The sequence below is a fragment of the Pleurodeles waltl genome, chromosome 7 (assembly GCF_031143425.1).
Source record: "Pleurodeles waltl isolate 20211129_DDA chromosome 7, aPleWal1.hap1.20221129, whole genome shotgun sequence".
Classification (NCBI taxonomy): Eukaryota; Metazoa; Chordata; class Amphibia; order Caudata; family Salamandridae; genus Pleurodeles; species Pleurodeles waltl.
Window position 1 is genome coordinate 1,501,769,680 of NC_090446.1, and position 144,179 is coordinate 1,501,913,858.

A 144,179-nucleotide genomic window follows, 5' to 3' on the forward strand; every position below is an offset into this window, starting at 1 on the left:
TAGCGGATGCGGGGGGCGCAAGGGCCAGGGGGTGTGGCGCTGGGCGCGGTCCAGGCGCAGACGGGCGCAGACGGGCGCAGACGGGCTTGCCTCTGGCGCGCCTCTGGCGCGCAAGCGGCGCGTCCGCTGCGCGGACGCGCAGCACCAGCCATTAAGAAGGGAGGGGGGAGGGAGGAGCAGCTGGGAGGCGGGAGGGAGCGGCAAATGGGGGCGCGAGGGGGGCGGGGCCGCAGGGAGGCAGCGGCAGGGAACGGGGAGCGCACAAGGGGCAAAAACACTGAAAACGAGCAAAAAACAGCAGTTATAATAAGAAAAGCACACAATCAGAAAAAACAAAATGGCACAATATACGATCGGGGAGACAGCAATCAGGGGGGCACAAAGGGGGCAGAAGCGCCGGCGGCGAGGCGCTGAAAAAAGCGGAAAAAAAACGAAAAACACTTACGGGACAGCGGAAAGCGGCACACGGGTCAAGTGAAGCTAGTCAGAGCCCACTAGACCCCAGGGATGAGGCGCAGGAGGATGCCTGCGGGTGGAGGAGGGCCTCGAACACGCAAACAGCAGCGTGGTCAGGGGACAGAGGCAGGAGGCAGCAGGTTGGTGCTGCGGTCGTGGGGGGCGAGCTCAGGACCTGAAACAGGTCAGAGGTCGCTCACTCGCGACGCGCAGCGCCAGCCATTAAGAAGGGAGGGGGGAGGGAGGAGCAGCTGGGAGGCGGGAGGCGGGAGGGAGCGGCAAATGGGGGCGCGAGGGGGGCGGGGCCGCAGGGAGGCAGCGGCAGGGAACGGGGAGCGCACAAGGGGCAAAAACACTGAAAACGAGCAAAAAACAGCAGTTACAATAAGAAAAGCACACAATCAGAAAAAACAAAATGGCACAATATACGATCGGGGAGACAGCAATCAGGGGGGCACAAAGGGGGCAGAAGCGCCGGCGGCGAGGCGCTGAAAAAAGCGGAAAAAAAACGAAAAACACTTACGGGACGGCGGAAAGCGGCACACGGGTCAAGTGAAGCTAGTCAGAGCCCACTAGACCCCAGGGATGAGGCGCAGGAGGATGCCTGCGGGTGGAGGAGGGCCTCGAACACGCAAACAGCAGCGTGGTCAGGGGACAGAGGCAGGAGGCAGCAGGTTGGTGCTGCGGTCGTGGGGGGCGAGCTCAGGACCTGAAACAGGTCAGAGGTCGCTCCATGGTGATGGGTCCACAAGTCCCTTAACAACTGGTGTGACCCAGGCATTAAATAATAGTGCAAAGCAAGCTTTGCACCATTATTTAGACCCTCCTCCCACCCGTGCATCATTTTAGCACAGGGGCATAAATATGGGGATTGCACCATTTTTTAGATGGGAATGCCTACCTTGCATCTCATTGACGCGAGGTAGGTGCACATGTCCAAAATGGTGCTAACTCCAATATTTTGACGCTGGATGTGTCAAGTGTCAGCATATAAATAAGAAGTTAAGTTTGCGCCAAATTTGCGTAAAACAAATTACGGAGATTCAGAGCAAACATAGTATAAATATGCCCCTGAGTGTGTTATGAGGTTTATGGAAAAGGGGTTCATGGAGGGAGGAAATCCTAAAGTGTTAACCACAAACAATGGAATGCAATTTATCTCATCTGTTAGGATGAATAAGTTATGTATTAAACATAAGAAAGTAGCAATGGTTTAGTTGAAAGTTTGAATCAAATAATAATGGAGAACATTCAACTTTCAATAGCAACTGGATTAATATGCAAGAGAGAACTGAAAAAAAAAGATTTGGGCTTATAGATTCACACCTCATTCTATAAGACGAGTATCACATTGTATTGCTTCCCAAATAATTCCCAATGTGATTACAAAATAAGAAACAAGTGTGGATGGATAGGGAAGCTGTGAGAAAGAGAGTGTGTTAAATGAAGAGAACGAGTGAACAAGCTCATTATAGCAGGAAAGGTGTGAGACAAATAGTTGTGCATTCAGGAAATTGGGTGGTGACAAGAAAAATAGGATTTGTGAGAAAAGGTGAGAGCAATTATTCTGAACATAGGAAGGGAATCAGAGTGAAAAAAATGTTGTTGTGTTGGATCATGGGAAGGAATGGAATTTTGGGAATTTGAGAAAAATAAGTGGACCCTATGTGTAAGTAAACTGTGCAATTTATGGAAAAACGCTTCAATTGTTTTGAAATGTCTTTAAAAGAAGGAGTATATAGTAGTTTTTGAAGGAAAAATGTTTTATCGTTATTTTAAAATCTCTGTATAAGAAGACGATATGTAGGAATGTTCTTGTTCATAGGAATGTTAGAGTAGAAAGTGGGAGTGGAGAATGTTCTGGGAACTGGCAGTTGGATGTTGTAAGCTGGAGACTGCAGTCTAGCTGGAGGTCACTGTTATGAAGACGCCGTAATAAAGAAGATAAAATCTCACTGGCATGTGGAGATCATTACAATGTGTTTATGTGCATCATTTACAGGGCTTCTTATCCCAGCTGCACAGCAGATGACCTCATTTTAAAAGTGGTACACCAACCGCCGCATGGTGCCATTGTTTTCTGATACGGCTCGTGAACAGTATGTTGCTGAATGCGAGCAAGAATTAGGCCCTCATTATGAACTTGGCGGCAAACACCGCCAACCATCGTGCTGTCGGTGAACAAAAGACCGCCAGTGGCGGTGATCTGCACACCACCGTATAATTATGCCAAAAAAACAAACCTCCAAAAATCCTGCAACCTCCACCCACCGCCAGGGCTGACGACTGCGGAAACACAGTACATCTCACCCCCCCCACCGCTGTGCAGGCAAATCCCCTGCCCACCAAATAATGAAGCAGAAATCAGCTTGGCAAACAGTGAATGTTGAACGAAAATTGGCGGTATGGACCGCCACGGCCAGCAATGGGACCCGCCAACAACAAATGCACACATTGGCAAGTTTGAAAACCACACACCTGACACACATACACTACACTATAAAACACACACATACACACCCCACAATCCTTTGCAACACCAATAGCACAACAGATATTGACAACACAACACATATACACTGAACACACAATCACACAAGTCACACACACAAATATACCACCAAAACACAAACATTGCTCAACCACCATCACAAGCCACACGCCCAACCACACAACAGCACCCTCACCAATACACCTACAACACACCACCCACAACACACACCATGGCAACCCCTAATTATCCCTGCTTTACAGACAGGGAGCTAAGGACTCAGGGTTGAGCCACACCTATTCGGGGCACAGTTGCAGCAGACACCCGTGGACAGGAAGATAGAGCGATGGCAGACGATCCCAGTGGCACTACAGCACACACAATGCACCTCCACCCCCCTCAAAAAAGGCACCTAAATGTACACAAAGAAACCTTGCATGCCACTACATTGGAATTGTACCATCAATTAGTGCTGGCCAGTGCTGCAATTGACAAAAAAGTACAAGACACCCACATCTCTATTCTCTCACACACAGGCACCACCACCCATGCCACCTGGACGGAGATGTCAGGGGAGTGCCAGTCCTCCACCTGAAGACGGAGGCCACACTCAGGAAAGTGCAGAGGGATGTCTGTACACAGAGGAAATCCCTGGCCTATCCCACACCCCTGGAAAGTCACCCTCCAGAAGCCCCATCCAGGACACCACTAACACCCCTACCACTCAGCCACCAACATTACCTCTGGTCAAACAACCCCACACCAGTGTCACTAGGCCATGGACTGGCTGACCACATGTACAGATCCCAGAGTCTCCACCCACCAACAAACAGAATGATGATGGGCCAACTGCAAGTGGGACTGCGAGACCTGTGCAGGGGACACAGGTACAGGAGGCTAAGGCCAGTGGGCTAAGGCCAGTGGGAGGGCATCAGTGGCCCAGGGGGGTGGCCAAAGGATAGATGTGTCAGCCCAGGAGGTGATATCTGAGGTCCTGGGAGCATACCACCATTCTCAGGACAGGATGGGCCAGATCCTGGCCACCTTGGAGCAGAATAAGAGGCTGCATATAGCACACCACCAGGAGGCCATAGAGCAATAGAAACAGTTCAATGCCACCATGGCCTCCATTACAGGGGTGCTGCAGCGCCAGTACCACAGCCTGCCTGAGTCCTCTACCCACCTGCAGGCCCCCACCACTAGCCAGGACACTGCCCTGCCATCTACATCTGCAGCATCCACTGGACCGGTGGCACTGTCAGAGGACTCACAGGACATCAGCACCCCTACCCATGCATCCCAGCTGCACCTTCGCAAACATGCCCTCAGACCCAGATATCCCACTGAAACACCAGCCGAGACCAAGCCCAGCGCCAGGAAGTGACTCTGCCCTGAACTATCTCCCTTGTGTGCCACTGGATTCATTGACATGCCACTGCCATCTCACCATCTTCCAATGGCCCCATGGATGATACCCCTGTGCAACCAACAGCTGATCATATGTACCTGAGTATGTTGTTCACCATGTGCCCACTCCCTTTCACTGTTCCAACACTCATGTATATTTTGACATTGAATAAATACACCTGTGCACTCAAAATATATGTCCTTAATCAATATGAGAGATCAATTGTGAATGTGAATGCATTAGTCAGTTACTATCATAATGCCACTTTTATTGCAGGAGGGGATCCAACACACTGTAGTGTATGAAGTATGTCACACTGTACATACCATTGTGTGTACTGGCATCTGCCACTTCAGTCATGATTTTGCATTGTCACTGACAAATTACACCACAGTGCTTATTACATGAGTCAGACTGAAACAATGCAGTGAAGACATCAGCATCATAGAACAGTACCTGAGAGTCACTGGAAGTATAGCCGGAATAGTTGGGTCCTGGAGTTGATATCTTCCCCTTCTTCTTCCTCACCATCACTCTCTTCCCTTCTCTGAGGTTGCAGGGCTGGTTGGACAGCACCCACCTCTTCCAGAAGTGGGATAGCTTTCCTCTCAGCCAAGTTGTGTGGCATGCAGCAGGCCACCACTATCTTACACACCTTGTCAGGGACATAGCACAGGGATCCTCCAGACAGATAGAGGCAAAAAGATGTTGCTTTCAGGAGTCCTATAGTGCGCTCTATCACCCTCCAAGTATGACCATGGGCCTCATTATAATTTCTCTCTGCACCTGTCCTGGGATTCCTCACAGGTGTCAGGAGCCATTGCATGTTAGGGTAGCCAGAATCACCTGAAAAAGTGGGTGAAAGAAGCATTGAACACACACATCTTACTTGCATATAGCCTTCCTGTCAGCTATGTAACTGATTTAGTGTCATACATACTGTACTCACCTATGAGCCAAGATCTGTCCCCCTGTAGTTGTCCCATCACGTGTGGCACACTGCTGGGAACCTTGCATTGACATGTGAAATGTATTGATCAGCACTACACACCAATTGGACATGTATTGAGTGATAGTTCTTACGATTCCTATACACCTGTTCATTCACTCTTGGGGGTATGAGGGCTGTGTGGGTTCCATCAATAGCACCTATCACATAGGGGATATAAGAAGAAGCATAGAATCCAGATTTGATGGCGGTGAGATCAGCCCTTTGGGGAAACTGGACATTAGTTTGCAAGTGTAGAACAAATGCATCCAGGAAATTGGACAGGATATGGCTGAACATTGGCTGAGATACCCTGCAGCCATGCCCACTGTTACCTGAAATGACCATGTGGCCAAAATATTGAGTACAGATAGCACCTGCACAGTTGTAGGTATGGCATGCAGATTCTGATTTGCCGGCTTCAGAACAGGATACTGAACAGAGGTTAAGTATTGCAGCTCGATTAAGTTGGTAGGAAATGATGATGTGACGTTCCTCCATGGTGGCCAGATCTACCAGCGATCTGTAAACAGATGGGGCCCTCCCTCGCCACATGGGTCTGTACCTATGGGTGATGAAGGAACACATTTTGAGTTTCGACATTCACTTGCATCACATGGTATTACTATACTTTTCTACAATGCGACACAAATGTAACGCACACAAACAGAAAGAATGAGGTACACCGTCAGGCTAATGTGTGCCGAGGTTTCTCAGTCATAATGGCATAACAGTGTAGACACACTCCCAACCATGAGTACATGTGCGGATCAAAGAATCATGTCAGTAATCGATGAAGGGGAGAGAGAATGGGGCCATGGATGAGGCCCCCGGTCAGGCTATGGAGACGTGGTGAAAGCAAAATGGCAGCCTCCTGCCATCCAGGTATTGTAGTGTGGAAGTGACTTCATTCCGCTGGCGTTAGTCGTCATGGCGGTAGGCGGTGTTCACCGCCGTGCACCTGATCATTGGATTAAATAGTTGTGATTGGGGAACCTAGGCCAATCATGATCGTTGTCGGCGGTGACGGTGCACACTGCCGCGGTATCTACCGCCATTCTGACAGACCCTTGACTCCTGCATTACGTGAAGGGTAGAACTCCACTGCATGTGCTGCTGTGTCCTACTCTGGTCCCTGAGATGGCGCGTGTGACAGGGGAAAGGGCCCCGGCCTTCACCGCAAAGGAGCTTGAGAAGCTGGTGGACGGGGTCCTACCCCTGTATGCGAAGTTGTATGGGCGACCAGAGGAGCAGGTGAGTTGCTATCTGTCCTCCTTAGATGTGTGTGATTGTGGCAGATGCCTGTATGCGTTTTTGTTTGCTGTGTGAAGGCTCAGCCATAGTGTGTCTGGCACTTTCTGCTTGTTATTTGTTCATTTGCAAGTCTCCATGGGCCATGTCAGTATGAACTGGTATGGCATTTGTGTATGGGGCACCCACACTGACGTCTGTTTCTTTACTTTGTATGTCCCATGCAGGTCAGCGCCCACCAGAAGAGGGGCCTGTGTCGAGCCAACCGGTGGATCACCCACTGCAGAAAGCGGTGGGAGGACCTGACGCCCTGGGCCAGGAAGACCAGAGAGGCCCAGCTGGGGAAGGCCTTCCAACGAGGATGGGGTGCCCATCGCACCCTGACTCCCCTAATGGCCTGAATTCTGGCGGTGGCCTATCCGGATTTGGATGGGCGCTTGAAGGCAGCACAGTAGCCACAAGGAGGTGAGTATAAAACACTGTTGTGATGCCACTATGATGGCTATAGTTGGGTGGTAAGGGATGCATGCATTGAAGTGCCAGGCACTTAGACAGGTGTGTCCCTGCAGTCCTGCCCCCCTGCACGTCCTTGGGACAGTGTCATAGCAAGTTTTGGTAAGGTCGGTAGGCCTGTGAGGGATCCCATTTTTGTAATATGGTATTCATTGTGGCCTCATGAACTTGTAGATGTATTGGCTTGGCATAGTCTCTCATGGGCTCACTTCATAAAGTGTATAGGAGTTGTGTTTCAGGATGGTAATGTAGTGTATTCTGGGGTCATGCCTACTAGTCAGGGGCACATTCATAACGTGTGTTGTGTCTGCTGAGGGTTAGTGCCTGAGCTGGGTGGGAGTGTCTGTGTTCCAAAATGTACCAATTTCCAGGATTTGACATACTTTTTTCTTGTTTTGATTCCCCACCCCTGTGCTCTTGTGTCTCTGTGTACATTAGCATCATCTGGCTAGGGAGCTGAGGCACCAGTGAGTGGGGATGTAGCAGCCCACGGTTCCAAGGAGGCAGAGTCCACCGACGCCAAGGGGACCAGTGGGTTAGAGAGGACGGGGAGTACCACAGGGGAAGCAACTCCCAATGGAGGTAGTGAATCTGATACCGCCTCCGATGGCAGATCCCTGGTGGTGGCGGACCATACTAGGCCCACCCATTCTGTGTCATCTTCAGCCACCCCCCCATACCATCACCGCCCTCCAAGTTGCTCCCCACTGAGTTGCCCGTGCCCGCTCACAGAGGAGGGCCCGCCTGGAGGGAACCGCCGAATGACCGCACCGCGGTCAAAAGACCGCGGCGGCCATTCTGGCTTTCCCGCTGGGCCGGTGGGCGACCGCCAGAAGGCCGCCCGCCGGCCCAGCGGGAAACCCCCCTCAACAATGAAGCCGGCTCCGAATGGAGCTGGCGGAGTTGTAGGGGTGCGACGGGTGCAGTGGCACCCGTCGCGATTTTCAGTGTCTGCAAAGCAGACACTGAAAATCATTATGGGGCCCTGTTAGGGGGCCCCTGCACTGCCCATGCCAGTGGCATGGGCAGTGCAGGGGCCCCTAGGGGCCCCATGACACCCGTTCCCGCCATCCTGTTCCTGGCGGTAAAAACCGCCAGGAACAGGATGGCGGGAAGGGGGTCGGAATCCCCATGGCGGCGCTGCAAGCAGCGCCGCCATGGAGGATTCCCTGGGCCAGGGGTAAACCGGCGGGAAACCGCCGGTTGCCCTTTTCTGACCGCGGCTTTACCGCCGCGGTCAGAATGGCCCAGGAAGCACCGCCAGCCTGTTGGCAGTGCTTCCGCGGTCCCCGGCCCTGGCGGTCATGGACCGCCAGGGTCGGAATGACCCCCAACAATCTTAAAATCAACTTTACTAAAAGATGAACTTTCAAATTGTGAGTTCAGAGACCACAAACTCCACATGTCCATCCGCTCCCAAAGGGAATCTACACTTTAATCAGATTTAAAGGTAGCCCCCATGTTAACCTATGAGAGGGACAGGCCTTGCAACAGTGAAAAACGAATTTAGCAATATTTTACTGTCAGGACATATAAAACACATTACTATGGCGGTCATTCTGACCCTGGCGGTCAAAGACCGCCAGGGCGGAGGACCGCGGGAGCACCGCCGACAGGCCGGCGGTGCTCCAATGGGGATTCCGACCGCGGCGGTAAAGCCGCGGTCGGACCGGCACCACTGGCGGGCTCCCGCCAGTGTACCGCCGCCCCATTGAATCCTCCACGGCGGCGCAGCTTGCTGCGCCGCCGAGGGGATTCCGACCCCCCCTACCGCCATCCAGATCCCGGCGGTCCGACCGCCGGGATCCGGATGGCGGTAGGGGGGGTCGCGGGGCCCCTGGGGGCCCCTGCAGTGCCCATGCCACTGGCATGGGCATTGCAGGGGCCACCGTAAGAGGGCCCCTAAATGTATTTCACTGTCTGCTGCGCAGACAGTGAAATACGCGACGGGTGCAACTGCACCCGTCGCACAGCTTCCACTCCGCCGGCTCGATTCCGAGCCGGCTTCATCGTGGAAGCCTCTTTCCCGCTGGGCTGGCGGGCGGCCTGAAGGCGACCGCCCGCCAGCCCAGCGGGAAAGTCAGAATTACCGCCGCGGTCTTTCGACCGCGGAACGGTAACCTGACGGCGGGACTTTGGCGGGCGGCCTCCGCCGCCCGCCAAGGTCAGAATGAGGGCCTATATGTCCTACCTTAACCATACACTGCACCCTGCCCTTGAGGCTACCTAGGGCCTACCGTAGGGGTGTCTGACATGTAAGAAAAGGGAAGGTTTAGGCCTGGCAAGTGGGTACACTTGCAAAGTCGAATTTACAGTTAAAACTGCACACACAGACACCGCAATGGCAGGTCTGAGACATGATTACAGAGCTACTTATGTGGGTGGCACAACCAGTGCTGCAGGCCCACTAGTAGCATTTGATTTACAGGCCCTGGCACTTCTAATGCACTTTACTAGGGACTTACTATTAAATCAAATATGGCAATCATGGATAAATCAATCAACAATACAATTTACACAGAGAGCTTATGCAATTTAGCACTGGTTAGCAGTGGTAAAGTGCTCAGAGTTCAAAGTCCAACAGCAACAGGTCAGAAAAAATAGGAGGCAGGAGGCAAAAAGACTAGGGATGACCCTGCATAAGCAAAAAAGTCCAACAGACCGCTACTTGTTTCTCATTGGATTCATTACTTGGCGGTCTGGATGGCCAGCCTGTTGGCGGTAGTCACCATCACCCCGGCAGTGTGGTATTTCCCGCAAATGACCACCTGGCATCTGTCTGTTTTGATGACAAGGAGCATGAGCACTACCAATGGTGCATGAGAAGAAGAATGAGGCATTTGAGATGGTGTGAAAGGCTAAAGCTGAGAGCTGAGATGATCAGGACAAATGCCAGCTTATGCCCTAAAGAGCATCCATTTATTCACAAGTAAGGTATGGAGAAGGTCGGACGAGGACTTAAAAGAAAAGCACTGATATAAATTAACTAACAGATGCGGACCTGCATTTTCCTCAATCTGAAGGCAACAGATAAGATATGTATGTGGAAAGTAAAACTGCATCCACATCAGGGTAAGATAACATCCTCGATCACAGACCTCCCATCAACTCAGAACCTTAGCATCTTACTGAAAAGCATGATCAGAGTTAATAGAAATGCCAACATTTTTGGTTGTAGCAATTGGGGCAGGTGGTGGGCTAAGAGACAGTGACAACTAAACTGAGGTCCAGGTCTAAAATAAATTTTATAGGACCAAGCTTTGTTTTATCTGCATTCAATTTCAAAAAGTTATTATTCATCAAACATGCAACAGAAGCAAGAAATCCCTGATGTCTAAATGGAAAATCAGAATTACTACGTCTTTGTTTCATCATGAATTTAATATTAAGCTGCTGTTCAAAAAAGTAAAAGAACAATTAAAGCCACAAAAATGGGTTAAATAAACATCAAAGAACTCCTCAAAATGCACAATACTTTGCACAATAATACTTAAGAAATCAATGTTTTTTTATATTTAAAAGGGAAAAGTACTTTAAATTTCACACACATAAATACTAAACATACATTTACAAACATAAACAATAACAAGAAGACAACTCTTACCTCTCTTGAACTAGTAAACTTTGTCAGAGTGTGTTTTAGTGTTATGTAGTATAGATCCCTTCCTACGAGGTTTATCAAGTAGTTCACAACTGGAAGTTCTTTCTATTGTAGTTGTGTTAGAAATTGGGTTACTGGTTGACTGGGGTGTGAGCCCTGCTCAAGCAACAAGCACAGTACTACTCAGAGTAAGGCACAAACAAACCCCAAATTAACCTGCGCTCAACTCCCTGGTAGCTTGGCACAGAGCAGTCAAGCTTAAGTTAGAGGCAATGTGTAAAGTATTCGTAAACATTTTAAACAGTAAAACAGTGGAAATACCACACATCAAGGTCCCACATGAGGTTAGAAGGTCAGAATTTAAGAAATAAAACAAGATAAAAACAACAAAAATTTTATCAGTGGAACCAGAGTTATGTATTTGTAAAGAATAAACTGTAAAATAGAGTCAAAAAGCATACAGAGCGAAACAGGGAAGTCTGGGTGTGCTGGACCTGGTCAAAAGGACAGGCTGATTGCAATGAAGCACAGGTCGGATATAGTCCCAGATTAGTCGCGCTGAAGGGTACCTTCTCAAGTTTTGTGCCAAATCCCGGTCACATTGGAAAGTACCACAGGGAGTACGGAGAGCATCATAGGGAGTGGTCAGCATGGCGCAAAGAGCAGGCTGGGCATCGCTGATGGGTGGGCTGGAGCTTTGGGTTGGTGGTCCTCTGTGGCACCTAGGAGATGGGCTGACAGCGGCTCATGCTGAATCTCCAAGCGAGCGTCTTGGTTCCATGAGAGTGGGCTCATTTGTGGTCGCAAACAGCCCAAAAACCTGATTTAGGACCCCGCTGACCCACATCGAGGGTGTAGGACCTGAGGGGCCACACTAGAGGGGAGGGGCAGGAACTCGCTGAAGTTGGGTCCAGGAGCTGTTGGGGAGACTTTTATGTCCACAAGGCGCAGAACAGGGCAGCAGCAAGTAGCCCTTTGAGTCACTCTGGGGTCCTGGGTTCTACATGTTTTGCAGGTCCAGTTCTCTTTCCTCAGGAAGAGGACAGCAGGCAGCAGGTTAGCACAGCTGAGAAGCAGTTTCATTAGAGCAGCAGTCCAGTAGAGTGACAGTGCTTGTAGCAGCACAGCAGTCCTTCTTCCTGCCATAGTATCCACACGTCCAGAAGTATACTGAAGAGTGAGTGTCTGAGGTCCCACTTTCATACCCTGTTGCCCTGGTTCTGGAGGGTGGAAGAAGCTTCTAGACAGTGAAACTGAAGTGCATGGAATGTCCTGCCTCACCAAATCTCTAAGGCAAGAACATTTCAACTTTCTTTAAAGTCCGACTTTACCACAAATTAGGAATTTAAATTAGGATTCCGGAGCCACCATACATCCCTTCCTATTTGGAAATTGCACTTATAAAATGTAATAAGGCGAGTCAAATGTTATCTTATGGAAGGGATAGGCCGTGCAGTAGTGAAAAATGAAATTAAGAGCTTTTCATTACTGGGACATGTAAAACATAAAAGTATATGTCCTACTTTTTAAGTACATTGGACCCTTCCCTCTGTCGAGGGACAGCCCTAGGTGTGACTTATATGTACTATAAAGGAAGGTTTGGGCCTGGCAAAAGGCTTATTTTGCCAGGGTGAAATTGTAGTTTAAACTGCACACACAGGCTCTGCAATGGCAGGTCTGCAACATGTTTAAAGAGCTACTTACGTGGGTCGCACAATCAGTGCTGCAAACCCACTAGTAGCATTTACTTTGTAGGCCATGGGTATGTGTAGTAGCACTTTATTAGTGACTTATAAGTAAATTAAATATGCCATTTGGGGATAAGCCAATGATACCACGTTTTAATGAGTGCGCACATGCACTGTAGCACTGGTTAGCAATGGTGAAGTGTGCAGAGTTCTAAAGTCAGCAAAAAGGAGAAAAGAAAAAAATGGATGAGGAAGGCAACGAGTCTGGGGAAAGATCACGCTAAGGCTGACAGGTCTAACTAGCTGTCACAGACCTCTCAATTAAAAATCTTCCTTAGGGCATTTATCAAAGTGTTGACAATAAAAAACCTGTCCCTCAAGTTATTAAGTCTAAGCAGTCCATGGCTGACTCAGGGGATTGTTCTGGACTAGAAACCTAAAATACAGCATTCCACTACATTAACATTCTAAAAAGAGCCATTGTTTTTTCTTTAGTTAGGAAAAGTAGTTTAACACATAAACAACTAAATACTATGATCTAAAGGAGAAATATTTACAAGATTTCAGGTGAGTTTACACATTGAAACCCCTGTTTTAGGGTTTTTGCAGATTAACCTGCTTTCAAATCACACACCTTAAAGAAACGTCACGGTGCAGCTAAACATGTAAATGTAGTATGTTCTTTTTGAGGTATTTTGCAATATTTTTCACAGTAACAGGCTCTCATAGTAAACACCAGCGGTGGTCCTATATGGACAAACTGGAAACCATGATGTGTTTCAAAATCAAAACAAACAAATTAATAGTTTTTGTAAAGTACTTCACTGAGAGGCCTACTTTCACTACCTTTAAAAATAGTTAAAGCAAGCCTGTTCACTTTAACATGAACTTAAACACCATCATCTTGCCTAGAGAGACACATCAAATAAGTTACACAAACCCAAAGTGTACATTGACAGAAACATGATCTCTCCTTCTCGTAACACCAAACACTTACCATGGCTGGACTTTAAAAGGGATATACAAATGAAGCTTCTTCATATTGCATTTGTCTGAGAGTCGACAATGTAAAAAAACATTCCTTTTGTATTTGCCAAGAACTGCTAAATGTAAATCCCAAAATGTTTGTCCCCTTCCTCTTGCATTTGTCAGAGAGTTAACTATTTAAAAGCCTGTCCTATTGCATTTGTCCGAGCATTCACAATGTAAAGCCCCAGCCTATGATGGTTGGCAAGTGTAAAACCCCTTACTACAGCATTTTGTCACAGATCTCACAATGTAAAGACACTTTGTATAATCTTTGGCAAGTAATTCAATGTAAAACCCATTCTCATAATATTTGTCAAAGAGTTCACTATGTGAAGCCCCTTCCTACATTATTAGCCATGGGGTTATTTCTTGCGAAGCCCCTTCCAGCTGTTTTTGGCCCAAGTCTGCATTAATGATAATGCCCATCTCAGTTATGCGCATTGGAACTACTTCTTGGGCGGGCCAACACAACTATTCTTCAATCAATTGCTCGCTCTGTCTGGAAGGCTCAACCTAAAAAATGTTGATGACAGAGATAGATAATGTAGGAAGCTGGTCTGGTGTGTGGTGGGTACCTATGGTACTTACACCTTATACCAGGTCCAGGTCTCCCCTCTTAGATAAGTGTAGGCAGTGTCTAGCAGCCAGGCTCTCTAGAGGTAGCAGTGGAGGAGCAGCCAAGGATCATCTAGGAGACATGCAAAGCTCATGCAATACAACTGTAGTCACACAGCACTCACACACATGAAAGAAAACACTCAGTTGTACAAAAATAAAGGTACTTTATTTTTGGAACAGATCACCACAAAATACTAGACAGGTAACCCACCCTTAGGAGGTAAGTAATACACTAAATATAGACACTAGTAATCGGAAACAGGCATTGAAAAGGTTAGAAAACAGTGCAAACAGCAATAACCACTAGTTACCCTAGGGGGAGCAAACATCATATACTAAAAAAAACAAATGCGAACAAGGTACCCCCATCTAGGTAAGTAAAATGTGTAGAGGGGAGCTGGGAGTACTAGAAAACCACAGAGGTAGGTAACTCAGTACCCCCAGCAACCAGGAATGCAGGGGTAAATCACTGGATTTTTCCCAAACCACCCCAAAGAAGGAAAGTTAGAAAAAGAAGACACCCAGACAAGAATACAAGAAAACCAGTGGTGGATTCCTGAGGAAAGAAGATCCGTAGAGAGAGGGGAGCAAGTCCAAGAGTCACAGTGGAGTCTAGGAGGAGTAGAGGCTTCTACCGACCCAGCTCTGGATGCAGGAGTTGGTCGATGGTAATGGAGAACAGGTCAGCACTGCAGTTCTGGAGCCGGAGAGTTCCTGATGGATGCAGATGAAGCTGCACACTGGAAGGAAGATTGCAGATGGGTGTCGGTGCAGGAATACCACCATCAAGTCTTGGCACAGGCAAACTCGAGGTTAGTAGAAAAGAGGTGCTGCTGGGGACCAGCAAGGCCCAGGAGGACTCAATCCAGGAGGGGGAGCCACAGGGGACCCTCAGCATCACAGAGAGTCCACAGGAGCAGAGGCAGGACCCACAGAAGTCCCACAGGACAGGGACATAGGAGTTACAGAAGAAGCCCATGCAGCACTACAAAAAGGGATCCCACGCCACAGGAGAACCATGCAGGATGCTGTGCTTTGCAGAAAGGAGTGCTGGGGTTTGGAGCTACACATCACCTGAAGATCCCTTGGAGGAGATGCAAACAAGCCTTGGCAGCTGCAAGGGACGTGGTGCACAGGGGCAGTAACCTGCGCAATGGAGCACTGCACAGGGGCCCCAGCACTGCCCATGCTAACTGCATGGGCAGTGCAGGGGCCCCCAGGGGGGCCCCGGAGCACGCCTTCCACCAGCCTTTCCCTGGCGGGGAAACCCACCAGGGAAAGGCCGGAGGAAATGGGACCATTATCCAAGGGGCAGCAGCGCCGCCCTGTTGGATAATGATGCCGTCCACCGTCAGGCTGCCTGTCGGAAGCAGCCTGGTGGTGGAGGAGGGCCACCTATGATGGCCCTCCATGTGTACATTATATGGCGGTTCAGCCCGCCATGCCGGTGGTGGGCTTTTCACCTGCCGCCGGCATGGCGGGCTGAGCCGCCGGGAATCATAGTGACCCCCATACTACTAAATTGCAGCTTTGTGAATACCAAAAAATGGTAAACTTACATAAATGTGTAAGTTTACCTTTTTGAATTAGGCTAGACGGATGTATAAATGAAAGAATGAATGGGTGGATGGATTAACCCGTTCTGTGCCGGGGACATAACGGTTACGTCCACCTGCACACTGCTCATGTGCTGAGGATGTAACCATTACGTCCTCGGCACTGAGCTCAGAAGAAGTGCTAGTGCTCCCTCTGTGGGCTTCCCCCCCTCTCCATGGCAGGGATGGAAGGGGAAGCCCTTCCCCTTACGCCCCCAGCCCTCCCACCCCCCTAATGACGTCAGCGCGCGATCGTGTGCTGACATCATTACAGGGTGCCGGTCGCACTGGAAGCCATTTGCTTCCATTGCGGCTCAGGAGAAACAGGAGAGCTTCTCCTCTGGCGGGTGGGGGTTTGAAACAAAGAGGCACCGGGGGAAAGGAAAGGGTTTTCCTTTCCCCTGGTGTCTCTTTGAGCATTCCTGCTGCCCGATCGCATTGCGATCGGGCAGCAGAAATGCCCACTAGACGCCAGGGATTTTTTTGTTGTGTTTATCATACATGTGTTTTGTGTCGGGGAGCGGCCCCTTGGGCAAGGTTTGCTCCCATTTTGGGGGCATGTTACCTGTGGCCATTTCTGCCCCCTTTGGGGGCAGATCAGCCTATTATTTTTAGGCTGATCTGTCCCCAAGGGGGGCAGAAACCACTAGAACACCATGGATATTCATCAAAATGTTTATTTATGTGGGGGGGTGCCCTCTTGGGGGCACGTGTACCAAGGCCACTTCTGCCCCCCTTGGGGGTAGATTGACCTATTAGTTTTAGGATGATCTGCCCCCAAGGGGGGCAGAAGCCACTTAGACACCAGGGATAGTGTGCATGTTAGTGGATGGGGGGGCGCCCCCTTGGGCAAGGGTCGCCCCCATTTGGGGGCACATGTACCAAGGCCATTTCTGCCCCCCTTGGGGGCAGATCAGCCTATAAATTTTAGGCTGATCTGCCCCCAAGGGGGGGGCAGGAACCACTAGAACACCTGTTTTTTTTTATTTATATGTTTATTTACGTGGGGGGGTCTCCTTGGCCAAGGGGCGCCCCCCCAAGGGTGGCAGTGAACTGTTGGCCATTTCTGCCCCCCTTGGGGGCAGATGTGCCTATTTTTTTTAGGCCCGTTGCCCCCAAGGGGGGCAGAAGCCACTTAGACACCAGTGTGTGTATTTTTTTTGTTTGTTTGGGCGGTGGCCGCTGGGGCAAGGGTCGCTTCCCAGGGGGACACACTACTAAAGGTATTTTCTGCCCTCCTTGGGGCAGATAGGCCTATTTTTTTAGTAGGCCCATCTGCCCCTATCGCAGAATCCACTTAGGCACCAATTTCTAAATGCTTGATGGTGGGGTGTTTGTCAACTGGGGAAATATTTGCATTTGTGATACATTTTTTTCTCCTTTTTGTTCTAGTTCAAAGCTTTTGCTTTCTTTGTTGTGGCTCCTTGCGGTTTTGGCGGTGGTTGACCTGTGGTTTGCATAGTTGCATGTTTTAGGTAAGTAAAAGCAATTTACTCCAAAGGAGTATTGTTGCCATGCATGAATGACATGTTTGTAGGTGGTGTACTTATTGCAGGATTGTGTGTGAAATTGTCCTTAGATTTGTGCACAATGATATTTGTGTTGACTCATTTCTAAGTTGCTGGTCTCCTGGGGTGTAGAGTCAATACAGAGAACTTTTTGCCTGTCAATTTCTTTGAGTTATTTGTGGATGATGTGTTTTTGGAAGACATTGTTGAGCAGACTAAATTGTATGCAGAGCAGCATTTGATGGACAGCGCTGCTAGACTTAGGCCACACTCTAGAACTACCCAGTGGATTCCCACAAATTGGGAGGAGATGAAAAGGTTTTTGGGTTTGACTCTTTTGATGGGGTTGATAAGGAAGCCATCACTGGCTTCTTATTGGTCTACTAGTCCCTTGATGGCAACAGCTATATTTCCTGCAACCATGAGTCGTAATCGGTACCACCCTGATTCTGACTGTCTTTTTAAGATCAGGCCTGTACTTGATCATTTTGTAGATCGGTTTTCAGAGGTCTATGTCCCAGGCAAAGAAATAGCTGTGGACGAGTCTTTGGTCATCTTCAAGGGTCGTTTGGTTTTTAGGCAGTACATTCCTAGCAAGAGGGCACGATACGGAATTAAATTGTATATGCTGTCTGAAAGTAGTACAGGATATGTGTATAGTTTCCGTGTCTACACTGGTGGGGATTACAGTATTGACCCCCCCTGGTTGTCCTCCCACTCTTGGAGTTTTGGAATTTTGTGGGAACTTGGTAGACGACTGTTCAACAAAGGTCACCATTTGTATGTAGAAAACTTCTACACTGGAGTGCAGTTGTTCAAGGAATTGTTTAGAGTGGACACTGTTGCTTGTGGCACAATTTGTTGTAACTGGAAAGGCTATCCAAGGGAGCTTCTTTTTAAAACATTTGAGAGGGGACAGTGCAGTTCCTTGTGGAATGTTGAGCTGCTAGCTTTGAAATTTTCAGACAAGAGGGATGCTAAGTACCATCCATGATGAGAGTACTTCTCCCGTGACTGTTTGGTCGGTTGCTGAAGTGCACAAACCTGTGTGCATTTTAGATTATAATAAGCACATGGGTGGTGTAGATAGAGTTGATCAGAGGTTGGAACCTTATACTGCTATTCGTAAGTCTTATGTTTGGTATAAGAAGTTATCAATTCACCTCTTCCACCTAGCAACTTTTAATGCTTTTATTGTGTTTAAGGATAGGTCTCCAGAGTCAAAGATGACATTTGTAAAATTTCAGGAGTCAGTGATTGAGAGCCTTATAGTGGTGGAACAGGCAAGAGTTCCTAGAGAAGCAGTGGTGGAGGATGTGGCTAGATTGAAAGATTGCCACTTTGCTGAGCACATTCCTCCCACGCCCAAAAAAGACTTTCCAGCTAAGAAATGTAGAGTGTGTGCTCGAAGAGGTATCCGGAGGGAGACTCAAATGTTCCGCCCAGATTGTCCTTCAAAGCCTGGGCTGTGTGTGGGTGGTTGTTTCAAGAATTACCACACCCAGAAGAATTACTGGGAACTACCATGAGTGTAAACTGCCTGTTTTATATTTTCATGTGTTCAGTTTCATGGTTGGCATGACTGTCACGTACTTAGTTAGAGCTTTTGTGTTTGTAGTTTTGTAATTATTTCTAATTAGTTAGTGGTTTCTTTGTTTTTAAAACAAAAAGAAAGTGATGCCATTGTATGTGGAGTGGCGCTTGGCTGACAGTGTACATATTGACTTGCTGTTGGCTACTGCAACACACTACCAGCCATACGCCAGTCCACACACTTCCATCAGCTGGTGTGATTGCTGTATCAGGCATGTGGGCATATGTAAGTGATGAGCCCTTGAGTGGAACTGTCTGTCAATGCGAGTGTTGTAATGTGCTGGGCCCGTGGCTGGCGGTGTGAATGGTCTTGTGCATGTCATGTATGAAAAGTGTGTGAATGGACTGTAAAGCGGTTGGTGCCTTGCCGTGGCTTTACTGCTCACGAGCTGTGAGTCATTGGTTCAGTTTTTTGGCCTTTCAGTTATTAACAGTGCATTTCATTTTTGTGAAATCTCTTGTTAATAAAATTTGATCCACTGAACCATCACTCACCCTCGTGCCAAATCCAACCAGTATGTGTGGTAAAAATGACAAAACCTGCTCCACTGTAATCAGTCGTCACAGCACACCTGTGACACGCTAGGTGTCTCGGGTGGGACCCCGATGTTGAAGCATGCCACCAACTTGGGTGGTTGGTGAGGGGTCTTTTTAACATAACCTAAGTGTGTTTCTTTTCACAATTTTAGTGTTTGGAACATCACATAAGTATGTGGACACACCTTAATTATCTATTGCAAAACTACCTGTCTTTGGGGGGGGCACCAATGATTTTGGTCCCGGGTGCAGCCTTTATCTAGGGAAACCTACCAAACCCAGACATGTTTTGAAAAATAGACACCCAAAGGAGTCCAGGGAGGAGTGGCTTGCCTGGATCCCCCAACATTTTCTTACCCAGACTCCTCAGCAAACCTTAAAATTTGCTTACAAAATCATATTTTCATCACTTTTCTTTGTAGGATCACCGCTGCGGCACACATTTCCTACCACCCAGCGTTCCCCTCAGTCTCCCAATTAAAATGATACCTCACTTGCAGGGGTCCCCAAAGCAGAGTCAGCCTAAATGATGTATAAAAGAAAAATATGTGCTCATCAACTCGCTGTGCAATCTCTACAGGTTCTTGGCATTTTTCTGTTGCAGGCACCTTGGCCACCCACACAAGTGAGGTATCATTTTTATCAGGAGACTTGGGGGAATGCTGGGTGGAAGGAAATTAGTGGCTCCTCTCAGATTCCAGAACTTTGTGTCACCTAAATGAGAGGAAAAAGTGTTTTTTTGGTCAAATTCTGATGTTTGCAAAGGATTCTGGGTAACAGAACCTGGTCGGAGCCCCACAAGTCACCCCATCTTGTATTCCCCTGGGGGTCTAGTTTTAAAAAATGCACAGGTTTGCTAGGTTTCCCCAGGTGCTGGCTGAGCTAGAGGCAAAAATCCACAGCTAGGCACTTTGTCAAAAACAGCTCTGTTTTCTTTGTAAAAAATGTGGTGTGTCCACGTTGTGTTTTGGGGCATTTCCTGTTGCGGCCACCGGGCCTACCCACACAAGTGAGGTACCATTTGTATCGGGAGACTTGGGGGAACACTGGGTGGAGGGAAATTTGTGGCTCCTCTCAGATTCCAGAACGTTCTGTCACCGAAATGAGAGGAAAAGTGTTTTTTTTTGCCAAATTTTGAGGTTTGCAAAGGGTTCTGGGTAACGGAAACTGGTCAGAGATCCACAAGTTACCCCATCTTGGATTCCCCTAGGTGTCTAGTTTTCAAAAATGTGCAGGTTTGGTAGGTTTCCCCAGGTGCCGGCTGAGTTAGAGGCCACAATCCACAGCTAGGCACTTTCTTGTGAAAATGTGATGTGTCCATTTTGTGTTTCCTGTCGCGGGCGCTAGGCCTACCCACGCAAGTGAGTTACCATTTTTATCAGGAGACTTAGGGGAACACAGAATAGCAAAACAAGTGTTATTGTCCCTTGTCTTTCTCTACATTTTTTCCTTCCAAATGTAAGACAGTGTGTAAAAAAGACGTCTATTTGAGAAATGCCCTCTAATTCACATTCTAGTATGGGTACCCCGGAATTCAGAGATGTGTAAATAACCACTGCTACCCAACACCTTATCTTGTGGCCATTTTGTAAATACAAAGGTTTTCTCAATACCTATTTTTCACTTTTTATATTTCAGCAAATGAATTGCTGTATGCCCGGTATAGAATGAAAACCCATTGCAAGGTGCAGCTTATTTATTGGCTTAGGTACCTAGGGTCTTGATGACCCTACAAGCCCTATATATCCCTGCAACCAGAAGAGTCCAGCTGAGGTAAACGGTATATTGCTTTAAAAAACCTGACATTGCAGGAAAAAGTTACAGAGTAAAAACGTGGAGAAAAATTGCAGTTTTTTTCACCTCAATTTTAATATTCTTTTATTTCAACTGTTATTTTCTGTAGAAAACACTTGTAGGATCTACACAAATGACCCCTTGCTGAATTCAGAATGTTGTCTACGTTTCAGAAATGTTTAGCTTTCTGGGATCCAGTATTGGTTTCTTACCAATTTCTGTCACTAGCTGGAAGGAGGCTGAAAGCTAAAAAAATAGTAAAAATGGGGTATGTCCCAGTAAAATGTCAAAATTGTGTTGCAAATGGGGTTTCTAATTCAACGCTGCCTGTTCCTGAAAGCTGGGAAGATGGTAATTTTACCACCGCAAACCCTTTGTTGATGCCATTTTCAGGGAAAAACACTTCTGCAGCCCTTTTTCCCCATTTAAAAAAAAAAAATGAACGAACTCTGGGTACCTCTAGAATCCCTAGGATGTTTGAAAAAAAGGACTTAAATTTGGCGTGGGTAACTTATGTGAATAAAAAGTTATGAGGGCCTAAGCAAAACTGCCCCAAATAGCCAAAAAAAGGCTCGGAACAGGAGGGGAAAAGGCCTGGCAGCGAAGGGGTTAATCGATGATGAATGAAAAGTATGGCTTAATGGGGATGGGTGGATGCAATGGTGAAGGAATAGCTAGATGGATGAATGAATGAGTAGTTGATAGAAGGATGGAAGGAGGATGAAAGGGTTAAAGGAACTCTTATAAAGTTTACTTGCTTGGCATTATGTTTGTGATTAGAGGTTCCAAATGGGGTGTTATTTCGTTTTCTAACTACATCCTTCTGAGTAGGGACAGTTGTGTATAGACTCTGCTCACACAAACTGATTCGCCCCAGCTCATTCAAAGCCAGGGAGCATTTCCCACCAATGTGAGGCCAAGCGCAGTGAAAAGTGCAACAGGTCAGGGGAATCACCATCTGAAAGAGTTTGGCTACTCAACTATTGGTGCAACCATGATTTTTTAAACCTGCGTGATGTGGTAAGGTACATTGCAACAATGTGACATCAATGCAATGTAGAGTAATCAAAGTGAAATGGACAACAAGACTTTGGACTGCCAGCCACAAAACACTGAAAGAGTGCTGGCACCCAGAAATCAGTGCCGGTGGTGGCCACCAGCAAACACCATCATAAATGTTCCTCTGGGAAGCACGTGTTTTCTGCTCAATCAAATCTAGTAGGGAGGAAGATCAACATGTGGGGGGAAGAAAAACCCTTCTCTCAGTAGTGCTTCTTAAAGCTCTTTTTCTATTGATCACTTGCAATCTGACAATAGCTGAGTAAAGATGTGTATCATTATTCAAAGTATCTAGGGTCTCATTGTGACGCACCGGCTGCGCAGGCTGCTGACCCTTATCAGTAAGTCTACGCAAAGCCACTTTGCATGACTTTGCATGGCCTTGTAGATATGGAGTGAGGCATGCATCACTTCACTGTCTTGCCCTACTTTGTGTCATGGAAATGTTCCTTGGGTTTTGTGGTGGGTGTTCCCATGGATTTTGATGCATTCCCAGATTTACAAGGTTTTGTAAACCTGGGAATGTGTCAAAAGCCTACACCTCCCTGGGGTGGTGTAAGGGTGGCACAACGGGGAGAATTAACATTATTTCTCCCTATTTTTTTCCTCTTTCTGTGTGTGCTACATTCTGCTTATCAAGATAGTTTTTGTGCAGAAAGGTGTCCCGTCCTGTACAAAATCAATGATCCCCACAATACACACAATACAGGCATCCTTGCACCATGGTGGCGCATGGCAGCAATTTGTGAGCCAGCGCAGGGGACAAGTACAGGAATGCACCATATCTTGTAGATGCGGTGCATTTCTGCCCTTTTGTTTAGACACAGGACAGTGCAGCAAAAATGACTACGGCGCTGCCCTGAGCCAAAACTTTTTAAATTAGGCCTTTAGTGTAAAAGTGCATACATTTTCTCATCGCAGTAATAGACTCTACCCTAGTGTTGTTTCACAATAAATATAATAAAGCCATAACCCTAGTATGTGTAAGCAATATATAATGTATTCGCCACTGCCCTAAGGATTTATAGAAAGTGATAAACCCCTATTACTTTGTGAAACGAATTTGTGTTTTCACTTAAAATGAAATTTGTACTCCACACTGAAACCCACTTAGCAAGATTGAACAAGCATTTGCAATACAATGGGTCTCACGTGAGCTCGAATTAGATCTATTAGCGTTGTAAACTCCTAACCAGACTTTTCTTGTCACACAAACTGAACATGAAATGTAATACAATTTTACATAATGGAGCAGATTTAAAGTGTCACGCCATGAGCATGAAGATAACTAATCAGAATAAAAGGACTAGTCTGGTTTCGCCTATGCATAGTAATAAAAAAAAGAAAAAAGAGGGCGATCGCGCTGTGTAAAACCTTTAATTCGCAAAAAAGTGCATGGATAAACAACAGAATTAAACTGGTAGTTATGAAAAGCGCTTCTACCCAGCAAAATGGCACTGCCTACAAAATAAAAATAAAAAGTAGTCCTGAAACCATGCTGAAAACACGGAGCCTCGTATGTTTTCAGTAGTTGGCCGGTGCTCTCGAGGAGAGCTAAACACAGGAAAAGGCATGACCTATGCATGGCTTTCACTAGTGAAATCAAACAAACTTTAAAAGTCAAGCCCACGAACCAACAGAACTGATGGGCAGGACATGGGGTGGTTAAAAGCCCACAGAGAAACTACAACAGAGACAGAGTGCTTGAGTGCTCAACCCTAAAAAACAGCAAATTACAAACCTATGGGCTTGATTTAGAGATCAGTGATAAGGGATATTCTTCACCAGAGAAATACTACATTTGGAGCTGATTTTCCTCCACCAGTGTCATTAATATTGGACTCAAAACATTTAGGTTTGAGCTGAGGGCATTTTCTCTGCCCAGCACTAACATGACTGCACTATGGCACATGGCACCAGTTTAAGAACAAGGTGATTGCACACAAAATTGTACACTCTATCTTCATATGGTATGGTACATGGGCATAAGGGACATGGAAGTATCACACTGGTATATCACCATGGAGACATCTGTAATAGACGATAATTATCACATCGTTTAAATTTAGGTGCACATGGTATCGGATTATAAGAGGTGCAATAACAATGGCCTTCCCAACCGGGCACTTGCAATGAGGGCCTAAGATGGTCATCCCATGGTAACTACTACTGCTAAAATACATTTTTGTGAACATTCAGAGAAGGGGTCCAGTGTGGACCAATTATGTGTGTGAATGGGGTACCACTTCCTTAGAGTCAATGGTAAAATATTAATGTTCAGTCGCAAAACATTAATTCATACTATAGGAAATGGTTATTTGTAAGGGATGCCATAAACACACCCCTTCTAAATACCAATTCCTGATTCAGAAAGCCTTTTAGCTGCCAAACCCCCTGAGATTTACCAAATTAGAGAGTTTGCGATTGTTACCTCACTTTCCACATGAAGCCCATAATTCTTTCTCTGCACATTTCCCACTTTGTGTGAGTATTATCATGTACAGCACACATTCAATGTGTGAAATGTTAAAAAAAGAGTCTAACCATAGCATTTTGTATTGGAATGGTAATCTTCCAATACAAACCCCATGCTTGATAGCACACACACCTCTTTGCTCTATGGAGCAAAGGTGCTACATGGCACTAAACAGCCTGTTTGTATGCCAGAAAGGGAGAAGAGAGCTGCAGCTCCATATCTTAGTAGATTGCAAAATACAGCCAGTCATTTTTTGTTTTACTGCATTGCACTATTTTTAAGTAAATCTGATAGATATTTGCTTTTTTACAGTTCTGATCTGCTAAAATATTACTGTATGCATCTGTTACTGTTTTTTTCTTTTTTGTCCTCATAAAAAAGTCCTGCCTCACCACTCGAGGGTCATCAACCTGCATGGTGAACCAATTTGACCAAAACCTCAGGCAGATACAGCACTCCACCTCTCCCTAGCATACCCGATACTCATGTCAAACCACAAGCCCGGGAGGGGGAGAGTGGAGGGGAAAGGGAGGGGGTACTCATTGGACTATATACCCAGAATAAATAAATTTTAGCAAGCATTTTCCCAAATGGCCCAGCATTCATCGTTATTACCCATCGGGCCACTGCATTCTAAACAAGAAAAATAATCTACAGAAGACAGCCAGTCGAAAACATTTGGAGGTATTGGCCTGATCTATTTTAAACATATTTGTCTCCTAGCCAATAACATCAACAAAAACAATACACACTCGTGTGGCCTGGACAGCCTCTCCCACACAGAACCGGAGGAAACACCAAAAAATACTAAAAGGAGGTCACCTCCACTTCAGTACTTATAAACTGCTTAAGAAAAGCATTAATCCCGACCAAAAGATACCTAAATTTGGACAACTCCAAAACATATGTATATCATTTGCATTAAGCTGCCCACATCGTGGACGCTTTTTTTCAGACTTCCCCACGGTGGATAACTTCTGGGGGGACCAATAAACCCTATGCATCGTGAACATATGTTTTTTTTTCAAAGCGGCAGATCTAGTAACCGACCAGAGCATGGAGCTTGATAATTCCCAAATGTGCGCTATATCCAAATCGGGCAAGACCTCTCTCCATTTCTTCTCGGGAAGCAAAACCGCTGAATCTAAAGCATCAAGCAGTGCCTGATACCAAACCGAGACTTCTTTATGTACTAAGATCAAAGATAGTTTCTCCTCCCAATAATTATACACTCCCCCTTTCTCTTGAAGGGGTACCGCCCAGCTTGCTATTTGCAAATATTTAAACCTTGAAAGCTTACATTCAGTTAATTCCTCCAGAGTTGACCAAAGCACCAACTTGTCTTCCATCAAAATTGGTCCCCACCTCATCACTTTAACACAAGGGACAATCTATGTAAAAGAAACTCAGGAGTACCAGGAGAGTCCCAGACCGGAGCTCTGCGACTACAATAATGAATATGGAGAGCTTGGCGTACTAACCACCATACTCTGGCGGCATCCTTGAGAAGCTTTAAACAAATTTTTTTAAAGAATTTCGGGTGACCAAACTTATACAAAAAAAAACTACCAGCCGCTAAGAAGTCTTGAGTCACTGCGCCCCAATAAGAGGTATATTCGGACCTATCCCTTAGCAAAATCCTAACATTTTTCAAATTAAAAGCTAAGTACTATTTACCCCCCTTCCCCTTGGGCCTACATGATTTTTGCCACGCAATCCTAACCCCTTTGGAAGACCATACAAACGAGGTTAAATCAGCTTGCATCTTCTGAAACCAGTTCTTCTTAAATTCCAAGGGGTTCGCATTAAAAAAAAAAGTGAATTTAGGAAGAATGACCATTTTAAGCACATTTACTCTACCTATAAAAGACAGAGGAAGCCCGGCCCAAGTCTTAAGTAAGTTACGTGTCTCCTTACAAAGCTTATCAAAATTAACCCTCGCCAATTCATTAAGATTGGGAATAACTTGAATTCCTAGGTATCTAATCTGTTGCTTAACCAACGTGCTATCAGAGGTAGTATTCCAACACATAACTTCTGTTTTCTTAGGATTAACAGAGTAACCCGAGACTTCTCCAAACTCCTTTTAACTTGATAGAATTCTAGAAAAACATGTGTCAGGTCCCCAGTGTATATCATAAGATCATCAACATACAAAGCAATCTTCTTCTCCCAGCCCATACATAACAAAGGAGGAATCTCTCTATCCACCCTAATTGTGGCTTCTAAAGGTTCAATATATAAATCAAAGAGAAGAGGGGATAACGGACTACCCTGCCGCGTCCCTCTCTGAATGCTAAATCTAGAAGATACCTTATCATTGATCAAAATACAACCAGACAGGTCTTTATAGAGGACCTGAATAGCCTCAAAGAATTTCGAGCCCAACTTAAAAGCCTCCATTTCACCTTGTAATAAACGCCAAATTACCCGATTGAAAGCTTTGGCTGCATCAAATGTGAGAACCGATAGGGGAACTTTTTCGGAGATCGCCAGATCTACAGCACCCAACAAATCATGAGTCAGCTTGTGCAAATACCTACCTCTAATAAACCCTTTCTGGTCCTTATGAATCAAGTTGCAAATCACAATCTGGAGCCTGTTGGACAAGATATGGTGATAAAGCTTATAATCTGAATTCAACAAAGATATTGGCCGTTATGAACTACAAAGGGCCGGATCTTTCCCCGGTTTCAAAACGAGGCTAATAATTGCCTCACCCCAAGATTTAGGAATATCAACCCCTTCCTGTAGAAGAAGATTAAACAGTTCTGTCAGAATAGTTACCAACTCCTCGCAAAGGTTAGCATATAACTCATTAGGCAAACCATCTGGACACCGAGCATTCCCCTTCTTTAGATTCTAAATTGCTGCTCTCACCTCCCCAGTATCTATTTCCCTAGCAAGTTGCTTCTGGTTCAATGCTGTTAACTGAAGCGCATCCAAATATGCATTTAACGACGTTTCAGAAAGGTGCTGATCTTCTGTACAAAGACTCTGAAAAAAGCCCACAAAGGCCTCCTCTATCTCGGAATTGGTTGTGGATAAAGCTCCCGTAACCTCTGATCTAACAAGTGAAATAACATTCTTGGAACGGTCTGATTTGGTTTTCCAGGCTAAAAGTTTCCCACAGCCTTCCCCATATTCATAGTGGGCAAACCTGCTGCATTTCCATGCCCTTCTTGCTTTCCTCTCTAAGAATAAGGCCAACTCGGATCTTGCCGATTCCAACTGAGCATTAAAGTACCCCATCTGACTCTCCTCCACCCTTAAAGTAGCCTCCTGCAATGAAGCCACCTTAAGCTCAAGTTGTTTTAATTGATCTTTCTCCACCCTGTATCTATAAGTGGCCAACCCCACAAGCCTACCCCTGATAAAAGCTTTATATGCATCCCACACTGTCTGCAATGTGGTAGACCCATAATTTAATTAAAAAAATTGATTAGTCTCCTTCCTCAAACCATCCACAATCAACTGGTCCAAAAAAAGAGTACGATTAGCCGTCCACCTGGGGGTAGGCACTAGGCTATTAAAAGAAACTTGCATTATTACTGCTCAATGATCTGAAAGATGTGCTGGGGCATGGCAAACCGATGTTACCATGTCCCTTACATGATGTTGGACCAAAAAAAAGTCTATCCTCGAATGGCGACCATATTTCTTGTCATTAAATGTGTACCTAAGACCCACCCCTCCCTTCTGGTGCCAAATATCTATTAAACCAAGATCCAACATTCCCTGTTTTATCCTTGACCGGGTTTGAGGTAACTTCACCGTTGGTCTTGGTGTAGACTTATCTAACATTGGGTTCAATAAAACGTCAAAATCCCCACCAACTATAAACGGGTATTTAGCAACCAATAACTGGTTAAAAAGGTCTTGAAAGGGTGAGGGGTCATCAACATTGGGACCATAATACCCAGCGATCGGAAACCAGGTACCGTACATGGCGGCCTCCACAATCAACCACCTACTCCTAGGGTCCTCCTTAACATTAGCAACCTTCACATACACTGATTTCTTTATCAAAATTGCCACCCCCTTAACCGCACATGATTGATTAGTATATGCACAATAGGCCACCCAATTCAGATGTTTAAGATAAACATTCCATTCGGTCTCTAACAAATTAGTTTCTTGTAAAATAATTACTTCCTCCTCTGCCCTCTTAAGGAAATCAAACATTCTCCTCCTCCTCCCCAGAACCCGTAAGCCATTAACATTCCATGATAGAAACTTCAACAGGGCCCTCTTCTGGCTAACCATTGTTGAAAAAAAAAATTATGCATCTGTTACTTTGCTGACATCAGTGCACACTTGACTTTTTTGGTGTCTCATTCTTGGAGGGGATAAGTTTACCCTCTTCACATCCTGCTTCTTCAAGACATGTTCCAGCAGAAAGTAGACCCAGCATTGGGCAAATGAGCAGCATTTTAAGCACAAACAAACTGGCTCCTGCTGCGAAGGAGATCTTTGTGGAGGTTTGCAGCTTAGCCAGCCAGGCTGAGGCCTGGGAGCCTCTGTCCGCCTTGCACCCCTCATCTTGACTGCCTGATTGGCTGTCATTGGCTGTAGAAGACCGGCAATGAACAACACAGCTCGAGGAAACACTGTATCTGGTGAACACTATGGGCCTGATTACAACTTTGGAGGAGGGTGTTAATCTGTCCCAAATGTGACGGATATACCACCCGCCAAATTACGAGTCCATTATATCCTATGGAAGTCGTAATACGGTGGGCAGGATATCCGTCACATTTGGGACGGATTAACACCCTCCTCCAAAGTTGTAATCTGGCCCAATGTCGGTGGTTGTGGGCGTAGGTCCCATTTTGTGCACTGGTGCTTGGAGGAGGAATCAGAGAAGAGATGTAGAGGATGTGTAACCGGTCCTCCTGTTTGCAATTTTTCTGGAACCTGGGGTTCTGGAGGTGCTGAAGCACCCCCAGACTTGGGGACACTTCCGAAATGTATTGGAAAATAACAGGCCCACCCTCTGACCAAGTTAGTTTGTGTGCAGCTCTTTTTGGGGTATTTTCTTATTGTAAAGCACAACTAAGCATAATCCGGATCACGTACCATGCTACGCTCCACTGTGTACACTTTTATTGTGTAAATCCATCTTTAGTTTGTCTGTCTGCAAAGTGATGCCATTTTGAAACTTAAACTTTAGCGGCACACTTGGTGGTCAAGAGGGAGGGTGAAAGAATGAGGCATGAAAAGGGTGACTATTCACATATACACAAGTAAACAACAATTACAGATATTTAAAATTAGGCCTTGACATCCAAGTGATGGAATAGGATGGGAACTCATTTTTGTAAGTAGATAAACTGATAAACCAAGAACATTCTTTTAAATTTGAGTGACTTGCAATGATACAATCTCAACAAGTTATTATTGCTCTGTTAAACTGCACCTTTTAAAGTAAAATTCACTCAATGCAAACCCATGATACACTTTTTTAGGCCAGTGTTATCTACCCTTAACTGTTGTGCTTATTTATCTTTTTCTCCTAGGGACATCAATACACTGTTCTGGTTGTGTTATACTATGTTATATTATGGTGCACTGCATTGCACTACGCTATGCTAAGGTATACTTTGACTGTGCAGCTGATGTAGTTGACGTTAATCTAGTGAAATCCAAGTAGTAAGTACATTAATCCACTGAATTACTTCTAGTTACTATTAAACAGTAAACGTATGACTCCTTAAAGGCTAACTCCTGGTTCTCCCATCCAGGCGGAGTGACCATCTATACTTTTACAGCACACACTTCCTAAAAACTCTCTTTACATTATTTAGGTGATCTGTGTTAGTACAAATTCGGGAATGTAATACATACAAACTCTTATAGCAGCAACAAAGAATAAAACAAATGAATCCTTTGCTAATAAGTAGTTAAGGAAAGTTGGAGAAATTTTTGAAAAACTCTCTAGTCAGTAAGTTAGTTACTAACTCTATTAAGAATAAGTACTAGACAGCAAAATCTTTTTTTTTGACTCTCTGCTGGAGCAAAATTCACAACCATATCTATGAGCCACACAAAGCTACTTGGGTGTACTTTCATTGCCTCATAGACAAGGTGTAAGACAAAGTAGCTCAAGTTGCTGCATTCCCATACTCTGCACCAGGGGGGCGTTCCATGGGCATTGCAGTGGGCTTTCCCATGCAACACAAATGAATTTTGATGCTGATTCACATTTGCAAGAGCCTGTAAACTTGGTGCAGCTCCAAAACCTTATGATGCCCCAGAGCATGCATAGCGAGGAGAAATTTTTCATTTCTCCTTTTCTTTTCCACTTTCCACATGTGCTGCATTCTGCAGCACACATAGAACGAGGAAAACACCTCCATTGATTGTTTTTGTGTAGGAAGGTGTCCGTTCCTGCACGAAAACAATTGTGCCAATAATGCAGACACATATGCACCATGGTGCAAAGGTGTCTGTGTTGGCGCTATGCAGCAAATTGTGTGCTTGCACGGGGGAAAGGACAGAAATGCACCGTATTTTGTAAACTGGGCTCATTCCTGCACTTTCACATTGGCATAGGGCAGCACAGCAAGAAGACTTGTGGCACTGCCTTATGCAAATTCCTTGTAAATATGCCCCTTTCTTTGGCATTGGCACTCGAACAGGCACATTTTTGCAAAAGGTTTTGTTCAGTGGGATCTCAGCAGTGGAAGGGCAGGAGAAAGAATAATTTGTTTGAGAGATTGTCATTTGATAGGTCACACAATTCAGGGCCTCATTTATAAAGCTGTAGTGGCACACTTCGCCACCAGAATGTTATTTTTTTGATGCTCCAGTTGCACAGTGTGCCAGCCCTTATTTACAAGGTCACGCAAAGTCACCTTGCGTGGCTTTTCATGGCCTTGTAAATATGGACCCCTTTCATGCATTTCACTGCTTGAAAGGGGTATGACTTGGATGTTGCTTTGGTGCAACACCCATGGAACCCAAATGAATTTGATGCATTCCTAGATTTACAAGTCTGGGAATGAGTCAGATTCCAATACCACCTCAGGGGCACTGTGAGAGTGTTGCAACAGGGAGAAATATACCTATTTCTCAACGTTATTTCCTATTTCTATATGTGCTGCTTCTGCAGCACACATAGAAAGAGGAAAACAATCATCACTGAAATGCAGGCTCCCTTGTACCATTTTGCAAGGGTGCCTATGTTGGCGTTAGGCAGAAATTTGTGCACCAGCACAGGGTGAGAGGGCAGAAATGTACCATATCTTTTAGATATGGCGTATTTCCTGCCCTTTCCCAGTGGTGCATGCGCCTCATGAGTGAGGTTCTCAGTTTTGCTGGTACCAGGCTCTCTCTTCAAATAGTGTGTGTGGGAAGGTTGTTGAAAGATGGTACACATGACTTATCCTGAGGAACATTATCATACTTCACACATCATACTGTACAAAGCTAAAACAGAATTATTTCTGCTGGTAGCAGAGCAGGGTATTATGATGTCTGTATTATTCTTGCCATCACATTTCTTATGGTATTTTGATCATTTGTTAGAAAATGATACTGTGTTGTGATGGCTGCTAGTTCTCCTAAAATTCTTGACTTCTGCTGCGGTTCAATTTTGTTAAATAGAAAAGACCTGACTTAAACAGTTTCCTGTAGCATAGTCGAGCTTTCTCCTGGGACAAAATGTAAAAAAGGTTTTTGAGTAGTAGAGAAATATTGTTAAGATCAATCTTGAAAACTGTGAGCAGGAGATCAGCTCCTGAACTCCTCACTAGCTCATCCTTTAAAACTGACCATCATAAGTGCCCTTCTTGTGGTTGCTTCTGGGCAATTGTTATCGTCTCTCACGCTTCATTTTGATGGAGAGTTTTCTCACTATCAAAGATCATATACAATATATGAAAATTGACAAATACATTTATAGACTGAGAAAAATGTAGTTAAGATGCAACATTAAACTCCATTTTTGCAAAGATGTCTGGGGGGACCGCTTCGTATGCTTCATTCTCTCATTCTCTCTTTGCCTCTCTCACACATTTGCTCATTTGCAATACTCTGATTTTTTAAACCCTGCCTGATTTCAGTGAGCTATTGCTATCGCTACTGGCCAGCACCCCACCTAGAAAATGTATCCAGCTCTACTGCCTTTTTATGAAATTGAGGGAGTCCATTACTTACCCAGGTACAGCCAGTAGGCGGCTGTGGGGTAATACTAGCAAATATTTAAGTCATCCCACACACCCTAATGTCTAACAACAAGCATGCACATCACTTGACTGTTACCACCAAAAGTGAATGGGACATTTAAGAAAAGATCAGATTTTCAACTTGAAGGCTTCTTGGTTGTCAGTGTTGGTTACAGCTGATCCCTGACTGACTCTGAGCCTCTACTGCCGGAGAACAACAGTTACTGGGGTTTCTTTATGGCTGACTTCTCCACACCCTCCGTCCCACTGGATAACCCGATTGACATCTCATCTCAGCGTCTCTGCCAGATCCGCCCAATATTTGCCTCTTATTTCTTATGCCGTTTTCCTGAAACTGCTGTCCTTAAAACATTTAAAATTCTATAAAAACACAGTCATAGTTGCAGCAGCATAACCCAACTTTATTATCTCCTCTTAACATATAATGTCGTACAACGTGTCATGTTAGCCGAAGCTTTGTCTTTGTGAGCAAGCGATAGATCAAAAGACGATGGTTCTGGGATCATGTGGAATGTTCTCACCAATGGCAGCTCTAGCACTGGAGAAGCCTGAAAATCCGAGTACAGAGATGGCTGATTGTAGGTCTGGGTAAGACTCGAGCTGGGATCAATGGTGAATTGCCACAGATGGCAGCACTTTAATCTTGAAGATGTCAAGTTATAAGAGAGCAGTGATGGTTTCTTCGGGTCAGAGTTTCTCTGTTAGTTATACACCATATTAAGGTCGGGTGAGAGAGTGTGAGAACCATCCAGGATGGCTCTGAGACAGCGCCTATCTCCTAGGTGACTCCTAGGTGACTCCCTGCAAGATCACATGTAGCAGAAAATCAGAGGGGGCCAAAGTGAATAATTCTTTAAATCAGAGATGTCTGTATAGCTCCAGGAAATCAGTTACAGAGCAATAACCTGAATTTGTAAGCATGTGAAATGCAAGGCAATTCTAAATATATGAAATGTAATGTAAATATTTCACACAAAATATATATATGATCCTTTATTATCTACCACCATCCCATTAATTTACCCAGTGGCAATGCTCCTCAGCCAACATGGAATGGATTTGACCCACTGGACCTACGTTGGAGACCCCTTTCTTAAAGGAATGAGCCCGTCCCTGTGGACATAGGGGAGACAGGTGGCAAGATTTTCACTGATTGTGTGGCGTGGAAGAGAAAAGCTGAGGCCCGATAAAGAACAGGATGGCGTCCTGAAAAAGTATGCAGCATTGAACAGCAAGACTTCCAGGACAGCCAAGAAGGACACATTAGCCTTTATTTGTTGTCTCTCTCAGGTGGTAAAGACTTGAGGTTCAGTACAATTTATAATGATCCCCTAACAGGAGCAGGCACTGTGCATGTGCAATGCAAGTCTAAGATGCTTGTTGCGCTACAGCAAAAGCGCTACTGCCGACTACAAGGCTGGTAAACGGTTGTGTTACACACGAACGGAACGACTTGCGACCCTGTTGGCAGGAGTGCAGGTTAATTGATAAGTGTGCGCTTTAGTGCCACCAATGTTGGGAAGTCCAGTGCTGCAGGCATCCTTACTGATGCATCCTTTATAACTGTACGACTTCAAAGGTTCACCTGCAAAACAAAAGCAACATACACACCATGGTCAGCAAAGAGGAGACTGAATGTCATTTAATTTATGATATTCCTACGTAGGGTGGAATTTGACAACATTTCCTGCCAACCCACTTGCTCAAGACAGAGCAGGACCTCAAGGCACATGTTAATTTCAATCTGAAAGCTGTAGAACTAGAGTATCCCCTTAGCACTTCCAACCTCAGACATCAGTGTTTTTTGGGGCTTGTAGGTGTGAATTAGGTTCCTTTGCATTTCTTTTAGGATAATTCTTATTTCTTTTAGAGCAGACTAGGAGCAGCATTATTCTAGGAGCCATTGGACAATTAAGATACAGCACATTTTCTCTATTCCTACTGCTTCCCTACCCCACAAGCATTGTTGTGTATCCCCATTTAAGAAGGAATACTCAGAATAGGGGGGATTCATTCTTGGAATGTTAGGATGAATGTTAGTATAGGTTCCTTTCTTGTTATTTATTATAGTTAACTTTATCAAAGTTGCTTCCCTCCCACAGGAAATGCTGCAATGCTGGATCGACTGCACACGCTTCTCTTTGGGATACGGGGGCTTGGACCCAGTTCTGCATGCTTGGTTTAGGGAAAGTTGATTCCCAGCCCCAGTCCAAAGCAGAGACTCCAAGGGTCAGTTGACTTACCCTCTTTAACAACACTGGAGACATTAGAGCTGGAAGAGCTCCAAGCGCAACTCTGGTAGCCACTGCAGAGGTTTTGCTGCTACTGGATGCCGGGCAAACCAAAGGACATTTCAGAGCTAGCCAAAAGTTGCACCTGTGTCTGTTGGACTCATGAGTGATGGTTGTGACTGGATTTGTCACTCGAGGTGCACACCAACCTCCACCAAATATTTTCACTATGACCACTGAGTTGCAAAAGCGGAGATCTGCATTGGTAGCCCTTTGAACCCTACAAAGAGGACTTTGTGGGACCCCAAGATCCATGGACAGAGTCGCCCCCACTCACCAGTGTACTGAGGGCTCAACTGGACTTCACCCCCACGGACCACACAGCATCAGGGGCATGCTTGAGCATCTTTAAGACTGCCTCCCTCAGCATCAAGACCACTCCATTGTTGTGAATTGTGGTCATCCTATAAAGTTTGGGTCTTGCTTTAAAAATTAGGTAACTGCCTAAAATTTCCATTCTGGCCCCATAGACGACTGTCCTGCTGGACGTGGTCGCCCAACTCATGCAGGATTTGTCAAACTAACTATTTCAAAATTTCAAAAGTTTACAAACATTTTGTTGGCCAGTGCTTGTTTGCGCTTGATTTAAAAGGTATTTATTTCTTCTAAAATCTGTCGCACCGGCACACTTCAGTAGATTTTAATGATTAAGGTCTCTAAAAATTCTTACAAATAAGCTCAGTTTTTTCAGATTGGTGTCTTGTTTCTTTCCTGTCGTGTGACTTTCTTAGTTTGTTGTTTGATGCTGTTAACTGCTTTACATATTGTTCCTTAAGCCTTACTGCTCACAGACACAACTACCTAGGGATGCACTAATGGTTAAGTAAACATACCTGACTGGACCCAAGATGGTATTTAAGAGTATACTACGCAATAAGGCTACTCAGCCCTATCATATAGCACATCCAAATCCTTACAAACTGTGATCCAAATATGTAAATCTCCATTGATGTGTGTGACCTTGTATTATCTCCCAAACACAGTAGAGTTCCACAGTACCTTCGCCAGGTTCATGTTTTTCTGAGAAGTGGAATGGATCTGGATTCCCTGGGCCTTTGCTGGACATGATGAATCAATGGAGGAGATGGAAAATGAATGGAGGATAGATGATGGGAAAGGACATAGTTGTAGGATGTGCAGATGAGTACAGAGGTCGTGGATTAATTATAGGGATTTTGATAGATGGAGGAGATGGGAATTAATTAAAATGACAGAGGATGAAAGGAGGAAACAGTAAATAAAAGTTGGCAACGGAAATAAGTGGAGGATATGGAGTATGAAGGAAGTACATTGAGGGTGTAGTGGGACTGGGGATGAATAGATGGAGGGTGAATGGTGAGATGAGGGTGTAGTGGGACTGGGGATGAATAGATGGATGGTGAATGGTGAGATGAGCAATTAATGGATCACTAGGGTAAATGATTGCGACGGAGATTGCCTGTTGAAGATGAAAGATGAAAAAGTATGGTGAAACAGATTGTAGATAGATGGATGAGAAAAAAGGAGGAGAGCAGGATATAGGGGATAAATTATAATGATGCTCGAGTGATGTTCAACTGATGCCTGATAAATAAGGGGATGGAGAATGGACAGAGCAACTGCTAAATAATGGAAGATATTTAGGATATGGAACACAAACTCATCAGATGATGATGGATAGGAAGGATGGTGTAAATGGAGGACATACTGAGATAAAGGGTGGAGGGGAGAATTCATTGAGATTCTAAGGGGTAAATACAGGAGACAGATTTTAATGGTCAATGCTTGTGACTGCAAGAAGCATACAGCTAAAAATGGAGCAAATAAGGGATAAGAGGATGATTGGAGAATAAGGCTAAAAATGTAGGCCTTACATGAAATAGCTGAAATGTTATCCTAGAAGCACTAAAGTTAAGGCAGCTGTCAAAGCCAGTCCATCATGCCCATCTGAGCAGGTTACCTGGTCGGGTTCCCGTTCCATTGAAGCTGCCACAATAGTAATGCGTCCCTGTGCACAAAACATCTTGAGTAGCAGTGCAGCCACTCGCTGACTGTTCACTGGTGCATTCACCACACTTGTACCCATTAGGGATGATGTCTATAGGGGCTGTAACTGCAAAGGACAGAAAGAGAACCAGGTTGTTTTCATTACACCACATATATCAGTAACACAAAAAGGGTGGTCATTCTGTGTGCTTTTTCCTTTAGAATTGTGTTGTGTGAAACAGTATTTATGGAAAGATCATTGTGTGCAATTATACTGGGAAGAGTTCCTGAACAAGTCAAAGATGTAATCGTACCTGTACAGCCAGAAAAACAACACATTCTAGATACATAAGTTTGTCTCTGGAGCAGTACTTGAGAAGATTTAAAGACTCTACAAAAAGGATAACCTGGTCATAAGAGACTTTGGGGGTCATTACGACCTCGGCGGTCTTTTCAAAAGACCGCCGAGGCCGCGGGAGACAGAATACCACCATTGCCGGCGGTATTTCTGTCTCCCTATTATGACATTTCCGCTGGGCCAGCGGACGGTAACAGTGTTACCGTCCGCTGGCCCAGCAGAAATGTCACATCAACATTGCAGCCGGCTTGTAATAGAGCCGGCGGCAATGCTGATGTGCAGCGGGTGCAGTAGCACCCGTCACGCATTTCACTGCCCGAAATTCGGGGCTATGCCAAGTGCATGGGCAGTGCAGGGGCCCCCAGGGGCACCCCAAGTGTGTACCGCCATGGACAGGCCGGCGGTCGGGGACTCATAAGTCCCAGGGCAGCGGTGCATGAACCGCTGCCCTGGGGATTATGACCGCCAGGCGGAATCCTGGCGGCAAAGTGGAGGGGCCGCCAACATACCGCCGGCTGCCAGGGTCGTAATGACCCCCTTGATACCCTTTCCATAGAATTCACTAAATGCACGAATAAACAACATCTAACAAAGGTGTTTGAAGGTTTTAAAGTATGGCTTCATAAAAGCCCATCCTTATTGATTATTTTAAAGAGCTGCATGAGTGTTTCACTGATTTGTAGTAGACACACTAAAGTGCTTGGCTAAGGCTGCTGTAAAATACCTCAACGAAAAGGTGAATAAAATTAGCACAGGGTTAGGAGAAGTCAACAACCCTTTCGCATTAGTAACCAACAAAAAATCCAAAAGCCTCCAACCCTTGCATTGTGATGGTCCAGGGGAAAGAAAATGTAATAGAACTGAAATTCTGTCTCACTGCTGACCCAGGTGGAGTAGGGAGACAGAGGCGTTGCTTCTTTGCCTACATGAGTTGTAGGCTGACCATGATGTCCTGGCTAGGGCCCCCACTAAAACTGCAATATATCTTGAGAAGACATCAATCAGTGTGCCTACTTAGACTGCTCTGAACGCTTCTGAGGCTAGTCAAAATGTGATGGAAAAAAATCAGTTAAAGCCTCAGTAAACTCTCAAGACTGAGAAGATTAGGGGTTGGAGCATAGGAACACCCCTTATCAAATACTACCTTGGAAAATGAGGAAGTTACCACCCAGAACCTTTTTTGCAGTGACTAATGAGACTCCTGTTAAAAGCCACTTTGGCAACAACGTATGTAACTCTGAATTGCCTGCCATGGATGCCTCATCCTACCCTACAACACAGTCCGAGAGCCATGACCGAAGTCTGAGAACCATGACCGTAAGAAATAGGACAAGAGATGTCACAGAATGAAACCCATGTGAAGACAGGGAGACCCCACATTAAAGAGTCGTAGGGCAGTTGGGCTAAAATTATCTACTCTGTATGATGAAAATCTGGAGGATGTATCAAAGTCCACTCAGTTGCAGTCAACCAGATGCCCTACTCATGCAGGCATCTGTAAAGGAAAGAAGGGTTGCATCCAGCGAAGCTTGAGCCAAAACTGAGGTTGATAACTGCAGAGTGTACCCTAGATTGAACGTATGGACTCTGCTTTTGGGGATTCTTGAATGTTATAGGTACTCTCATTTGAGAGAAAGTTAGAAATGACTCATTAGAAACCTTTACTGGGGAGGCTTGATGTAATTAAAAACCCAACTTTCTGGCGATGCCTTTGCACTAATTTTACATGGGTAAAAAAATAAATCTGTCATTCTTCCTCACAGACTTTCGTGATAACACTACCAGAGATGGGGACACCTTTTAAATTGGTGCAGTTATTGTCAGTCCATTGGCACTCAGGATTACCTCAGAGAACAATTTATACTGGTGGTGGTTGACCATACTACAAGATACCTCGATGGTATAAAAGGATGTAACTACTTCTGTAGTGGTCAGAGGTCCTGAGGCATTGTTACAAGCAAGTCGGTACCCAAGCAATTTTTTTCAAGAATTAATGCAGGTTATGATCATCTGAGATAAGGGCTGATTTATCTATAGGTTGCCCATATCTTTTCAGCCACAGATCATTTGACTTGTGATAGACTTGATATGTGACCCAAAAGATCACTTGAAGAGGCATTTCTTCCATTGCCTTTGGTTTGCTTAAGGTTGACGTACACCTTCTTTTGAACTTTTGCACACCCTGAGTCTCCTATTAGACTTGTGAAAATAAACTGGAAAAGCTTCCCCAGCATTCTTTGCATGTCACTGTAGACTACCTGGGTTGCCTCAGCTCTGAGATTTTGCCAAGAATATTTACAAGTTGCCAGGATTTGGATGGCAGTCAGGTAAGATCAAAAAGCCATCTAAAGAGAGTACAAACTTAGATATGTTGTTTGGGTTGACAAACCTGTGACACGCCTCAGATTAAGTGGACCAGTGCTTATTCATTTATGTAGAAATCCAATGAGCTGAACTACCTTGTTCCCATGGAGTCTTTCTTGTGAACAGATTGATGCAGCACTTTAACTGGGCTGCTGTGGTGCTGCCATGTCTGGCGCTTGAAGTGGAAAGGGAGTTTAAGGAAGGTGGATCCCTGCCCCAACCTCCTGCATGAAACGTTAATGATACTTGTGGGAGACAGCTAGTTTGTCTCCTCAGGGTGATTATCAGTAGCTATTCCATTAATTCCCTGAATTCTAGGATTAACAAGTCAATGTGTATTGATATGTATTTGCATGTCATAAATGAGATAGGTGGAGAGCCAGGCAAGTTTGAGGAAAGCAACAAAACTGATAGATATTGAAACTTCTGTGATGAACTGATGAACTTAATAGCAGCTAAGGAAGATAGGAGAAGTACCAGGCAAGGCTGACAGACAAATATGCATTACTGATGCTGCTAAGAATAGAGCATCATTCCATTCTATGCCTATACCTTTGGCGTCATTTGACAAACCTTCAAAACATTTTACAAAAAAACTGTGCTGTGATTCTTGTTGTGCATAGAACGTTTTGGGGAAATCTGTGAGTAAAAATGGGTGATTAAAAAAAGTGAGTTTCCATTGTTAATTCCCATATGAGTTTTGAACACGACTACAGCCCACACTGCTTGACAGAACTACACCAAATTTAGCAGAAAGCTAGATTTTGTTCCACAGGATGTGCTTCTTGTTATTTGGTGAAAATCCGCTCAGTAGTTTATGAGATATTAAAGGCAATCCACATTTGTATATCTGTGGTGGCGAAGCCTTTGCAAATAATAATGAGCTCGTGCAGGGATCTGCAGAGCTCTGATTGGCTGCCAACACTTCAACCAGGAAGTGTTGGCAGCCATCTTGGGACTCAGCTGAAAAAAACATGAATAAAAAGAAAAGCAGGCAGGTAAGGGATACACTAACACTTTGGCCTTGGTCCTGGGATGCCAAAGGGACCCCTCCATGGCAAAAACGTATTTTAAAAAATATATTTGCAGCTAAATTGCCAATATTCGCAAATTCACAGCAAAAAGTTTTAAAATGCATGCGCTTCTTATAACTCACCCCCAAGTGGGCCAGGTCCTGGGGGCATACTTAATTATGAACAATGCAGCTTAAAAAGAAATGTGTGGATGGTGCGTAAGGAACATTTGAAATTTAAAGTGCCTGGACCCTTATCTCAATGTTTCTATTAAAGGATATTTTGATGGACAGTTTTTTAAGACCTTGGCAGCTGAGCTGCAGTGTAAGTTGTAAGTTGGATTGTTATTTATCATTTGTTATTTGTGGGAGCTGATTTCATGTACTCAAATCCATTGCTCGATTCTTGTCATCCCCTCTCCCCCATTGCAACTGACAGGTTGAACCGAGCGTTATAGGAGGTTGGCCCTCTATGTAGTGTGCAAAATGTTGTACACTGTGCAGAGGGTCCGGGCAACCACATGTTGGTTTACAGAGGTAAAAACTAGACTACCTAATGCTCTAATTTTTATGGTAGCTTGGTCGACCAGTTAGGCTAATATTGGAGAAGTGCAAACCATTTGTTGTACTCACAGTATCAATAAATGATAACACAAACTCAAAAGAATAACTCGAGACCAATATACAGAAATACCTCAGATTTTTATATCATTTTTAAGATCAAGATCATCAGAATTTGATAGATACTTTTTAAATTATGAATTTTCAACGTTTAAAAAATGTCTCAGTGCTGTGTGTATTTATGCACCACAGAAATCAATGGAGAAATACTTCAAAAATGCATATAAAATCAGGCAATACGTTTAACAATGTCTCCTCCCGGTTGGAAGTCGAGGTCGTTAGTGGGCCACCTGCAGAAGTTCAGGCGGCTCCTGGTTTTGGCAGGAGCAGCTGCAGTAAGTCATTGGAGCTGGGGCAAGGCTACTACATGGGACCTCTTGGAAAAGCAATGCACAGGTAGACTTCAAGGTGAGCCCGGTGGGTCCTCTTGGAGTGTCAAGTTTGCAAGGGGTACGGGACCCTTAGAACAAAGCTGGATCTTTGGTGCAGGGCACAGGGTAGCTTGGTGCAGAGCGAATCTGTCAGCCTAGAGCTGCGTGTGCAAAGGTGTCCTTGGAAGCAGGAGGTAGGTCACTTTGAGAGTCGCTTGCAGGTCAGCAGGGTCAATCTTTTGGGACATCCTGTTTTTCTCTGAAGTCCCTCGACTAGGGCTTCCTCCTGGTCCTGTTGCAGTCTGGAATGGACTGTCCTTCTGGATGTTTGATTTTTTGGGGGGTCCAGTTCCCCTGGCTATTGCACTTGCTATTGGACTTCACTGGCTTTTGTGTCTTTGATGCAAAAGAGTGATGCCTGCAATTGTAGGGAGATCTTCAGTGATTTTTGAAAGAGTGGGCGTCCTCTGAGGATTTTTAGAGTCCGTCTGATTTCCAAGCAACACCTTAGCGGCGATTGTTGAGTCCTGGGTGCAGCAGGCAAAGTTTGACACCTTTTTCTTGATGCAACAGGACTTCACTTCTCTAGGCTAGGGTCTTCTTTGCTGCTGGTCTGCTTATGTCCTTGGAAACTGAATCTCTGGTCTAGGGGTGCCTACTAAATATTGTATTTAGTGGGCATTTAAGTGAGTACCTAGTAGTGACCAATGGGTTAGGTTAGGTTGGCTTAGGTTAGCTACACCCACTATGTGACTACTTCATGTGGCCAGAGGTCACTTCCCTATCCCTGATAGGCTATTTTCCTACCATGAAAGATGGGGGAAAATGAAATGGAGAGGTCACCTCGCATGCAACACCTTAGAGGTGATGCAAGCTGCTGGTGGCCACTCCTCCTGTCCTTTGTGTCTTTTCCCACCATTGCTCCCGCCAAAAGTGGGGCTTTGCAATGGAGGTGGCCATGTGCTGCTAGGAGCAGGACTGGGAGTTGAGTTTCAAAGGTCGTAAGCCCTTTGAAACTCACAAGCAGGGCAGTGCACATTCCTGAGGAGGGAAGTGTGACACCTCCACCCCAGAAGGGCTTTGTTCTGGGACCCAGAGAGCAGGAGCTCTCACCCCAGGGTTTCAGAATCTTGTTTGGTGGTGGCAGGCTTGTTGTGATCAGCCAGCAACCATGCCAATGTTAGTTAGATTTGCAGGGGTCACCTCTAAGGAGGCCCCTGGGTACTTTAGCAAAAAATCCAATACTGTTACAAGATTGGATTTACCATTCTGAGCTGTTTGATACCAAACAACCCAGGGTTCAGAGTAGCCATCATGTAGCTGTGAAACTCATAGTGACCAGCATCTAGCACGTACATTTAAAATGACTGCTCTGTTCACTTACTATGTTGCAAGTTTGGCAGGGACACAGTGGGGGCATATTGCTCATGCACCTATGCCCACGCAAACAGTATAATGCACCCTGCCTTAGGGCTGGAAGGCCTGGCAGAGGGGTGACCTACCAATATTGCATGCAGTGTATAGTTGACACGGCACATAGGCCCTCATTACAACCCTGGCGGTCGGTATTAAAGCGGCGGTAAAACCGCCAACAGGCCGGCCGTAAAAAAAATGTAATCACGACCTTGGCGGAAACCACCAAAATAGACAGCCACTTTAACACTCAGACGACCACGGCGGTACAAACAAACACCGCGGCAGTAACCGCCAACAGAAAGGTGGAAGACAAGGTTCCGCCCACTGTATTACAACAGTCCAATCGGCCACCTTTTCCGGGGCAGATTCACCGCGAACAAAAACACGGTGGAAACAATACTTGGAAGGGAAAACGCTCACCTCTACACACCCCGCAAGCAACCAGGACGCCATGGATCCCGAGCTCCAGATACTCCCAGCCTTTATCTTCCTGCTCCTCTACCAGGAACAACAAAGACGGCGGCGAAGACCACGGTGAGTGACACACAAACGCCACACGCAACACTCCCACCCCCACCCTCACCCACTACAACACATACACAAGTACATGTTGATACATTACATTAACAACCTCCAACCCCCCTTGAGGAATGCAAGGACAAAAGGCAATGAGTCGAACGGTTGTAATCTATTCAAATACAGTAATCAAATATATATATATATATATATATATATATATATATATATGTATATATTTACACTATAAACAAATATATACACCAAGAATACAAGTCCAAGGTATTCCACCATCATAGTCCGTGGACCACTGGGCCCAAAATGCATGGGCGAGGCCCACACTCAATACCCGATCAAAACGGAGAGAACACTGCTGTGGCATCAGATTGAAATACAACAGGCACCTCAGGGGGAAGGGAACGGGGGGCACCTCACCCGGATGAGTGCATGACGCCAGATCCACAAGGGGGCTCCATTCCCACTGCTGCATCCTGGGGAGTGCAAAGCCACAGTCTCACAAGTCTTTACAGTGGGTGGGTTGCCCACTGCTACATCCTGGGGAGTGCAAAGCCACAGTCTCACAAGTTTTTCCAGTGGATGGGTTGCCCACTGCTACATCCTGGGGAGTGCAAAGCCACAGTCTCACAAGTTTTTCCAGTTGATGGGTTGCCCACTGCTGCATCCTGGGGAGTGCAAAGCCACAGTCTCACAAATCTTTCCAGTGGGTGGGTTGCCCACTGCTGAATCCTGGGGAGTGCAAAGCCACAGTCTCACAAGTCTTTACAGTGGGTAGGTTGCCCACTGCTGTATCCTGGGGAGTGCAAAGTCACAGTCTCTCAAGTGCATAACAGTCTCCACTGGTTCTGGAGGGGGCTTTGTGCCCAGAGTGCTTCATCTTGCTAAGGACTCAGGTAGTGGATGTAAATCTCCACTGGTTCTGGAGGGGGCTTTGTGCCCAGAGTGCTTCATCCTGCCAAGGACAGAGGTAGTGGATGCCTTTCTCCACTGGTTCTGGAGGGGGCCTTGTGCCCAGAGTGATTCCTCTTGCTCGTGGCGGCCTCAGTAGCGTTGGAAGCTTTGGCGCTCATTGGCCTGCAGTGCTGGTGGCGGTGGTGTCCTGTTCAGCGGTGCTTGTGGCGGCGGAGTCCTGTTCAGTGGTGCTTGTGGCGGCGGTGTCCTTGGCAGCGGTGCTGGTGGTGGCGGTGTTCTTGGCAACGTTGCTGGTGGCAGCAGTGTCTTGTTCAGCGGTGCTGGTGGCGGCGGTGTCCTGTTCAGCGGTGCTTGTGGCGGCGGTGTCCTTGGCAGCGGTGCTTGTGGCAGCGGTGTCCTGTTCAGCGGTGCTTGTGGCGGCGGTGGCCTGTTCAGCGGTGCTTTTGGCGGCGGTGTCCTTGGCAGCGGTGCTTGTGGCAGCGGTGTCCTGTTGTTCAGCGGTGCTTGTGAAGGCGGTGTCCTTAGCAGCGGTGCTTGTGGCGATTGGTGACCTGTTAAGCGGTGCTTGTGGTGGCTGTGTCCTGTTCAGCGGTGCTGCTGGCGGCAGTGTCCTTGGCAGCGGTGCTTGTGGCGGCGGTGTCCTGTTCAGCTGTGCTTGTGGCAGCGGTGTCCTGTTCAGCAGTGCTGGTGGCGGTCTTGTCTGCCGTGCAGGTTTTCGCAGACTTGCCTGTTTTTCTGTGCCCCTTCCCCACCTTTAATGGTGGCGCAGCTGTCTTCACACTCCCAACTGTACCCCTGGGAGAGGCTTTGGTGGTAGATGTTTTGCCTCTCTCCCGCTGGGCACTGGCCAACTTTTTGTGCTTTTGAGGTGGGGGACTGTCCGTGGTCTGGCTCCTTGGCACACTGGCTGCCCTGCTGCCTGGCGCACTCCAGAAGCCGGTTACTACTGGCACCACTGTTCCCGCAGATGCTGTGGCTGAGGTGCTGGATTGGGACCTGGAAAGGCGGGCCCTAGGAGACTGAAGGGGTGGGGGAGGTGAGGGGAAGAGGTCAAGGTTGGACAGCAAATGTTTTTTGGACACATTGGGACGGGTAGATGGAGGGTGTTTGGGCATGGAGGAAGAGGTAGTGGTTTTAGGAGGTGAACGTTTGCTGACTTTGGGTGAAGGTGCATGGGCTGGAGGCTGTCGTGAAGTGGATGGCTGTTGGGTGGGTGTGTGGCTGAATTTGTGTACCTTGGGAGGTGGGATCACAGACACACTGGGAGAGGACACATGGGATGTGTGAATGGTAGTGGGGGTGGTGACTTGGTGACTGCGCGTGAGCTGGGTGTGGTGTTGGGTGTGCTGGTGATAGAGGTAGTGGCTGAAGATGTAGTGCATGCAGGTGTGAGTGGAGACAAGACTGGGCGGGAGGAGGAAGACGAGGGGGACACAGTGGAGGCAGTGGCTGTTGGTATGTCTACATGTGTATGATGCTTGTGTGAGTGCCTGTGGGATGTGTGGTGCTAATGTCTGCCTGAGCTTCCCCTGTGTGTTGACATGTGTGCATATTGGTCTGATGGTGTGCTTGGGATAGGCTGAGGTACAGTGGTTTGGGTCTGGGTGGAGGAAGATGGAGGGTGGAGGCTAAAGACAGGGACAAGGGCTGCCATCAGTGCTGAGGCCAGAGTTTGAAAAACTTGCTGTTGGGCTGCCTGATCAGAATGAATGCCCTCCAGGTATGCATTGGTCTGTTGCAACTGCCTCTCTACACCCTGGATGTCATTCAGAATGGTAGACTGCCCAACAGTGAGGGATCTCAGGAGGTCAATAGCCTCCTCACTGAGGGCAGCAGGGCTGAATGGGGCAGGGGCTGAGGTGCACGGGGCGAAGGAGATACCCACCCTCCTGGTTGAGCAGCCACGGGGCACACGCTGGGGGGCTGCTGGGAGGGCGGTGCTGGTAGGGGGGGTGGAGGCTGTACCTGTAGATCCAGGGGGCACAGAGGGGCCCGCCACCGCAAGGGAGCTCCCATCAGAGGAGGAGTCCGTGTCACTGGTCTCAGCTCCTGTCCCTGCCGTGGAGTTCCCCTCGCCCTCCGTCCCACTGGTGGCTTCTGACTCCGTTGTGTCGCCCTCCAGGACCATGTGGGATGCAGCTCCCTCCTGCTCCGGTGGCACTGCTCCTCCGCCTGATGATGCTAATGCACACAAGAACAGGGAGACCACAAACAGGTGGGGAAGACAGAAGAAAGACATGTTGAGTGCATCCAATACCGCTACAGTTGGCGGACACTACAGACACAGAAGCCCCCTGCACTACGCCGTGCACTTAGAGTTCCCTAATTAATCACAGGGACATGGGTTACAAGGCTTATGCCCGATTGCTGCACACATGGAAGTCACAGGAGCCTGACTAGGTGTAGTTGGCTCTGAACACAGGTGGGGTGGGGTGCCACAGGGCCTGCATTAAGAAGGGACCTTGCCTACTAAACTAGCCCTGGCCTAGGGGAACCCACAGCCAACCTCCCCCACCCATACACCTACAATGGGCGCTGAATCAGCAGAATGAGAGTGTACTCACCCCCTTGTGGCTGCTGTGATGCCCTCAAGCGCTCATCCAACTCCAGATACGCCACCGCCAGGATCCGGAACATCAGGGGGGTCATGGTGCGTCAGGCACCCCTCCCACATTGGGAGGCCATCCCCAGCTGGGCCTCTGCCGTCTTCTTGCTCCACCGGTGAATTTCCTCCCATCTTTTACGGCAGTGGGTGCTCCGTCTGTGGTGGACCCCCAGGGTCCGGACTTCCTTGGCGATGGCATGCCAAATATCCTTCTTCTGGTGGGCGCTGACCTACAGGAATAGTACAGGGGCAGAGGAGAAGATATAACCGTCCGCACCGTCACAGTCATTGGCCCACATCCCTACCCTTGCCATGACGCACATGCACTCACCGTCGTGTCATGCACGCCTCATTCTCCCCCCCCATCTTTCATCAACACCACTCCAAACAGGCATTGCCCATACAGCATGCTCACAGTGTACTCACCTGTTTGTCTGGAGGACCGTAGAGTAGCATGTACTGGGGGAGGACCCCATCAACTAGTTTCTCCAACTCCTCCGTGCTGAAGGCAGGGGCCCTTTCCCCATACATACACGAGCCATTGTCTCTTCCAGACTGAGGTCACAGCAGCACTTGCAGTGTAGGTCCTATCCTGTCGAAGATCAGGTATCAAGAAAATGGCGGTGACGTCCGCAGTGGTGCGTACCGTCACCGCTGGCGTACATCGTCATTGACTCCTGGGACCCATAAGGTCCAATGTTAACCAATGCAGGATTGCGCTGCGGTCTTCGATTGCCTACCCCGATGGTGTACAACGCCAGTGCAGTTACCTCATATCCCCTTGTCCCACATTACAGGTCAGGCAGCTGCCATTTCAGGGGGCCACATGGTATTAATTTTGACTGCGTCACACATATCTAGGCTTTGCTTAAACACTAATACAGCCATAGGTCGATTTTCAAACATTTTCCTATAAAGTTGTGTTTACGTACCTCAGTGTTGGTTGACTCTCTGCTCGCTGTTCTCCTCCATAGAGCACGTCCGCTGGGGCAGGTGAGGAGATGGTGGCATCCTCCGGTGTACAGACCACTGGTGGACCTGTCGACAGTGGAGGAGCGACATGTAATTGTCACCTACAGACTTGATCGTACCACAATCCTGGAACTGTGCGCCCAGTTGGAGCCAGACCTGATGTCAGCTATCCGCCATCCCACAGGAATCCCCCCTCTAGTGCAGGTCCTGTCAGTACTTCATTTCCTAGCAAGTAGGTCTTTTCAAACAACAGTGGCCATCGCATCAGGGATGTCCCGGCCTATGTTCTCCAACGTGTTGTCCAGAGTGTGAAAGGTGACTTCTATGCCCTGGGACATATCCCCAACATCATAGGTGCCATTGATGGGACACATGTGGCCTTGGTCCCCCCACGCAGGAGTGAACAGGTGTACAGAAACCGGAAGAGTTACCATTCTATGAATGTGCAGATGGTGTGTTTGGCCGACCAGTACATCTCCCATGTAAATGCCAAGTTTCCTGGCTCAGTGCATGACGCTTACATTCTGCGGAATAGCAGCATCCCTTATGTGATGGGGCAACTCCAGAGGCACCGTATGTGGCTATTAGGTGAGGACATGGACCCAATACAGTGTGACTAGGTGTCTGGGTCTGGGGATGTCCCTAAGAGTTAGTGTGTGTCTAACAGTTGTCTCTCGCAATTTGCAGGTGACTCTGGTTACCCCAACCTATCATGGCTACTGACCCCAGTGAGGAATTCCAGGAAAAGGGCAGAGGAACGCTACAATGAGGCCCATGGGTGAACTATGAGGATTATAGAGAGGACCTTTGGCCTCCTGAAGGCAATGTCCGGCGCCTCCATATGACAGGTGATTCCCTATTCTACTCACCAAAGAAGGTGTGCCAGATCCTCATGGCCTGCTGTATGCTTCACAACTTGGCTTTGCGATGACAGGTTCCTTTTCTTTTTTTCTGCAGGAGGATGGTCCAGATGGAGGTGTTGTGGCAGCTGTGGAGCCTGTGGACAGTGAAGACGAGGGAGCAGAAGAAGAGGACATAGACAACAGGAACACAGTGATCCAACAATACTTCCAGTGAGACACAGGTAAGAAGACAACACTGCCTGCTACATCTGATTTAATTCTTCTACCTCTCATCTGTCTGTCATTTTCACCCAGTGTATGGACATTGAGTTGTCACTTTCCCTTTCGATTTCACAGATGTGGGTCCCACTGTGTGATCTCTGTTTTGTTTCCGCATTGACTAGAGCTGTGTGACATAGGTATGTTGACATTACATTGGATATAAAATTTTTCCACAGTTATTGAAAATACACATTTTCGAAAGCACAGACTGACTCAGGATTGTTTTGTGATTTAAGGGTGTTTATTTAAGTGCCAAATAGTGGAGGGGGTTGTAAAATGGTCAGGGGTGATGGTGGAGGAATGTCCATGGCAGCGTCCAGTCTATTAGTCTCACAGGTGCATTGTCCAAAGGGGCATAGGAAGTGGAGCTATGGCAGTTTAAGTATGGACAGGGTGACAAAGTGGGACAGAAGGATGACAATCAGGGTGGTCTCATTTCTTGGCGGGGGTCTTGGCATTGTTCTTTGTCTTTGTCCTGGATCTCAGGGACCGCTTGCGGGGTGGTTCTCCATCTGCAGGGGATGGGGTGCTGGTGTTGTGGTCCTGTGGCGGTGCCCTCTGTCCACTAGCGCCGGCGGAGGTGGTGGGTAGTTCATCATCCAGGCTAGTGTCAGGGGACCCTTGTTGTGCCAGAGTATCCCTCCTGGTGTTGACGAGTTCCTTCAGCACCGCTACAATGGTGCCCAGGGTGGAATTGATGGATTTGAATTCCTCCCTGAACCCCAAATACTGTTCCTCCTGCAGCCGCTGGGTCTCCTGAAACTTGGCTAGTACCGTTGCCGTCGTCTCCTGGGAATGGTGGTAGGCTCCCATGATGTTGGAGAGGGCTCGTGGAGAATGGATTCCCTGGGCCTGTCCTCCCCCTGTCGCACAGCACCCCTCCCAGTTCCCCTGTTTTCCTGGGCCTCTGTCCCCTGAACCGTGTGCCCACTACCACTGCCCCCAGGTCCCTGGTGTTGTTGGGGTGGTGGGTTAGCCTGGATTCCCTGTAGTGGTGGACACACTGCTGCTTGACGTGTCCTGGGGACAGAGGTATGGGCCCGCTGGATGGGTGCTGTGCTAGTGTTTCCAGAGGGGTGAAGCTCTGTAGTGGCCTGTGCCAGTGTGAGGGGAACCGACTCTCCTGAGGTCCCAGATGGGCCCGGCTGGTCATCTTGAGCCAGTTGGACAGAGCTGCTGTCATCACTGTGGGCCTCTTCGGTGGGTGGAGTGGACATGTCTGGACCCTCCTGTCCAGTGACATCCTGCAGGGGTGTAAAGGCATGATTATTGCATCTGTATGTGCCATGGTGTGCAATTGGTGGGTGACCCTGTACCCCAGTGCTTCCATTCTTGTGCGGGACCTTCTGTGATAATGGTTTAGGGGGGTGTATGGGTATGTGCAGTGGACATGCTTTGGTGATGGGTGTCCATGCTTTGGTGTTGCATGCAGGGCTTGGGTTTGGGATGTGTGGTTTGTGATAGTGGGACATGTGTGAGGAGTTGGAGTGATGGGGGTGAGGGCGAGGGTGGGGGTATGTGATAGCATGCAGGTAGGGTGGGGGATATGGTAGTTTAAGGTTTGACTTACCAGAGTCCATTCCTCCAGCTACTCCTGCGAGGCCCTCAGGATGCAGTATAGCCAAGACCTGCTCCTCCCATGTTGTAAGTTCTGGGGGAGGAGGTGGGGGTCTGCCGCCAGTCCTCTGAACCGCAATTTGGTGTCTCAAGACCACGGAACACACCTTCCCCCGTAGGTCGTTCCACCTCTTACTGATGTCATCCCTAGTTCTTGGGTGCTGTCCCACTGCATTGACCCTGTCCACGATTCTTCGCCATAGATACATCTTCCTAGCTATGGTGGTGTGCTGCAACTGTGATCCGAATAGCTGTAGGTCTACCCGGATGATTTCCTCCACCATGACCCTGAGCTCCTCCTCAGAAAACCTGGGGTGTCTTTGCGGTGCCATGGGGTGGTGTGGGTGATGTGTGGGGTGCTGTGTGTTGTGATGTGTGGGGTGATATTTAGAGGTGTGCTGTGTGAGGTGCGTGGATGTTGTGTGAGTGATGGTGTTGAGTGCCTGTGGATGCTAGTGTTATTTCTGGTGGTGTCTCTCTCTGGCCTTCTGTCGCAATTATTGTCGTAGGGGTTTGTGGGTGATGTGGGTATGTGTTTTATATTGTTTTGGGTGTGTGGGAGTGGTGTGTGTATGTGTATCAGGTGTGTGTATTTCGATTTGTCCAATGTGGTAGTGTTTTGTATATGTGTGTGTTTTTTTAGCACAGCTGTGTGTACCGCCAATGGAATACCGCGGTTGAAAGACCGCCGCATGGATTCGTGGATCGTGATAGAGTGGCCGTATTCCTGTTGGCGTGACAGTGGATGTTTTGTTATCGCCAGTTTATCACTGACCTTTGGTGTGGCAGTCTTCTGTGGGTGTCTAGATTTTGGTGGATTCCGAGCTATGGGCCTGATTACAACTTTGGAGGAAGGTGTTAATCCGTCCCAAATGTGACGGATATACCACCAGCCGTATTACGAGTTCATTATATCCTATGGAACTCGTAATACGTCTGGTGGTATATCCGTCACATTTGGGACAGAATAACACCTCCTCCAAAGTTGTAATCAGCACCTGTGGGTCATAATGGCTGTGGCGGAATTCCGGGGCCGCGGCGGTGTGTTGGTGGTCTTCTGCACGGTGGTAAGCGGCTTTTACCGCCAATGTTGTAATGACCCCCATAGTCTGTGTGCCATCAATTGAATCAATGCCTTTGCAGTTTTAGGGAAGGAACACTGGCACTGGGGACCTGGTTAGCAGAATTCCAGTGCACTCCAGTCCAAGGTTCTTCCAGAAACCAGGCAAAAAGTGTGTGGCGGGTATTTGCAACAGGGTAGAAGTTTCCCTCAAACATTGCATGACACGTTTAGACAAGTCTGGCCTTTTAGTCAGCATCATTTTAAATACTTGTTGTTTTGAAACCGTTCTGCTGAGGGTGCTTATGAAACTGCAAGTTCTAGAGTGCAAAGTGGTGTTGCTCAATTAGCCCGGACTGTATATGAGTTGCACATTAGACTGGGCCACTTTACGACTATGACAGCTCTTAGGCTCTGTCTTTGCCTCTGACCTCATGCGTCAAGAAGAACAGACATAGATTTTCAGACCTAATTTGCCCCTGTGTGTTTTTTTTGTTTAGTATTGCCAGATTTCCTTTCCTACTGCGGTGCTAAAATTTAAAAATTGTGCAGACATGCGAGAGAAAATCATGTAACAATCCACAACTGTGCACATATCCAGCCAAATACAAACATGTATGTGTGCATCCTCACAACCTATTACACTTCCCTGTACGTGAATAACCAGTGATCTTTTCCGTTGCTGCTATTTCTCCACATTAAACTGTCTGAGACGATTTATACAAAACACACACCAAAGCAATGCTACTGACAGAGCACTGAACAGCCAAGTGTGAGTGATGGATGCTATAATCTGAACCACCTTGTTAACTTTCCAAAGGCTTAGTTTTGTTCCAGTATTCTATTCAGTGTGGTGGGGTGCAACTTCTGTCACTACAAGTCATTAATAAGCTTTTACAACCAACCATTCCATAGACTATCAATGTCATTTTAAATTATATTCATATTGGTTTGCTGCCAACTGTAGTACTACTGACTGGTTAGCTCAGCTCGTTAATGTGCGGTGCTAAAAATGGGACATTTCCATTTTCAATTCTTTTTTAGATTTTTGGCGTAATTGCGCACCAGAGGAATCAGTGGGAAAAACTTTAAAAATCCATATAAAATCAGGCAGTGCTCTCACAAGTGTCACCTTCTACATTTGGGCTGAGGTTGCCAAGATGTCCTGTAGGCTAGCTGGAGAAGTTCAGGTGGTCCCCGGTTCACACAGGAGCACTGGCTGAAAGTCTTGGAGCTGGTGCAAAATGGAGAAGGGGACCACTTGGAAAGACACTGAACAGATGGACTTAAAGGTAAGTCTGCAGGGTCCCCTTGGAGTGTGAAGGTTGCAAGGAGTTAGGGACCTCTACAGCACAGCTGGCTTTCTGATGTAGGGGCCAGGAAGGCCGGGAGCAGTGCAGAGAGGTCAGCCAAGGTTTGTGTGTCAGAGAGTCCTTGGAGCCAGGTGCAAGTCACTTCTAGGATAGATTGCAGGTCAACAGTGCCACTCTGGGGGTTGGTGTCCTTGGAGAGTCAAGAGTGGACTTTCCTTTTGGGTGTCAACATTGGGGGTTCAGTAGCCCAGGTAGTGGGATGTCCCAGGTCCTGAAAGTCACAGTGATACCAATCTTGGCACACTTGTAGGCTTTGTACCTCAGGTCCATCAGGTGGATTTTGGTCAGGCTGCTGTGTCAGGTTCGTTGATCAGCAGCCGGTCAGTGAACTGGGATTTACTGGTTTCTTGCATGCAGGTTGAAGGGAGTGATGCCTTCACTCAGAGGGATGTTCTTGGTGATTTTCAGAAGGCTCGAGGTCCTCTGTGGTTTCTTACAGTCTGTCTGTTGTCCAGTCGACCCCTCAGCAGCGATTGTCGAATCCTGGGTGCAGCAGGCAGGATTTGGCAACTTTTTCTTCTTGCAGCAGGACTTCTGTTTTCACGCCTCTGGTCTTCTTTGTCACTAGTCTTCTGGTGTCCATCGAATCTGATCTGCAGGTCTAGGGATGCCCACTATATATTAGATTTAGTGGGTGCTAGAGGGAGTACAATAGGCCACCTACCTTAGGGTGGCTGTACCCTCTATGTGACCACTTTTCATGGGAAGGGGTCACTTCCCTAACCCTTATAGGCTGTTTTGCTCCATCCAAGAGGGAGGACAATGAAATGGAGTGGTCCCCTCCCCTTCCAGATCTAAGGGGTGGTGAAGGCTGGGAGTGGCCACTCCTCCTACTCTGGCTAAGTTTTCCCATCGGTTTTCCCACTCAAAGTGGGGGAAAAACTGTTGGGCAGCCATCTACTGCAAGCAGAAGAGTCAGAGGTCAGATTTCAAAGGTGGTAAAAGCTGACCACTGGTGCGGGGTGCCTGCCTGAGGGAGGAGGTGTAACACCTCCACCCAAGAAAGGCTTTAGGTACCATGTCTTAAGGTTTTGCAAAGACACAGATGGGGCGTATGTGCTCATGAACCCATATAACCTCACATGCATTGTAGTGCACCCTGCCTTAGGGTGTAAGGCCTGCCGGAGGGGTGGCTTACCTATAGTGCATGCAGTGTTAGAGGGCATGGCACTCTTGGTGAGTGCCATTTTGAGTTTTCAACTTTTAAATAATCCTTGTCATGCACTTGCAATGGCAGTCTTCATGAGGCTGGTGTGGGGCCTCTCAGAGGTGCAAAATTGGTGCTGCAGCTCTGGGGGGCCCTCTTCAGTACCCATGCCCTAGGTACCGGGGGTACCATTTACTAGGGACTTACAAGGGTGGCTGAAGTACTAATACATAGTACAGTTTTGGGGGATGAGATCTGGTCCTGGGAATATGTTTAGCAGGGACCCATAGCACTTACAGTTTGAAACCACATAATTTTCCAGGCAAAAAGTGGGGGCTACCATGTCAAAAGAGGCCCTTTCTCGCAATCACATATGCATCGACATAAGCTGAAAAAAAGACACATAGATATATTCACACACACATGCATCCCTGCATACACAGACACTGATACACACAACCCTCTAGACATTCATGATTACACTCACACAGACCTACAGCCACAGGGCACACAGACCACCAAGCCTAATGGCATCCATTCACACAGACCACCAGTCACCCATGTACACACACTACATACATGTCAACAGACCCAATTCAGACTCACACATTTCTAAAGCCAAACACACACCCACGCAAGCGCTCACACAACCACTCACAGATCCACAGAGGCACTCACAGACCCACTCACTGACACACACTGGCACTCATGCACCCCTTAACAGACTCATAGCACCACTCACACACCCACTCAAAGACACACACAGGCACTCACTAACCCATTCATTGGCCTTTCACAGCCACTCACATACCCACTCAGACTCATAGCACCATCACGCACCCACTCACAGACCCATACAGCCACACATACACCCACTCACCAACTTATACAGTCACTCACACAGCCACTCTCAAAGTTTACAGGTTACAATTAGGAAGTAAACTTAAAAAAAGTAGAAATTCACTGAAAAAACAAAGGTTGCTGGGACGTTATAGTTAGGAAATAAAATTTAAAAAACCTTTGAAATTCACTGAAAAAAACAAAGATTACAGGGACATTATAGTTAGGAAATAGAATTAAAAAACATAAATTCACTGAAAAAATGAAGGTTATAGGGATGCTATAGTTAGGCTTAGATGTTACTCTTTCTAAACCATAGAAATTCAGCACTTTTAGTTACCTGAGCTAACTATAACTTTTGCCCTCGCAATGCACTGCTCTGAATACACATATTACATCACTCGTAACATGGGCAGTGACATCACTGAGGACATCACTGATGACGTCTCAAATGACATCACTGATGACATCATCCACAGAACCACTCACACACCCACTCACACCCCAACACATCCACTGACATGCATATTCTAAGACCCATGCAAGTATTCACACACCTATTCACTCATTCGTAGAGGCCCACACACACCCATTCACTCACTCATACAGTCACTCACACAACTACTCACTTATAAATACAATTACTCACACACTGACGTATAGAGACGTAAAGCCAAAACACAGTCTCAATCCCTACAGCCAATCATACCCTCACCTATTCTCCTATAGAGCCACTGACAGAGCCACTCTCACCCCATACACCAACTCAGACAGCCATTCACTCACCAATACAGCCAGTCAAACACCTAGTGATACAGATATACAGCCACTCAGGCACTGAGAGGTCATATTTACAAGACAGTGGTGCATCTTAAATGATGCACCACTTTTCTTGCGCCTCCCCCCTTACCGGCACCTAGCGAAACTATGGCGGTCGTTAGCACAATAGCATCAAAAATCTTTACGCTATTGTGGTGCTTTGCTACACTAGCATCAAAAAATGTTGACGCTAGTGCAGCAAAGCACAGAGAGGCCCACTGAATATAACATTTTAACACCTGCTCTGAGCAGTCATTAAAAATGATGAAAAAAACGGAGCAGTGAAACCTTGTAAATTTCACTCAACCTTTTTCAGGCCTCCCCACACTCACCCATACAGTCACTCTCACACTCACTCACTCATACAGCCACTGACAGACCCACTGTGAGAAAACAGGGATGATTGCAGAGGCCCCCTAACTTTTTGCCCCCATTTTTCACTTTTTTCTGGTATATTCCTGACTCTGATGGTGCCCTGGGTACTGCTAACCAGTCACAGGGCCTGTGCTCTGTATAAAATAAGCATGCAAATTAGGCTAATTATAATTGTCTATGTCAACCTACCTATAAGTCCGTAGTATATGGTAGAGCATGTAGGTTTAGGAACCCCAGCATAGGTAGTGCACCCATAGGTGCACTGTTAGGGTGCCCAGGGTCATTTTAAAGGCAGGGCTCCCTTGCTGGCTGCTTTTAAATTAAAGTTAAATGCAAATTCAACTTTGGAATTAAAAGTACTTTCAAAGACTTAAACTACCTTATTTTTTTACATATAAGTCACCACCAAAGGTGTGCCCTATGTGCCCCTAGGGCTAGGTGTCTTGTAACTATAAGCAGGGACCTTATCAGAATACTTTTATAAGCCCTGGTGAGGTAAAACAACCAAATTTGTTTTTCCCTCACTGTAGTGAATGTCCTCCATAGGGTAAAATAGAGAGACTTTATTTTAATTAACAAAGCCCCCTTAATTGTCAAATACCTGGTGTAAGGAAATGCATCCTTGGCATGGTTACTCCCTGACTTTTTGCCTTTTGCAGGGTCCAGTTAGGATTGAAAGTGTGCTGGGACCCTGCTAACCAGGCCCCAGCACCAGGGTTCTTTCCCTAAACTGTACCTTTGCTTCCACAATTGGCACAGCCCTGGCACTCAAATAAGTCCCTTGTAAATGGTACCCCTGGTACCAAGGGCCCTGATGACTGGGAAGGTCTCTAAGGGCTGCAGCATGTCTTATGCCACCCTGGGGACCCCTCACTCAGCACTTCACACTGCCTCACAGCTTGTGTGTGCTGGTGGGCAGAAAATGACTAAGTCGACATGGCACTCCCCTCAGAGTGCCATGCCAACCTCACACTGCCTGTGGCATAGGTAAGTCACCCCTCTAGCAGGCCTTACAGCCCTAAGGCAGGGTTCACTATACCACAGGTGAGGGCATATGTGCATGAGCACTATGCCCCTACAGTGTCTAAGCAAAACCTTAGACATTGTAAGTGCAGGATAGCCATAAAGAGTATATGGCCTGGGAGTTTGTCAAACACGAACTCCACAGTTCCATAATGTCTACACTGAAATCAGGGAAGTTTGGTATCAAACTTCTCAGCACAATAAATGCACACTGATGCCAGTGTGGAATTTATTGTAAAATACACCCAGAGGGCATCCTAGAGATGCCCCCTGAATACCAGTCCGACTCCTAGTGCTAGGCTGACCAGTTTCTGCCAGCCTGCCACAACCAGATGAGTTGCTGGCCATGTGGCGAGAGTGCCTTTGTCACTCTGTGGCTAGGAACAAAGCCTGTACTGGGTGGAGGTGCTTCTCACCTCCTCCTGTAGGAACTGTAACACCTGGCAGTGAGCCTCAAAGGCTCCTGCCTTTTGTTACAGCACCCCAGGGCATCCCAGCTAGTGGAGATGCCCGCCCCTCCGGCCACTGCCCCCACTTCTGGTGGCAAGGCTGGAGGGGATAATGAGAAAAACAAGGAGGAGTCACCCACCAGTCAGGACAGCCCCTAAGGTGTCCTGAGCTGAGGTGACCCATGCCTTTAGAAATCCTCCATCTTGAGATTGGAGGATTCCCCCAATAGGATTAGGTATGTGCCCCCCTCCCCTCCGGAAGGACGACACAAAGTTGGTGTAGCCACCCTCTAGGACAGTAGCCATTGGCTACAGCCCACCAGACCTAAAACCCCCCCTAAATTTTTATTTAAGGGAACCCAAGAACCAAGGAAATCAGATTCCTGCAACCTGAAACACGAAGAAGGACTGCTGACCTGAAAGCCCTTCAGAGACGACGAAGACGACAACTGCTTTGGCCCCAGCCCTACCAGCCTGTGTCCTGACTCAAAGAAAACTGCAACAGCAACGCCTCCGACAGGGACCAGCGACCTCTGAAGCCTCAGAGGACTGCCCTGAACCAAAAGACCAAGAAACTCCCGTGAGCAGCAGCTCTGCTCAATAATAGCAACATCTTTTGCAACAAAGAAACAACTTTTAAAGACCTCACTCTTTCCGCCCCCGGCTCGAGCTCCAGAGAACCAACACCACAGGGAGGACTCCCAGGTGACTGAGACCGTGTGAGTATCCCGAGACGACCCCTCTGGACCCCCACAGCGATGCATGCAGAGAGAATCCAGATGCTCCCCCTGACCACGACTGCCTGTAACAAGGAACCTGACGCCTGGACCAAGCACTGCACCCGCAGCCCCCAGGACCAGAAGGAATTGAACCTCAGTGCAGGAGTGACCCTCAGGTGACCTTCTGCCTAGCCCAGTCGGTGGCTGGCCCGAGAAGCCCCCCTGTGCCCTGCCTGCACCGCTAGAGTGACCCCTTGGTCCCTCCGTTGAATCCTATACAAAACCCGACGCCTGCATTGCACACTGCACCCGGCCGCCCCTGTGCCGCTGAGGGTCTGCTTTGTGTGCCTACTTGTGTCCCCCCCAGTGCTCTACAAAACCTCCCTGGTCTACCCTCTGAGGACGTGGGTACTTACCTGCTGGCAGACTGGAACGGGAAAACCCCTGTTCTCCATAGGCACCTAGTGTTTTTGGCTCCTCTTTGACCTCTGCACCTGACCGGTCCTGTGCTGCTGGTGTGGTAACTTTGGGGCTGCCTTGAACCCCCAAAGGTGGGCTGCCTACGCCCAGGAACTTAGACTTGTAAGTGTCTTACTTACCTTACAAACAAACCATTACTTACCTCCCCCAGGAACTGTTGATTTTTGCACTGTGTCCACTTTTAAAATAGCTTATTGCCATTTTTACTAAAACTATGGGGGTCATTCTGACATTGGCGGTCTTTTCGCAAGACCGCCGAGTTACCGCCGCGGTGAAGACCGCCGACCGCGGCGGTATGCCGCTGTGCGCATTCTGACCGCTGGGAGCGTTCCGCCGGAAAACCGCCAGCAGCCACACTGGCGGTCGGCGGGAAAGTGGAGACTGGTCAACCTCCACCGCCACGCCAGCAGAACACCGCCCTCAGAATTACGACCCACATTTCTGTGTGGCGGTCTTCTGTTGGCGGTCTTCTGTTGGCGGTCACCTCCCCATGGCTCCTGTCACCTCCCGGAGGACCAACGCACAAGGTAAGTTGATCGTCCGTGAGGGGAGGGGGTGGGGGGGGTGTTGTGTGATGTGTGCGTGCATGGGGGTGTGCGTGTGAGTGTGTAGAGGGGGTGTGTGAGTGCGTGCATGCGGGCGGGGAGTGCTGCTGTGCCTATGGGCAATGTGTGTAGTTCGGCGGGTGCGCATGTCGGCATGTATGTGTGCGGGTATGTATCCCCGTTGTGTATGTGTGTGTGTAGGGGGTGTGTATATGTGCATGTTGGGGGTGTGTGCATGTCGGGGTGCGTGTATGTGCATGTCGGGGTGGGGGTGGGGAGGGGGTTCGTACCACCTCTGGGGGGTGGCAGGGGGGTGGAGGGTGTGGGGGGAGGACTCGGGGGGGCAGTGGGGGGTGGGGGAGACCCCTATCAGTGCCAGGGAAGGAATTCCCTGGCCCCGATAGTGCCTACCGCCATGGTTCGCATGGCGGTTCCCGACCGCCAGAAACCGCGGCGGTAAGCAGGGTCATGATACCGTTGGCGGTCTTGGGTCGACCGTCGGACCGGAGTGCGCAGACTCCAGCCCGTCGGTCATGACCGCCGTGGCTGTCGGAGTGGGGAAGTGGTGGTCGGTCGCGGCGGTGACCGCCGCGGTCAGAATGCCATTTTTTATACCGCCGGTCTGTTCGCGGTCCGACCGCCGCCTCTCCGCCGACCGCCAAGGTCAGAATGAGGGCCTATGTATGCTATTGCTACAATTCAAAGTTCCTAACTTACGTGTGTGGAGTACCTTGCATTTTATGTATTTACTTCAAATCTTGAACTTGTGGTTCTAAAAACAGATATGTTTCTATATAAAAAACTATTGGCCTGGAGTTTAGTCTTTGAGTGTGTGTTCCTCATTTATTGCCTGTGTGTGTGTATACAACAACTGCTTAACACTACCCTCTGATAAGCTTACTGCTCGACCACATTACCACAAAATAGAGCATTAGAATTATCTAATTTTGCCACTATCTTACCTCTAAGGGGAACCCTTGGACTCTGTGCATACTATCTCTTACTTTGAGATAGTATATACAGAGCCAACTTCCTACACCTTGAGTTTGGTATCAAATTAATTGTTATGATAAATCCCACTACTTACAATTGTTGGATTTAATATAACTAGTTCAGATAAAGAGTTTTAAACTCTACCTGAAAAGTTGCTAACTTCAGCTCTGTAGTGCCCCTCTCTGATTGTCCAGCCTCTGGCAGCCTGGTCAGGCTGCCTTGATGAGGTGTGAAGTGGCCTGGGCTGAACACAGACGATGTGCCTGGGGGAGAAGAACTACCTCAGCAGATGGGGAAGCAGGAAGGGGGAGGGCTGCCAAACTGGTCTTTAAAGGCAGGGAAGGACATTTGGCGCAACCCAGCACCTCCCTTAAATCCTGCAACCCCAGACAATTAGGTGCCCTCTTGATTAGATCGGAAGAGGCTAGGAGAAGGGTGTGTTTAGGATTTTTAGCCACACCAGTGGGTGGATTCAGCCAGATGTAACCTCCAATAATCAGTCTCAGCCATGATGGATTTTTGAAGAATGTTGCTCCCTGGGATTGATTTTTGCCATGCTGCCCAGGAAGTGATCATCACAGGGGGAAGGATCCTGCATCCGTTTGGAGAACCAGGACCCACCTGTTTTTCACCCAGGAGCAAGGATAAATATGGCACAGCTGCACCCACACCTCAGATCCCTACCAGATCCCTACAAGGAAGAATGTCAGGAGAAGAAGGACTGCCCTGCTGGACCCCTGACCTGCACCTGGACACTGCACTGTAAAGGACTGCACCAGCTGCACACTTGGGCTTCACCACAAGAAGGACTTTGCCTGGCTTCAACTGGTTTAAGGAGGGACTCTCTGTTTCTTACAGGTGAAAAAAGGCAAACCAGAGTCCCCTGCCTCAGATCCTGAGGAAAGTGACTAGCTGACCACTGTCCAGTGGCCGTTTTGGAGATTCGGCCAGGTGCATTCTGGGAGTTGTAGTCTGCACCCTCAAGGAGCAACTCAGCTTCTGGAACCTTTGGGTGAGCTGTGGACTCCAAAAGAACCTTAAAAGACCTTCCGGAAGAAGATCCAGAAGTTTGGAGAAGATTGGAAAACTTTTTGGAAAAAGCTCCATAGAGGGACCGACCCGCCGCGGCAACTCTAGCCGGCTTGCCTCAACCAAGACCCAGCCTGACTTCTAGGGTCATCCCGCTGAGGAAAATCTCAGAAAAAGTGACTACGTCCGAACGTGGAAAGTTGACTGGGAGCTCTCGAGCAGTGTATCCGAAGAGGGCTTCAGGGACTTTGGATCAAGATTCAGGTTCGGCCCGGTTGAAGGATTTTCATCTCGAAAAATCGTCTAAGTCCGAAAATAGAAATCTTCACCAAGGGCTCCTGTGACGCCTATCCGAGGAAGGGCTCCAGGGAGGTTGGATCGGACTGGCGTCTTTGTCCTGCTGAAGAAAATCTTCAAGCAAATGACTAAATTCAAAGGTAAACTTTTGACTGAGGCCTCCCGCTTGCTGGAGCCGAGCAGGGCTCCATCATGGTCGGCCTTAAACTTTGACTTTGCCCCAGTCAAGGTGAAACCAGATGACCAGATTGGCGCTATAAGTTTGGAGAAGATTGGAAAACTTTTTGGAAAAAGCTCCATAGAGGGACCGACCCGCCGCGGCAACTCTAGCTGGCTTGCCTCAACCAAGACCCAGCCTGACTTCTAGGGTCATCCCGCTGAGGAAAATCTCAGAAAAAGTGACTACGTCCGAACGTGGAAAGTTGACTGGGAGCTCTCGAGCAGTGTATCCGAAGAGGGCTCCAGGGACTTTGGATCAAGATTCAGGTTCGGCCCGGTTGAAGGATTTTCATCTCGAAAAATCGTCTAAGTCCGAAAATAGAAATCTTCACCAAGGGCTCCTGTGACGCGTATCCGAGGAAGGGCTCCAGGGAGGTTGGATCGGACTGGCGTCTTTGTCCTGCTGAAGAAAATCTTCAAGCAAATGACTAAATTCAAAGGTAAACTTTTGACTGAGGCCTCCCGCTTGCTGGAGCCGAGCAGGGCTCCATCATGGTCGGCCTTAAACTTTGACTTTGCCCCAGTCAAGGTGAAACCAGATGACCAGATTGGCGCTATAAGTTTGGAGAAGATTGGAAAACTTTTTGGAAAAAGCTCCATAGAGGGACCGACCCGCCGCGGCAACTCTAGCCGGCTTGCCTCAACCAAGACCCAGCCTGACTTCTAGGGTCATCCCGCTGAGGAAAATCTCAGAAAAAGTGACTACGTCCGAACGTGGAAAGTTGACTGGGACCTCTCGAGCAGTGTATCCGAAGAGGGCTCCAGGGACTTTGGATCAAGATTCAGGTTCGGCCCGGTTGAAGGATTTTCATCTTGAAAAATCGTCTAAGTCCGAAAATAGAAATCTTCACCAAGGGCTCCTGTGACGCGTATCCGAGGAAGGGCTCCAGGGAGGTTGGATCGGACTGGCGTCTTTGTCCTGCTGAAGAAAATCTTCAAGCAAATGACTAAATCCAAAGGTAAACTTTTGACTGAGGCCTCCCGCTTGCTGGAGCCGAGCAGGGCTCCATCATGGTCGGCCTTAAACTTTGACTTTGCCCCAGTCAAGGTGAAACCAGATGACCAGATTGGCGCTATTCGTTTCTATCTAGTCTAAAAAAACACTAATTCCTTAAAAATTCATATCTTCTGTTCCCCTTATCTGATTTTATAAGTATAATCTATTTTTATAAATTGGTGCTGGATCTTTACTGTGTTGTGTGTTTCACTTATTTACTGTTTTGTGATTTTTAAATGCATTACACGTGTCTCCTAAGTTAAGCCTTGTCGCTCATGCCAAGCTACCAAGGGTTGAGATGGGTTTAATTTATTGGGACCTAACTGGACCTAATTGGAGGTTAGTGGCCTATTGCTAAGTGTGGGTACTTACCTGCCCATACCAATAATCCACTTTCCAACACCCACTCACTCATCCACACAGAGACTCACACAACCTCTCTCTCACCCACACAGCCACTCACACACCCGCTCACTTACCATACAGCCACTCACACACCCATTCACTCACCAGTACAGCTATTCACACACTCACTCACCAATAGAGCTACTTTAGCTCCCGCTTATTTACCCATACAGCTACTCACACATCCGATTATTCACTGATACAACCACACACACCCCTACTTACTCACCAAAACAGATATTGACACAGCCATTTACTCACTCATACAACTACTCACACAACCAGTCACTTACCAAAAGCTACTCACACAACCCACCCAACCATTAACCCACTTAGACAGTTACTCACACACAGATTGAGACACTCACAGAGCCACTCAGATAACACATGTCACAAATAGTGTCATTCATGGGTAGGTCAGAAAGAAAAGTAATTTAACTTATGCCTTAGCTTAGTATCTATCTTTAAGTCCCAGAAACATTTGCAAAAACATTATTATTTCAGAAATGGGGGGTGAAGGAATTCCCTGGCACTGATAGTGCTTACCGCCATGGATTTCATGGCGGTTCAAACCGTTGGAAATCCACGGCGGTAAGCCGGGTCCAAATACCGCCGGCGGTATAGTGACGGCCGCCAGGCTGGAGACCCAGGTCTCCAGCCCGGCGGTCGTCTTCGCCCTGGCGGGCGGAACGGAGAACCGGCGGATGACCATGGCGGTAACTGCCATGGTCATAATTCCACAAAGTAAGACCGCCAGCATGTTGGCGGTCTTACCGCCGGTTCTCCGCCTTCCGCCAGGGTCATAATGACCCCCTTGGTATGTGCTGGTTGACATCTCACCTTGTGCCTTCCACCCAGACAGCATTAAACACAATATACGCAGCTGCATCTACATTCAGCTGCTTACAGATGGGTTTTCCCTGGGCAGGAAGGGTGGAGGATCTCTCTCTTACACTTCAAAGGCAAGTTGCCTGCCCTCACTCAAAGGACTGATAACCCCCCACAGGCAGATAAGGCTGGGTTGAAAGGAGAACCTGTGCACTGCCTGGCTGCTCAAAGGACTCATCTGGACTGCTTTACTGGAAGGAGTGCTGGACTGCTTGTTACCCTGCTGGCTGCTGACCCCTGACTCCGTTGGAAGGACTGCCTTCCTCCTCAAGTGCTCTCCAAGGGCTTGGATTGAGATTGCATCCTTTTCTGAGGTCTCAGGGCTATCAAAGACTTCACCAAGGAAGAGAAAATCTAGCACATCAGTAAATTGACACAATGCTTGCAAGATTTGATGCAACGCCTGCCAGACTGACCCAGAGATTGCCTCATGGCTGGAAAATCACTGTACCACCTACTGGATTGACGCAGCACCTGCTGCCTTTGCTCGACGCGTTCTGGGTTTTTCATGCATCTTCCCTGGGTGTCAAAATATCCCTGCACCACAGTGAGGAACCAAAGTTGCGCTTCCGGAAACTGACGCATCACCTTACAGTGTGAAAAGAAACAACGTATCACCTTTGCCGTGCTGCAGAAATCAATGCATTACTTTAGTTTTCAATACATCTGTTACTCTGCGGCCCCTCTGCATCAATATTTTTGATGCATCCCAGGTACTGTGTGTTACAAGGATACATTAGCAGTAATTTACCTATGGCTGGGTCCAAACTGGGGTGGCATGGTGAGCAAAAAAACAATGGGTTATACCTAGATCTGTGACTGGGGGTGAGTGAAAAGTTTCAGCACTCCGTCCATCCTCCTTTTGTGTTGCTAAGGTTGCCATAAGTGGGAAGTGTATGGTCAGAAGTGGGTCCTATGCCCCCTGTACTAGTGGATTCAAGCTAGCCTGGCTAATGAAGGGTGATATTCTGAAACCGGTCCTAGGGTACTAGGAGGGAGGACCTGGCCTGATAGTTTTGACTGGACTGTTCCTATTGAGAACAGGGTCAAGACTGATTTGCATGTAGCTGGGTCCAAACAGGGATGGCATGGTAAGCAAAAGAATGATGAATTAAACCCAGATCTGTGACTGGTGGTGAGTGTTTAAAAGAATTTCAGAACTCTGTCCATCATCCTTTTGTGTTGCTAAAGTTGCCCTAAGTGGGAAGGGTATGGCCAGAATGGCTCCCGTGCTCACTGTGCTCCTAGATTCAAACTAACTTGGTTGATGAAGGGTGATAAAAGTGAGACCTCAAGTCTACCTCCCACCAGATAGCGTGCTCCAGGCCATTGCCTAACAGACAATCTACAGGTACGGCAGGGCTCACAGCTACTTTCAGAGTACCAGACCCCACACCACACTCAAAGGGAACCAGAGCCACTGGTAGATGGCTCTCACGATTATTGGCAAATATGACATGATGGAATGTGTTTGGTAGGACTTGCTCTGTTGATACCAGCTGACACTTGACAGTTCTCATGCTGGCCCCTGTGTCCCGCAGAGCCTCCACCCGTTGCCCATTAATAGTGACCCACTGCCTCTGCTTTGAAGTATTGGCAGGCGTGTGGGCTTTTGGCACCATAGCTGCACCCCCAGGAAACTAGTGTTACCTCTGTCTGTTCCCCAAAACTATCTGATACTATCTTATCCCTGAGCGCTACACTAGCTAACCCAGGTGTTTGCCTACCATTGGGGGGGCTGTACCCTCTTGGGACATTTGAAGTCACCATTAGAGTGACCATATTTGGAGCACTCTGTACATTAGGGTACACACCTTCCTGTCTTGTGATCAAAGAGCCTTTTCTTCTTAGGATCAATCTGGGGCTGGTTACCACTACACCCTTGGAAATTATTTTGGGGCCCTAAAAGAACTCCTTATTTTTACATTTTTCTTCACTCTCTTTCTTCTGTTGGGAACCCTGACACCTTTGTGGGTGTCCCCCCAGATACATTTTTGGGCACTCTGGTGCTAGGCCAGAGGTCTGCCTCCTCAGCAAGCTTCCTAGGATCAGTAAGCTTACTGTCAACTCTGGCACAACTCTGTAAAACAAATACTGAGCATGTGCTCTCACAGGATTGAACTGCACAATCCAACATAATCACTGACTTTGCTGCACTGCACCCAGCCTTTCAGTGCCCTACTGGAACAATCAATGAAATCTACCCAGGATTGGTTGGGGAGCTTGTTACTGTTCCTAAATCTTTGGCAATATTTCTCAGGGGTCAGTCCAAATTTGGCAGTCAAAATGGCTTTCATTGGAGTATACTTGGTCTGGTCCCTAACCTCTAGTGTTAGAAGTGTGCACCTCCCAAGTGTTGGTATTTGTTTCCACAGGTCCTCCCCCTTCCAGTGCTCTTCAGTAACCCCATGTACCCTCAGTGCAACTTCATAAGCAGAAAACCTCTTATCAATGTAATCTCCCACTAAATACCTGGGCTCCAAATCCCTGGGTACACAAATCTTCTTGTCTCCATCAAGTACTGTACGTATGCTGCCAACACCACTGCTGGGTGCCTAGCCTTGAGGTCCAGCTCTTTCAGGCTCAGTCCATGAGCTAGAAGTAGTTTCCTTTCTGCAAAAGCTCTTTTAGCTTTCCTCTGCCTTTATTTTTAATTTTACCGGCTGCAGCTGGAATTCTCTCTCCTCTCTTGTTTCCTCTGCCGCCAGGCCTTGACTTTTGACACTGCTCCCTGCCCTCACAGGTAGCACAATTCCAAGGTTGTCCCCTTTCACTGCTGCACATAGTTTCTCAGAACAGCCATTCACAGGCTCCTCCAGCTCATCATCCCATTGGGTGCGAGACTCTGCCCAGGCCCTCAGCACCTTTTGGAACTCCACCTTCTTGGTGACTCCTTGGGTAGGTACTCCATCCATTTGCAGAAGCTTTTCAACTGGCTAAAACTGTAATCCTCCAGCTTAACCAGCTCATACTCCATCAACCAGCCAAAGATATGATGTATAGGATGAATTAAAAAAGTGTGAAGCAGGGAAAATTTGCAGAAGAAGAAAAAAATCAGACAAAAAACATTTAAATGTGGCTAGGTTGTGGTTACGTAGCTATTGTATGGCACTGCACAAATACAAGTCCTATCCTCATCGCTGATCACCAATGTTAGAAATTGGTCTCTAGTTGGCTGAGGTATGCACCCTGTCCAAGGAGGGACCACAATCCTAATCAGGGTAAGTCACAATACATTCCAAATTTTCCTGTGCTCACCCTCCGGTAGCTTGGCACAGAGCAGGCAGGCTGAACTTAGAAGACAATATGTAAATCATTGTGTAATTACTCATACAGTAACACAATCAAAATACCACAAAAACCTTCATGTACTAGGGCAGCATATGTGCTGGTGGTCTCCCAGTGTTACTGGGCCTTCCTACTGGGTCTGGCTCACGACATACTCCTGGAGGGACATTTAGGTCAAGACAAGCCACTGTTGCCGCCCACTCCTATTGGCCCTGAATGAAGACAGACTCAGATACATTCTGCAGGTCCTGTCCCACCTGCCAGGTCAGTGGGAAGTCAGGGAAAAAGCTGAAAACTCCCAAGATCCCACTTCCCGTCGTTGGCACCCCCTTTTAAAGGGTGGACATCGACGTCATTGGTCCATTGGACCCCAAAACAGCCCTAGGCAACAAGTTCATCCTGGTCTTGGTGGATCATGCCACAAGCTACCCTGGGGCAATCCCTCTGAGGACAATGACTGCACCTGTGGTGACCAGTACTCTGATGGGGATCTTTACCTGTGTGTGGTTCCCTAAAGAGATAGGCCTGAATTTAAGAAAAATGGTTCTGCATCGAATGCCGCACCACTTTTCCTGCACACCTTAGTGCCCCCCCACCACCAAGTGTGGGCCATATTTAATACACAGCACACCATGGTGCAGGGTAGGGGCAATAGCGGAAACATTATTGATGCTATTGATGTACTTTGCAGGATTAGCAGCAAACTTTTGGTGCCACTCCTGTAGGGGTCAATTGAAAACAATAGTATCCCCCCTTTTTAATGCCTGCACTGTGCAGGCATTAAAAATAGCTGCTAAAAATGGTGCTGTGGAATCTCTTAGGTTCCTAGGGGGAGAATGCCCCCCTAGCGTACATTATGCCTGCTGCAGGCATAATGTGACGCAAGGGGTTACAAAGTGGTGCAATGCCTGCATTGCGCCACTTTGCAAATGTGGTGCAGCGAATTTGGCCTTATTGGGCCACACTGGTGGCATAAAAAATGAAGCTAATGTGGCACAAGGATGCCCTAGACCCCCTTAAACCTAGGGCATATTGTCTGACTGAGGCACTAACTTCATGTCTGTGTAAATTCACCACACCCTATCACTCTCAATCCAATGGCCTAGTTGAAAGGTTCAACAAGACCTTCAAGGGCATAACTGCAGGCCTACCTTAGGCCATGAGTCGTAAGTGGGATCTCCTCTTGCCATGCCTCCTCTTTGCCTACAGGGAGGTGCCACAGAAAGGAGTAGGGTTCAGACCCTTCAAACTCCTCTATGGCTACCCTGCTAGGGGACCTCTAAGTGTTGTCAAGAAGGGTGGAATTAAGCTCCTAGGAAACCCCCTTAGGATGTGGTCAGCTACATGTTGGCCCTTTGGAACCAGATGCACAGCTTCTGAAAAAAGGCCAAGAGCAACCTTGAGGACAATCAAGAGGTAATTAATGCTGGTATGACCAGAAGGCCGCTCTGGTGGAATTTCAAGACTTCACCAAAGAAGAGAAAATCTAGCACGTCTGAAACTCGACGCAACACCTGCAAAATTTGAGCAGCGTGTGCCGGATCGACGCAGCGCCTGCCTGAAAAATCACTGCATTGCCTGCCGGATCAATGCAGCACCTGTTGCCTCTGCTCAACGTGTTGTGGGTTTTCTATGCATCGTCCCTAGGCATCAAAATATCTCTGCATCACCGTTGCCGCACTGGAAAAATTGACAAAAACCTTTACTTTTTGATGCATCTTCTCATCTGCGGCCCCTCTGCATTGGTATTTTTTACATATTCCAAGTACTGTGTATTAAAAGGATACAAACACTTATTCTTAAAGATTGACACTCATGAAGACCTTTTAAAAGTGATATCTTGACTTGTGCATATTGGATGTTTGTTGTTTTCATTTTATTTTTTTCAGATACATTTTATCTATTTTCCTAAACTGGTGTGGAGTACTTTTGTGGTGTTTTCACAGTGTTACTGTTTGAGTTATTGCACAAATACTTTACACGCTGCCTTCTAAGTCAAGCCTGCCTGCTCTGTTCAAGCTATTGGAGGGTGAGCAAAGGATGAATTAGGTTGTGTTGTAACTTACCCTAACTAGGATTGTGATCTCTACTTGAACAGGTCACATATCTCTGCCAACTAGAGACCCAATTTCTAATACTGGCCATGTTATGAGTGATGTAATATGTAAGGTCATAATCAGTGCATTGCGGGGCGTACGTTATAGTTAGCTCAGGTAACTATAACAACTGAATTTCTATGGTTTTGTACAAGTAAAATCTGAGCCCAACTATAACGTAGCTATAACCTTTGTTTTTTAGAGTGAATATATGTATATATAATTTTTAGATGATATATTAATTTTGTGTTACTTTTATTTATATAAATGGTATTGTTTTTAAAATATGGCTTGTAATTTTAAGTAAGTTAGAATTTCGTATTAATTCTTAATAGTATTTTATAGTGTTGAGGCGTGTTGTTCATTTTTGGGGGATAGGGTTGGAGTTAATAAATAATTGAGAATAATTTAATACATTTTATTGAATTATAATACTGCTATGTATTATGTAATTTATGTAATACTGATTCACTTTTGTAATATGTTATTTGTGGGTTGGTAGTTTTGTAGGGGGTTATAGAATGGAAAGTTCATTAAGTAATAATTAACAATCAATTATTAATTGTTAGGTAAATATTTAATTGATTTTAATTAAGTAATTCATGGACTACGTATCTATTTTACTTATATTTTAGTTGTGGGATGCTATGTATTAACAATTTAGTTGATATTTACTTATCTAAATATAGAATTTATTTTACTTATATTTTGTTTGGAGGATGCTAGGTTTATAGGGGCCTAGAGTCAGAACTTAACTAGGTAATAATTAATGAATAATTTACTATTAACTATCAGTGTTACATAATTATTTACCTTATTTTAAGTACATAATTTATGGACTAGCTTCTCTTATAATTATATGTTATGTGTGACTGCCAGGTTTGTAGTGGTACAGGGTGGGAAGTTAATAATTAAATAGCAAACACTTATGGATTGCTAATTATTTTTTATTGAATAGTAATTATATAAATTGATTAATTGTTGTTAGTTTTTTTATTATTTTATATATATATATATGTTAATCTATATATATATTTATATATATGGGAATTATTATTTTTAATTGACTGTAGTATTCATTCTACATTTATGGGGTTACTCATATATGAAATGTATTTGAAGTGAAGCATTTTTCCTACTCTTGCTTAGATTGCATTAGGAATAGTAAAAGTAACCTCTATGCAGTTGAAAACCTTTCCTACTGTTGCTCTGTTTGGAATGGGAATAGTAAATTTCATCTCTCGAAATGTGACACTTTCCTTAATGTTGCATAAACTAGAGTGGGAATAGTATACTTAATATTCTTATACTCCAATAGTTTTGGTTTTATTAATTAACTAGAATTTATACTGTTAAATGTTTTATTTTGTTTATAATTTAGATTTGTTTTTTTAAATTACATACATTTTCAAATGTATTTATTTTTAAATGTTGTTTTGGGTTTTATTAATTTTTATTTTATTTATGATCTACAGTAATCAATATGTTTTTTTCTTATTCAATTGTTTATACCTTCATAGTTTTATTTTGTATGTTATTCATTATATTATATCTAGTTATATTATTACATTTAAAATATAAGAAATGACATAATGTAAAATAAATGTGTATTAATTATCTCACACTATATATATATATATGTATATATATATATATATATGACTACAAAAATACTCGAAGTATGATCTCAATCAGCCCAAAGGGGTGGTGCGAGAACCGGCACGAGCAAGCCGGTAATTAGTTAAGCAAAGAAAAGATAAATATAATACTCGCACACTCGGATTTCAGGAACAAAAAAAGATCAGTTTAATCTACACAACGCGTTTCGACTGACACAGCAGCCTTGGTCACGTGATAAACATCACCACTAAAATACCATTTAAATACCCTGTTAGCATAGACATAGAAATAGGACATCTAAAATGTGCAACCAATAACAACACACACTACTTTGCAGATGTTACCATAATAATACTTTTAGTACTTAGATCAGTTCATGCCCCTATATAATACCAGATATAATTCAGATATAATTATTAAATTACAAATCATTTCCCCCAGTATTATTAATAAAATTAATAAATTAGTATTATCAGTTTTTAATGAAAATTCATTGTTGAATTTAAAAGGGGAAATAACCAAGTTTAATAACAGTGTTCTATCTATTAAAATTCATATTTCTTTGTTCTAGACCATAATGTCTGTAAAAATATTTATCATTTTAAAAAAATAGAGAGATGGTAAAATATATACACTGCAAATATATCATCATAAGCTTATTAAAGGCTAAAAGTCATCAACAGTACTAATTTTAACAATCAAATCTGAAAATCTGCAAAGTTAACCACCCATTAATAACGTGAAAAACACTGGAGAATGAATATAAACAAGCGGGTAAAGTTTGATACTTCTTCGTCCGACCATATTATCTAAAAGAGATATCCGAAAATTAGAGTCAAAATTAGAACAGTAACTGAAAATTTAAACATCAAATTAATATTGGAATATAAACTTGACACTCATAATACATATCACATAGTTGACCAAGGTACTTGATCTAAAACCTATAAATTAATTCTATATATAATAAAATTAAATCTCTGTACAGTCAACTCATTATAAATATTATGGTAAAAAGAATTTTCCAATCGGTAAAAAGTCTCATCAAGATAAATTAATAGTTATCATATAGGTGAGTATTTAATTCCTCCCCCATATTCAAACCAATCGGAGTCTTAGTCTCTAATTCTAAGATATATACTGACTCTTTTTTCCTCAACACTAATTCTCTGTTCCCTCCCCTATGATGTGGAGGAACATGTTCAATACCAAAATAGGATAATTTGGTACAGTCAGAGTTGTGTTTTTCTTTGAAATGCCTTGCTACCGGATAATGTTCGTCATTAGATGTAATTGCACGCATGTGTTCTAAAATCCGTTTCTTAACACCATGTTTGGTGCTGCCAATATACCATTGTAAGCAAGGACATTCCAATACATAGATTACAAAGGGGGTACTGCATGTTATAAATTGATTAATCTGTCTGACTTTTCCAGGTTTGCATGTGGCATATTGCTTCCGCATAATGCTGTAGCAACATGCTTTACAATGGCCACATGGGAAAAAGCCTTGCAAATTGTGTTGTCTCAGTTGTGAAGTAGAAGTGATATCATTAGACCTCAAAATGTCATGTAAACTACGTCCTCTTCTATAGGTAATCTGAGGTCTCTTTTGTATACTACTTCCAATAACGGGATCACTTTTCAAAATATTCCAATTCTTTGAAATTATGTTCTTGATCTGTCTTGTATCCTCATTATATGTCATAAGGTATTGTTTAACCAATAACTTTTTCTTGTTCAATGGGGTACTTTACCAACAGACCCTCAGGACTGCTATGGGCACATGTTTTGCTCCAAGTTTTGCCTGTCTTTTTCTTGGTTGGTGGGAAGAGACTGTTTTCAAAGATGATGAACTATATCCAGAAGCGAATCAGGCAATTCTCTGGTTAAGATATATCGATGACCTTTTCATTATTTGGAAAGGAACCAGAAAAGAGGCTATACAGTTTGTAGATAAGTTGAACAGGAATGATCTGAATATTGGTTTGACCTGTAATGTGAGCAGCTCCTCCATTGAATTTTTAGATACTATGGTAAATATTAGGGAACAGAATATTACTACTGAACTGTTCCGGAAACACACGGCGGGCAACAGCTTATTACATGCCTCTAGTGGTCATCCGGATAGTTTAAAATGGAGTATCCCCTTTGGCGAACTACTAAGAGCTAAAAGAATAAGTAGTACTGACGAAGCTTTTCAGGTTGAACAAAGGGAGATAACTATTAGATTTAAACAGCGAGGATATCCAGAATGGGTAATTAAGAGAGCAATCGATAAGACTAAGGAGATAAAAAGATCGGATACCCTTTTTGATAATATAACCAAACAAAAGGCAGATGATAATGATGGGACTAGACTCATCATGACATATAATGAGGATACAAGACAGATCAAGAACATAATTTCAAAGAATTGGAATATTTTGAAAAGTGATCCCGTTATTGGAAGTAGTATACAAAAGAGACCTCAGATTACCTATAGAAGAGGACGTAGTTTACATGACATTTTGAGGTCTAATGATATCACTTCTACTTCACAACTGAGAGAACACAATTTGCAAGGCTTTTTCCCATGTGGCCATTGTAAAGCATGTCGCTACAGCATTATGCGGAAGCAATATGCCACATGCAAACCTGGAAAAGTCAGACAGATTAATCAATTTATAACATGCAGTACCCCCTTTGTAATCTATGTATTGGAATGTCCTTGCTTACAATGGTATATTGGCAGCACCAAACATGGTGTTAAGAAACGGATTTTAGAACACATGCGTGCAATTACATCTAATGACGAACATTATCCGGTAGCAAGGCATTTCAAAGAAAAACACAACTCTGACTGTACCAAATTATCCTATTTTGGTATTGAACATGTTCCTCCACATCATAGGGGAGGGAACAGAGAATTAGTGTTGAGGAAAAAAGAGTCAGTATATATCTTAGAATTAGAGACTAAGACTCCGATTGGTTTGAATATGGGGGAGGAATTAAATACTCACCTATATGATAACTATTAATTTATCTTGATGAGACTTTTTACCGATTGGAAAATTCTTTTTACCATAATATTTATAATGAGTTGACTGTACAGAGATTTAATTTTATTATATATAGAATTAATTTATAGGTTTTAGATCAAGTACCTTGGTCAACTATGTGATATGTATTATGAGTGCCAAGTTTATATTCCAATATTAATTTGATGTTTAAATTTTCAGTTACTGTTCTAATTTTGACTCTAATTTTCGGATATCTCTTTTAGATAATATGGTCGGACGAAGAAGTATCAAACTTTACCCGCTTGTTTATATTCATTCTCCAGTGTTTTTCACGTTATTAATGGGTGGTTAACTTTGCAGATTTTCAGATTTGATTGTTAAAATTAGTACTGTTGATGACTTTTAGCCTTTAATAAGCTTATGATGATATATTTGCAGTGTATATATTTTACCATCTCTCTATTTTTTTAAAATGATAAATATTTTTACAGACATTATGGTCTAGAACAAAGAAATATGAATTTTAATAGATAGAACACTGTTATTAAACTTGGTTATTTCCCCTTTTAAATTCAACAATGAATTTTCATTAAAAACTGATAATACTAATTTATTAATTTTATTAATAATACTGGGGGAAATGATTTGTAATTTAATAATTATATCTGAATTATATCTGGTATTATATAGGGGCATGAACTGATCTAAGTACTAAAAGTATTATTATGGTAACATCTGCAAAGTAGTGTGTGTTGTTATTGGTTGCACATTTTAGATGTCCTATTTCTATGTCTATGCTAACAGGGTATTTAAATGGTATTTTAGTGGTGATGTTTATCACGTGACCAAGGCTGCTGTGTCAGTCGAAACGCGTTGTGTAGATTAAACTGATCTTTTTTTGTTCCTGAAATCCGAGTGTGCGAGTATTATATTTATCTTTTCTTTGCATATATATATATATATATATATATATATATATATATATATATTTCATAATTACAAACACACAGATATGTTTGTGTGTTTATGTAAGTATATATTTATATAAAGCATTAAAGAATTAAATATTAGTGGAATATTTTACATTTACATCATATTAAATAACTACTTTTACTACTTTAAACTCTATTTATATTAAAAAGTTGAGATGATATTAGAGCCAACAATATCTTTCCGAATATTTTTGTAATTATTTTTATAAATATAGGAGGACAATATTTTTGGAAAACAATATTTTGTGACACAGTATTTTTGTCAACAACATTGTGTCATTGATCCTCTAAACACACATGCACATATATAAATATCTATAAATTCACTTAAAAAAAACAAAGGTTACAGGGATGTTATAGGTAGGTTCTGAATTTACTTGCACAAAACCAGAGAAATTCAGCAGTCATAGTTAGAGTTATTTCAAGTAACTATAACTTGCACCCCCCCACCATGCACAATTGTTTCTTCAATAATTTAACTTCTACTGTTTCATTGATATTTTTAATGACGTTATAAAAGTTGTTATGGGTGCTGTAATGACTAGGGTAATTACCAGTGCATGGCGAGGACAAGAGTTATAGTCACCTTAGGCTTCTACTTAAAGTAGATTCGTGCTTGCAGGAGCAATGCTGGCTCACACAGGACGTGGGGAGCCAGATAGGAATGTGGGCGCCTTCAGGCTCCCCCCAGCCATCTTGGCACTCTCTTTCTCTCTCTTCCATCCCATAATGGGATGGAAGAGAGAGAGGATTGCCATTACAAAGGTGTCTCCATGCAATAACTTCAAATGTCAAACTAGCAATATGTTTGGTACGAACGTTACAGTTACGTGTGGATGCAGTGCATGCCAGAGTCACTTCTGGCCTAATGATCAAGGTGTTGCACTGTCCCTCAGTAGGCTGAAGGTTCAAATCCTAGTATCGCTTGACAGTGTGTTTATTTATTTAGTAGGGTTTTGACTGTTAAAGCTTCCTAGTGATGGAGCTTTCACTTTTCTTTCCAATCACATGCATGGGTTAACTGTCATAAGCATCATAGTAAGGAGTTGAGGGTTCTACTGCGGTTGTGTCCCTGGTCGTTTTCCTTCTTTAATTTCTTTTAAACTTCAAAAGTTTAAAAGGTTTATACTAAAATTTGATTTCACTCTTTTTAACTGACAAATACATTTTTCTTTTCAATTTGTCCAGAAGTAGCTCATTTTGAGTATATCAATCATCAAAACCTTAAAAACTATCTTTCTCCCACTCACACACCCACTCAGACCCTTGTGCACCCACTCACAGACCCACTCAGACTCTCACACACCCACTCACAGATCTACTGAACCCCTCACGTACCCACTCACAGACCCACACAGACACTGATGCACCCACTAAGACACTGATGCACCTTTACTCACACCCAAAAAGACTCTCTCACCCACAGATACACCCTCTTACACCTAATCTCACATCCCGAAAGACAGGCCATGACCAACTCCCACTGCGCAGAGCCAAAGGCCCACGAGCGGCATGGGATTAGGTAGTTAGCCGACTGCTGTGCACGGAGCAAGGTTGGGTGCTTATAGGGATTTGCCGTCAGGACCCAGCCACAGGCCAGGCCCTGCGGCCAACCGCTGCTATGCACAGCCGAAGGTGGTTGGATTAACTTTAGTAATGAAAATGATTATACGTTAAACAAACATTGAAATTCACTGAAAAAGCCAAAGGATACAGGGATGTTATAGCTAGGAAATAGAATTTTAAAAAACCATAGAAACTCGCTTGAAAAACAAAAGGTTATAGGGACATTATAGTTAGGGTCTCATTTTAAACATTCAAAACCATAGAAATTCACCTGTTATAGTTAGAGTTATCTCAAGTTACTATAACTCGTGCCTAAGGTAACTATAGCTTGCGCCCTCTCCATGCTCTGATAATTATCCCACAAATGATGTCACTCATGACACCTTTGATAACATCATTGATAATATCAATGTATTATTTGCCGTAAAATGTTTGATGAAAAAACTGCAGGGTGGGGCGCGAGTTATGGATACCTTGTGCCACGAGTTATAATTACTTGAGATAACTCTAACTGTAACAGGTGAATTTCTAACATTTTGTACTTTTAAAAACTATAACGTCCCTGTAACCTTTGTTTTTTTCTGATAATTTTTTATATTCACTGAAGAAAGTAAAGGTTACAGGGACGTGATAGTTAGGTTTTGAATTTACTTGTGGAAAACCATAGAAATTCTGCAGAAATTCAGCAGTTACAGATAGAGTTATGTGAAGTAACTATAACTCGCTCCCTAAGGCAAAGACACAGGCAACATGTGATGAGAGGCAGCTGGATTCTAACAGCAAAAGTGGCTGTTACTCAATCGTGCTGGTGTTTTCTAAAGGTGTCTCTAGCTCGTTGCAGCGTGGTGCGGGATGTGTTGATGAATTCGGTGACGTCACCTCCCCATAAATAAAGTAATGTTGTATTAGAAAAAAAAACATTCAGAATTCTGTTCTCTATGCACTTCAAAATGAAAATGTTAATTGAAAACTCCAGTTAGCGAAATTATTGGCTACTGTTAAGTTTCCCGAAACAAGTATTTAATTATCGGAGGCTTTGGCAAGTCAGTGTGTGAGATAAACACATATTCAGAACAATCATTGTTTAATTGTTTTACAAAAACCTTCTGTGCAACTTCTCTGTCAAACGCAGCTGTTTATCTGAGCTTTTCATACCTTGACCTTGATTTGGTGAACTTAGCAGTTCATCGGTCAAGTTATTTCCATTTCCTGGCAGACATGAGGGGACACGCCAATTTTTCAACACCAGTGATGAGTTGTCTTCTGCTCAGTGGGTCTCCCTCTCGGACTCCAGCTGAAAACTGGTTACTCCAGATGTTCCTGTTACACACGGCTCATCAGATGCAACACTGTGCAGAGAGGCCTTCTTGAGTAGCTATTCAGGGCAATGAAATGTAATGCATTTGTACTATACGGGGAGGGTGGGGGCAGAGGGTATATTTTACCCATTACTGCTTCGCTTTATACGTGCTATACATAGCTTGGATCCTGCTTCGGCAAGCGCACCGTGTAAATGATTTATTTCAGAATGCAATATATATTTATAGCACCTCTAATGCTTTTAAGCTTTTTCCTTTTCCCTGTATTCATCTTTCTCTTTAGACACGTTTGTTTCTTTGCAATGTTGCAATGCTTTCTGCAAGCCAGTCCTAAAAATCTTTACCTGTTCCCAATCCTTAATGCTGGAGAAATTCACAACAACTCCGAGGTCTCTGAATCCCACAGCTCGGTGGGTCAGCACCAGTACATACCTGGCAAACTTTCCCCGTTGCACTTGTCTGTGCTGCAGCAGTTTGCAGCAAGCGTGATGGCAAACTGGGAATTCCTGAAGGACAGCTCTCTCGTGCAGACTTTATGCTTGATTGGGTCCAGGCAACGCTTGAACGCATTCTGTGAGCTTACCTTTCCTGGTAAGAAAGACAATGTCCACAGGTCACACAACAGCTGAGCACAGAGCAAGAATCAATTCTTCACACTTGCTGTCCCCTTATCTCCTTTAACTCTATATCATAGACGTTTCTACTTCCTTTAGGATAGCAACAAACTATGCCCCCAACTTGAATAAAAATAAAAAATGCCCCACTGTAGTTTCCTCCTAGCTTCCATGTACCTAAAAAGAGAGAAAGATTGGAGACATTCCTAGATTTGCTGCTCATTTAAACAAGTGATCACTCTATCAAACTGCTCTGCCGCTTACATTGGTGCACCCTTAGGCAACATATGGATTCTTTTCAGGAGTACCACACCTGCTCTTTCCCTCTTGAGGTGGCATATGCATTTTTGCATGTTCCAGGTGTTACCCCACCGTGATCCTGTGATACGAGCCCATGAACTGTCACTGTGTGATGAAAAAGGAATAACGCTTCAAACTGCAGGGCATATTGACGAGAAGTTTGCATCATGCTTGCACCACGCATCGTGATACATTTGTGATGCAAACCTGTAAGTCATATTTTCGATGCCACGCAAAGCCCCTTTCTGTGGCTTCGAGTGGCTCCAAAAATAAGGAGTAATGCAAAAACAACACAAATTGCTGCTTTCCAATACAGTAGTCTGTGGAAGGGAGACGTTCCATGGTCGTGGCATGGGTGTTTCCACACAACTCCCATGGTTTTTGATGCATTTTCATTCTAAGCAAATAAACCTGGGAATGCTCCAAAAAGATACACCTGCCCAGGAGAGGCATAACGAGGAGAAATATCTTTATTTCTCCTCGTTACTTCCTCTTTCTATGTGTGCTGTATTCTGCAGCACACATGGAGAAAAATGCCTCTAATGATTATTTTTGTGCAGGAAGGTGCCCCTTCCTGCATGAAAACAATCCTGCATGCAACATAAGCATCCCTGCACCATTGTGTACGGGGGACTGCATTGGCGCTAGACAGCCCATTGTACACCAGCATAGGGGAAAAGGACAGCAATGCACTGTATACCTTAATTACGGTGCATTCCTGCCCTTTCCCATTAACTCAGTGCAGCGCAGTAAGGTGACTTGCTCCACCGCACTATGCCACTTTCCCATAAATATGGGCCTTAGTTACTAATATACCCTTAGTGCCTCACTCCCACATCTAAACTCCTGAGAATCCTTTCAACTTTGTCTGATCTGACTGTCTTGCACCTTTTTTTAATTCATCTGAAATATAGCTCCCTGTGATTGCTTGGAGTACACTTGTGTGTCATCTGCATTTACTTCTTTACCACCACTTTGCTCAGAACACTAGAAATACAACTTTTAATGTATTAAAGTTTTAATGTAGTAAAGTTTAGCAAAAAGGTTATACAAATCACCCAATTATTTGTATGTGCATTCTCTCAAAAGAGGGTTGAGGTTAGTAATTCAATGAAAGAGAAGGATTGTGGTAAGTGGTGCACTGTATTATGGCATCTATATTTATTTTTTTGTAATTCTGTAACAGAGTAGAGAATAAGCTAGCAGTTAATACTATAAAAAATAACAGAATATGATAGAATAGAAGGGTAGGAATGGTAATAGAAATAGAATAGTGTGTATAATTGTTAGACCTGGACCTCTCTGCAGGGTCACTCACCAACATTTCTTCTTCGCCCCTCCTGCTTTGCTGAATAGATTTTTGTAGGCTTTAGAACTCTGTGCACTTTAAAACAGTGCTAAAGTGCCTGTGCCCTCTCCCTACAACATGTAAAAATGTACCTACTCATGATTGGCACATTTAATTTACTTGTAGGTCCCTAGAGCATGGTACTTCATGTACCCAGGGCTTATAAATTAAATGCTACCACTGGGCCTGCAGCACTCATGTCCATTAAGACTCATGGGGCAGGTTGCTTTGTGTTTAAAAAGTAGGACACAGCGTATAAGTTTTACATGCTCTGGTAGTGAAACATTTCTAAAGTCATTTTTATTACTGCATTGACTAAGACTCAAAGAGGGAGCTTATCGTGGTCTGGATCTATGAATGGAGGTGATCAGACTAGGTTTGGTTCTTGGGAGCTCATTGTGGTTTGGATCTGTGAAAGGGAGGGGGTCTGACTGCAGGTCTGGTTCTCAGCCCCCTCTGAGAGGGAACTTATCATGGTCTGGATCTTGGAAAGAGGGCTTTCAATCTTATAGGAGGTGTCACAGGATGATGTCAGCAAGTTAGACAAAATGTTCTCAATAGGTCTCAACTTTCCGCTGTTTAAAAGCCTCTGGAAAAAACAAATTCTGAAGATGTATCTATAAATACAATTCATGATCCTCGGAATGAATGCTTTCAGTCATAGCAAAAAACTGATTACTCTATGTTGCAAATTCTCAGTACATGCCATTGTCCTCTGAAACAGATCCCAGCATTTGCACAGGTTACTCACCAATAATATTAGTCTCCAATCCTTTTACGCACAAAGTGACATCAGGGGCACATTTTTCGATAGGTCCAAAGCACGTGGCAGACCCCAAGGCCGAGCATGTCTCACACTGCAGGGGATTCACTATAAACATACAAATGATCGTTACATCTGAGGTTTCCATGTTTTATGTGATATTTCCATCAAAAGGACATAGGGATCCATTAAAAGATGGTCGGCATTACCAGGTGGCATAGCTGGCACTGGGTAATACAATTTGAAATGGGGCATACAGACACAAACAAATAAATATTTAATTATATAGGTTGTAGGGAAAATTAAGATACAAACACAAAGAGGATAACCAGCCACAACTGAGAACCAGCACTGAGCAGCTGGAACGTTCTCACAAACCAAGTTCTATGGTGTCACATACGTTGCCAGAGTTCCAATTAATAATTTACCTTTTGTCTTCTGTGGCCCCCCACTTTATTATTACTGGAACCCAGGGACCCCCACTGAATCATTACGATGATCCGAGGACCCCCCCACTGAGTCATTACTGGGAGCTGGGGATTGAATCTGTTAATATTATTTAATTTTCTGAGGAGGCTTCACGGACCCCCAGGGGTCCCCGGACCACAGGTTGGGAACCACTGCTCTATGATACTACAAATTCCTCTCAACACAAAACAATGAATAAAGAGTGCAAGTTCACACTCTATGAAGCTAATGATACAAACACAATACAAAAATGTATACCGTATTGGTGTCATGTAGTCACATTATCCTCCATCCAAGATAGTGCCCTCCTCACCTTTTCTCCCATGACTTTATCTGTTGCACCAAATCCCTCCCCCTTCTCACACATTCCAGAATCCAATAAGTCCTCTTCATTAGGCTTTCCTAAGACAAACACTGACAACCTCATGATCTTCTTTCAGTGCCACATGTTCTCGTAAAACATTTCTAACACATCCTTCCCAATGGAAAATTGAAAATTGAGTCAACCCAATCCTAACTGTATGTCACACTTTTTTCTCTCACCTAGTCACCCACATCATACACAGAACATTCACCACTTTTGACACCACCGGGCTCATTCTGTCTCTATGTTTCCTTTTTGGTTTCAATCAACAACCAACTCTGCTTAATTTCTGAACAAAAAACTCTACATCAGATTCATTTGTAGAGAGTCACACCGTTTGTCACACTGAGTCATGCAACGTACCCAAGTCAATGATCTCACTGCTGCTCTTTCATCTTAATCTTCACACACTTTCAATTGCAGACCATCTTTTAAGAGCTTATTTCACATCTCCTCTAAAAAATGTATCTGATGCTAGTACACCAAGATCTTAACATGCCACACTTCCAACTTACTCAAAAAGCTCTTCATTTCATTTTACAGTATTTCAACACCCTTGTCAGTCGCAATTGGTGCCGGAACCCCCTATCTCACAAACATTTCCAAAAACTCAGGGCCATATTTATGACCTAGTTTTCATCACTCTTGCACCACGCAGTGTGGTGCATGGACGATGGAAACTTTAAGTGAGATTTATGAAGCCACACAAGGCCACCTTGCATTGCGAGTAATGTGACACAGAGCAAATCGCTGAACTACATTACTCTGCTCCAGGGATGTATGTTTCCATGGATGTTGCATGGGTTTTCCCATGCGGCATTCATGGATTTTGACACATTCCCAGATTTACAAGAACTTGTAAATCTGTGAGTGTGCCAAAAAGATTTGCCTCCCAGGAGAGGTGTAACGAGAAGAAATATCTTTATTTCTCCTCGTTTTTTTCTTTATTTATGTGTGCTGCAGAAAGAGGAAAAGCACTCTAAGGATTGTTTTTGTGCAGGAAGATGCCCCTTGCTGCACAAAAACAATCCTGCATGCAATGCAGGCACACTTGGTGTAAGGGTCCCAGCGTTTGTGCTAGGCTGCCTAAAGGGTCCCAGAGCAGGGGAAAGAACAGGAATGTGAAATATTCCTTTAAATAACGTGCATTCCTGCCCCTTCCCTGTGATGCATGGCTGTGCAGCAAGGTGATTTGCTGAACTACCCCTCATTACAGACCCCATAAATATAGGCCTCAGTGATCACCGTTGTTTCAGTATACTTAAATTTTTTACCCTTTTCATGCAACTTTGCCAGTGCGGAGTCCTCCTCTCAACGCTACAGCATAGACTGTACCTTGTGTCCCAAAAATGTAGCCCATCCTTCAATTATTGTTTAATGTTTAAACATCTTAAGTAACCTTACTCTCTAACTAAATACTTTGGGGCAGATTTAAGAGCCCCTAGCACCTCCTTGCACCATATTAGCATAATGTTTTTAATTCTAATGTAGCCCAATGAGGCGCTAAATTTACAAAGTGGCACAATTCATACATGCACCAGGCATAAAGTATGCAAAGAGGACATTTCCTTCTAAGAGGGTCCAAATAAATGGGGCATTTCTGTTTTTGATTTCCCTGTCTGATCTGTGGAAGATCTGCAGATCTGCCGTAAAATTTTACAAAATAAACAAAGCGCGAGCTCTTACGCTTCGTTATCATGAAGCCCCAAGTGGGCCAAGTCCCAGGGGCATTTCTCGCTCCCTCCCACTTCCCCAGGGACTGCCACCTCCTGAGTCTTATAATGTATATGCAGGGGAGGGGGTCTGCCACCTCCCCAGAGCTGTTATGATATTCAGGGAGACTTCACTGCCCCCTTCCACTGCCCCGGGGGACCACCACCTCCCTGGGGAATTTAGCTATTAGATGCGGGCTGCATGTGGCCCTCTGAACCCTGGGGACCACCACCCCCTGGGGCAAATATTGAAAAAAAAGAAAGCTGCAGGTACTACCACCCTCTGAGGCTTCTATATAGATGTATGCGGGGGCCTCTGCCCCCCGCAACTAAGGGACCACCTCCCGCTGGGGTAAACAAAAAACAATTGAAAGGGGGTCAGTTTCAGACCCCCCCACTAGCCCTGGGGATCACCACCCCGGGGCTATCTTCACATTGGAGGGGGGGGCTTCACGGCCCCCTCTTGGAGCCTCTGATGGCCCTGTGGCCTGCCACCCCCAGGGCCAGCTCCTGCTGTGTCCCGGGGATGTCCACCCTCGGGGTATAGGTGTTTGCTGTGGCTTGGCTGCTGCTGTTTGCGGTATTAACGCTGCTTTAACACGGACTGCCAGGGTTGTAACGAGGGCCATAATCATGTAACATCTGTAGCTACAAAAGGCACCTAATGCTCTTAAGGCTTGTACGTAATCTCCTCTCGTCCCCCAGAAAAACTGCACCTACACAGAAACCTGTGCCCTTCCATTACTTAATTTGGCTGATTCTCATGTTTAGTTTTCAGTGTCTTAATATCAGGGCCATACTCATGACCTTCACCCTCTTCATCATCAAGTGGAGGAGAAGGTAAATGTTTCAGGATCCGTTTGCCTTAAGTGTGTGGACAATGTCTATTTTCACGTGAAACTGCCTCAACTTTTTTACTTGCAACCTTCTTTACATTGTTTCTATTCCACTGATAGTTACCAATGTGATTTTACAACTACTGGTGTTGAAAGTGTTTACGTTCAATGGGCATCACTTACCTACAAGCAACCAAGAACATCTTCTCCTTTCAGACAGTATGTTAGAGTGGGCTATGCAAGGTGACACATCTCAATATGACATTGTAAAACTGAGAGTGGAGATGGGTGGTCATGTTGCAACTCTCACTGGCTGTCATAGTGTATGTTTTTATGTAACCATGTGGACCTGTGGTTGGTTGGTCTGGCTGACATTATAATGGTCCGGAGATGTGTAGTGTTGTCCTATTCAATGTGGGTAGATTCTCTGAATGACATACTCTGCTGGACTGCACTTCTGGGAGCCACTGCCAGGGTATTGGTGAGCTACCAGTAGCTCCAGAGGTACTCATTGGAGATCCTTGCTTTAATGCAAAAGTATACTCTAGAATGCAGCTCCCATGTTAAAAGGTAAAAACAAGGAGACATGAAAACATTTCTCCCCATTATGCCTGCCTCACAGAGGCACAGGGTTTTGGTGCAAACCTCTGCCTGCATTTATTTGTCTATGGGCATTTGCGTCAAAGCCCTCAGATGGCTGCATTGGAATTCTCAAGCATCACCCATGGAACGTCCCGATGACGCAAAGCAACTCTTGGCAGCACATTGTGCTGTGTTACTTTTGGTTATAATCCGACGCAAATCTAGATTTGTGTTAGATTGTAAATCCCTTCAGTAGGTGTTTGTGTTAAAAAAGTAATGCAAAATCATGGTAAATCTGGGCATTCATGGGTAAGCCATTAAAGTTTCCCACAATCGACTTCACTCTTCGTATTTGTGGAAACACGAATCAGGGGAAAGGTGCACACAAAAAAACAGTAAAATAAAAAAAATACTCCGCAGTTTTCTCCCGTTTTACCCTTCACAACAATTGGGACATGCATTTGTTTACTCCAGTTTGGGACACATTTTTGCAAACAAAACATTAAGAGAACATAGGGTGCAAAGAATCCCTATCGCCACTTATAAGCTGCATATCAAGAAAGCAATGATCTGTTCCTAAAAATCATAAGATGCCTAGTGCAATAAATACATACAACTGCACAAAAAGAGCCAAAATATATGGAGAGGAAAAGTATACCAAACAAAGTGCGCAGTGCATTTCCAAAATAAACACCACATATCTGACAAGAAACATCACTAAACTCTGATGACAATGACTATGTATGTGAAGTGAAAAGCAGGCAGTGAGAGGCCATCCCCAGCTCACCTTTAGCGAGCACCGCAGCCAGGAGCACTGCGAGGAAGACCCTCATGGTGGAGCAGGATTGGGGGGGTGTGGCACAGGGTCCTTGAGCTGAGCTGATCTGCAGGTCCTCGCAGCCTAACCTGCTCTGTAGCTGGTTTTTAAACCTCTAAGGTGTAGGAAGGGAGGTCCCTGATGTGCACCCGGTAAAGAAATATTCAGAGGTGGCAGAGTGGGTGTGGTCTTTCCAGTGAGGTGTGACTGGCTGCATTTCTCAGGAATTCAGGCTCCACCCCTGAAACTATTGGAAAGTTTCATGCTTTTTTTTTCTTTTTTCCCATTACAACATGCTTTAATATTTGAGCACTTTCTTGGGGAGCAGCTCGGATCACCCTAATTTACATTGCTCCTGAAGCAAAGATACAGTGGATTCATAGATGGGTAACTGAATAATGGAGATATATTCTACCTAGGGGTTGAGTGACATCAGATAGATCCCAAGAGCGAAGCACAAGTTGTAAAGTAAGTCACCTCGAAGCCCAAGGTGAAAGATGCCCCCATTTTTCATTGTTACCCTTCTACGATTTTATGTTATGTATTGTCTATCATTTCATCTCCCCCTGCTGTCATCAGCTGTGCACATGTAGAGACTAATGGGGGAGCCATACAAAAGATGTCATTACGTTCTTCAGTTCTCAGCCTCGTCTTATATGTGCTGTCCTGGCAGGCATCTCACCACCCTTTTTGCCATGCCTCCCACCCCCTCAACCAAATTAAAAAAAACATGTCTAACCTCTTGCCATCTTCCAACATTACCTGCAACATTTCTCGCCTCTCCTCCGTCCATATATTAAAAATAAACACATGTAATAGTCTACCACACACCCAGACCCTCAGCACTTATACTTCTTTGTCCAAATATTAAAAACCATGGTCCAGATTTCTCATTATTTGATGCAGCCCAACGCAACAAGAAAACATGCTGCTCTGTGTTAAATGGAGAGAGAGCAGGAGTACTCCATATTTACCAACTTATGGCACATTCCGACTCTTTTCCTGCACTGGAGCACTATGTGCTGCCTGGCGCCAATACAGGTACGCGTGCGCCATGGTGCAAGAGTGCCTGTGTTGTAGGCAGAATTTATTTTGTGCAGGAAGGCACACCTTTCTGCCCAAAAACAATCCTTGGAGGCGTTTCCTCTTTCTAAGTGTGCTTCAGAATGCCTCAAGAAGAAGAAGAAAATAAGGAGAAATAAAGATATTTCTCCTTGTTGTGCCTCTTTCGGCAACACATAGCATTGTGGCACATTCCAGGTTTTACTAGTCTTGATAAATCTGAGAATGTGCCAAAACACACGGGTGGATGCATCCGGGCACCCATTTTCCACCCATGTAATGCCTTCCCACCATAGAATAGTGAAAGGCAACAACTTGTGCTGTGTTACATTACACAAGATTTACCAAGTAGTGCAGTGGCCTTGCGTGGTTTTGTAAATCTGATTTAAATATTGCGCTGCTCTTGCATGACACAAGGACAACACAATTCTCTGATAAATCTGGGCCCTTGTGTACTGCTGTCCCACCATCACTTACATCTCTTTAGAGATGCTATCCTTCACAACCCCACTGCCCAAATATAAAAAAATACCTGGCCTCATGCCCGCACCCTGCCACCTCTTGTGCCCTTTTACACCTCCCTTCAAACCCGCGCGTACCTCACTTCCTTCTTCCATCAGCAGAAGTGACCTCTGTGCCCCCCACTGTTGTCAATGTCTCAGCATGTCCCGTGGCTGGAGAATACAGGGCCGTTCTTGTTATCCTTTAAGGTGTTAGTCTGAGGATGATATTGAAACAAATCGCGGGCCGTCTCAGCTCAAGTCACAAACTATGGCCCAGATTTACAAAGATTTTGCATTGACTTTGCATTACTTTTTTCACGTAGACCTGACACAACATCCAGTTTGGTATTTACAAACTAACACAAATAGTGATTTGCCTTGGTTTAAAAAGTAATAAAACACAGCACAATGCACTGCACTGCCTTGGATCGCTTTGTGTCAGATATGCATTGGGTGGTGCATTCTGCAGCATACATGCATAGAGGAACTTGCCTTGAAGCATAGTTTCCATGCAGGAAGATATGCCTTCCTGCACAAAATCTATGCTAACCGCAACACAGACACCCCTGCACTATGGAATAGGGGTGCTTGCATCAGTGCGTGGCGGCAGTGAGTGGGCCAGTGCAGGGAGAGAGCAGAACTGCATGACTTCTTTGTAGAGATGACACAGCTCTGCTCTTTCTAGTTGATGTAACAGAGCAACCGTGCTTGCTAACCTGTGTCACATGAAAGTCTGTTAATCTGGGCCCAATAGTTGTGGTAAAATAACAAAACGTTCATTTACTTCAGTGTTAGACAATGTAGGCTCTGGAGGACCTGGACCATGCTAGCACTCTAGGATATCCTTGTAAAGTAATTAATGTATATTTATTGGGAATTCAACTGCAGTCAGTGGTTATTCTGAAATGTTGGTATGTGGCTCTCCATCCTGGGCTTATTTTAGACACCGCTGGAATCAAGCACACAGAAGCCAAGTGGTAGATGAGTGAATTGTGGGTTTCATAAGAGTCCTCTGCAGGTGCACAACGGGCCTCCTGAATTTGGCCAATTAAGAAATACTACTATGTCCTTCTCCTTGATGAGTGTACTGCATCTGCTGTAAGCACTGACCTTCCCTGCCAACCCGTTTAAAGCAGGACGTTAATGTCCATCTATGAAAAGCCAAAGCAGGCTCCAAGAAGGAGGTGAACCGTGCTCTGCTGGGAGCTCTTTGTGTGACTCAGGCTTCAGGCCAAGACAAGGACGTCCAGGTCTAGAGAACACTGTGGCTCAGACTGCAGCTGTGGGACCAGATGGAGATCTTTGTTTCTGGTGGGAGGATTGCTGGTGCAGGTTGTGGTTTCAGGGGCAATGCACCTGCTCTGAAGGAAAGGTGCAGCACCTGCCACAACTGCGTAAACTCAGGCTCCAAGGTCTGGCATGACTTCTGTATTAGGGACACAATGATCTGATACCATTCTGAAGTCTGCAGGAACTGTTCCTCCCATCTGAGACCACAGAGCAGGGCGTCTGCTGGATGTTCTGCTATGTACAGATGGAAGAGATGGGGACAAGGTTTTGAGTTACCACAATGTACTCTCAGCACCTGTGCTGACCGCTAGCCTCAGGCATGGTGGCCAGCTATTTTCTCAGTACGCTTTTGTCCATCTGTATGATTTTTGAGTCCCTCTGGCTTTCTAGGCCAGTGACAGAATCTGACAAAAGTACAAATGTTTCACTAGTGCACACTGAATTGCTAATTATAATTAAATTTACAATGCAGTAGCGACCGTCACCGCTGCTTTTCTTACAGACAAGCTCACCATCTTTAGTGGTTCTCACACCTGCAGCCAGGACAAAATAATACTGCAGACTAAGAAGTGCAAAAAAATAAGAGAAAAACAAGGCAGCTGGCCTTTTCCATCTATGCACCCACGGTCTGGAACAACATCCCTGTATCTACCAGGACCGCTCCAACGCTGCACCAATTTAGGAATGGTACATCACAAGGCATGAATTACCCACAACACAGCCACCTCTCCTATCACTCATTGACTTTGTGTTTGTATTTGACACCGTGCAGTGCTCTGCTGACTTTAAGCTAAGTTTGCCCTATAGAAATACCCTATATATAGATACATATACCTTCAACAACAAATGAAGTCCTTTCGGAGACAGAGCTGTAGTTGTGAGTTTTGTATCCCATCATGTGAGATGACTCCCTTGTGCTAATACTCCTGAAAGTTTAATACTACAGCAATGTAAGCTCACTGATCAGGTTGTTAAAGGCCCTGTAACTGAGTGACAAGCATCAGTTTCATGCAAGGCACTAGAATGAGAGCCAAAGGCTATAATGCTATTAGAACATTCTATACACAGAGAGCAGAACATACTAAATATGGCAGAGACAAAGAGAAAGACAGTCACTTAAATGTTTTTTAAAAAGTGCAGATTTAAGCATTGCGCTGCTTTTGCATGGCACAAGGCCAACACCATTCTCTGGTAGTTCAGGGACGCTGATGAAAGTGGTACATAGGCCAGACACTTGGAAGCGTGGAAACGTGCTTTGGGTGTTCTCCACCCTTACATGAAGGACATGTTGGCTACTTTACAGCCATGTTTACAGAGGAAAACGATGCAGGAAAGTCTGCACCAGAACTGCGCAAAGGCATGGACAAAGTGAAAAACTGACAGATATTTTAAAATATTGATGAGTCTGCCAAAACCATGGTTCCACACTTCAACATACTGTTCAACATACAGAAACAGGCGGAGACTGAAATTCATAGCCTTTTGGACCAAGACATAATTGAAACAGTGAAAGAACCCACCGTTTGGGATTCTCCCATCATTCCAGGACCCGGAGCACAGTCTGGAGTACAAACGTGGATATCTGTGAACATGCATCAACCAAGGCACAATGAGAGAGACATCTCACTTCACGGAGCAAAACACATGATCCATCACTTGAATGGCACCCACTCAGTTTCCATGCCTGAACCTAACAAGTGTTACCATGTGCTGGAGTTTGGAAATTCTGCTGTGTTATCATGCTGTCTACTCCCATGGGTCTTCTCACACAACCATCCTGGGTTTTGATGGTTTCCTCTGCAGCTGTATTTTTGTGGGAAGAAATATGAGGAATAATCAAATGTTTAAACTGTCTTAACCACAGTGATGGCTTTCTCTCGCTTAAGAAAACCAAAGGGTGTCCTAAAAATCTGCAGTGCCCTCCATGAGGTGACTCAGGTGTCACGTCTGCAAACCCTCCTTCAAGTACTACAGGCATCTCCTGCATTAAAGAAAGACAAGAGATATTTCCATCCATCAGGTCGTAGCTTGGGGTGTGTGTAGGTGGTGGGAGGAGGTTGGGGTGTTAAACCCCCGCAAATACATGTATTTTTTGATAAATAGTTGGGTACAGGTGCTTTCAGTTGGTTAGGTGAGATGTCTGTCACATTTCATCAGGATTTTTTTACAAACACACATATAAAAACGCACACATCCTCTCTCCCTCTCTGTTTTAAAGGTCCTCTAAGATATTGATTATTTTGCAAAATGTTGTGTTTTCTCCCTGAGCACTCCTACCAATCCACATTCGGCTCCCTTTCCACTGCCCCGTTAACTCCTCTCATGCGCCCTGGTTGTCCTATAATGTATTTAAACATATATGCCAGCCTGATTGCTGGAAAACCTGAAGCTCACACACCCCAATCTTACTGACCAAGATGCGCCCCGGGCAGATTCACACCCCGAAAAGGAAAGAACGGGCTTGTGAAGGGGCCTCGTGTAAGAAAAACAATCTCGGTTATCATTCCTCATTACCTCCTGTGCCAATTTTTCCAAAACACGAGGCATATTTGAGAGATAGGACTTGAGATGCCAACCATGGTGATTTTAAACTTCCTCTTGGTGATGGTCGCTCTGAGAGATGAATTATTCCAATTTCCGGAGGTTGTTGATGTTGTTGCCATGTCACCTGAGGGTTGTCTAAACACAATATTTTATACTTTTACCATTTCTGTAGTTGTCGTGTCCGATCATAGACCATAATTCAACTGCAAGGTGTGCAGAATCTCTGGGATTTTACTACCAATATTTTTACATCTTCATGGACTGTTGAGTAAGTTATGGCCCATTAAAGAAAGTCACGCAGATTCCATTTGTTTTATGTCATATTTAAAAACATGATCATGACATCCACACAACCTGACGGGGAGATCACCGCCAGTCAAGGTGTTTGTTCAGTATCTGAGTTTCATCAGAATGACATCCTGAGCACGAAGCAATGTGACTGTCAAGAGAAGCGGGTGAAGAAGAAATAGGAGAAGCAGAGAAGAAGCTGGAAAATTAATTGTTCTGCCATGGGGATCTGGTCTTATCCATTCAAAGTGCTCCTGCAACAAGGTCCTGCATTCCGTGCTCGCCCACATGGAAAAAGGGACCATGCTCAGAGTCTGGAGGGGGGGATACATCATCACCTGCAACTCTTCGTACTTCCACATGTTGATCATAGGCCCCTGTCATCTCTTATTGACCGACAAACTTCTCCTAAAGACACCCCCTGGTATCATGGTCTTTCTTGGTGCCTGGCCTTGTTTATTCGTCACCCTCTGTCTCCAGTCTCCAAACTCTGAACCTGAAATTTTCCATTTGTTTTGAAATATCCAACCCATACGAGACTCACCGCTCTGAGGGACTAATTCATGTATGTTGTTGCTTACTTGGGTGGAAATATTGTGCAGACAGTCTAGTGCATCGCTCAAAGTACTCATAGCAACGCTTCAGATAAGCACATGGTCAGGAAACCTGAAGAGGAAGCTGAGGGATGGGGACAGGCAGAGAGGTCCCTGCCAGGAAAGGAGCAAGATGCTGCTGAGGGCTCCTGCCGACCACCTCTTCACGTAGGCCCTGCTGTAACTACGTCTGCACATAGGCCTCGCTGTAACCACGTCTTCACATAGGCCCACATCTTCACATAGGCCCTGCCGTAACCACTGCTTCACATAGGCCCTGCCGTAACCACTGCTTCACATAGGCACTGCCGTAACCACCGCTTCACATAGGCCCTGCCGTAACCATATCTTCGCATAGGCCCTGCCGTAACCACTCCTTCACACAGGTCCTGCCGTAACCACCCCTTCACACAGGTCCTGCCCTAGCCACTTCTTCACATAGGCCCTCATGTAACCACCTCTTCACATAGGCCCTGCCATAACCACCTCTTCACATAGGCCCACGCCGTCACATAGGCTCTGCCGAAACCACGTCTTCACATAGGCCCTGCCATAACCACCTCTTCACATAGGCACTGCCGTAACCACCGCTTCACATAGGCCCTGCCGTAACCATGTCTTCACATAGGCCCTGCCATAACCACCTCTTCACATAGGCACTGCCGTAACCACCCCTTCACACAGGTCCTGCCCTAGCCACTTCTTCACATAGGCCCTCCTGTAACCAGCTCTTCACATAGGCCCACCTTGTCACATAGGCCCTGCCGAAACCACGTCTTCACATAGGCCCTCCCATAACCACGATTTCACATAGGCCCTCCCATAACCACGATTTCACATAGGCCCTACCATAACCACCTCTTCATATAGGCCCTCCTGTAACCACATCTCCACATAGGCCCTACCGTAACCACGTCTTCGCATAGGCCCTGCCGTAACCACTGCTTCACATAGGCCCTGCCGTAACCATGTCTTCACATAGGCCCTGCCGTAACCACTCCTTCACACAGGTCCTGCCGTAACCACCCCTTCACACAGGTCCTGCCCTAGCCACTTCTTCACATAGGCCCTCATGTAACCACCTCTTCACATAGGCCCACGCCGTCACATAGGCTCTGCCGAAACCACGTCTTCACATAGGCACTGCCGTAACCACCGCTTCACATAGGCCCTGCCGTAACCACGTCTTCACACAGGCCCTCCCATAACCACCTCTTCACATAGGCACTGCCGTAACCACCCCTTCACACAGGTCCTGCCCTAGCCACTTCTTCACATAGGCCCTCCTGTAACCAGCTCTTCACATAGGCCCACTTTGTCACATAGGCCCTGCCGAAACCACGTCTTCACATAGGCCCTCCCATAACCACGATTTCACATAGGCCCTCCCATAACCACGATTTCACATAGGCCCTACCATAACCACCTCTTCATATAGGCCCTCCTGTAACCACATCTCCACATAGGCCCTACCGTAACCACGTCTTCGCATAGGCCCTGCCGTAACCACCTCTTCGCAAAGGCCCTGCCGGAACCACTTCTTCACATAGGCCCTGCCGTAACCACCTCTTCATTTAGGCCCACCTCTTCACATAGGCCCTGCTGTAACCATGTCTTCACATAGGCCCTGCCGTAACCACGTCTTCACATAGGCCCACGTTTTCATATAGACCCTGCTGTAACCATCTCTTCACAAAGGCCCACCTGTTCACATAGGCCCTGCCGTAACTACATCTTCACATAGGCCCTGCCGTAACCACGTCTTCACATAGGCCCACGTTTTCACATAGGCCCTGCCGAAACCACGTCTTCACATAGGCCCTCCCATAACCACGATTTCACATAGGCCCTCCCATAACCACGATTTCACATAGGCCCTACCATAACCACCTCTTCATATAGGCCCTCCTGTAACCACATCTCCACATAGGCCCTACCGTAACCACGTCTTCGCATAGGCCCTGCCGTAACCACCTCTTCACAAAGGCCCTGCCGGAACCACTTCTTCACATAGGCCCTGCCTAACCGAAAGTTTTTCCATAACAAACCAGATACCAACAGGACTGCTCGTGTGGCACCACCGACTTGCAATCATACAATCAAAGACATGCAGGATATTCACACGATTCTCTCCCTTGACAATACTACCTCACCACCACCCAGCTTCAATGAGTTATTGACTGAACTTGACATTACACCCAACCTAGATACCAACAGTGGGCTTAGACCCAATTCCATGTTTGTCCCCACCTTGCCGCCAGACAACCATATCGACGTCTTCTACAAAGCGGTTAGTACAGATCTTTATAAGTTAGAGGACAAGACTAGCACCTGTACTCATAGACCCACAAAAAATCTTAACCCTAATGAACTCCAAGCGTTGCATAAACTCTCTACATGTCCAAACATTGTCATTAGTGAAGAACCAGAACCTTATGGGCCTGGCGGCGCAGGGTACGCCTGAAATCTCCTTGGATTCACCTGCCTCAACTAACAGAGACACGGGACACTCTGTCAGGCGTAAAAGATCAGATTTTATTAGCTGCAGCTAGTACAGTTGTCCAAGAAGTACACAAGGTATGTTCTCAGGAGACTGCCACTTTACTTTGTGGCGCACAATCTTATATACCGTATAAAAACCATTTATTAACTACATACACTCCCAGAACACATAGAAAGGAGCCAGTAAGAATAACGTAAAGATAGAACAGAGCCAATAGAAATGTCGGAAAACAAGACAGAACAAAGTATCAAGTGACTTAAGGTTGCCTCCCCTCCAGCTGTGTTTGTCACCCCTCCCTTGAACTAATTCATTAACCGATCCACAACGAAGTTGCATGTGGTGCGATAAGTTTGTGTGCGTTTGGAGGACAGTTGTGAAATGAGAGAATACTAGCAAAGGACAGCGAAGGCCAGACGATAAGATAAGATCGGCGGAGAATAGTGTGAGCCTACAGATAGTTGAAACAAGGATTAGAAACCAGACAGGGATTAGTGTACTCGGTCAGACCTTAATACCAGTCTTGTAAAGATAGAGGCAGAAGGCTGTTTTGAACACCATGTTGCAGAATAAGCAGAAAAGGCAGAATGGACTTCGTTCGCTGTGCTGCCTGAGTGAAGGCAACATAAAATGGCGGCGGGCCACAAAATGGCGGGTCGATACGATCGTATTAAAAATCGAATTTCCTCAGACTCTCCTTTTGCCAGAACTCAGGCAAGATACACAAACTCATGTTAATCTGAGTCGATGTCTATGGCCATGAGGTCATCAAGCTGTTGCTGTACCATCATTTTGATATTCTCTGCTCTTTGTGACTTGGGTTCGGGAATACATGCAGTAGCACATAGGTTGCAGACGGCAGGACCGCAGTGCATACAAAGACAACAAGAGAATATAAAAGCTAAAATTACTCCAAAGAATGTCAATACCTTCCAACCCCATTTGGACAGTAATCCCCAAAACCACTCTGAAAAGGACCAATCTCCTTCGTCCTGATGAATCGACTCGGAGATTATGTGTAACTTAGAGATAGCTTGGTATACTGTCGGAGCGTCATTAGGTATGAAAATACAGCAACTTGATCCGATCAATTTGCATACTCCACCACGGTCCGCAAGAACAAAGTCTAAGGCAACACGGTTCTGCAAGGTCATAAGACGATCAGCCTGTAGTTCAGCTGTAATGTTACTTAAAGCTCCTACAGTGATGTCTATGGTGGTTTCTACGACACGAACCAATTGCCTTATATTTCTGCTGTTGGCCATTGGACCCCAGAAGGGAAGAAATCCTTTGAGGAAATCTCCTCCCTCTTGTCCTGCTGTGTCTTTTGAATCCACAATCCCTCTGCCATATCTATTTTTATGATGGTTCGCAGGAGCGGTGTATGTAGGGGGAAGAAGAAAGGCTATATAACAAGTACCAGAGAAATCAGCTGGCAACCATGTATAAGCCCTATCGTGGCAAACGAAGTATGTACCTTGAGATGGTACTAACGGCGGTGAATTCAGGGCTGAATAAACATATGTATGGGAACATAAACTTTCTCTTTGTCCGGTGTTTGGAGTTCTACCATTTATTTGCAGACAGAAATTTCCTTGTTGGGGTATGACCCGTATCGGAGGAGATTTTCCTTGCTCAATCTTATCATTGAGGCTGGAAATGTAATTAGTTATGTTCCAATTGGTATATGCTTTTCTTTCATCTATGGAAGCTTCACTTTTTTCCATGATTTTAGCCATAGCTACCATTCCCTTTATCAATAAACTATGACTGAAATCTGAACCAACACTATGTGAACTGACAGGTTGTTTAATTTTACTTTGATATGCATTATTGAAAATGACAAAATAAGCCCAAGCGGAACCTTCATAGGAGAATGGAAGAACTAAATATGGCATTCCTTTTTCTACTGTATGTGGTATGAGTCCACACACCCAACAGTCAGTTGTATTGATCACTAACTGATGTTGATGTAACAACTGGACGAAGGAATTGTTAAAGTATTCAGTTCTTCTGATGAGTTCATGCTGGGGAAGAGTGTGAAATAGGTGCGGAGAGATAGTAGAAGAAGATGTAGAGGTAGGAGAAGAGACAACTTTTTGCTGCAGAGTAATAATGATCCAGTTTACAGATGCCAAAAGAATACACGACAATATAATGACGCATAGAGCAATACTACAACGACTATATATTTCTTTACAATTATTCTTTACATTTTTACTTTCTCTTTTATCTAATGTAGCCTCCATCTTTCTAAGTGGATGCTCACGGCAATCTTCCTCAATCACTGTAGTCACGATTATCTACCGTCCTATGACACTGTGAGGTCCTGCAGGCCTATTGCCACTTACTCAGGTCGTAACTAAGACTCCTACCGTGACCCTGCAACCGGGATAGAGTACTACATAGGAGAGAAAGTTACAAGTTCTTTGGTCTTGGTCTCAAATTATAGCGTTCCTGTCCAGAGGCAGTCTGGTTTTGAAACAATGTTCCTGGATTTGTCGTGTTCAAGCGTCGATGCGATGGTATTGCTTCTTGAAGGATGTCGTCGTCCTCTTTCTCAGAAAGTGTTCCAATTAGACGCGCATCACTGAATGGTACAAATTGCGGAACTTTCTCACTTTCAGAGTCACTGATGCCTCTACGGACCCACTGATCGAAAGGCAAGGGCAAAGGCACTTTCTTGCAGTGCACGGCATGCACCCAGTTTTTCTTTCCTTCGACTTTAACTGCTGTTCTTGTGGTCAAAAGAACCAGGCGTGGCTCTCTCCATCTGGGCTCCAAATTTCTCTGTCGTTGGAAATTTTTCGTGCAGACCCAGTCACCTGGTCGGATGGAATGACCTGGGTCTGTGGAAGCCTCTGGTAGAGCACTCTGAACCTGTTGATGAAGAACACGCAATTTAGTTGTAAGGTCATGCAAGTAGTCAATCAACATCGGGTATGGCAAGTCTGAGTATTTCTTAGGGCGAGGAACTCCCCATACATTAGCTGGGCGACCAAATATCACTTCGTAAGGGCTAAGCCCCAAACGAGAGTGTACTGCTGTTCTGGTGGACAGAAGAGCCAATGGTAAAGCATCAGGCCAATTAAGTCCTGTGCTAGCTTGCACCTTAGCAATTTTAAGCTTCAAGGTTCCATTGTAGCATTCTACTAAACCAGCCGACTGTGGGTAAATCGCCGCGTGGAACTTCTGTTTTATGCCAAGACCTGCACAAACTTTTTGCATGACTTGACCCACAAATTCGCTCCCATTGTCACTCCAGACAATGCGCGGCAAACCAAACCTAGGGAAGAATTCTTTCAAAAGTATTTTGGCAGTTGATAAAGCAGTATTGTCCTTCAGAGGGTAGGCTTCTACCCATCTAGAAAAAGCACATACTACCACCAGAACATATTTGAGGTTGTTGCATCGTTCCATGTGAATATAATCGATCTGCAACACCTCAAATGGATATGTTGGAGGAGCAAAATGACCTGCTGGAGTTGGGGTTCCCTTTCCCGGATTGTACATCAAGCAAACAATACAATGTTTTACTACATTATTTGCACACTTTGGGATCCCCTCATTTTGCCACACTGGAGCCAGAAGTTTACATATTCCTTTTGCACTTAGGTGAGCTGGACCATGTGCCATAGTAACTACAGGTAGTACATAAGCATCTGGTAACAGCCAACGTTGATGTTCTGATAATTCAACCCAACATCCCATCTCATCTAACATTCCTGTACTTTCTTTCCACTTTCTCAACTCATTCTCCGTAGCCTCTCCTTGAATTGATTTCACACTCTCTACTGTATCTTCACACATTCCCTTTTCTCTTACGCAGTTTGCGGGACCTGCAACATACATTCGACTTGTGTTGTCTCTGGCTGTCTTTTTCGCTACCTCATCTGCAAATGCATTTCCTCGACCAACATCGTCCACAATCTTTTTGTGTGCACTACACTTCACGATCGCTATCTGAGTAGGCATTGTAAGTGACTCAAGAAGTTCAGTCACTAATTGACCATGTTGTATCTTAGTACCATGGGAAGTAAAGAATCCTCTTTCCTTCCATAAGCGCCCAAAGTTAAACGCTACACCAAAAGCGTATTGGCTATCAGTGTACACGTTTACTCTTTTTCCTTCGGATAACACACATGCTCTAGTTAAGGCTATCAATTCAGCTGCCTGAGCTGAATTATGTCTAATGCGTGCTGTCTCCACAATCGTATGCAAAGTAGTAATAGCGTAGGCTGAAACTGTATCTCCATTCGGTAGCTTGAAACAAGAACCATCTACCCATAGTGTTCCATCTGGATTCACTAATGGCGTGTCTTTTAGGTCAATTCTACCCTTAGTCTCTTCTTCAGTACGGAGAAAACAATCATGCTGTTCAGAGACATCTCTCTCTTCTGGAAGAGGCAACAAGGTAGCTGGATTCAGGGTATTACATCGTTTGATGTGTATGTGACTAGCCAAAAGCGTCAGCTCATATCCGGACAACCGAGCACTCGTAAGATGCTGCGTTTTTGTCCTATTTAGTAAAATATCCACTGCATGTGGCACCATAACAATGAGAGTATTATCTAGCACTACTCCAGCAGACTGTCGAATAGAAATTGCTGCTGCTGCTGTCGCCTTAAGACAACTAGGCAATGCTTTAGCTACTGGATCTAACGTAGCTGAGAAATATGCGCATGGTCGCTGTTGATCTCCAAAACGCTGCGTTAAGACTGATAATGCACAACCCTCTCTTTCGTGGACATAGAGCGTAAAGGGCTTACTGTAATCAGGAGTACCCAATACAGGAGCAGAACACAAAGCAATACGCAAATCAGTAAAACTCTTCTGACACTCGTCAGTCCACGGAAGAGGCTGAGGCGTATCTTTTAAAGTTAGCGCCAACAGCGGTTTAGCCAATAAAGAGAAACTCGGAATCCACTGTCTACAATAAGAAGTAATGCCCAAAAAGGCACGTACCTCTCTTTGTGTGGATGGGACTGACATTTGTGCAATTGCCTGAATTCGTTCGGGGGTCAATCGTCGTCCCTCCTTTGACAAGAGATGACCCAAATAAGTCACCTCGCGACAGACATATTGTAATTTAGAAGGAGAAACCTTGTGATTCAGATCAAACAAATGACGCAACAGTGCAACGGTCACGTTTTTGCAAATCTCCTCTGAATCAGCTGCAACTAATAAGTCATCCATGTACTGAATGAGAGCGGCACCGGACGGTAAGGAAAAGGCATCAAGATGACATTTTAGAGCTTGACTGTAAACAGAGGGACTTTCACAATAACCTTGAGGTGCGCGTTTAAACCGGAAGCTTCGGCCTCCGAGGGAAAAACCAAAAATATCTCTACTCTCTTCGGCGATGGGAATACTAAAGAAAGCATTCTTTAAATCGATAACTGAAAACCAAGTCGCTGTAGAAGGTATCATCGTCAACAGAGCAGTGATATCTGGGACTACAGGAAACTGCGGTACGACAATCTTGTTTACCTCCCGAAGATCAATTACAAAACGATAAACAGGAGGCTGAGAAGGATCAGTGCGTTTAAGAACCGGAAGAACAGGACTGTTACATGTATTTCCTCTCGTTTCCTCAACCACACTCATCTGAATCAAATCATGGACAATTTCCAGAAGTGCTTTCTCACCTTCAGTAGAGATTCTGTATTGCGGAATACGTGGCATTTCAGCATTGGGCTTAAGAGTAACAACATAAGGTGGGATCTCAAGACAACCAACGTCATTCGGACCCGTAGCCCAAAGCGTTTCGGGAAGAGAAAGCAATTCAGGGGGAAATTGATCTTTTGATAAGTACATTGGACTAGTCATTTTCTGTCCTAGAGTGAGGTATACACCAGAAGGTGAACAATATATCGTAGCATGCATTCTTTTTAATAGATCTAAACCCAACAGATTTTCACCACAACCATTCGTCAGAAGAAGCGGAGCTTCTAAATCATAAGGGCCTATTGAAACAGGCAAAGGGCAAGAAACTGGATTGCGAACAGGGGCGCCAGAAAATCCTACAGATACATTCGTTAAGCCAGACAAAGGTGCGCCAGGGAGTTTAGAATGAATGATAGAGCTTCTCATGGCACCAGTATCTAAAAGAAATGGCTCTGAAACACCCATTGTAGTGACATTAACATAAGGTCCATTCTGATCCACTGGAATTGACATAACCCCCTTACTTTGTCCATGGCTGTCCTATTCAAAATGAAGACTTTCATTCCCTCCTTCAATATACTGATCCTCACTGTAATACTGTGTAGACCTAACATTTTGCTGGTCAAAGTAATTTCCGGAATTTGGAGGAACAAAAGAACGCTGCTCTTGGGTTAACACACCTCGACCTCTACCTCTATTTGCTGACTGAGAACCACCACGACCTCGTGAAGCAGATGTTGCTCCATTACGCTGCAACAATGCCGGACAACTGTTCTTAAAATGACCTTCCTCCCTACAATAAGCACATTGATTGGGACCTAGCAAAGGTCTTGGAATGAATGGTTCAGGCTTTTGATACAACCTCTGAAACTGCGGAGGCTGTTGAAACTGAGGCTGAACATAACGAGGAGGATAAGCCTGTTGCAAGAGAACTTTAGTTTTTAATTCTTTCGTCTTTTTCTCTTGTTTTTCCCTTTCTTCTTTGTCTCTATTTTCATAATATTGTGCAGTAGCCAATATCTGGGCGGAAGAAGAAACTGCCCATGAACTCTCGGAGTCTTTTAGCTTGTGTGATAGTTCAGGAAGCAAGTTATATACGAACTTATCCACAAATAATCGCTGTCCCCCTTCTGTAGCCATATCTTGACCACTGTGATCAATGAATGTCTCCTCGAATCGGGTAAAGAAATCGGAAACACTTTCATCTTTCTTTTGTTTACATGCTGCTAGCTTATCCCAATTAACTCTCAAAGCAGGCATCATTGTTTTCATTAATGTAATAATCCTACCAGGGAGTTCTGAGATCAAAGCGTCGGGCTTTGCACCACCTACTTGACCTCTATCTGCGGCAATAATAGCGTTCCAATCGCCGCCTAATTCTTGAGCGTGATCCTCTCTACGAATTTTAGCCCATATTGTCTGTGGAACTACATTTCCCATCAACATGTCAATATCTGCTAGATTCATAGTACATGCATCAACTGTTTGCGACAACTCTTTATAGTAACCAGCAGGATTTTTGCGTGAATCTGGTAGTGACTGTTTAAGTGCTAAAACTTCAGACCTTTTCCAGGGGACATGTATCCATATGCGCTGAAAATGCGCAGGAATAGCTGGATTAGCACCTGCTGCTGCAACTTCTTCCTTCCATATTGGAGAAACCTCTCTCATGGGATAGTTTTTCAGTGCTGTCCTAACTGAAGGATCAGAATCAGGAAAAGTCTGTGAGAACAATAGGGATCTGAAAGAAATAAGTGTTCTGACAGCGTTTTCAACCTTAGGACCCACAATAAGTCCTTTGTCAAAGTCAGCCTGAACATCTAACAGATCCTGTGGGACCGAACCCAAATTCATATCCTCCCATTCTTTAGCGAGAGTATCGCACATAACTTTAAAAACATATCTCTGCGTAGGTGCATTCCATTGCAGAAAGGTGGACATAATATCAGACGTACTATATTGGGGACCCTTCTTGATCCATCTACAAGCAAGTGAGTCCAATTTTTCTCGCTCTTCGGAGTCTGGGAATTGACTACGAGACTGTCTTCGAGAAAAAGCTGGAGACACGTTTCATAGATGGAGAATTTGACATAAGGATAGGGGACAAGGTATTAGGTGCATTAGGAATTGCCAAAGGAGCAGAAGGCAAAGGAGTTAAAGGCAAAGCTGGCATAGGCAATACTTGAGGAGGCAAATGTGGAAAAGCTGGAGCAGGCGGAAGCACAACTGGCGGCTGAACAGGCTGTAACATCGGGGGTGCATTAGCACCTTGTACATAGGGCGGAGGCAATTTCAATAAGTGGGACATTAAGGAATCTTCCTCAAAATCTTTTCTTTTATCAAGGGAAGAGATAGGCAACGTCGGATAGCATTTATCTATTGCCATTCGATGCTGTCTGTCTGAAATTTCCATTGCATTATCTATTTCATCATCTTTGAATTGCTGAGCAGCCTGTATAATCGTCATTCCCTGTGTTTTCCTATCTCGTTTCGCTTGTTTAATTTCTCTCTGTTTGGCTTCCTTACGCCAAAGGCGAAAAGAGTCAAACATTGCCGGCCGGGCTTTTCTTTTAAATAACGTTGCTTCTAAATTATCTAGCACATCAGTTTCGAAACTACCATTTTCTGGCCATTTTAAAACACCATCTTTCTTTGTATATCGGGTCCATGTCTTATTAAAGGCAATAGGACCAACACCATGTTTAGAATAGAGCTCATATGTGGGAGTTCCAACCGAAGGAATCGGACAGGAGTCCTCAAGCTGGGAGTCCCTATTACAACCAAAGCAACAAAGTTTTCCAAACTTAGTCAGACCAGACATCTCACGATTTTTACTGGCTGTTCACAAACATCAAGGGGGTAAAACTTTCAGTTTACACAGCACAAATGCACTTACCCCTCGGCTTTGGCCACTGCAATGGCCAAATCTAAGGACCTAAGGACAAAACAAAGACCAAAATTTGTGGGCGCGACCCACCAAATACTTAACTAAGGATGTCTTCTTACACCAACAGAGGCCCGTCTATCGTCTCGCTTTACCATACATCATCAAAGAAAGGGCCAAGGCAGGGCGGCAGTCAGGGCAGCAGTCGTCAGTAGCCGTCAGGAAGGAGTAACCGCGCTGAAAAAGACCTTCGGACCACTTCGACATACAGGGGTCGCTTGACGTGGCTCGCGATTCCTCCAGAATTTTCTTGCGGGGTTCCTCACGACCTTCAGGCAGAACCGGTACCGCTGAAGCCGCCCCACGTTGGGCGCCAGTTGAAGAACCAGAACCTTATGGGCCTGGCGGCGCAGGGTACGCCTGAAATCTCCTTGGATTCACCTGCCTCAACTAACAGAGACACGGGACACTCTGTCAGGTGTAAAAGATCAGATTTTATTAGCTGCAGCTAGTACAGTTGTCCAAGAAGTACACAAGGTATGTTCTCAGGAGACTGCCACTTTACTTTGTGGCGCACAATCTTATATACCGTATAAAAACCATTTATTAACTACATACACTCCCAGAACACATAGAAAGGAGCCAGTAAGAATAACGTAAAGATAGAACAGAGCCAATAGAAATGTCGGAAAACAAGACAGAACAAAGTATCAAGTGACTTAAGGTTGCCTCCCCTCCAGCTGTGTTTGTCACCCCTCCCTTGAACTAATTCATTAACCGATCCACAACGAAGTTGCATGTGGTGCGATAAGTTTGTGTGCGTTTGGAGGACAGTTGTGAAATGAGAGAATACTAGCAAAGGACAGCGAAGGCCAGACGATAAGATAAGATCGGCGGAGAATAGTGTGAGCCTACAGATAGTTGAAACAAGGATTAGAAACCAGACAGGGATTAGTGTACTCGGTCAGACCTTAATACCAGTCTTGTAAAGATAGAGGCAGAAGGCTGTTTTGAACACCATGTTCCAGAATAAGCAGAAAAGGCAGAATGGACTTCGTTCGCTGTGCTGCCTGAGTGAAGGCAACATAAAATGGCGGCGGGCCACAAAATGGCGGGTCGATACGATCGTATTAAAAATCGAATTTCCTCATTAGGGAGGCCGACAAAGGGGGTAACGTTGTTATCATGAACAAGACTGACTACATCACAGAAATTGACAGACAACTCAATGACATTCAGGCTTACTTGGTTCTACCAACTAATCCCCTTCCTAACATCACCAGTCTGATCGGAAAGAAATTGACGTTTTGGAAAAATCACTGTCTCCTGACCGATCCAGAACACAGATTTCTGTATGCTGAGACACCCAGGGCTCCCTGCATCTATATTCTACCCAAAGTCCACAAATCAGGTGGTTTTCCTCCTGGTAGACCCATCATCTCAGGGATTGGTTCTCCCACAGAACATATTTCTGAATACATTGACTCTTTTCTCCAACCGTTGGTACATAACCTTCTGTCTTACATACAGGACACCCGGGATCTTCTGTGTCAACTTGAAGACATCGAGTGGACGGAAGACTGTGTGTTTGTCTGTCTCGACGTTAGCTCCCTATACACGTCCATTCCCCTGGAAAGGGGTCTTGAAATGCTCCAGCTTACGTTTAGTGCCCGAGATGCCACATTGTATGACCATACTCGTATGCTCCTTGACCTCACAAGATTAGTACTAGAGAACAATGTATTTCTACACAATGGCAGGTGGTTTCGTCAATGTCAGGGTGTAGCCATGGGAGCTAAGTTCTCTCCTTCATATGCCAACCTCTTCATGGGCCAGTTTGAGAAAATACACTTATGGTCCAACTGTCCAGAATGTCTTACTGAACACATCCTCTATTGGGGGAGATATATTGATGACATTTTGGCAATATGGACTGGCAACATCTCGGACCTCAACAGTCTTATCAAACACCTCAACACAAATGAGTTTAACCTAGTGTTTACTCACAAGGTGGACACTAATCAAATTGAGTTCCTTGACTTACTTCTATACATCAACAACAATAAGATCATGTTGAGGCTTTACAGGAAACCCACTGCCTGTAATTCTGTTCTACACGCACACAGCGCTCACCCCCTTTCTCAGATCAGGGCCATCCCATACGGAGAAATGGTCAGGATTCGACGCAACTGTACTGACAATAAGGTTTTCAAACAGGAACTTGAGAACCTGACTCATCGCTTCCGAGCCAGGGGTTACACCAACAAATCCATTTCGGTAGCCAGAAAACGCATCTTGAATAAAGATCAACACGACCTACTGATCAAAAGCCCCACAAAACCTGTTGCCAAGGGTCCCTTCAACAGGAGATCAGTCTCTTTCATTACCCAATACAGTCCTGCGAGTAAAGCTGTCTTGCGCATTCTAAAGAAACACTGGCACTTACTAATGTTGGATACTTGTCTAAAAGACTCAATGGGCGAGTCCCCTACTATCGTACACAGCAGAGGTCGGACCCTTAGGAACATGTTGTGTCCTAGCTTCCTCTGTCCCTCCCCACAGGCACGACCTCCTGGATGGATACCAGAGAAACCGAATGGTTTTTATAAATGTGGCTGCTGTATTTCCTGCCAACTGGCCCTCAACAAAACCACTTCCTTTTCCTACAACACCGCGACCACGCACCACATCAAGACTTTCATGAATTGCAATACTAAGTACACTGTCTATTGCCTGATTTGTGTATGTGGTCTGATTTATGTTGGAAGCTCCATACGTCCACTGAAGGAACGTATTCAGGAACATGTTAGAGCTATCAGAAATGTCAACATCAACTATCCTCTTGCTGTTCATTTCAATAACTTGCACGGTGAAAAAGATCTCTTGAACATCAGGTTCCATGGCATCACTCAGGTCCCCAACTCACCGAGATGGGGAGACAGAACCAGGGATCTGCGTAGATGCGAATCCAAATGGATTATACAACTCCGCGCAGTCGAACTATGCCTGAACACGGATCGCGAACTTCACTTCTTTCTTACATGACTGTTCTATCCCTCTGTTTTTTGTGGCTGTAATTCTCATATGACATCTTTCCTTGGTTGAATATTAATGTACATAAGTATGCCCGAGCGCAACAATGGACACAACATTATTTTCTGATTTTTACAATGTTTTGAATTAATGTGTACCCTACTAATTTATCTTTTCAATGTTTTAACGACCTGACTGTTGTACCTTATTACAGTACTAATTGACCTTGGCTCTTACATGTTTCAACTGTTGTGTACCAATATACATGCCCAACAGTGTTTATTCACACTCTCTTAATTACCCATGCATTTGCTGCCTTCAGCCAATGCATTTACGGCACCCACCGCACCTCATACTCATCTATGTTTTGATTTCATACTCCTTAATGCTCAACAACTGGTATTGGTCTCTGTGTACTTATTCTGTTACCCCCTTCTTTCTTCTTCCTTCTTACATCTCTCTCTCACCCCTTTCTTCTTTACCTTTGCTCTAGACATTCACTTTGTGCCTAGCTGCCTCATGAAACCAGCTGCTCCCTAATTACTATCCTGCTAGCCTTTGCCCGTACCTACCATTGATTTAACATACAGCCGTTCCTTACTGTACACCCAATATGGCCGCCGTCCCTTGCCACTGCACCACCTCTCTACAGTCCTTCTTCCATTTCGGCCACACTCCCACCAACTATTTCTACAGAGGTGCTCAGGTCCCCGGAGACCATTACTCGCTTTTTGAATCTACCGGAAGGTTGCTGCTACCCCTACTGACAGGTATGTTACCGACTCGGCACCCCCCCCCTTTTTTTTCACCCACATCCCAGCACTTACTGTGCCCCCCACGGTACCATGGTACCACGGTCCCATTAATGCCTAACGCTCGTGCCATTTTGCTTGGTCATTACCGCGTTCCGCGATATATGTAGAAGCCACACACTTTTCTTCTTTATTACCAGGCACGTTCTCTCCTCTGACTCGCTTTGTTATATCTGCCACCTTTTACGTTACGCTCGAAAGCCACATACTTATTTGGTATCGGCGTGCTTATTTGACTCGTTCGTTCCATTAACATGCTCCGGTTTAAACTGCCGTCACTTCATTGCGCAACTAGTCATCACTACCCGATCCTCGTGGGCCCTTTTACTCCGACCACACTAGGTCATGACTGCCCTTACAGTCTCCTTAGGGACACCATGTAAGGGGAACGTGATTTTTAATTTTACCAATCGTTACCACTATAATTACCCGTTTTTTCTCTCGACTTCACGCACTTGCCTTGCTCCCTGTTCTCATTTTTTTGGCCATCCTCTCACTATGCCAGGAGCACCTCACTGCCGTTATAGAATTCTATCATCACTGGCGACCTATTACTTTTTATTACATCACTCCACTCTTAACTTGGGTCCTGCCCCTTTACAAATTTCATTGCTTTTTAATCCAGTTGTTCAGTCCATACCCCTTTCCCTTACCCCTTATTTATTTCCAATACCTTCGTAGGTCATATTTACAAGCCTACCAGGGCCCTGTATACCTGTTCTACTATACGTGCTCCTTACCACACGCACCTGCAGCTGCATGGGCAGCCATACTACTGACAGGTTTACTACTCTTATAAGGTATGTACTTACTGATCCACTTCTGTCTCTCTTTTCTACTAAGTCTTATTACTTCTCCTCCAGTCTATTCTCTATTTCATGTTACTATGTTTCACCACTCACCTTCTCTTCCTGGCCTCTCCCAGTCCGGCACTGCACTACTCATCCACCTATTCCATTCAGTCCATTATCTCTGTATACCGATTGTTAGATAACGCAATTTCTACCCACATATCAATATATCTGGTTTTAAGTGGTAGACAACGTATAACAATCTGGTTATAAGCTTTCCTTTAATTAAATTCTTTTTCCTATAAAATAAAATTATTTTCTATATACAAATCCGCATGACCACGATGTTTCACATGGTATTTTCATGTTTTAATTCTGGGTCCCAATTATTATATACGCACTTCTGTTGCCATGTTCACTCCACACTTGTGTTTACAAGCTCTCACCACTGGAGTCTGGCTTTTGGATTTGGTATCTTCCTCACTGGATCACCTAATTAGCATGCACTAGATTCCATACACACATATATGCCCAATGTTTGTTCGCATTACTGTTTTGCAGCCTTGATGAAGTCACCTGTGTGACGAAACACGTGTTGGCTGTATCTTCATGATGACACAGTGATCTCTAACACCTACAAATAAAGATACCATCGGCACAAAAAAGAAAAAAGACTTAAGACTCTCTTCAATTTCATACTTCTTCCTACCTCCGACACGAGACCAAGAATATCCATTCTTGCTATACTATTGGACATTATATTCTGTGTGCTGTGGCCATCTAGTCCTACCTCTTCATTTAGGCCCACCTCTTCACATAGGCCCTGCTGTAACCATGTCTTCACATAGGCCCTGCCGTAACCACGTCTTCACATAGGCCTACGTTTTCACATAGACCCTGCTGTAACCATGTCTTCACCTAGGCCCACGTCTTCACATAGGCCCACGTCTTCACATAGACCCTGCCGTAACCACCTCTTCACAAAGGCCCACCTGTTCACATAGGCCCTGCCGTAACTACATCTTCACATAGGCCCTGCCGTAACCACGTCTTCACATAGGCCCACGTTTTCACATAGACCCTGCTGTAACCACCTCTTTAAATAGGCCCACGTCTTCACATAAGCCCTACCATGACTGTACGTTGGATTTCCACCTTTTCATGTACTGCAATCTGAAGCTTGTAGTTTCTAATTGATGGGCTTGGTAGATAATGAAACTGTTGTGTTAGGCCTCACTGTGTCTGTATCTCTCAGACAATGCACCATCGGAAGGAGGCATGATCGTGATAACTGTGACCAAAGAAGACAAGACATGGGATCAGCTGATAGTATGGAAAGAAGTCGTCACCAGATGAAATTCTTCTCAGAGATGATTCAGTCTGTGGATTCCTTCAGGATGGTGGTTGATTAATCCCAGTTAGAAGGAGAGTGGAGGTACCGCACAGACTCCCAGACTGCAGTTACAGGTCATTATTACAGCAACAAAACTGTACTGGCACTTCTAGACTGCCAGAGATGGGGGTCCTCCTGCTGCAGTTTTCAAAGTGGATTCATCCACCTGAGTTATTTTGTATAAACATGGCTACTCCATGGGATGAACTATGTGAGAATTTAAACAAGCTTTCCATAGGAAGAGTTATTTGTAATGGTCACATCTCCTGTGTCTTCTTGAAGAAGGAATAGGCTGCAGGAAAATCTCTGGCTCTTCCAGGTTTCACTCTGAAATGTCTCTCTCATCACCAGGCTCTGCATTTTCTGTAAATGTTCCAAGACTCTGCAGCTACTTGGCCACTTAGGCACCATGGCCATCTGTTAGCCACCGTGATCTAGAACTTTATTAATCTGCTGATCTTGGAAGAACAGGTCTTGCTACAACTCTTGTTAAGCAAGCTTATCTCTACTTCTGAGCTACCTAACCACTGGATGATTACTATCCTGCCAGTACTTGTCAAACGACTGCAGAAGCATTGATTAGAATACAAAAATCCAAAAGGGTGTTTAATAGGAATGGTGCTCACAATATCCCACCCCAAATTTCAAAATTCAAACAAAGTCTCCACAGTGCTCCTGGAGTGAGTACCCACCGCACCCCCCCTCAAAGTTTCTTTCAAGAGAAAACCAATATGCAATCCAAGGCATTTGTGCAAATAAATGTGACTATTGTCCCTATCTGTGTGTTCAGCAGATCCACTTGTTTTTATTGAATGTGTCCTTCAATTCCAACCATGGGACCCATATGCCAATATAGCGAGATACTGATAACTGAACGAGACGAAGGATGGGAACTCATTTGAAGAGTGCTCGGAGTATTACTTTTACATAAGGACACAACTTGTTACCGGAAGATTATGAGGATGTTGTGGTAAATTTTGGGAAGATTGATTCCTTGAGATTTCAAATGAAGCCTTGGCTAAGTCAAAGTGAGTATTGTTCGCATGACGAAAGACGTGTTGGCTGAAGTGGTTGGGAATTGAAGAACACATTCAATAAAAACAAGTGAATCTGCTGATCACAGGGATACGGACAATGGTCATATTTATTTGAGACAAGTGCCTTGGATTGCGTACTGGCATTCATTAGAATGTTGTAAGCCTCATGGGACATTAATTTTGCCATTACTACTTTCATACAAAACTACAGTACAAAAAATACTTTTCAATGACTCCCTTCTTTCCATAGAACAAGGAGAGAACTTCAAGTCCATTGTAAGTACAAATGATAGTAGTGAGGTGTGTATTTACTATTTAGACAATGGTGGTCATTACAACCCTGGCGGACGGTGTTAAAGTGGCGGTAAGACCGCCAACAGGCCAGCGGTAAAAAAATTGGAATTACGACCGTGGCGGAAACCGCCAACAAAGACAGCCACTTTAACACTCCGACCGTCACGGCGGTACAGACAAACAGCGTGGCGGTCACTGCCAACAGACAGGCGGAAGACAAAGTACCGCCCACAGTATCACAACCTACCAATCCGCCACCTTTTCTGGGGTGGATTCACCGCGGACAAAAACACAGCGGAAACCAGACTTTGAAGGGAAAACGCTCACCTCTACACACCCCATGTGGAATCCGGACGCCATGGAACCCGAGCTGCACATCCTGCCAGCCCTCATCTTCTTGCTCCTCTACCAGGAGCACGAACGCCGGCGGCGAAGACAACGATGAGTACTGCACCTACGACACAGGGAAGGGGGGAGGAAAAAAACAGGGACAAAGGGACCCCCACCCTCACCCACTACAACACACACACTAATACATATTTATACATTATAGTTACACCCTCAACCCCCCCGGAAGAATGCAAAGACAAAAGGAAATTAGTGTAACCATTGTAATATATTAAAATCGAGAAATATATATGTACACCATAAACAAAATATACATCAAGCTCAGTAGTCCAAGTAGTGCTCCAATGAAGTCCGTGGAACACAGGGCCCACACGGTATGGGGGAGGCCCACACAAGATCCCCGACCATTATGGAGAGAACACTGCAGGGGCATCAGAGAGCAAGAAAACAGGCACCTCAGGGGGAGGGAAAGGGGGGGCACCTCAGCCGGTTGAGTGCACAACGCCAAATCCACGAGGGGGCCACATGCCCACTGTTCAATCCTGGGGAGTGCAAAGCCACAGTCTCTCAAGTCTATACAGTGGGTGGTTTGCCCACTGTTCAATCCTGGGGAGTGCAAAGCCACAGTTTCTCAAGTCTCTACAGTGGGTGGTTTGCCCACTGTTCAATCCTAGGGAGTGCAAAGCCACAGTCTCTCAAGTTTCTACAGTGGGTGGTTTGCCCACTGTTCAATCCTGGGGAGTGCAAAGCCACGGTCTCTCAAGTCTATACAGTGGGTGGTTTGTCCACTGTTCAATCCTGGGGAGTGCAAAGCCACAGTCTCTAAATTCTCTACAGTGGTTAGTTTGCCCACTGTGCCATCCTGAAAAGTGTACAGCCACAGTCTCTCAAGTGGATGACAGTCTCCACTGGTTCTGGAGGGGGCATGGTGCCTAGAGTGCTTCATCCTGCTAAGGACAGAGGTAGTGGATGCCTTTCTCCACTGGTTCTGGAGGGGGCATGCTGCCCACAGTGCTTCATCCTGGTAAGGGCAGAGGTAGTGGATGACAGTCTCCACTGGTTCTGGATGGGGCATGATGCCTAGAGTGCTTCATCCTGCTAAGGACAGAGGTAGTGGATGCCTTTCTCCACTGGTTCTGGAGGGGGCATGGTGCCCAGAGTGCTTCATTCTGCTAAGGACAGAGGTAGTGGATGGCAACATCCATTGGGTCTGGAGGGGGCTCTGTGCCCAGAGTGCTTCATCCTGCTCGTGACGGACTCAGTAGCCTCAGTGCCCTTGGCGCTCATGGGCCAGCGGTGCTTGTAGCGGCGGTGCCCTGTTCAGCGGTGCTTGTAGCGGCAGTGCCCTGTTCAGCGGTGCTTGAGGCGGCTGTGCCCTGTTCAGCGGTGCTTGAGGCGGCGGTGCCCTGTTCAGCGGTGCTTGAGGCGGCGGGCTCCTTTGCAGTGGCTCAGCTGCTGGCGGTCCTCTCTGTCCCAGCGGGGCTGGTGCTGGTGGTCCTCTCTGTCCCAGCAGGGCTTATGCTGGCGGTTCTCTCTGTCCCAGCGGGGCTTGTGCTGGCGGTCCTCTCTAGCCCAGCGGGGCTTGTGCTGGCGGTGGCCTCCTGGGCAGCAGGGCAGGTGCTGGCGGTGGCCTCCTGGACAGCGGGGATGATGGCGGTGGCCTCCTGCGCAGCGGGGATGATGGCGGTGGCCTCCTGGGCAGCGGGGATGATGGCGGTGGCCTCCTGGGCAGCGGGGATGATGGCGGTCTCCTCCGCCGTGCTCCTCTTCCAAGACTTTCCGGGTTTCTTGTGGCCCTTCCCCATCTTGGAAGGTGTCGCAGCTGACTCCACACTCCCACTGGGACCCCTGGGAGTGGCTTTGGTGGCTGGAGTCTTCCCCTTCCCCTGCCGGGCACTGGCCAACTTTTGATGCTTGACAGGTGGGGGACTGTCCGTGCTGTGGCTCCGTGCCCGCTGGCTGCCCTGGTGGCTGGTGCACTCCAGATTCCGGTGACTACAGGCACCACTGGTCCCGGAGATGTTGTGGCTGAGGTGCTAGGTTGGGAGAGTCGGGCCCTAGGAGACGAACGGGTGGGGGAGGTGTGTGAAAGAGGTCAAGGTTGGACAGGAAAAGTGTTTTGGAGACACTGTGATGGGTAGCTGGAGGGGGTTTGGGAGTGGAGGAAGAGGTTGTGGTTGTAGGAGGTGTTCGTTTGGTGACTTTGGGTGAAGGTGCATGCGCTGGAGGCTGTCGTGAGGTGGATGGCTGTTGGGTGAGTGTGTGCCTGCGTTTGTGTATCTTGGGAGGTGGCGTCCACTGGGAGAGGACACAGGGGACGTGTGAATGGTAGTGGGGGTGGTGACTGCACATGAGCGGGGTGTAGTGGTGGGTGTGCTGGTGATGGCAGTAGTGGCTGTAGATGTAGTGCATGCAGGTGTGAGTGTAGACGAGACTGGGAGGGAGGAGGGAGACGAGGAGGAGGGGGACACAGTGGAGGCAGTGGATGTTGGTGTGTCTGCATGTGTGTGATGCTTGCGTGAGTGCCTGTGGGAATTGTGGTGCTTATGTTTGCCTGAGCTTCCCTTGTGTGTTGACGTGTGTGTATGCTGGTCTGAAGGTGTGCTTGGGATAGGCTCGGGTACAGGAGATTGGGTCTGGGTGGAGGAAGTTGGAGGGGGGAGGCTTAGGGCCAATGGCTGCCATCAGTGCTGAGGCCAGAGTCTGAAAAGCTTGCTGAAGGGCCGCCTGACCAGAATGAATGCCCTCTAGGAATGCATTGGTTTGTTGTAACTGCCTTTTGACACCCTGCATGGCATTCAAAATGGTAGACTGCCCAACAGGGAGGGACCTGAGGAGGTCAATGGCCTCCTCACTGAGGGCAGCAGGGGTGACTGGGGCAAGGGCTGTGGTGCCTGGGGTGAAGTTGATGCCCACCCTCCTGGGTGAGCGGGCACGGGGAAAAGGCTGAGGGGCTGCTGGGAGGGCGGTGCTGGTAGGGGGGTGGCGGCTGTACCTGTAGATGACGGGGGCACAGATGTTGCCGCCACCACAAGGGAGCTACCATCAGAGGACGAGTCCGTGTCGCTGGTGTCAGCTCCTGTCCCCGCCGTGGAGCTCCCCTCGCCCTCCGTCCCACTGGTGAACTATGAGTCCGTTGTCTCGCCCTCCAGGGCCATGTGGGATGCAGCTCCCTCGTGCTTCGGTGCCACTGCTCCTCCGCCTGATGATGCTAATGCACACAAGAACAGGGAGACAACAAAAAGGGGGGGACGACGACAGAAGAAAGACATGTTCAGTGCATGCATTACCACTACCGTTGGCGGACACGACAGACACAGAAGCCCCCTGCACTACGCCGCGCTCTTGGGCTCCACTGTTCAATCCCTGGGAAATGACCTACTAGGCTATGGACGACATCTCAACACATGGATGACACAGGGGCATGACTAGGTGTACTTGGCACTCTACAGAGGTGGGGTGGGGTGCCACATGGCCTGCCTTACAGAGGGACCTTGCCTACTAAACTCGCCCTGGCCTACTGACACCCACAGCCCACCTCCCCCAGCCAGACACCTCCACTGTGCACAAAATCAGCAGGATGAGAGTGTACTCACCCCCTTGTGGCTGCTGTGATGCCCTCAAGCACCCATCCAACTCTGGGTATGCCACCGCAAGGATCCTGAACATCAGGGGGGTCATGGTGCGACGGGCACCCCTCCCACGTTGGGAGGCCATCCCCAGCTGAGCCTCCGCAGTCTTCTTGCTCCTGCGGCAAATGTCCTCCTATCTTTTCCAGCAGTGGGTGCTCCGTCTGTGGTAGACCCCCAGGGTCTGGACGTCCTTGGCGATGGCTCGCCAAATATCTTTTTTTTAGTGGGCACTGACCTACATGAATTGTACAGGGGGATGAGAAACTTATTACCAACTGCACCGTCACAGTCGTTGGTCCCCATCCCTACCCTTGCCATGTGGCACATGCACTCACCGTTGTTTCATGCACTCCGCAATCTCCCCCCCCCCCTTCTTACATCCATCCCACTCCACACAGGCATAGCCCATACAGCATGATCCCAGTGTACTTACCTGTTTGTCTGGAGGACCGTAGAGTAGCGTGTACTGGTGGAGGACCCCGTCCACGAGTTTCTCCAACTCCTCCGATGTGAAGGCAGGGGCCCGTTCCCCAGACACTCAAGCCATTGTCTCTTCCAGACCGAGGTCACAGCAGAACTTGCAGTGTAGGTCCTCTCCTGTCGAAGATCAGGTATCGAGTGATTTAACAGATAGAAAATGGCAGTCACGTCCACGGGCGTGCCTACCGTCACCGCCGGCGTACATCGTCATTGGCTCCTGGGACCCATAGGGTCCAATGTTAACCAATGCAGCATTGAGCCGTGGTCTTCGACAGCCTACAAAGACGGTGTACAACGCCAGCGCAGTTACCTCACATCCCATTGTCCCACTTTAGAGGACAGGCAGCCGCAATTTCAGGGGCCCACATGGCTTAATTTTTAACTGCGTCACACATACCTAGGCCTAGACTCAACACACATACAGGCCACTTTACGGATTAGGATTTGTGTTTTGTGTAAGCTGTGGGTACGTACTTCTGAGTTGTTTGACTCTGTGCTCGCTGTTGTCCTTCATAGGCACAGTCCGCTGGGACATGTGAGGAGATGGCGGCATCCTCCGGTGTACAGACCGCTGGGGGACCTGTCGACAATGGAGGAAAGACATGTGATCATCACATACAGGCTTGACCGTGCCACAATCCAGGAACTGTGTACCCAGCTGGAGCCAGACCTGATGTCAGCTATCCGCCATCCCACAGGAATCCCCCCTCAAGTGCAGGTGCTGTCAGTGCTCCATTTCCTTGCAAGTGAGTCATTTCAAACAACAGTGGCCATTGCATCAGGGATTTCCCAGCCTATGTTTTCAAACGTGTTGTCCAGAGTGTTGTCTGCCCTTCTGAAACACATGCAGAGCTACATCGTTTTCCCTCAGGTTGAGGATTTGCCTACAGTGAAAGGTGATTTCTATGCCCTGGGACATATCCCCAACATCATAGGTGCCATTGATGGGACTACATGTGGCTTTGGTACCCCCCCCCCCGAAGGAGTGAACAGGTGTACAGAAACCGGAAGAGTTATCATTCCTTGAATGTGCAGATGGTATGTTTGGCAGACCAGTACATCTCCCACGTGAATGCCAAGTTCCCTGGCTCAGTGCATGACGCCTACATCCTGCGGAATAGCAGCATCCCTTATGTGATGGGTCAATTCCAGAGGCACCATGTCTGGCTAATAGGTGAGCACCTGGAAGCAAGACAGTGGGAATGGTTGTCTGGGTCTGGGTTTATCCATACGGGTTAATGTGTGTCTAACAGTTGTCCCTCGCCATTTGCAGGTGACTCTGGTTACCACAACCTGTCACGGCTACTGACCCCAGTAAGGAATCCCAGGACAAGGGCAGAGGAATTCTACAATGAGGCCCATGGGCGAACACGGCGGATAATCGAGCGGACCTTCGGCCTCCTGAAGGCCAGGTTCAGGTGCCTCCATATGACAGGTGGATCCCTATTCTACTCACCAAAGAAGGTGTGCCAGATCATCGTGGCCTGCTGTATGCTTCACAACTTAGCTTTGCGACAACAGGTGCCTTTTCTGCAGGAGGATGGTCCAGATGGCGGTGTTGTTGCAGCTGTGGAGCTTGTGGAAAGTGAAGACGAGGAAGCAGAAGAAGAGGACATGGACAACAGGGACTCGGTGATCCTGCAATATTTCCAGTGAGACACAGGTAAGAATACAAACCTGCCTACTACATGTACTTCAACACTACTACATCTCTACTGTCTGTCGTTTTCACCCAGTGGATGGTCACTGAGTTGTCACTTTCCCTTACGATTTCACAGATGTGGGTCCCACTGTGTGACATCTGCTTTGATTCCTCATGGACTAGAGCTGTGTGACATAAACTGTAAACTCTGTACTTGTACAGCACACTACTCACCCGTTAAGGTCTCAAGGTGCTGTACGCATACCGCTATGGAACCCCTCCTGGCTTTTCCCTGTGAGGTGCCCACTCCTGGGCACCCCCAGGGTGAAGCCAGGCATCCAAGCGCTGTTGGGGCTGTTGTGGAGATTAAGCAAGCTATTGCCCAGAGTTACAGAGTGGGACTCATTAATTAGATTAGGCACCGAGGCGAGAATTATCTGGTCCAAGGAAATTGAGCCCAAGACCTGCCGAAGCGGGACTTGAACCCTGGTCTTGAGACAGATCTCTGCTTCAGAGTCTGCCACTCTAACCATTGTGCCACACTTCTCCACAAATAGTTGTTGACTTAGGTATGGTATAGAATGGTATGGATAGGTATGTTGACATTACAATTGAAAGAGCTTTTTGCCACAGTAATTGCTAACACACTATTCCGAAATCACAGACTGACTCCAGATTGTTTTGTGCTTCAAGGGTGTTTATTTAAGTGCTCAATATTGGAGGGGGTTTCAAAATGGTGAGGGGTGATGGTGGAGGAATGTCCATGGCAGAGTCCAGTCTATTAGTCTCACAGGTGCATTGCCCAAATGGGCATAGGAAGTGGAGCTGGGGCAGTTTAAGGATGGACAGGGTGACAAAGTGGGACAGAAGGATGACATTCAGGGTGGTCTCATTTCTTGGCGGGGTCTTGGCATCGTTCTCTGTCTTTGTCCTGGATCTCAGGGACCGTTTGCGGGCGGTTCTCCCTCTGCAGGGGGTGAGGTGCTGGTGTGGTGGTCCTGTGGCGGTGCCTCCTGTCCACTAGCGCTGGCGGAGGTGGTGGGCACTTCATCGTCCATGCTAGTGTCAGGGGCCCCTTGTTGTGCCACAGTGTCCCTCCTGGTGTTGAGCACTTCCTTCAGCACCCCTACGATGGTGGCCAGGGTGGAATTGATGGCTCTGAGGTCCTCCCTGATGCCCAAATACTGTTCCTCCTGCAGGTTCTGGGTCTCCTGAAACTTGGCCAGTACCGTTGCCACCGTCTCCTGGGAGTGGTGGTAGGCTCCCACGATGGAGGAGAGGGCCTCGTGGAGAGTGGGTTCCCTGGGCCTGTCCTCCCCCTGTCACACAGCAGCCCTCCCAGTTCCCCTGTGTTCCTGGGCCTCCATCCCCTGGACTGTGTGCCCACTGCCACTGCCCCCAGGTCCCTGTTGTTGTTGGGGTGGTGGGTTAGCCTGGGTTCCCTGTAGTGGTGGACACACTGCTGATTGACGTGTCCTGGGGACACAGGTATGGGCCCGCTGGGTGGGTGCTGTGCTGGTGTTTTCAGAGGGGGGAAGCTCTGTAGTGGCCTGTGACTGTGTGATGGGAACCGACTGTCCAGAGGTCCCCGATGGGCCGGGCTGGTCATCTAGATCCAGTTGGATAGAGCTGCTGTCATCACTGTGGGTCTCTTCTGTTGGTGGTGTGGACATGTGTGGACCCTCCTGTCCGGTGACGTGGGTAGGGGTCCTGCAGGGGTATAAAAGGATGTTTATTACATCTGTGTGTGCCATGGTGTGCAATGGGTGGGCGACCGTGTACCCCAGTGCTTGCATTCCTGTGTGGGACCTTGTGTGATGATGGTTTAGGGGGGTGTATGGGTTTGTACAGTGGACATGCTTTGGTGATGGGTGTCCATGCTTTGGTGTTACATGCAGGGCTCGGTGTTGGGATATGTGGTTTGTGATGTTCGGACATTTGTGAGGAGTTGGAGTGATGGGGTGAGGGTGGGGGTATGTGATGGCATTCAGGTAGGGTGGGGGATGTAATAGTTAAGATTTGACTTACCAGAGTCCATTCCGCCATCTACTCCTGCAAGACCCTTAGGATGCAGAATTGGCAAGACCTGCTCCTCCCATGTTGTTAGTTGTGGGGGAGGAGGTGGGGGTCCGCCGCCTGTCCGCTGAACCTTCCCCCGTAGGTCGTTCCACCTCATGTCATCCCTATTTCTTGGGTGCTGTCGCACTGCGTTGACCCTAACCACTATTCTTTGCCATAGCTCCATCTTCCTTGCAATGGAGGTGTGCTGCACCTGTGATCTGAATAGCTGTGGCTCTACCCGGACAATTTCCTCCACCATGACCCTGAGCTCCTCCTCCGAGAACCTGGGGTGTCTTTGCCGTGCCATGGGGTGGTGTGGGTGATGTGTGGGGTGGTGTGTGTGGTGATAAGTGAGCTGATCTGTAGTGTTGTGTTGTGGAGGTGCGTGGAAGTTATGTGGGGGATGGCTTGGTGTGCCTGTGGATGCTAGTATTGTTGATGGTGGTGTCTCTCTCTCTGCTTCTTTCTCAATTGTTGTCATAAGGGTTTGTGGGTGATGTGGGTGTGTGTTTTATATTGTATCGGGTGTGTGGGAGTGGTGTGTGTAGGTGTATCAGGTGTGTATATTTTAAATTGTCCAATGTGGCTGTGTTTTGTATGTGTGTGTATTTTGAGCGCAGAGGTGTGTACCGCCAATGGAATACCGCGGTTGAAAGACCACCGCGTGGATTCGTGTGGGCGTATTTCTGTTTGCGTGACGGGGGAGGTTTTGTTTTCACCAGTTTATCACTGATCTTTGTTGTGGCGGACTTGTGTGGGTGTCTGAATTTTAGCGGATTCTGTGCTGTGGGTCATAATAGCAGTGGCGGATTTCAGCGGCCGCGACGGTGTGTTGGCGGTCTTCTGCGCGGCCGTAAGCGGGATTTACCACCAATATTGTAATGAGGGCCAATGTCTAATTTAGAGGTGGTTTAATTAGCCTGATTAGGCCTTAAGCAGCTTGCATTGACAATGACTCATTTTTGCAGATTGAAATGTACATTTTTATTTTATGTGAGAGCCTTTTCCACATACATGAGTGTTGTGTGCTTTTCCATTAAAAAAAAAACTGTAAAATATAGGCCTAAGCCATGGTCTATATATAAAAACATTGTATTAATGTGGGTTCCTCTCGAGAAAGCAATGCTTGGGATGATCCCATCTTTCAAAATGTTAAGGTCCTTTGCTCAAGACTTTTCTGAGAAATATTCATTAGCTGAACTGCCCATTGTATTTTTGTATTATATAAATACCATGGCCCTCATTATGACATTGGCGGTAAATCCCACTTACCGCAATGCTGACTGCCACCAACATACTGCCGCTGCTGCGGATATCTGCTCACCTTATTATGACACACACATACCAATCCGTCACTAGTAAGCCACACACACAAGTCTGCCACACCAAAGGTCAGTGATAAACTGGCGGTATCCAAACCCACACGTACGCCAACAGAACAATGCCCACAACATTATGACCCACGAATCACCACGGCGGACATTCAGTGGAGGTAAACCAATGGCGGTACATAACGCCGCGCTCAAAATACACACACTCAAATAAAACACCACCACATTGGACAATGCAAACTAGACACACCTGACACACATGCACACACCACACCCCCCATTCACGCCACTATAAAACACACACAAACACTACCCACAACCCTTTACGACTACAAACAATTGCCAACAGACCCCCACCCTTACCCCCACTCCCATCACTCCACCACCTCCCACACACCCCGCCATCACAACCCACTCATCCCAATGCCAAGCCCAGCATGCACCACCAATGCATGGACACCACTCACAGACCTGCATGCACACCTATCACTAAACCATGCACACTAGAGAGAATCATCTAGCCCATAACAACTCACACAAGGCAAAGCTGCCAGGGCAATAACAACCATAGTGGTCAGCACACCTATGCACAATATGTCACACACAGAAATAATAACACTGCATTTACATCCGTTCACTCACTTGTTACCTGACCTTTAACATGAGAGGACCTACACTGCATATGCCGCTGTGACCTGTGTCTGGAACCTACCAGAGCCCGTGTGACTGGGGAAAGGGCCCCTGCCTTCACCTCAGCAAAGTTGGAGCGGCTGGTGGATGGGGTACTACCCCAGTACGGACTGCTGTATGGGCCTCCAGACCAACAGGTGAGTACACTGTGAGCACGATTCATGGGGCATGAATGCATGGAGTGGTGTGTGTGAAGGCCTCGTGTGGGGGGGTTGGTGGATGAGCCCTGGGCAGCGTGCAGCATGTATGCTGGGCCATGTCTGTGCATAAGGGGATGGGAAGGGCTACAGTGGGCCATGAGTGCAACAGGCAGGATGGTCTAACTTTTCCCTGTGTATATTTCTTCTGCAGATCAGCACCCATCAAAAGAAGGGTATATGGTGTGCCATCGCCAAGGACGTACGGACCCTGGGGGTCTACGGCAGGCGGAGCACCCACTGTCGGAAACAGTGGGAGGACCTGAGATGCTGAGCATGGAAGACGGCAGAGGCCCAGCTGGGGGTGGCCTCCCAATGAGCAAGGGGTGCCCGTCAAACCTTGACCACCCTGATGGCCCGCATACTGGCTGTGGCCTATCCAGAGCTGGATGGGGACTTAGGGGCATCACAGCAGTAACAAGGGGGTGAGTACAGTGCCCATCATTACAACTTACGCTTGGTTGGGTGGTATCCAGGTGGGGGATGTGTGCTTGTGGGTGTCCCTAGGCCAGGCCTGACATTGCAAAGTAGGTCCCATTTTGGGCAGGGTTCTGATGTGAAATTGCTCCAAACTAACTAGTGAGTATCCCTACTGGGCAGGGATGTGTGGGTCCCAGGTATGATGCAGTTGGTGGTATGTGTCCCTCCCCATGCCCTGGTGACTAGCATTGTTGTTGGTAATGCATTGCCTAGTGCGTAGAGCTGTTCCCTGTGTGTGAGGGTGCTGTGTACGCCAATTGTGGTGTTGGAGCAGCAATTGACCAAGTGTATCCTTTGCCTCCCCCCCTTTTTGTTTTGTCATCCTGTCCTTATGTGCATTAGCATCATCTGTCGAAGGAGCAGAGGCACCGGCGACGGACGGTCCAACAGGACCCAGAAGGCAGAGTCCACCGACGGTGAGGGCACCAGTGGGACGGAGGGTGAGGGGAGCACCACGGCGGAGACTGGAGGAGACAGTTCAGACATGGATACCTCCTCCGATGGAAGCTCCCTGGTGGTGGTGGACACCTCTGTGCCCACCCCAGCTACGGGTACAGCCGCCACCCCCATACCAGCACCTCCCTCCCAGCAGCCCCTCAGCAAGTTGCCCGTGCCTGCTCACCCAGGAGGGTGGGCATCTCCTTTGCCCCATGCACCTCAGGCCCTGCCCCAGGGAGCACTGCTGCCCTCAGTGAGGAGGATATTGACCTCCTGAGATCCATCTCTGTTGAGCAGTCAACCATTGTGAATGCCATCCAGAGGCTGGCAGCCCAAATGCAACAGCCCAATGCATTTCTGGAGGGCATTCACTCTGTCTTGGCGGCCCAACAGAGATCAATCCAGGCTCTGGCCTCCTCTCTGATGGTAGCCATTGTTCCTGTTTCCACCCTCCCCCATCCAACTGCATCTACCCAATCTCATTTGCCTCAACCCCAACCTATCCCAAGCACACAGGCAGATGAGCATGCACACAGGACAACACACAAGAGTGACACAGGCAAACACAGGCACCACACATCATTCCACAGACACTCACACAAACACCATCTAGAAGCAGACTTACCAACATCCACTGCCTCCACTGTGGCCCCCTCCTCCTCCTCCTCAACCTCCCTCCCAGTTGCGTCTACACTCACACCTGAATGCACTACATCTTCATCCACTACCTCCATCACCAGCACACCTATCAGTACACACACCTCACTGGCAGTCACCACCCCAACAGCCATGCACACGTCCCCTGTGTCCTCTCCCACTGTGTCTGTGCTCCCTCCTCCCAAAGTTCACAAACGCAAGCACTCAATCAATAGCCATCCACCTCACAACAGCATCCAGCCCATGCACCTGCACCCAAACACAGCAGACAGACACCTCCTACAACCACTCCCTCTTCCTCCAATCCCAGACCTCCTCCCTCTTCCCGCCCCAATGTCCCTAAGCAGCTTTTCCTCCCCACCAATGACCTCTTCCCTACGCCTACCCCTCGTCCTTCACGTCTGGCCAGGGTGACTAAAACCCAGGCAAGTACCTCTGCCACCAAGTCCACGGGCCCAGTAGCGACCACAGCAACTACTGGTGGGAGAGGATCCCGGGCCCCAGGCAGCCACACTGAAAAGGAAAAGCAAGTGCTGCCAGGAGGGTCAAGGTGCCACTCCTAGCTGCTGCCAAGAGGACCAAGGAGCCACCCCCAGCTGATGACAAGAGGACCAAGGAGCCATCCCCAGCTGTTGCCAAGAAGAGCAAGGAGCCACCCCCACCTGCTGCCAAGAGGACCAAGGATCCACCCCCCGCTGCTGCCAAAAGGAGCAAGGAGCCATCCCCAGGAAGGGCAAGGGGCCTGCACCAGCAAGCAGAAAGGTGTCGAGACGGGGCCACTGACCTGAATAGCAGGATGTCTGCAGGGGCGATGGTATGCCCCTGACCTCCTTGAACACCTCTCAGCACTTTCTGGGGGACACAGAAACCCCAGCAGGTGTCCCAAAAGGAAAGAGGGCGTGGAACAGAAAGAGACAAAACACTGCCATGTCTTTCCGGTCCAGCCAGGCACCCTGTATCTTCGTGGGTCAGGTCGTTGTTGACTGAGTGATAGGAGAGTAAGTGCACTCAACTTCCTTGAAACTGAATCTCTCTTTCTGATATGGGCACGGGAGCGGTAGAAGAACACCGGGATGCTCCAGCACTTTTCTTGGATAATAATAACTGTTGGCACAATTACTAACACTGTATTACCAAAATCCCAAACTGAGTACCATAACAATAAGTACTGTGACACTTGGGCTGGCTTCACAGAGATTCACTGTTGCACACTACAATTAGAACCGTGGTTGCACAAGAAAGACAACCAAGGGCATTAATTATATCATGTATAACTTTCCTGCATGCATAGGGTTAAACTAAAAGGAACAAAAACAATCCAAGAAATACAAATGTCCACTCTGGGTTTAAACAGTTAGGGTGGCACAGTTTGATTTGGTTTCACTGCATGTGTGAAAAACACTTCAAAAGCAAATTCCTCAAACCTGAAACACAGGCATGATTGACACAATTTAAGAGTTATGCTATAAGAGAAAGAAAAGTCACGTAAATGCTCTTTGTAGGAAGTTGGCTCTGTATGTACTATTTCAAAGTAAGAAATAGCATGCACTGAGTCCAAGGGTTCTCCTTAGAGGTAAGATAGTAGTAAAAAGAGATAATTCTAATGCTCTTTTTTGTGGTAGTGTGGTCGAGCAGTAGGCTTATCAGAGGGTAGTGTTAAGCATTTGTTGTACACACACAGGCACTAAATGAGGAACACACACTCAAAGACAATTCCAGGCCAATAGGTTTTTATATAGAAAAATATATTTTCTTAGTTTATTTTAAGAACCACAGGTTCAAGAATTACAAGTAATACTTCAAATGAAAGGTATTTCACTCAGGTATCTTAGGAACTTTGGATCAACACAATATCATGTACAGTTTTGGCAACAATGGCAATAAGCTATTTTAAAATTGGACACAGTGCAAAATTCAACAGTTCCTGGGGGAGGTAAGTATTTGTTAGTTTTTCAGGTAAATAAAGCACTTACAGGGTTCAAAGTTGTGTCCACGGTAGCCCACCGTTGGGGGTTCAGGGCAACCCCAAAGTTACCACACCAGCAGCTCAGGGCCGGTCAGGTGTAGAGGTCAAAGTGGTGCCCAAAACGCATAGGCTTCAATGGAGAAGGGGGTGCCCCGGTTCCAGTCTGCCAGCAGGTAAGTACCCGCGACTTCGGAGGGCAGACCAGGGGGGTTTTGTAGGGCACCGGGGGACACACAAGTCAGCACAGAAAGTACACCCTCAGCGGCACGGGGGCGGCCGGGTGCAGTGTGCAAACAGGCGTCGGGTTCGCAATAGGTTTTAATGGGAGACCCAGGGGTCTCTTCAGCGATGCAGGCAGGCAAGGGGGGGGCTCCTCGGGGTAGCCACCACCTGGGCAAGGGAGAGGGCCACCTCGGGGTCGCTTCTGCACTTGAGGTCGGATCCTTCAGGTCCTGGGGGCTGCGGGTGCAGTGTCTTTACCAGGCATCGGGTTCTTTAAAGCAGGCAGTCGCGGTCAGGGGGAGCCTCTGGATTCCCTCTGCAGGCGTAGCTGGGGGGACTCAGAGGGGTCAACTCTGGCTACTCCCAGGGTTGTCGTCGCTGGGAGTCCTCCCTGTAGTGTTGGTTCTCCAAAGCTCGAGCCGGGGGCATCGGGTGCAGAGTGGAAATTCTCACGCTTCCGGCGGGAAATGTGTGGTCTTTAAAAGTTGCTTCTTGGTTTCAAAGTTGCAGTCTTTGTGGAACAGGACCGCTGTCCTCTGGAGTTCTTGGTCCTTTTAGATGCAGGGTAGTCCTCTGAGGCTTCAGAGGTCGCTGGACCCTGGGCGACGCGTCGCTGTTGCAGTTTTTCTCGAAGTGGGGAGACAGGCCGGTAGGGCTGGGGCCAAAGCAGTTGGTGTCTCCGTCTTCTCTGCAGGGCTTCAGGTCAGCAGTCCTTCTTCGTCTTCAGGTTGCAGGAATCTATCTTGCTTAGTTCTGGGGGCCCCTAACTTCTCAATTTAGGGGGGTGTTTAGGTCTGGGGGGTTAGTAGCCATTGGCTACTAGCCCTGAGGGTGCCTACACCTTCTTTGTGCCTCCTCCCTGAGGGGAGGGGGCACATCCCTAATCCTATTGGGGGAATCCTCCATCTGCAAGATGGAGGATTTCTAAAAGTCAGAGTCACCTCAGCTCAGGACACCTTAGGGGTTGTCCTGACTAGCCAGTGACTCCTCCTTGTTTTTCTCATTATCTCCTCCGGCCTTGCTGACAAAAGTGGGGCCGTGGCCGGAGGGGGCAGGCACCTCCACTAGCTGGGATGCCCTGTGGCGCTGTAACAAAGGGGGTGAGCCTTTGAGGCTCACCACCAGGTGTTACAGTTCCTGCAGGGGGAGGTGAGAAGCACCTCCACCCAGTACAGGCTTTGTTACTAGCCAAAGAGTGACAAAGGCACTCTTCCCATGTTGCCAGCAACATGTCTGCCGTGTGGCAGGCTGGCAAAAATAGTCAGCCCACACTGGAAGTCGGTTATGTTTTCAGGGGGCATCTCTAAGATGCCCTCTGGGTGTATTTCACAATAAAATGTACACTAGCATCAGTGTGCATTTATTGTGCTGAGAAGTTTGATACCAAACTTCCCAGTTTTCAGTGTAGCCATTATGGTGCTATGGAGTTTGTGTTTGACAGACTCCCAGACCATATACTCTTATGGCTACCCTGCACTTACAATGTCTAAGGTTTTGCTTAAAAACTGTAGGGGCATAGTGCTCATGCACCTATGCCCTCAACAATGGTATAGTGCACCCTGCCTTAGGGCTGTAAGGCCTGCTAGAGGGGTGACTTATCTATGCCATGGGCAGTGTGAGGTTGGCATGGCACCCTGAGGGGAGTGCCATGTCGACTTAGTCATTTTCTCCCCACCAGCACACACAAGCTGGCAAGCAGTGTGTCTGTGCTGAGTGAGGGGTTCCCAGGGTGGCAGAAGACATGCTGCAGCCCTTAGAGACCTTCCCTGGCATCAGGGCCCTTGGTACCAGGGGTACCAGTTACAAGGGACTTACCTGGATTCCAGGGTGTGCGAATTGTCGAGACAAAGGTACAGTTTTAGAGAAAGAACACTGGTGCTAGGGCCTGGTTAGCAGGCCTCAGCAAACTTTCAAATCATAACTTGGCATCAGCAAAGGCAAAAAGTCCGGGGGTAATCATACCAAGGAGGCATTTCCTTACACTCTTTAAAAATTGCACTGTCACTTTTTGTAGTACTTGAGCTCAAGCAGATTTCCTGAAGCAAATTTAGGCAAGTAACTACAATAATGTAGAATGTTCAGAAATGCATTTGTCTCTTCAAGATAAGCACTCTGGCAAAATACGAGGTCTTAAATACACCAGCTGTTCTAGGAAAGCGCGGCGCTCAAAGAACAAACTCCCTGGAGAATACTAGTCACTTAGTCACTTAGCTGCAGTCTTTTCCGGAGTGCTGGAGGAATGCCTGGTGTCAGCTGGTACAGGAACGAAGAAAAGAATTGCCTCAAAAGTCCTGAATACGAGGATGACAGCAGGGGCTAGACTGCCAAATCAGATGCTGAGATCAGGAAGCAAAACAAGGCCAAGTAGGGAGGCATGCATCACTCTGCTATTTATAGCCAATCAGGAAAGCAGTTGAGTTTCCACATGTGGATGAGTCACCCCACTAATTAGAAGCACATGTCTACACCACAGAGATATGATTTAACCCCAATCCCTGGGGATGCTGACAGATGACGCAGGAGCCACAGTGGGGATTCATAACAAAAGGACAAGGGGCCTGGTGCTGGGACTCAGTCGGAGCCCCCACCACCAACCATGGTGGTGCAGCCGTCCGAGGCTGCAGGGGATGGGCAGGAGCTGCCCACCACCACCAGCAGCACCACCAGCAGCTCCACCAGCTCCACCAGCAGCAGCATCAGCAGAACCAGTGGGAAGCCATCCCAGGCTGCAGGGGATGGGCAGGTGCTTTCCACCACCACCACCAGTAGCAGCACCAGTGGGCAGCTGCCTGAGGCTGCAGGGGATGGGCAGAAGCTTCGCCCCACCACCACCAGCAGCACCAGCAGCTTAACCAGCACCACCACCAGCAGCAGCACCAGTGGGCAGCCATCCCAGGCTGTAAAGGATGGAGCTTCCCCCCACCACCAGCGGCAACATCAGCATTACCACCACTGAGCAGCCGTCACCGCCGGTGGACAGTGTGTAGTCCTGAGTCCATGGGCTGTTGTGCAGCCTGTCCCTGCAAATCCTGTAGGTATGACACCCACCTGAGAGACTGTGACCTTGCACTCCCCAAGACCTGCATCACAGGGCACGATGCCCTCTCCAGAACCAGTGGTTATGGCACCCACTCACCCAGTCCTCACCGGGATGAAGATCACGGGGCACAATGCCCCCTCCAGAACTGGTGGAGAAGCCATCCACTCACCCCATCCTCCCCAGGATGAAAATCACAGGGCACGATGCCCCCTCCAGACCCAGTGGTGAAGCCATCCACTCACCCCATCCGCCCCAGGATGAAGATCACAGGGCACAATGCCCCCCTCCAGAGCATGCAGGCAAATCACCAACTTGAGTGACTGTGGCCGTGCACTCCCCAGGACCAAGCACAGGGCATGTTGCCTCCTCCAGAGCATGTGAGCAAATCACCCACTCGAGAGACTGGAAGGCTAGGGCTCTATGGTTGGTCAAGTGATGTATATGTGTCATGGGCAGTGTAATTTTTAATCTTTATTTTTGATTGGCTGCTGAAAATATTAAAGCATAGAAAGAGAAGCATAATCCTTGCCTCCATGTCCTCAATAGAAGTGAAAAATTATTGATGCAAAAGCTAGAAAATGTTTTATTGTCTGTGACCCCAGCAATCATAAGTTGCGCATTCCATGATTAAAGATGATCCGGCGTGAAAAAAATGCTGGTTTTCTAGTCCCCGGTGTCCTGTGATTGGCCTGTAAATTAGAGGACGTCATTTCTTTTTCCTGCAGCCCGGCTCCGCCCTTAAAGGGTGGTGTTGTGTGGCACACTAAGGAGTTTTGTGCAGAAGTGCCTCTTTCTCCGCATAACTGCACTCCAGTGCTGTGACCCACTCAGTGCCAGCTGTTCTCCTAATTCATTCCACAGAGATAGTCTCTGCTTACTCAGCACCAACCAGCACAGACTGAACACCTATGGAGCTGCTGCTGGGAGTACCAGGGGAGGTGAGAGCCTTCTGCCAGTTGCTGCTATGAATACTGGCCATGAAACAGCCTGACTAGTGCTCAGCTTTTTTTTAGTATTGTGATCACATGGCTGCAAGGAAAGTTCTCCTAGGGAATAGGTAATAACCAGGTGTCATGTTCCATGTAACAAAGCATGACAATGTGTCATGTTCACTGTAACATTCCAAATATGTTTTTGGGACATTGAAATGCAAGGAACCGTCTAGCACGTTACCAGATCAGCACGGTCCTCAGCACTTAATTTGCAAATAAAAACGTTTCAGTGCCCAAAGCTGTCCTCTGAAACCCAATGTTGCTCAAATTAAACGTTCAAGCCTAGAATACTTAGGCAGTATAATCCTAAAGCCATCTTGGGCCTCTTTAATACATTTACATCCACTCCCTCCCCCTTAAGCTCCCTCTTGCAGCTTTCTGCTTTCTCCCAATGTGAAGCTTTTCCTTTTGACTTTTCCCCATGTTTCCCATATGTGTCTTTTGCTCGCAGTAAATGCCTGACTGTAGGAGGCTGCCCTGGTTTAGAGTGGGTACCTGATGGCACTTACACCTTGTGCCAGGTCCTGTTATCCCTTATTAGTAGATCAGTAGTGTTCTAGCAGCTTAGGCTGATAGTGGTAGCTATAGCAGAGCAGCTTAGGCTGAACTAGGAGACATGGAAAGCTCCTACTATACCACTTATATCATATAGCACTATATCATAAGAAACACAATACTCAGAGTTACTAAAAATAGAGGTACTTTACTTTAGTGACAATGTGTCAGAAATATCTCAGAGGATATACTCCCTTAGGACGTAAGTAAAATACACAAAATATGCACACAAACCAAAATCAGGTAAGTAAACAGTTAGAAAAGTAGTGCAAACACAGTAGAATACAATAGGATGCAATAGGACACAATAGGATTAGGGGCAACACAAACCATACACTCCAAAAGTGAAATGCAAACCACGAATGGACCACAGGCCTAGTGTAGTGTGTAGAGGGTCGCTGGGAGTGTAAGACAACACTAAGGGTGTCCAAGATACTCCACCCCAAGACTCTGAAAAGTAGGAGTAAAGTTACCCTATTACCCCAGAAAGACAGTAAAGTCGAGATAGGGGATTCTGCAAAGCCAACAACTGAATGTAAAGCACTGAAGACAGATTCCTGGACCTGAGGACCGGCAAAGGAAGGGGACAAAGTCCAAGAGTCAAGCAAGTGTCCGGGGGGGCAGGAGCCCACTAAACCCCTGATGAAGGTGCAAAAGGGCTGCCTCTGGGTGGAAGAAGCTGAAGATTCTGCAATAACGGAAGGTGCCAGGAACTTCTCCTTTGCACAGAAGATGTCCCAAGGCGTGCTGGAGGACACAGAGTTGTTTCCACACAGAGAGACTGCAAACAAGCCTTGCTAGCTGCAAGACTTGCAGATGAAGATAATGGGTGCTGCCTGGGCCCAGGAAGGACCAGGAGGTCGTCCTTTGGAAGAGGAGATAGAGGGGGTATTCAGCAATAGAGAGAGCCCATGCCGAAGCAGGCAGCTCCCACAGAAGCACTTGAACAGGTGTTCAAGAAATCTGAGCATGGCGGTCATCTCAACACAACAAAAGAGGGTCCCACAAAGCCGGTGGTCAACTCAGCGAGTTGAGCAATGCAGGACAGAGTGCTGGGGACCTGGGCTGTGCTGGGCATGAAGGAATCCTTGCAAAAGTGCACAGAAGCCCTAGAAGCTGTAGATCACGCAGTAAACAGGATTACTGTTTGGAGTGGGGAGAAAAGGACCTACCTCCACCAAATTGGGACAGAAGGACCACTGGACTGTCGTGGTCACTTGGATCCAGCTCCTGTGTTCCAGGGACCACGCTCGTCAAGATGAAAGGGGACCCAGAGGACCGGTGATGCAGAAGTTTGGTGCCTGCGTTAGCAGGGGGAAGATTTTCTTGACCCACAGGAGATTTCTTCTTGGCTTCCAGTGCAGGGTGAAGGCAGACAGCCCTCAGAGCATGCACCACCAGGAAACAGTCGAGAAAGCCGGCAGGGTTGGGCGCTACAATGTTGCTGGTAGTTGTCTTGCTACTTTGTTGCGGTTTTGCAGGTGTCCTGGAGCAGTTAGCGGTTGATCCTTGCCAGACGTCGAAGAGGGAGATGCAGAGGAACTCTGGTGAGCTCTTGCATTCGTTATCTGGCGAGAAACCCACAGGAGAGACCCTAAATAGCCCTCAGAGGAGGATTGGCCACCTAACCAGGTAAGCACCTATCAGGAGGGGTCTCTGACATCACCTGCTGGCACTGGCCACTCAGAGGCCTTCACTGTGCCCTCACACCTATGCATTTAAGATGGCAGAGGTCTGGGACACTCTGGAGGAGCTCTGTGCACCACCCCTGGGGTGGTGATGGACAAGGGGTGGTCCCTCCCCTTTCCTTTGTCCAGTTTTTCACCAAAGCAGGGGCTGGGGGATCCCTGAACCGGTGTAGACTGGCTTATGCAAGGAGGGCACCATCTGTGCCCTTCAAAGCATTTCCAGAGACTACTCCTCCCCAGCCTGTAACACCCTCTCTCAGAGGAAATACTTTGTTCTGCCTTCCTGGGACTGGGCTGCCCAGGCCCCAGGAGGGCAGAAACCTGTCTGAGGGTTGGCAGCAGCGGTAGCTGCAAAGAAAACCCCAGAGAGCTAGTTTGGCAGTACTCGGGGGTCCATGCTGGAGCCCCGGGGATGCATGGGATTGGCACCCCAATACCAGATTTGGCATGGGGGGACAATTCCATGATCTTAGACATGTTACATGGCCATATTCGGCGTTACCATTGTGAAGCTACATATTGGTATTTACCTATATGTAGTGCACGCGTGTAACGGTGTCCCCGCTCTCACAAAGTCCATGGAAATTGCCTTGAACAATGTGGGGGCACCTTGGCTAGTGCCAGGGTGCCCTTACACTTAGTAACTTTGGCCCTAACCTTCACTAAGTGAGGGTTAGACATATAGATGACTTATGAGTTACTTAAGCGCAGTGTAAAATGGCTGCGAAATAACGTGGATGTCATTTCACTCAGGCTGCAGTGTCAGTCCTCTGTAAGAATTGTTTCAGCTCCCTATGGGTGGCAAAAGAGTTGCTGCAGCCCATAGGCATCTACTGGAACCCCAATACCCTTGGTACCTAGGTACCATATACTAGGGAATTATAAGGGTGTTCCAGTGGGCCAATCAGAATTGGTGAAAATGGTCACTAGCCTGCAATGACAATTTTAAAAGCAGAGAGAGCATAAACACTGAGGTTCTGGTTAGCAGAGCCTCATTGATACAGTAAGGCACCACACAGGGAACACATTTAGGCCACACACTATGAGCACTGGGGTCCTGGCTAGCAGGATCCCAGTGACACAGGCAAAATCAACCTGATACACAGGTAAAAATGGGGGTAACATGCCAGGCAAGATGGTACTCTCCTACACTGATGCAGAAAAATAAGTGCATGCCCTCAAAAATAAGTGCCAGTTCCCCCTGTGGAAACCACCAGCTCAAATGAAGCACTGTCCCTGAGCTCAGGTTAACATCCCCCAACTTGCTTATGTGCCGAAATTGACAAATTTCACTTGTTCATGAAATGTGCATCTCATTTCCTCATTCAATGAGGAGAAACATGCTTGTGAAATAGTTTTGATTGTCAGTTTGCGTTATTAGAGTCCTATGCCTGAGCGCAGAGTTAGCTAGTCCATGTACACTGTTGCTGCCAAATTATAGTCCTATGCACATCTGTAGCTGCTGGTGCGATTTTTTTGACTCTGAAAATCTGGTCTCCATATCCGTAAAGGCCTCACAGAGGGGTGCATGCTCACAATGGAACGCACAGGGCGTATAGTAATGGGAGATAGGCACACTAGATAATGGGTATCAACAAGTGCCCATGAGCGATTACCTTAACATTATTTATACCTCTGGTCCTCCCCGGTGCTCTAGGTGGATGTTCCCTACAATGTAGGGTAGAGGCTAGAAGAAACTCTACAATATCCTGCACTGGATTCCTCATATACCACAAGAGTCTTTATACATTTGATCACACATTTCCATACCATGGATATTCAGCATATTTCTATTCCATGCAAAAAAATGTCCACATGCTATGTGATGCCACAAATCCAATTTGCATGGGATTATTGTCCCCATAACACTTTGGGGGTCATACGACCCCATCGGTTGGTGCTACAGTGGAGGCATTACCCCCAACAGGCTGGTGGTACCAACCTCCACTATTATGGCATTGGCGGTTTGGCCAAAGCCAAACCGCCAAGTCAACACACCGACCGCCACAGCGGTAATGACTGCCTAGCTGGAGACTTCAGTCTCCAGACCGGCGGCCGTCACTAGGCCACTCATGGCATTTCGACCCCGCCCACTGCCATGGTCTCTGTGGTTTCTGTACCGCCACACAAACCTCGGTGGTAGGCACCATCAATGCCAGGAAATTCCTTCCCTGGCACTGATAGGGTCCCCCTTGCCCCCTCCCCTTCCCCCTCCGTAGACTCCTCCCCCACCCTCCCCGTCTGACCCCCCCACATATACACACATACACGCACATACATACACACCCATACACACACACATACACACTTTCACCCACGCATGCATACATTCATACACACTCACAGCAACACTCAGGAACATTCATCCAGGCACACACACACTCACATGACTCAACATGCACGTACACACACACCCACTCATGCACACATGCAATACATATGCATGCACGCATTCACACACAGTCACACACCCCCCACACACGCACACAACATCCCCCACCCCCTCTCCTGTCAGAGAACCTGACTTACCTGCTTGCAGGAGGTCCTCTGGAGGAGACGGAACGCAGCGCTGCTGCCAGCAGCAGCGTCCACCAGCAAAACACCTCCAGGCCATGTTTTGCTGGTGTGGCGCTGCTGCGGGCAGCAGGGCCACCTTACCACCGTCCGCCGCCATGACCGTAGCCAGAATTCCGCTGGCCTTCTGACAGAATTCCAGCTACAGTCATAATGGCATGGACGGTCGGTAGCCACGGCGACGGTACGGTAGGCGGCATTTGCCGCCAAGGTCCGAATGACGGCCTTTGTCGTGGTAACCCATTTCCCTGTCAAATGATCATATGTTTCTATGTTCTGTGAGAACACAATTTCCATGGTATGTGATTTCCCTGTGCATTATGGGTACACATTTTTAAATCATACAGTCTGTTTCTTGGAGCCATGTAAAGTATCACAGATTTAGCTAGGGAACGTCACTCATATATACACTGAAACCATTGAAATGTCACACATAAGCAATGTGAAAATGTGGCAGCTTTGTGAGGTTTTTATATAGTGATAATCTGTTACAGGTTTTGTATGAAACAGAAGTCACAGCCATTTCCTGTCGAACAACAAGACTGTTACAAAGAAAATAAACAGTTGCTATTGTTGGGAATGGTCCTTTCTGCAGGGTCATCCTCCAGAATTTTTGCCTTCCTTTTGCTCGTTTTCTGTCCTTGCTTTTGTTTGTTTTAGGATTCTGAGCACTTTCCACTGCTGACCAGTGTTAAAGCTGAGGTGCTCTGTACTCTAAGACATGGTAAAAGCGCCTTACTCACAAATGTCATATTTAATTTACTTGTAAGCCCCTAGTAAAGTGCACTATAAGTGCCCACGGCCTGTAAAATAAATTCTACTATTTTGCCTGCAGCACTGATTGTGCCACCCACTAAAGCAGCCTTTCGAGCATGTCTCAGGCCTGCCACTACTGATTTAAACTTCCATTTTCCACTAGCAAGTGGGTACACTTGCCAGGCCAAACCTTCCTTTTTATTACATGTAAGTCACCACTAAGGTAGACCCTAGTTAGCCCCAAGGGCAGGGTGCAGTGTATTTAAAAAATTGGACATGTATTTTTACGTTTAAGATGTCCAGATAGTGAAAAACTCTTACATTTGTTTCTTCACTATTGCTAGGCCTATCCCATCCATAGGATAACTTTGGGATTACTTTAAAACATCTTTTAAGTGTAATTTCCGATTGGGAAAATATGGAAATATGGAGTTTGGTGTCTCTGGGCTCACAATTTAAAATCACAATTCATGGTAAAGTAAAATTTTAAATTGTAAGTCTGAAAATGCCACTTTTAGAAAGTTAGCATTTTCTTACTTTAACCATTCGGTGCCTCTGCCTCTCTCTGAATACATGTCTGGGGTAGATGATAGCTTGGCTTTGTGTATTCCCTCTAGAAAATCACACACAAAGGGCGCTTAGGTGTGACACTTGCATTTTCATAGCCCATCATCAGGCTGATGGGTCTTCCTGGGCTAGATAGGTAGGAAGAGCTGACACACTTGAATACGACTGTGCCTCTCCTCACACAAAGGTCTGCATTGTCCCCTGTAGAGTGTACGAGCCAAAGAAGGAAGGGCAGCAACCTTGTGAACTTCAAAGTTTTCTTTGAAGTCCTCCCCAATTTAAAGGCACATTAAGGTATAAGTACGGGACTCCAAACCCCACCAAATGAGACCTTTATTGGAACCACGGACACTCTGCCAGGAAAAAGGACTGCTGTGTAGTAAGGAGGGAATTCCACTATGCAACTGCATTGCTGTATAGGTCTACTGCTTGCTGTGTGCTGTGCTGAAGCAGGGACTGCCACTTTGCTACTTGCTTTGCTGTGTTGGCCTACTGCCTGCTGCTTCTTGCCTGCAGTGGGAGGGTCTGGACTTGCTATCTGCATCCTTGAACCCAAAAGTCTCCAAGGGCTTTTTGGCTTGCCTTCTGTTCCCCTGCAGTCTCAGGGACATCATAGACTGTCTGCAACTCTCCAGGTCCTGCTGTATTTTGCTATCTGTAAGTCCTACCTTTACCTTAGGGGCTCCCCTCCAGTCCTGGGCCACAGAAGTGAGTACTGCAGCTGATTCCTGCAAAAACCGGCACATCGCCTCAAATGTGTGTAAAATTTCACTGCATTGTTCCTTCAACACCAATGCGGAGGCTGCTTGGCGACAGTGGATTCGCAACCTGCGTGGCTCAATGAGGACACTGCGCAGCTCAACAACAGAGCATCACATTCACTTCCACAGAGCCCAACAATGACGCAGTGGCCCAACTGCAAATAAAATGCTGACACATTATGCCCTCATCATTAAAGTTTTGCTCTTCAAAGGTACTGTTTCAGCAGATCCTGAGTGAGTTCTGTAGCCCGCCTACCCTCAATTGCGGTTGGCCTCGATTTTGGATTTGCATCGGTCCCCTGCAATCTCAGGTAATGTTTGGGGCACTGTTTTTACATTTAATCTATAAGAAATCATATCTTGGCTTCTACTTAGTGGATTTTTGTTGTTTTAATCTTGTTTTATTCCCGGTGTTACTGTAATTTACACATTGCCCTTAAATTAATCCTGGCTGCTGTGTGCCAAACTACTGGAGGGTGAGGACAGATTCATTTAGGTTGTGTTTCTGATTTACCCTGAGTAGAATTGTGGTCGCTACTTGGACTGTGTGCACACCACTGCCAACTAGAGACCCAATTTCTAACAACCATCTATGACTAGAGGCTGATTTGGAAATTGGAGGATGGAAAACTCCATCACAGACATAAAATGGGATTGTAATACGGCGGACGGGATATCCATTACGTTTATGATGGAGTATCACCCTCTGCCAAGTTGTTTGTGATGGAGTATTTCCCTCTGCCAAGTTCTAAATCAGACACTGAGTCTTGTAGAAGAAGTACAGAGAGGCTGATTAATTAAAATATTGGCACAGAGGAAGTGCTAAAATAAATTGTGAGAACAACTGATGTACATCGCCTGCAGTAGATCCCATCTAGTGGCAGGATGGTGAACTGCATGCTAAAGAAGTCAAACCTAGCTGCTTATAAAATACAAGCTGTTGCACAAGTTTATGAAAAATAAGGATACCGATCGGACCACACTCCCATTGCAGCTGAAAGTAGAAGGGATCAAAGAAGGTAATAAAAGTATATAACCTGAACATACTTCACCCTGACATGGGTAAACAGAGCTGAAAACTCATTCACACTTTAAGAGTTTAAAGTTAGGGAATATCAGAGTGACAGACAAAGGCCTCTATGGGAGGGCAAAACTTAGGAATCCAGGGACTTTCAAGGTCTTCCAGTGAATTTGCCTTTGTCAACACTTATTGGTGGAAATCCTTCACTGACACCCATCTGCAACCCAGCTTCCAACGTGGGACACCTTTTGCACTGATCAGGAACTCTTCTCCAGCTTGTGGGCTTCAGTACTGACCTGTTTTCTTTCTTCGTCGATCAACCCTAAACGGTACCTCTGGGTGGGTAGTATCTCCTGCTACCCCTGGACTTCACAGACTCTTCTGGAATTGGTCCCACCTCTCCACAGGTCTCCATCGTTGGTAATCCATTGCTGTTTTTTTTAAGGCTGTTCTGGGTGTATTCTTTCTCTTCTTTTCATCCTTTGGGGTGGTTTGGGGGAAATCCAGTGTATTTCTCCTGCATTCCTGGTCACTGGGAGGTACTGGATTACATACCTGTGTGGTTTCCTAGTACTCCAAGCTCCCCTCTACACAATTTACTTACCTAGGTGGGGGCCCTGTGTTCACATTCCACTTTCCTAGTATATGGTTTAGGCTCCCCCTAGGGCCACTATTGCTTATTGCTTTTTACACCGTTTTCTAACCTATTTATGCCTCTTACTGTTTATTAGAATATATATATATATATATATATACATATACATATATATATATATATATATATATATATATATATATATATATATACATATACATATATATATATATATATATATATATATATACATATATATATATGTGTATATATATATATATATATATATATATATATATATATATATATATATTTAAATATATATATATATATATATATAATGTATTTACTTAACTCCTATTGCAGGGGTGCCTCTCTAGTATTTTCTGATACTGTGTGCCAAAAATAAAGTACCTTTAGTTTTGTACAACCATGTGTTTTCTTTCTTGATTGTAAGTACTGTATAACTGTAGCGGTATTGCATGAGCTTTGCATGTCTCGTACATAAGCCTTGGCTGCTTATCCACAGCTACCTCTAGACAGCCTGGCTTCCATTCACTGCCTACACTTCAGTGAGAGAGGATACCTGGACCTGGTATAAGGTGTAAGTACCATAGGTATCCACCACACACCAGGCCAGCTTCCTACACTGACCCACCAGAACAGGGGCTTAGCTTAGTCAGTGAGATTCAGGAATATGCAGTTCTCATTTTTTTTTAACTAATAAAGCAGTTGGATGCATCGTGGAGGGGCGAGATAACCAAGGTTTGGGATGGACTGTTTTCATGAGGTACAGGATGAGCACTGATTTGCATTAGGTGGTCCTCTGTTTAGAGTGGCACAGTGGGTGAAACAGAGTGGGTTGGAATGCTGCTCTGAGCCATCTCTACTGGTGAGAATATTTGTAAGCATTCATTCCATTACCTTTTGGGTGTTTGAGTGCTAGTAGTATGTCGTGACACATATGACTTGTGTAGCTTTCCAAGCCTAGTACTGCTGATGTTTGTGTATTCCAAAAGCAGTAAATTACACTAATTCAAGTTCCTCTATTGGTGCAGATTTACTACTTTTTTCGTAAACTGGTCACTATATGAGAACAATGAGTAAAACCGACACAAAAATTGCAGACCTGACTCAGGCCCCCCCAGACCCAATTAGCAAACCAAGAATGCATTTGTAATTGTCACAGCCCAAAAAAACATCTTTGAAGCTATGTGCCCTAGCTTTCAAATCGGTGCATATGCGTAGGACTTCATGTTTCTAGTATGTGCCTTTTACAAATCATTTTATGAAGTGACTGATGGCTCATTGTTCTACGCCCAAGTCAGAATCAGAGGAGGGCGCTCAGGCAAATTAAAAGGGCAGGCTGAGTCTATGTCACGCCATGGGTCTAGCTTGGCTGTAAGAGTTTGTGCATAAGCTACACCATGAAAACTGGATTACAACCCTATTTCTCTTGCCTTGCATCATGATCATGAGGTTTATTTTCTCTAAATATACACTTTTTTCTTAAAACATTTTATTTGGAAGTATAAAGTGTCAAATACAGGATGTGAGTGTACAAGAACAATGTATAGTGTTAAAACCAAATTTCTCGCTCAAACATTTCTTAATCACAAGAGGTGAGATATGATCACACATTAATACTTTCCAACGTCCATAATGCATATCTGAGTTAACCAAGTCCTCTGTCACATTCAGACAGAAATCAACTGTTGTTATCATCTGGACAAAATCCTGTGGTATCAAATCAAATCATTAACATTTATAAAGCGCGCTACTCACCCGTGCGGGTCTCAAGGCGCTAGGGGGGAAAGGGGGGGTTATCGCTGCTCGAACAGCCAAGTCTTTAGGAGTCTCCGGAAAGCGGAGTGGTCCTGGGTGGTCCTGAGGCTGGTGGGGAGGGAGTTCCAGGTCTTGGCCGCCAGGAAGGAGAAAGATCTCCCACCCGCCGTGGAGCGGCGGGTGCGAGGGACGGCAGCAAGTGCGAGGCCAGCGGAGCGGAGGGGGCGGGTGGGGACGTAGAAGCTGAGGCGTCTGTTGAGGTATTCCGGTCCCTTGTTGTGGAGGGCTTTGTGTGCGTGGGTGAGAAGACGGAAGGTGATCCTTTTGCTGACTGGGAGCCAATGCAGGTGTCTCAGGTGTGCGGAGATGTGGCTGTTGCGGGGTACGTCGAGGATGAGGCGGGCCGAGGCGTTTTGGATGCGTTGCAGGCGGTTTTGGAGTTTGGCGGTGGTCCCGGCGTAGAGGGTGTTGCCGTAGTCCAGGCGACTCGTGACAAGGGCGTGGGTCACGGTTTTTCTGGTGTCGGCGGGGATCCAGCGGAAGATCTTGCGGAGCATGCGGAGAGTGAGGAAGCAGGCGGAGGACACAGCGTTGACTTGCTTGGTCATGGTGAGAAGAGGGTCCAAGATGAAGCTGAGGTTGCGGGCGTGGTCTGCGGGGGTCGGTGCGGTGCCGAGGGCCGTGGGCCACCAGGAGTCGTCCCAGGCGGACGGGGTGTTGCCGAGGATGAGGACTTCCGTTTTTTCAGAGTTCAGCTTTAGGCGGCTGAGCCTCATCCAATCTGCGACGTCCTTCATACCCTCTTGTAGGTTGGTCTTGGCGCTGGCGGGGTCCTTGGTGAGGGAGAGTACAAGTTGGGTGTCGTCGGCGTAGGAGGTGATGATGATGTCGTGCTTGCGTACGATGTCGGCGAGGGGGCTCATGTAGACATTGAAGAGTGTCGGGCTGAGCGATGAGTCTTGAGGTACGCCGCAGATGATCTTGGTGGGTTCTGAGCGAAACGGAGGGAGGTAAACTCTTTGGGAGCGGTTAGCGAGGAAGGAGGCGATCCAGTCCAGGGCCTGGCCTTGGATCCCGGTGGAGCGTAGGCGGGTGATTAGGGTGCGGTGACAGACGGTGTCAAAGGCAGCCGAGAGGTCGAGGAGAATGAGGGCGACTGTTTCACCGTTGTCCATCAGGGTTCTGATGTCGTCTGTGACTGAGATGAGGGCGGTTTCCGTGCTGTGGTTGGTTCGGAATCCGGTTTGTGAAGGGTCGAGCAGGTTGTTGTCTTCCAGGAAGGTGGTCAGCTGTTTGTTGACGGTCTTTTCTATTACCTTGGCTGGGAAAGGTAGAAGAGAGATGGGGCGGAAGTTTTTCAGGTCGCTTGGGTCAGCCGTAGGTTTCTTTAGTAGGGCGTTGACTTCAGCGTGCTTCCAGCATTCGGGGAAGGTAGCAGAAGAAAAAGAAGAGTTGATGACGGTCTGGAGGTGCGGGGCGATGATGTCGTCGGCTTTGTTAAAGATGAAGTGCGGGCAGGGGTCCGAAGGGGCGCCGGAGTGGATAGAGTTCATGATGGATTTGGTTTCTTCCGTGTTGATGTGGGTCCAGTTGTTGAGGGTGATGTCCGGGGAAGCGGGTTCAGTGGTGTATGGTTGGGTCTGGTGTCCGAAGCTGTCGTGGAGGTCGCTGATCTTGCGATGGAAGAAAGTGGCGAGGGATTCGCACAAATCCTGTGAGGGCGTGACGGCGTTGGCGCTGGCGCTGGGGTTGGAGAACTCTTTGACGATGCTGAAGAGTTCTCTGCTGTTGTGGCTGTTTTTGTCTAGTCTGTCGGTGAAAAAGTTCCTTTTGGCAGTGCGGATCAGGTGGTGGTGTTCGCGTGTAGCGTTCTTGAGGGCGGTCATGTTGTCCGCGGTGTGGTCCTTGCGCCAGGCCTTCTCAAGGGCACGACAAGTTTTCTTTGATTCTTTGAGGGTGTCAGAGAACCAGAGAGGTTTTTTGGTGTTGGTCTGTCGATGCGTGCGTTTGAGGGGAGCAAGGTTGTCAGCGCAGTTGGAGATCCAGTTTGTGAGGTTGAGAGCTGCGTCGTTGGGGTCAGTGGTGAGGGTGGGTTGGTTGGCGGCGAGAGCGGAGAAGAGTTGCTCTTCAGGGATCTTGTTCCACTGTCGACGAGGGGTGGGTTGAGTGCGGAGGTGGGAGGTCTCGCGTCGGAATGTGAAGTGGACGCAGCTGTGGTCGGTCCAGTGTAGGGCAGAGGTGTGGCTGAAGAAGACGTGTTTGCTGGCGGAGAAGATAGGGTCGAGCGTGTGTCCGGCGATGTGGGTGGCGGTGTTCACCAGTTGTTTGAGGCCGAGGTTGGCGAGGTTGTCGAGCAGGGTGGTGGTGTTGGGGTCGTTGTTTTGTTCCAGATGGAAGTTGAGGTCGCCTAGGAGGATGTAGTCCGGTGAGGCGAGGGCGTGCGGGGAGATGAAGTCGGCGATGGCGTCGCTGAAAGGGGCGCGAGGTCCGGGAGGACGGTAGACGAGGGATCCTCTGAGGGTGGTCCTTGGGTCGGTGCGAATCTGAAAATGCAGGTGTTCAGCGGCGAGGGGGGGGTCTTCGGTGGAGGTGGTGACGCTGATGGAGTCTTTGAAGATGATGGCGACACCTCCTCCTACTTGGTTGGTGCGGTCTTTTCTGGAGATCTTGTAGCCTTCGGGGATGGCGGGTAGCGATGTCTGGAGCAGAGGAGGCGTTCATCCATGTCTCCGTGATGAAGGCGACGTCCGGGGCTGTGGAGTCCAGGAGGTCCCAAAGTTCAACGGCGTGCTTGTGGACGGAACGAGCGTTGATCAGGATGCACTTGAGGTGGTTGATGGCGCGTGGGCTTGTGGTCGTGGTAGTTGCGTGGTGGAAGATGCGTTTGCAGGAGTTGCAGGCGAAGGGTCCATGGGTGCGTTTGGGGTGAGCTAGGAAGCAGGTTTTGGAGCGCCCTGGGTTGAGGGCGTGGAGGGTGGTGGGGTCATAGCGGATCAGCGGGGCTAGGGGGAGCTGGGGACCAGGGGTCGTGGCGCTGGGCGCGGGCCAGGCGCGGACGGGCGCAGACGGGCTTGCCTCTGGCGCGCCTCCGGCGCGCCAGCGGCGTGCCCGCTGCGCGCGCCCGCTGCACAGTCGCGCAGCGGCCGCCATAAGAGGTAGGAGGGGGGGGAGGGGTCAGCTGGGGGCGAATGGGAGCTGGGGGGCGGGGGCGTGCAGGAGGTCGCGGCGGGAAAGCGCGAGGGAGGGGGGGGACAGGTAGAGTGAGAGGAGCTTGGGGAGGGGGTTTAGGGTGGAGGAGGGTGAGTGTTAGGAGGTTTGGAGATTAGGGAGAGAGATAGGAGTAGGGTTGTGAAGATAGGGGAGGGGGGGTTGTAGAGGTGGGTGAGGGAGAGAGGTAGAGTGAGAGGATAGGGAGATAGGTAGTAGAGGGGGTGGCGGGAGGGGGGGAGAGATAGAGAAATAGATAGAGAAAATAGATAGAGAAGTCGATAGATAGGGAAATAGATAGATAGACAGATAGGTAGGTAGGAGGAGGTGGAGAGTGGGGGAGTTAGATAGTGAGATAGGGAGCTAGAGAGATAGGAAGATAGGAGGAGTGAGGGAGGTAGATAGCGAACGGGTTAGCTAGGGGTGAGAGAGGGGGAGGCGAGTGAGGGAGGGGGATGAGGAAGGAGCAGGAGGGCAGGCTCGGGGGAAGAAGACGGAGGAGGTAGAAGAGCCGAAGACAGGAGAACAGAAGACAGAAGAACAGAAGACAGAAGAACAGAAGACCGGAAGAGCAGAAGACAGAAGAACAGAAGAACAGAAGACAGAAGAACAGAAGACAGAAGAACAGAAGATCGGAACAGCAGAAGAACAGAGAAGAACAGAGAAGAACAGAGAAGAACAGAGAAGAACCGAGAAGAAGAATACAGAAGCACCGAGAAGAACACAGAAGACCGGAAGAACACAGAAGAACAGAGGGGAAGAACAGAAGAACAGAAGAGAAGAACAGAAGAATACAGAAGAAGATTGCAGAGGGGGAGCGAGGAGGAAGAGACAGAGAGGAGGAAAAGAAGCAGGAGCAGGAGAGAAGGTGAGTGGCGCGGGGCAGGGCGAGGGGCTGGGAGGAGGGGGGTACTTACAGTTAGGTGGGTCTCAGGAACACAGGAACTCGGGAACTTGGAGGAGCTGCAGCGGCAGGGGGAGCGACCTACCCTTGGGTCAAGGGTCGCTGGTATTTGGTCACCCATGCTGTACCTTTGTACATTTCTTCTTCTGCCAGTGCATATCTGTCCATTTCCCCCTCCATTTGTTCAAGGAAGGAGACTTAGCGCTTCTCCAGTTCCCTGTGATGTCACATTTTGTAGTCCAGGCTATGAAACCAGTCATCCATGATTCCTACCAATGCAGTTTTTGGGGCAAGAGAGAATGCATGCCCTACCACACCCTCAGTTTACTCTTGAACAGTATTTAACAATAATAGGTCGGCTTCAGGTGGTGTGCTGGAAGTAACCCACAGCAGGATGGCACCAAAACATGTGGTTGTAGGAGACTAGCCCATCTTCCACAGTCTGGAGGGGTGAAAGTAGGCGTGCTTCAGATAATTACATTGTATAAGTCTAAGGTAAGTGGAGATGTCAAGCAGTATGGAGACCATGTTTGCTTCTTCCATTCCTCATCATCTAGCGCACTAAGGTCAACCACTCTGAGCAGTTGTGAGTTCTCCA

At 46.7% G+C, this 144,179-nt stretch overlaps 1 protein-coding gene across 1 annotated transcript; it reads right to left on the reverse strand.

Annotated features, from left to right (window-relative positions):
* Nucleotides 1-33,174: 33,174 nt before the first annotated feature.
* LOC138247447 (phospholipase A2 inhibitor and Ly6/PLAUR domain-containing protein-like) lies at nucleotides 33,175-86,425 on the reverse strand. Its single transcript, XM_069202073.1, has 5 exons — nucleotides 86,272-86,425; nucleotides 81,511-81,630; nucleotides 78,930-79,085; nucleotides 37,025-37,177; nucleotides 33,175-34,379 (listed from the first exon to the last, which is right to left on the reverse strand). Exons 1-5 carry the CDS (start codon nucleotides 86,315-86,317, stop codon nucleotides 34,228-34,230), a joined length of 627 nt encoding a protein of 208 aa, XP_069058174.1. The 5' UTR covers nucleotides 86,318-86,425; the 3' UTR covers nucleotides 33,175-34,227.
* Nucleotides 86,426-144,179: the final 57,754 nt, after the last annotated feature.

Excerpts from the sequence above, each read along its gene's own strand:
- LOC138247447 (XM_069202073.1), bottom strand. The coding sequence starts at position 86,317 with ATGAGGGTCTTCCTCGCAGTGCTCCTGGCTGCGGTGCTCGCTAAAG. Across the intron at positions 79,086-81,510 it reads ATTGGAGACTAATATTATTG|GAAAGGTAAGCTCACAGAAT; the intron begins GTGAGTAACCTG and ends CTTTCTTACCAG. Across the intron at positions 34,380-37,024 it reads TGGAACGGGAACCCGACCAG|GTGAACCTTTGAAGTCGTAC; the intron begins GTAACCTGCTCA and ends TTTGTTTTGCAG.